The sequence below is a fragment of the Ascaphus truei genome, chromosome 5 (assembly GCF_040206685.1).
Source record: "Ascaphus truei isolate aAscTru1 chromosome 5, aAscTru1.hap1, whole genome shotgun sequence".
Lineage (NCBI taxonomy): Eukaryota > Metazoa > Chordata > Amphibia > Anura > Ascaphidae > Ascaphus > Ascaphus truei.
The window spans coordinates 13,814,097-13,956,447 of NC_134487.1; the positions used below are offsets into that span (position 1 = coordinate 13,814,097).

At 45.6% G+C, this 142,351-nt stretch overlaps 2 protein-coding genes across 2 annotated transcripts in view; both read left to right on the forward strand.

Annotated features, from left to right (window-relative positions):
* Window positions 1-3,000: 3,000 nt before the first annotated feature.
* On the forward strand, window positions 3,001-120,082 carry LOC142494352 (uncharacterized). Its single transcript, XM_075598910.1, has 10 exons — window positions 3,001-3,067; window positions 15,420-15,597; window positions 35,636-35,668; window positions 42,015-42,125; window positions 51,742-51,931; window positions 57,346-57,546; window positions 63,554-63,828; window positions 66,115-66,180; window positions 69,909-70,071; window positions 118,584-120,082. Exons 2-10 carry the CDS (start codon window positions 15,428-15,430, stop codon window positions 118,644-118,646), a joined length of 1,272 nt encoding a protein of 423 aa, XP_075455025.1. The 5' UTR covers window positions 3,001-3,067; window positions 15,420-15,427; the 3' UTR covers window positions 118,647-120,082.
* Window positions 120,083-130,404: 10,322 nt separating this feature from the next.
* Window positions 130,405-142,351, forward strand: part of LOC142494625 (uncharacterized) — a 439,963-nt gene continuing 428,016 nt past the window's right edge. The window contains exon 1 of the mRNA XM_075599056.1: window positions 130,405-130,610. The gene's annotated coding sequence lies outside the window, so the exon portion shown is untranslated. The remainder of the gene's footprint in view (window positions 130,611-142,351) is intronic.

Genomic DNA, 142,351 nt, shown 5'->3' on the forward strand with positions numbered 1-142,351 from the left:
ACCTTCGGTAAGTGATAAAAAACAGGAGTGCGTGGATGTGTGGTAAACAAAAATGTAAATTCCAATTTAGAAATAATACCATCCACCAGTGCATTAGTGAGAAGTTCCTTCAACAATAATTGGTAGCTGCCTACAGGATCAGAATCCAACAAGGTATCGGAGGCTGAGTCACCCAGGAGTCTACGTGCCTCCATGAGATACGCAGATAAGTCCTGGATGACTATGCCCCCGCCCTTGTCGGCCTGTCGAATAACAATATCATGATTGTCCTTTAATTTGTTCAATGCGTCCAGTTCACCTTTAGATAAATTCTTATTAACTTTGATGGATTTTGAACACAATGACTCAAAATCTCGTAGTACCAATTTGTAAAATGTGTCCACAAATCCCCCCTTGGACTGGTATGCGCTGCCCTTTCTCCACACCATAAAGGGACCTTTGATCTGTGGTAGCAATACATCACGAACTTTGCCCTTCATTCCCCGGGAGAGGACCTGGAGCCCGTGTTAAGGGGTGAAAAGTACTAATCCATGCGGGATCACATATCACAAGAGAAGCCAGCTGACGTTTTCAAGTGACTTTCATATGGGGTGATCGAGGAATCCCTGTGGTTCTGGCAGCACTTCTGGGCAACGATGCTTCATCCTGTCATGAAACAACTGGACATAAGGAGAAGAAGTTTCCACCGCTGAGTATTTATATTGTAAAAAGGTGTGACTGAAATGCAAGATTGTGGTGATTACAAATCATTGCTAAGAAGTGCACAAAAGCATGCCGTTTGGGCCAAGGTATTCTAATAGGGACATTACATACAGTAGGGAAGTGGTTTCCAACCTTTTTTTTGGTTAAGGAACCCTAAGTGAAAAACAATTTTCAAATGACCAGCAAATTGCAGGGAACCCTTTGTACTTTTTCACAGTTTGTATATTGTATCTTGTATTGTACTAGCGCTTATTCACTAATTTTTCACTTTACTATGGGTGTCTCGCTGCTTGCCAGACTCACACTTGCCCCCATTTTATCTCCATAACCCCTTGCTATTTCCCCATCTATTCTATTTAGTTTATCTGTCTCTTTCCCCTCTCCCCTACATCCTAGTTTAAAATCTCCTCCAACCTTTTTTTAACATTCTTGCACAGAAGATCCCTCTTCATTGAGGTGCAATCCGTCCTTAGAATAAATAAAGAGAAGAGAACTGGCAAAATCAAAATAAGTGCAGAAGTACTGACCTTGAGATGAAACTTTGAAGGTCATGTGCTGCCTTCGTGCATGCTGTTTTGGTGCAAGGAAATACTGTACCGAGAGAATTCAATACACAACACATTTGTGGGCATTAAGGAGGATGGAGACAGGTCAATAGCTGCTGAGGGATATTGTGAAGTTGTTAAACATCAGAAGTGTAGATAATGTAATATATACACCATTTTCCTTCAATGAAACAATATAATCTGCTTCAATTTCATCCATCGATTTATTTCAGTAGCATCATCGAGCAATGAGAGGAATTGGGGGAGGAGTTCATTTGTATATAGCAGGATGATAATGTGGACGTAGTCCTATATTTCTTGGCATTGGTAATCAACCGTTAACAACATTTGAATCCAGAACTTATAACAGGTTCTAAAATTGTGCCCGATTGCTGTTATAAATCTGCATTGTAGAAAGGATTTATGCATCATGTATGCTATACAAACAGTCTCCTATCTGTGGCTGTGTAAGAAATCGGGGGAACACGTCCCCCCGCGGCGTGTTTTCTCTTAACCTCCTACTGCACACCCCTACTCGCCGCTTACAGATCGCACGCAGAAGCCTTTGTGCCCTGCTAAGGCGGTTGGCTCCGCCCCCGCTCTCGGCGCGCATACAGTACGCGACACTCGTGCACCGCTCCCCAGCTGCGTGGCAACGGTGATCATCCCTTCCACCTGTCTCCTGCATCTGACAGCCAATCTCTGCCTCCGCGGAGGCCGCACCTCCGCTCCGCCCCTCAGCCCTATTCGTCCAGCCCTCCTATTTAGTTCCTGCCTTCCCACTCACACTTTGCTGAGCACAGTTCTATGTACTGTACCTTGTGTTCCCACGTCCCGGTTCTTGTTCCTGCCTGCCTGCCTTGCCTTTACCTTGCCTGCGGTTTGACCTCTTATGTACCGAACCAGTTTGACTTAGGACCATTCTCTGGATATCGACCCGGCTTGACTGAGGACCCTCTCTAGATACTGACCCCGGCTTGCCTCTGACCTCCCATACCTCTCCATCCCTGACCGCGGGACCTGGACACTCTACCATTCTACTGTCTCCAACCCCTGACCACGGCACCCCGGACACCAACTATTCTCCTGGCACCAACCTCCGACACCGGCAAGTATCAAGACTAACCCACTCTCTCCAAACCAGACCCCACTACCTTGACTATCCACTCCTCAGGCGTGCCTCCGCTGCTGTGGGTGGCGCAGTTCATACTTTCCAACCTCAGTACCGGTGTCCCGCCTTGTTCGTGGTGAGCGCAAGCGTTACAGGCTGTCAGCAGACTCAATTTGTACACTATCTGTCTTTTTGTGCTGAAACATGATTTGTACAGTGCTGTGTACACTTCTTGAAGTGCCGCCAATGGAAAGTATTCTGAACCCCCTGTTATTCATGTACTGTGTGATCATTATACCCTACCCCCTGTTACCCATGTACTGTGTGATCATTATACCCTACCCCCTGTTATCTGTGTACTGTGTGATCATTATACCCTACCCCCTGTTATTCATGCTTTGGCAATTCTGAAATGTTCTTCTGTCATGACAATAAAGCTGATTTGATTTGTGTGTTTCTCTGAATGAACTAATCCCTGGAAGATAACCAAGAGAGAAGGCTTTCCTAGTAAGCAGTGAAGCCTGCAGGCCTATGATGAAATCATAAGTTAAACATTGAACAGCTTCTCAACCTGGGTTTATTCCAGGACACTCCACCCTGTGCTGTCTTTGTATCTTGGTTCCTAGCAACGCGGCACCTGGTAACTGTGCAATTACTGTGACATATACTCAGTGCCGCTCTGCGAGGTGCATTTCTCTCCTGTTAAGAGGTAAGGCCATGCTAAAACTTTGGGGTATCATGAAAGGAGTGTATTGTATGTCTTTATTTATATAGCGCCAAAAGTGTACTCAGCGCTTCACAAAGAATACAGTACAGGGAATATAATAATACAATAAGTGCAGCAAAAATCAGACAATGGGAAAGGAAATCCCTGCCCTGAAGAGCTTACAATCCAAGAGGTTTGAGGGGAAATTTACTGAGACAGCAGGCGAGGGAATAAGCAGCTAATTTCTGGAAGGTTATCAACAATATATTCCAGCCTTCTAACCATCATCAACCAAGTAATATCACTAAGGGGGATATTACTCTGACAAACCCCCCAATTCAATGATTACTTTGTGGGGTGTGCCACTAACTTATTAGCGAAACGCAGCCCAAACCACAAACCTGAATCTCATCCTGGGAGTACCCACATAGCCCCACCCCCTCCCAACACTGCCCACAATTTTCAATTTGGCCCTGTATCCGAAGAGGAGATTACACAAGCGCTCCTCAAACTAAAACTAAGCAGCCAATGTGGACCTGACTTACTACAATCTAGGTTCCTACGACTTGGTGCCCCAGCCATTGCCAAACCAATTGCTTCCATAGTCAACTCTATCCTGTCTGCAGGCCATATCCCTAAGACCTGGAAAACTGCCAGAGTTGTCCCAATCTTCAAAAGTGGGGACAAAAACACTGTCTCAAACTACAGGCCAATCTTACTTCTCCCAATTCTATCCAAAGTCATGGAAAAATGTGTCCACTCCCAATTAAGCGATTACTATACCAAGACAAATTTCCCTAGCCAATTCCAATCTGGCTTTCGCCCCAAACACTCCACCGTAACTACCCTGCTAAAAGTTTGCAATGAAATCCAGTGTGGAATGGAACGTGGTCAACTCACTGGTGCAGTATTCCTAGATTTTGCAAAGGCTTTTGATACGGTTGATCATGCTATCCTGCTTAACAAACTCCAGTGCTCTGGAATAGGGAAGCATGCTTTAAACTGGTTTCAGTCCTACCTATCAGGTAGATCCCAACATGTGTCCATCTCAGGCTCTAACTCTTACCCCCTGGATATCACCTGTGGTGTCCCGCAAGGCTCTGTTCTGGGGTCCCTACTCTTCTCAGTGTTCATCAATGATCTTCCCACAGCTTGTCAGGAAGCCTCAACACACATGTATGCAGATGACACAATCTTATATGCACAAAGCCATAGCCTCTCTGACCTTCAACACATACTTCAGTCTGACTTTTTCAGACTCGAAAACTGGATTTCCCAAAACAAACTGTTTTTAAACACTGACAAGACTGTAACAATGGTATTTGGGACCAAGACTAAATTTTTAAAGCTTCCAGTGACTGAACTCCAGATTAGAACCAACACTAACGCTACCCTAACCCCTGTCACTAGTTTTAAATACCTTGGCATATGGTTTGACTCCCACTTAACATTCGGGATGCAGATTGATACCTTGACAACCAAGACCTATGCGAAACTAGGGGTACTTTACAGGAACAAATCCTCCCTAAGTCTCCTGGTCAGAAAACGTATCGCACAGCAGATGCTAATGACAATTATTGACTATGGTGACATAGTATATGGCTCGGCACCTCAAACCCACCTTAGCAAACTTGACACCCTCTACAATTCAATTTGTCGTTTTGTTCTCCAATGCAACTATAACACACACCACTGCGAAATCCTCAAAGAACTAGATTGGTCATCACTCGAGTCTAGGTGCAAAGTTCACCTGTCCTGTCTTGCCTTCAAATTCTTTATGGGCAAGCTACCCAGCTACCTGAACATGCTCCTCACCCCTACCACATGCAGCACCTATCATCTGAGCTCAGACTCCAAAAGACTGTTCATGGTCCCAAGGCTCAACAAAGTATCCGGACGTTCCTCCTTCTCTTACCGTGCACCCCAAAACTGGAACAACCTACCAGAGACTCTCATATCCACCACCAGTTTAAGTTCTTTCAAATCTAAGGCTGTCACACATTTTAATCTGGTCTGTAACTGTTTCAGAAGCCCATAATATATATTATCTTTAACTGTGCACGCAATGTCTTGTATATAATGTATACCCTGCTCACTTATGTAACTGTATTTGTAGCCATGTATTATTTGTCTTAACTCTGTGCCCAGGACATTCTTGAAAACGAGAGGTAACTCTCAATGTATTACTTCCTGGTAAAATATTTTATAAATAAATAAATAGTAGATGGGTGTGCTTGGCCACAATGGGTGGTATAAGTTACTGTGGGACAGTAGCCATGAGTGCAGGCTATTGGGATGCTTGATTTGTGGGGTACGTTTTAAGGTTGGTCTGTGTTAAATTAAAAGGTTAACACCATTTACAGGGGAAGAGATGGCAGGGATCTGTGGGTGAGAGCAGGTGTGTATGTCTGGCTTCAGGCTTAGGGGAGATCCCCAGCAGCAGGAAGGAGTAGATAGAGGGTGTGAATAGAGGATTTGTGGGGGTGATTTTTTTTGAGGGTTGTTGGGAGAGAGGTGTATAAATAATGGTGCATTGGGGAGTGGGGAAGTTGGAGAGAACAGGGACATTCACAAAGGAGTGCGGAAACAGTAAACAGAAAATGCAATAAGGAGGGCATAGTGAGATACAGGAGGAGCGACTTCCCAGATATTGAAGGATAGGAAGAGTACAAATAATCACAGTTTTTAGAAAGTAAAGTTCTCACAGTTGTAAAGTTGTTGTTCAGAGTTCAGATCTTCCTCCAATATTCAACTCCAAGATTAACTACACACACTTAAATGTTACACACAGCCAGAGTATCCTGCCTTAAGTATTCTAAAACACAGTCACATTGAGTAACAATTAAGGGAGGGGTCTGCCTAATCAACTCAGACACACCAAATTGTTAATTACATTTTAGGATCTTGCAAATTGATTGAAGGAGACATACCAATTAATACATTTTAAAATATGTAGCTATTGATAGTAGTAGAATCCAGCTCACACATACCAATTAATACATTTGTGTGAGCTGATGTTAGCCAAAAATTGCTTCGCTCCGCTCCATGATAGATACTGGTACAGATGTAGCGAGGGTTACTGTGCCCGCTCATAATGCAGATTAACTCATAGGATTCAATGGCAGTATTAACAAGGCATTTCATAGAATATACCCACCGTAACGTGCCAGCCGGTGCAATACCCCCCGGTAATCTGTATAACTTAAAAGCGCAATCCATGCAAAATTCTGTGTGTGTGTGTGCGTTTTTTTTTTTAAAATAAATAAATCAGTTCTGTAGTATTAGATAATACTTACTACCTTTTTTTTGTATGTTAAAATTAAACTCGTAATGCCATTTTGAATTCGTTTTAATAAACTGAGCGTCCTTTGATTTCTATAGCAGGATTTAGCCCACCTTCCCAGCAGTGCAAGATCTTTGTAACACTTTCCTGTTAGGATAATTTGTTGTCAATATTCCCAGCAGTTTGAGCTGCAACCTGTAACAGTAGATAATGTTATTGTAGTAATATAAGGATACATTGTAGCTGCTGAGTTACACTGACTGAAGGATAGATTGAAACTGAAAGGCGGCCATTGAGTGAATACTGGGAAGTTGGATTTTGCTGATCAGTCACGGGAGAACCAATCGGCAGCTTAGGTAATTAGTTTTCAATAAAGGTAATCAAAGCCTGCATATATTAACACATTTTTTGAATGAATCTTTTTAGTGGCACTGGCATCCTGAAAAATCTCAGGTCTTATACAGTACACACACACACACACACACACACACACACACACACACACACACACACACACACACACACACACACACACACACACACACACACACACACACACACACACACACACACACACTATAAATATAGACGTGCAAATAGTAACAACAGTACAAATCTAACATGAGTTCATGCCCATTGTTGTGCAATACACACATAAACAGAACTTACAGACGTACACACTATAAATATTTACGTAAAAATAGGAAAACCAATAAAAATCAACCATTTTAATAAAAGCCGACACAAGTACTAAACATGCAACTTATCTATACATATAACACATGACATAAATTACATTACTGTAATATAATTAATTTAATGTTTACATTTTTTTTAAGGGTTGTGTGGCAAAAGCGCGTTCACAGTCAAACATGTTTGCATGTTATCAATGACAATTTAGTTTGAATTTTAATATTTTAATGTAAATAAACAGTTTAGAGATTTACAATACACACTGAAGTTTCACTTCTAACGCCTGTACTCGGCACACACCCCTATTATTTTATTTATTTATTTTTTTACTAAAATCTTTTAATTGTTTTTTTTTTTTAAATAATTATTTAAAGCCAGTTTGTAAACAATGTGAGCGGAGACACGAGGGGGTTTGATTTCCTCTGACTTGGTTGTAAAAGCCCCTTCCATGTTCTATAGGGCTGAATAAACAGGTATGAAAATGGATAATTAACTCCGAGTGAGTAACATACAGCCAAACACAACCAATTCTCAAACCTTGTACAGTAACTTATGTCCGGCTAGGAACCATGTTGCTTAACCCTTTCCATGCCAGCGGTAACGTGCAGAACCTGATCTCCCACAGAACAACAAACTTAAAGCCCATGGCGTAGTCAGGAGTGGCCAGTTCCAGTCCTCAAGGGCCACCAACAGGTCAGGTTTTCAGGATATTCCTGCTTCAGCACAGGTTGCTCAATGACTGAACCACCTGTGCTGAAGCAGTGGATTTCCCTAATACCGGACCTGTTGGTGGCCCTTGAGGGCTGGAGTTGGCCACCCCTGTACTGTCGTGGGGGCCCTGGAGTGTCAGACCTCATGATGGGGCGGCTCCATCACAGGGCACTCAAAGGGTTCAAGTGCTTTATGGGGAGGAGTACTAGTACTGTCTATGCATACAGGGGGGCATCTGCAATAAAGTGTATCCAGTATTTGCAGGTGTAACCCCCTCCCCCCTCCTCCATTAGGGATTACTATGATCACTTAAGGGGTTGAGGGCTTCGGAGGGTAAACTGTGTGGGTTTCTGCAGTTTAGCGCTCCTCGCCCATCACATGGTGCAGAGTGACAAGGCAGATACCTAGAAACGCTCACCGTCTACAAGGTGCTCAGCCTGCCATCTGATACAGCAGGCATAGTGATCTGTGATGTCACGAGTGAGTATATATAGAGCTGTAGGAGATTGTAGATGGAGATCCCTGGAGGAGAAACAGAACCCTCCTCACTGTATATACAGTACTGTAAATATAACACATATATAGGATAGCATCCCCTCCTTTTATTGTTTGACAGGGAAAGTGTCCTGATTAGATAGGGGCCTTAGGCATGTAATATAGTGTGTGTGCGTGTGCGCGCACACGTCAATTATAATTGGCTGTGTTCTACAGACGTTTGTATACTTGGGGCGCGCGCGCACGGCCGTGAGTGGTGGCGTGGCAAGCCAGGGGAAAATACAATAAAATTGTATTTTCGCGCTGCTGCCACGCCGCGAACCAATCACCGCGCGGCCTAATGCTGTGACGTCAGTCACGCCCCCTAACCGCCAGCATCACCGCTTGCACCCTAACATCTAAACGCGCTCGCAACGTGCACTCGCAACGCCGAGTGCCCGCACGCAGCAGCAGCGAGGACTATATAACAAGCCTTAGGGATGGTTTCATGCTTCTCTCTGAGTCAATATAGCATCACCTATGTTCTGAGGGGCCTATACAGTGCCCAACGGGATAGTTGGACCAGCCCCATCGGAGGGTCCATAGCTGGCACTACTCCAGATCACCACAAGGTGGCATGTCGTGCCCGTGAGAGGGACACTTATTACTCAGAGAGGGAGAGAGAGTAACACAGGGCCCGACAGGGGCCTTAAAGAGATCACGCTCTTCCAAGGCAGCCCAGAAGAGGGCTCTGTTACGTAACAAAGGGGATTAAGCCTCAGCGCCCCCCTAGCGGGCCGAGGCAGGGGCAGCTAGGGAGGTCGGTTCACACACCACCAGGACAAATGCAGCTATGTCTACACCAAGTACCTAGTGTATTTGGATGCAACAATAAAACTGCTGTTGAATGAATCAAGTTCCTGGCATCCATCATGGCTATATCATCGCCCAGCATCCTGAATAGGTACCCTCATCTGAGAGAGCCAATATAAGCGTCTAATTTCTAGAAAAATGCTGCCATTAATTTATTTTTTGGGGGGTGGGAGGGGGGGGGGTGTCCTCTTAATTTTCTTTTTCTAAAAACGAATTTCCAACAGAGGCCAGATCACTGCATCTTTGGGACCTCCGCTGCCTCCTTTCCTCAGTTTAGTATGCGCCGTGACCTAGCCCTAATGAAAGAAGTGTCCACCATACAGAATATCCTAAGACATTTGTTGTGTTGTTTTGGGGTCGAAAACTATTAAACTTAGATTTAAAGCCACAAAAAAAAAAAATATTTTTCTTTTTAATCTTGTATAAACCTGGGGCCCGAGCCTCAGGGGAGCACTCAGATAAAAATGAGTTCTGCCCACCAGGAATTCGCAGGGTCCGGCTGCCAACAGCAAGCGGCAATGTCGTTGGGAGAGGACACTGCTACGTTTTGCTGGTGACCACATGGCCATATTTATAGCCTTTTGGTGTCAGACACGGACACACAAATCTGCAAATATCTCAGGAACAGGCAGGCACCTGGAGGTCAGGGGACCACCGATCTGCTCTGGGGAACCTCCCGAGTTCATGTACTATAAAAATGTTAAAAAAAAGACACAGTGGGGGCTGCTGCTTTACTTTCCACTGAGAAATCTTTACAGCTGTTGGGGCAGTTGTTACTTGGTGGGGGTAGTTTCACGTTATTACATAGTGCGTCTGAAGCGTTATCGCCCAGTAGTGTGTTCATTAAACCCTTTAGTGCCAGAGAACGCAGTAACCCTGCGCAACATGTTGAGGGCGCTTCTGGCATAAAGGGGTTCAAGACAATTAAAGTATCTTAAAAAATGGTCTTGTTTAAAGCGGCAATCCAAGCTCTTTTTTTAGAAAATGTTTTACCCCGGATTGAACTAAGGGGTCTCCAGAGCTGAAACCCACTAATTTTAGTTGCGGGGAACCCCCCCACTTCCGGAGATTCCTACTTCCGTAGGGGGTGCCAGTAGCTGCTTCGCTGGTCTACCTGGATTCATGTTATGGCGGAGTTTCGAAGCTCCTGCACCCTGCGGGCCAATAGGAAACTATGACTTCATCAGGTTCGACTTCCTATTGGCCAGCGTGACGCGGGATCTTTAAACTTTTAAAGTCCAGCTTGCTCAGCTGGGGCGGCTACCAGCACCCCCTAAGGAGGTAAGTATCTCCGGAAACAGGGGTATCCCCGGAGCAGAATGAAATGGGGTTAAACTCTGGAGACTCCCTGCTTCAATCATGTGTATATATATATATATATATATATATATATATATATATATATATATATATATAGCTTGGATTGCTCCTTTAATACCTTAATACCAGAGATAGATGCAAGAAACTTGGTTATTGGGAGTCCGGTACATTTCATGCTGGTTTAATAAATTTACTTTATGTACCTGCTCCTGATGACTATTGCCCCAAAAAATGGAGGAAACTAGTAGCAAGGAGAGGAAAATATATATATTTCACTATAACGTGTGCTTGAAGGAACCTCTCCTCTAACGCTAACAAATGCACCTTCTTACTGACACAAGTCTGACAATGTGCTTGCAGATATCCCAATACACTTGTCAACTTGCTACATGCATGTTCCAAATTTCTTTGTAACCCATTTAGAAACTGCCGTGGCGACATTCTGCGCGTGTATTTAAAATGCGCAGGCTCGATAGCTACCCCACAGAGCTTCTAGTCTAATGGGGGGGGGGGGGGGGGGGGAGAGATGAGGCAGAGGGAGAGGAATTTGGCACTCATTAGTATGCCCTAAACCGGGACTTTTATCAGGATAAAAGGCCAGATTTTACTGGGGTGCCAATATGTAACACACTGAAGTGAATGAGCCATAAGTGCCTTTATGGCTTAGCACTGTTTAGTTCTTCACATGCACGAGCAGTAGGGTGACCAGACATCCTTATTTAGCCAGGAGAGTCCCGTTTTTTTGAAGTAACTGTCCCGGTGTTTTCCGACAATCTTTCCGATGTCCCGGGTTTTGCTGGTAGCAGAGAGAGGAGCAGCTGCAGCGCAATGTCTCCTGTGGCCTATAGGCGGTGCTGTGCTGCTCAAGCAGCTCCTCCTCTCCCTGGCTGCAGTGTGCTTGTAATAAGGTAAAAGAGTGTGTGTAAGTGTGTGGGTAAGTGTGTGTGTGTGCATGTGGGTGTCCGGGTAAGTGTGTGTGTGAGCGTGGGTAATTAAGTGTATGGTTGTGGGTGGGTGTGGGTGAGTAAGTTTGTGTGTGTGTCTGTGTGTCTGGGTAAGGAAGTGGGGGTATGTGTGTGGCTGTGTACGTTTGTGTGGCTGGGTAAGTGTGTGTGGGTGAGTACGTGTGTGGGTGAGTAAGTTTGTGTGTGTGTCTGGGTAAGGAAGTGGGTGTATGTGTGTGGCTGGGTACGTTTGTGTGGCTGGGTAAGTGTGTGTGTATGTGGGTGTCTGGGTAAGTGTGTGTGGGTGAGTACGTGTGTGGGTGAGTAAGTTTGTGTGTGTGTCTGGGTATGGAAGTGTGTGTGTGTGTGTTGTGTGTGTGTGTGTGTGTGTGTATGTGGGTGTCTGGGTAAGTGTGTGTGGGTGAGTACGTGTGTGGCTGTGTGTGGGTGAGTAAGTTTGTGTGTGTGTCTGGGTAAGGAAGTGTGTGTGTGTGTGTGTGGCTGGGTAAGTGTGTGTGGGTGAGTACGTGTGTGGCTGTGTGTGGGTGAGTAAGTTTGTGTGTGTGTCTGGGTAAGGAAGTGTGTGTGTGTGTGTGTGTGTGTGTATGTGTGTGTCTGGGTAAGGAAGTGTGTGTGTGTGTGTGTGTGTGTGTGTGTGTGTGTGTGTGTGTGTGTGTGTGTGTGTGTGTGTGTGTATGTGTGTGGCTGGGTAAGTGTGTGGGTGAGTAGATGTGTGAATGTTTGTGGTTGGGTAAGTTAGAGGATGGAGAGGGGATTGGGAGAGGAGGATGGAGGGGGAGAGAGAGCTGGAGAGGGAAATAAATCAATAATAAAGCATATTTGGGGACGCTATTAGACAAATACCATTATTATATTTGTTTTAGTAATTATTTTTTATTGCGTCCCGGTTTTTACTTTGGGAATCCGGTCCCCCTATCAAGTAGATCCCATTTACCGTATTGGCCCGATTGTAAGGTGATGGTTTTTTTGTTTAAAGTTAAGTTGAAAAGTACATACTCGCCTTACAATCGAGCCCGCCCACTTTGCGAGCCAATCACCAGTCGGATGTATGAGGTAGAAATGTAAAAATGGAGCAAGCCCCATCCTGGGGGGTAGAGGCAGCCATGTTGCTTGTGGCAGGAAGGTAAAACAGCGAGATAGAGACAAAGACAGAGAGAGACAGTGAGAGAGACACAAAGAGAGTGAGTGTGTGTGTGTGTGTGTGTGTGTGTGTGTGTGTGTGTGTGTGTGTGTGTGTGTGTGTGTGTGTGTGTGTGTGTGTGTGTGTGTGTGTGTGTGTGTGTGTGTGTGTGTGTGTGTGTGTGTGTGTGTGTGTGTAAGCTGTTTTCTTTACAGCTGCTTCTACAATTGAGGGTCATCTTATTTTCAGGGTCACCCTACAATCTGGCAAATATGATATTTACCATTTCAAATGGACTTTCCATTGCCCATTGCTATCAGGGGAGCAGAAGGCTTTATTACTTTGATTAAATAACAGATGAATCATCCAGACATAGACTGGGGCAGTGAGATTAGCATTACAACAAAAGAAAACATGTTTTTGGGGGTGCTTAAAGACAATGATATGACCCAAATTATTGAGGAACCAACCAGGAGAGTGGCAATACTGGATTTGGTAATATCAAACAATGTAGAAGTAATGGCAAATATTCAAGTCCTGGAACATTTGGGTAACAGTGATCATAACATGGTCTCATTTGAAATAAATTGTCAAAAAACAGATTACTTGGGTTCAACAAAGACCTTAAACTTTAGAAAGGCAGATTTTAATAAACTGGGGTCTAATCTAGTAGTAATACAATGGGATGATGTTTTTGCAGGGGATAAATGGGCAGTCTTTAAAACATTGTTAGAAAAGCACACTTATCAGTGTATACCCTTGGGTAATTAGTATAAAAGAAATAAGTCAAAACCAATGTGGCTAAATAAACAGGTAGGGGAGGAAATGGAAAAGGAGAGGCAGGTGTTTAGATTCTTGAAGTCAGAAGGGACGGATACATCGTATCAGAATTATAAGGAATGTAACAAAAATTGTAACAAAAATTGCAAAAGGTCAATCAAATTAGCAAAAATGGATAATGAAAAAAGGATTGCAATAGAAAGTAAGGTCAACCCAAAAAAGTTCTTTAAGTACCTAAATAACAAAAAAATTAGAAAAAATTAGAAAAGCAAATATAAGACCCTTTCAGTGTGAGATAGGTAGGCAAATTTTTGGAGATAAGGAAAAAGCTGAGGTATTAAACATTCTTTGCCTCTGTGTTTACCAGGGAAGAATCAATTTCAATAGTAGTGCTGCAGGAGGAAGCCACAACCTCTATATTAACGAACAATTGGTTAACTGAGGAAGATGTTCAAAGGCAGCTTAAAAAATGTAAGTAAATAAGGCACCTGGCCCCAATGGCATACATCCAAGAGTTCTCAAGGAGTTAAGTTCAGTAATAGCCAAACCATTACATTTAATATTCAAGTACTCCATTTCCACAGGCTCAGTACCACAAGATTGGCGTAAAGCAGACGTGGTGCCTACTGTATATTTAAAAAATGAGCTAGATCACAACCAGTGAATTACCGACCTGTAAGCCTGACTTCAATAGTGGGGATACTACTTGAAGGTTTAATACGGGATAATATTCAGGAATACCTAATGCAAAACAAAATTATTAGTAATAGTCAGCATGGATTTATGAAGGATAGATCTTGCCAAACTAACCTTATTTGTTTCTTTGAGGATGTAAGTAGGAATTTAGACCAGGGTAATGCATGATGTGGTCTACTTTGATTTTGCAAAGGCTTTTGATCCACATATGAGGTTGGTGTACAAAATAAAGCAAATTGGACTCAGCAAAAATATATGCACCTGGATTGAAAACAGGTTGAAGGATAGACAACAGAGGGTTGTCCTAAATGGAACTTTTTCAGGTTGGGATAGGGTCGGGAGTGGAGTACCTCAAGGATTGGTACTGGGACCCCTGCTTTTTAACTTGCTTATTAACGACCCTGAGGTTGGCACCGAGAGCAAAGTCTCCATCTTTGCTGATGATACTAATTTGTGTAAGGTAGTAGAATCAGAGCAGGATGTAATTTCTCTCCAGAAGGACTTGGATAGACTGGTAACGTGGGCAGGTAAATGGCAGATGAGGTTTAATACAAATAAATATAAGGTTATGCATTTGGGAAGCAAGAACAACTTACAAATTAAATGGGAATACATTTGGGGAATCCTTGATGGAGAAGGATTTAGGAGTGCTTGTAGACAGCAGGCTTAGCAATAGTGCCCAAAGTCATGCAGTAGCTGCAAAGGCAAACACGATCTTATCTTGCATCAAACGGGCAATGGATGGTAGGGAAGTAAACATAATGATTCCCCTTTAGTAAGACCACACCTTAAGTATGGAGTACAATTTTGGGCACCACTCCTTAGAAAAGACATTATGGAACGAGAGAGAGTGTAGAGAAGAGCCATCAAATTAACAAAGGGGATGAACAATCTAACTTTTGAGGAGAGGCTAGCTAAATTAGATTTATTTACATTAGAAAAGTGGCGTCTAAGAGGGAATATGATAACTATATACAAATATATTCGGGGACAGTACATGGATCTTTCAAAATAACTCTTTATCCCATGGGCAGTACAAAGGACATCCCTTAAGGTTGGAGGAAAGGTGATTTCATCAGTAACAAAGGAAAGGGTTCTTTACAGTAAGGGCAATTAAAATGTGGAATTCATTACCCATGGAGACTGTGATGGCGGATACAATAGATTTGTTCAAAAAAAGGTTGGACATCTTTGTAGAAAGGAAAGGTATACAGGGATATAGGATAAATTATCTGTTGTCTAAATTTAGCATCGGTTGAACTTGATGGACGTACGTCTTTTTTCAACCTCATCTACTATGTAACTATGTAACTATGTGTAACTATGTAACTATGTAGATTAAGGCAACGCCTATAAGTGACTTCTTAATGACTTTTCCTTGCGTGGTCCGTTTGTTCCCAGCAGACCTTTAAGCTCACACCTGTGCTCTTCCTTCACCAGCTCTTACCATGGATCAGAAGATTCAGCGGCAGTTTGTGGAGGACCGTGCCGCGGTGCTGGACTTTCTTCCCGTCACCTGGAACGTGAAGAGGCCAGGTCCTTACTACTGTCTTACTATGAAGATGTCGCGGCTCAAGGACCTCGCTTTTGGCTTTGAATTTGGTTCTGTAAATCCAAGGTGGGTTTTATTTGGCAATCAGAAAATACAAGCTTGTTGACTGTAGGAGGACACTCACAGAGGTATGCAAGGGGGACTTGTTATGGTGAAATTAAATAAGGCTTTTATTGCGCCTGTTTCCTTAACATCAGGAAACCATCCAAACAATGGGTAAAAAAAGCTTCTATTCACTTGGGAGTATTTCTAGTGAAACCTATGCAGTCCACAACTCCCTTTAGATAAGCATGTCTCCCAGCCCCAAACATATATCATGAAATGAGCAGATATAAAAAGTCTTATAAATGAAAGTCTTATCTGTTCCTTGTAGTTGGAGGGAAAGTCTTCTCTGTTCCTGGGTTGCTACCTTTTCCTCAGGTTTTGTCAGCATTCAGGCTTAGAAGTTTCCCCTGTGTCTTGAAAGCAGCTTTGCTGTTTCTTCTGGCAGGCTCAAGACATCTGTCCCCATGGTCAGTCTCACAAGTTGTGAGACTCAGGCACAACCTCCCTTCCTGTCTCAAAAGACAGGCTTTTCTAAGAAGCTAATCAGGCAGGTGGTGTTGGATAATTGACTACCAGCAGTTAACCACCACACTGCTGGATTAGAGGCACATTTCCTGAACAGGGATAACTCCCCTGTTACATTGACCATCTCAATTATGTGTCGGGATGTCGGTTTTAGGGGCGCCAGGCTGGAATATTTAGCAGTCTCCTCACTAACCCATCACCATCAAAACCCAATACTTTATGATTGCCCTAATATATCAAAATCTTTTGGTAGACTCATTGTAAGGTGGAGTGGCTCAGTGAGTAAAGGCCTAATTTAATTCCTGGCGTCGGCTCCTTGCGACCTTGGGCAAGTTACTTTATCTCCCTGTACCTCGGGCTTCAAAATCATAGATTGTAAGCTTATCTGTCTCTAAAATTCCTATGTGCTGCATACCACGCACTATACTGTGATTGTGACTTGCTTTGAAATAGAGTTCTTGTTATTATTAGGTATAATACATTTTTGGGGACCAACACGCGTTTTTCTTAGATCAAATTAAAGTGAACCTGTGGGGTTTTGAAAGCTCGGTATGCTATAATTGCAGCTATGATTTGTCATGTTGGTTCCCTTAAAGATATTACAACTTACAACAAATCTACATTTCCCTATGAACAATAAGGCTACTAGATCTATCAATATACTGTATATATTCATTTGTTCAGGGGGATTGAGTATATCCTATACGCAAAAGTCCCTTTATTAAATCACGCATCTGCCCAGGCCAGAGATCCAAATGAGTAAGGTTTTAGTGTATATCATATTCACCTCTAACTCCATTCGCTGCCAGCGATAATGGTTTGATGAAACAATTCATTAGCGTACAGAAATACTACATGCATTTGGGTTAATTGAATAATTTTGATGTCCACACCTTAGAATGATCCTTTCCCCTAACAAGCCCCTGAGAAATAAACACAGCATTAAGTAAATATTACCCTCAGCCCCATATTGTGCAAGCTTCGGTGGTGCCGATCCAGTTTGTGCTACCTCCGCTTGCAGAATTCGGGCCATAGGCTTTTTGTTGCTGTTGTAATACAGTATCTCTTTATTGAGGAAAAGGTATACATAGAACACATGAAATATATACGTTACCAGCACAGTATATTACAGTCACATTATCCAAATGTTCATACAGCTGCATTAGAAATGCTCGGAGTCATTGCTGTGTGCCATTTTAAAGTTGTTACATTATCCCTTCTACTTCCTCTAGTTTCTATTTTAACATTAATATTTCTAGCCAGATAAACTTTTACATTGTGACTATACAGTTAACAAAACAGGAGGATGAAAGAGATAAAACGGAACAAACACCAGGAATTCAGCTAAATAACAAAATTACAATTAAAAAAGGTGCAAACCTGTGATTTAGAATAGTAAAGAGAATGTAGATTAATAAGGGCTTTACATGTATATTATTAATAAGAAATATTATAAAGCCATGTTTGTGTTTCCTGATTCTTACATTAGTCTCGTCCTTTTGGCATAACCAGAAGAACTGAGCAGACTGAGCAGATGCAGCCACTGTGACTGAGCAAAGGCAGAGGGATGTGAGTCTGTGAGAATACGTTTTTATAATAAGAATCCTTCTGTAATTAATAATAGCATGTTTTCGTATAGCGCTGCTAGTTGTACGTAGCGCTTTACAGAGACATTTTGCAGGCACAGGTCCCTGTGGAGCTTACAATCTATGTTTTTGATGCCTGAGGCACAGGGAGATAAAGTGACTTGCCCAAGGTCACAAGGAGCCGACGTCGGGAATTGAACCAGACTCCCCTGCTTCAAACTCAGTGCTAGTCAGTGTCTTTACTCACTGAGCCACTTCTTCTCCCATTATACAGTACCCAGCTGTACACCATGGGGCACACAAGTAAGATTACATCTAAAGGTTAGGATCACTCTAGCTTACACATTTCTAAATTAACCCCAGGATTTAAATGCTCAGAACAATAATATATAATATGAGGTTACATAGTTACATAGTAGATAAGGTTATTAAAATAAAGTGTGCTATTCCCTTCTCAATATAACAGGCCCTGTTTAATCAGGAAAGAGAGACAATTCTCCGGACACACACGGTTCTAATATAAATGAACAGGGTTAAAGCAGTGACAATAGTCATAGAAATGAGTCCTATGTTGGCAGGATCTTGGAAATGGTGAAACCCAGACAAGGGTTTAATTAGCTGTGAGGACTATAATCAGCAATGGCAAAAGGACTATGTGACTCAGGAGTAGCTGAGATCTCTCCGCAGCCCAGCAGAGACAGTCAGAGGGGGTTTCCTCCACTTTGTAGGATCTTTGACTATGTAGGATAGGGAGGCGAGGAGCTTATAGGACAGAAGTGTAGGATCCGATATTGGCTTCCCCGGTGCGTCATCGAGCAGAATCATGAGGCAGGGCACATTTAAGATGGATGTTGGCGCAGAGACTGAGAAGGCATCTTTTCAGTTAAACATAGGTACAGGATTTAGAAGTGGATTCCCCAGTGCGTTAGCGAGCTGAATCACACAGCCGGCCACGTGCAGGATTTGGAGACAGTGCAGCGAATCCCGCTGCGCTGATTCGAAGGGCAATGTTTGTTGCTAAATTTATTTATTTATTTATAAAAATGTTTTACCAGGAAGTAATACATTGAGAGTTACCTCTCGTTTTCAAGTATGTCCTGGACATAGTGAATATGACAAATAATACATGGATACAAATAGTTACATAAATGAACAGGGTATACATTATATACAAGACATTGCGTGCACAGTTAAAGAGAATATATATTATGGGCGAATGAAACAGTTACAGACCAGATTAAAATGTGAGACAGCCTTAGATTTGAAAGAACTTAAAGTGGTGGTGGATGTGAGAGTCTCTAGTAGGTTGTTCCAGTTTTGGGGTGCACGGTAAGAGAAGGAGGAGGAGCGGTCGGATACTTTGTTGAGCCTTGGGACCATGAACAGTCTTTTGGAGTCAGATCTCAGATGATAAGACCTGCATGTGGTAGGGGTGAGGAGCTTGTTCAGGTAGCTGGGTAGCTTGCCCAGAAAGCATTTGAAGGCGAGACAGGAAAGGTGAACTTTGCGCCTAGACTCGAGTGATGACCAATCTAGTTCTTTGAGCATGTCGCAGTGATGTGTGTTGTAGTTGCATTGGAGAACGAAACGACAAATTGAATTGTAGAGGGTGTCAAGTTTGCCAAGGTGGATTTGGGGTGCCGAGCCATACACTATGTCTCCAAAAAAGGCTTTGTAGTGGGCGCGCTGTGCAGCAGCCACACTCCTGAGTCACCCGGAAGTAACGTGTGATGGAGACGGAGAGTAACCAAGAGTAACCAACCTCTTGAAATAGTAGGTGTTTCACACACCACAAAAGACTATATAAGATAGACCTGTGTTCGTGTATGTGCCTATTCTATCCTTCAAAACTAAAGATAGTGTTAATCTAATGTTTAGTGAATACTGTTAGTTTAGGTTCAATCTAGGACTGATTTAGCCTAGAGGTCCAATATATCCTATACCCCAGTATGCTCCCAATGCATCGGGAACATATGCACTACTATTAAGAAGCTAAATACTTCAAGTAAGGACAGACTACACCACTATCATTAGTAGGGGAGCAACCATTGGCGCATGCCCATTAACATACGGGTCTTCAGACTGCCTTTTGCCAATAGGTATCTTAACCCTTCTCTAGCCCTATTGCCATCCAGTATTTTAAACTCTATTAGGTCATAGTCCTGGGGCTCCGCTCTATCTCAGACGGACTGACCACTCACCACTACAGTGGGATCCATTCTATACAAGCGCTTTAATGCCCACACTACTATCAAAGTAGTTTCATTCCTACCACTGTCCACACGTGGTTAATATAGTGGTCCACACTGCTATCCGGTTGGGAGCCCCTGATCTTACACTATTTAATACCTTGTTTAAATCACCTAATTGTGATATCCCGCTGGTGATATCAGTTGTGTCTCCCCACTATTCTAGTTGTTACCACAACCATTAAAGGATGAGTTTTAAATGTGTTACCATATCCTACATACCTAACTTCACTTATGAGGGCTTGTATATAGGGGCTACTTTGGTCTTGCCTAAAGAAGACATTTGTTCTGCACTATATTACCTGGTCCCTGGCACCATTTATCTGACTGACTGTAGCAAGAGCTTCATTCCCCCTCCCCCTTTCTATGATATATTTGTAAAATCAATTAAAATCTCTGCATCGCTGATCTAACATAGTCTTACATCCTTCAGGACATCAGTGATTCCCAACTCCAGTCCTCAAGAACCCCCAATCAGTGGCTCAGTCATTTTGATTGGGCCACCTGTGCTGAAGCAGGGATATCCTTAAAACCTTACCTGTTAGGGGGGGTCTTGATGTCATGCTTTTATATCTCCCCCGGGGTCTGTTCACTTTCTCTTTGGTTATACTTCTGTAGCGCAGCTTCCCCCACCCCCTGGGAGAAATGGCGGCTACTGTGTGTGTGGTGCGTTACCTGTGGCTCACAAGAGGCCTGAGCTTCCGCTGCTGGGAGCCTGGGGTGTATCTGATCCGTCTGGTGACAGCACCTCCACCTGGGCGGGATCCTAACTGTGTTGGATAACCCTATCACAGGATAATATAAGAAATACACACGTGGTATAAGATAACAGTTTACTGCAGATATAATATAACAATGGTACCAGTCCCACCAACTAGGCCACGCACGGCCGTACCCTCCAACACTCTGTCCACACCTGGTAACACAGTCCCCAAAGTACTGAGGGGCCCTTGGGCACCCAACCACCCTGGTGTCCACAAGTAGCAACCCACCCAATGTGTGAGACAGCGCTGTCCCACTAATGTGTGTACAGTTGGTGCACTTGTCGAGGTGAGGTACCTGCCGGTGAGCCAACACCTGGCAACGCCACAACGGAAGATAGGATCCACTGATCCAGCGACGGTTGCGGTCAGTGACGAGTCTGCCTCCGTGTAGGGTGGTATCCAGCTGGATGGTCCCACACTGAATAGAGTCTCTCATAGGTAGCTGATGATCTGGTCCCAGACCAACGTATGCAGCCGCGTCCTGGCTGTGTTCCTATGCTGGTTCTAAAGGGGCAGTATCCCTAACTGATGGGCCTGTCCCTGCAGCAACCACAAGCTGAGGTGAGTCGGGGCCTAGCTGGGGCCTAAGGGGGTCTCTGGCCTAGTGCAGGGGCCACTGACACCCTGCACACGCACATCCTAGTCTTCTGATATCCCAGCTCCAACTGGCGTGGCTCGCAGCGAGCCAAATGTATCTATTCTGGCTGCAGGGGATTGCTGCAGCCCGATTGGCTGTTTCGCGCCATGTGATCTAGCAGCCCCAGTGGCTGCTGGGTGTTGTAGTCCCCGAAGCACCTTTCTGTAATGGCCGCCGCTACTCTTGTTCTGCACATGCGCGAGGGGAGTAGCAAGATGGCCTCCGCAACTATGGTGCCTGCACTGCGCATGTGCGACTGTACTGCGCATGTGCAACCACATGAAGATGGCGACACTCTGCAAAGGTAGCTGCTGGGAGCCTTCGGCGATGTCGTCGCCGCTCCCCACCTCCCCGCACTACCCTCCACAGCTCCGGCAGAGGTAAGGGGATGAACGGGGGACCAGGGCTACACTTCTTACTTTGTGTTAATTCGGCCGTGCAGTACCACAGGCGCAGCAAAGTTGTTGTGTTTTTTGTACTTTACATGGGTGCAACCAGCATACAGATGCAGCCAGCTTTATTTTATCTACTGTCCTGGAACCAGGTAGTACGTTTCTGCCGTTCTGAGGCTGCCAGCACTCCTCTGTGTAAGTTGCAACATTGTTACTTTCCCTTGTGGCTTCCCAGCCTGTTGCCTTGGCAACCCCCCTCTGCTCAAACCTCAGATGGCTTGGCTATCCTCCCCTGCTATCCCCTGCTAGTTGGCATAATCCATGTCTTGTTCCTGCTTGGACAGGAAAGCATGGCTTTCTTTTGGAACCAGCAGCCTTCAGGACCAGTTTGTTATCCCATCTCCTGGTAGATTTAGCATCATTTACCTCTCCCTCACTTTTGCCACCTACCCCCAGTTCCCCTCCTTTTTGTTATTGTTCCTTTTTACAGTAAAAAAACAAAAGAAAAGAAGGACTCTGTGTGCATCTACGGGGAGTGAGTTGCCTGCCTGCCTCTACTCACTTGCCACAGTGTGCGTGAGACAGAACATCTACTGAGAATACAACACATCGCGGTAGGACACAGAATATCACAAGGCTGCCATAGAATTTAATGTTGGTGCGGGTCTGTGTATTAAGAAATGCCTCTGTACGTTCTCCCTACTTACCAATTAGACTGTAAGCTCCTCGGGGCAGGGACTCCTCTTCCTTAATGTTACGTTTATGTCTGAAGCACTTATTCCCATGATCTGTTATTTATATTATCTGTTATTTATATGATTACCACGTGTATTACTGCTGTGAAGCGCTATGTACATTAATGGCGCTATATAAATAAAGACATACAATACAATGCGCGGCTTGCGTTACCTTTTTCTATTGGTTTTCTGTGCTAGTTTTCTCTGGCACGCAAGTCTTTTTTTTTTTTTTTTGCACAGAATAGTAGCTCAGAGCGCTCCAAATTCAACCAGAAGAAATACTCTTAATAAGCATGTCAGGTCTCAGACACAAAAAAATGGTCATTTTGTTACGCGAATGCGTCAGCGCAGACCGTTTTGTTGAAATGTAGAGATATTGGAAGCCTGCAGTACCACAGCTTTGAGACGTCAGATGACTATATTCCATGGCACTGCAGCCTAAACATGATTATTTGTGGGGACAAAACACAGAACCCCAGTAAGCTCTTTTTGGGAACCCCTGAGCCCCCACAAAATATATATATGTATATGTGTCAAAATGGAGTGCTATTGAGCGTGGCATATGTATACAACAGACGACAGAGAAGCCCAATGCTACATCCAACATGCCAAAAATACACAGTAAAATACTTATATATTCTCTTGAAATAGGGTCATTTAGTTTAACCCTTTGGCCAAAGCGTTGTAAGCTTGCGAGCCACGACAAGGCAGACACCTGTTCGCAAGTCCTAACACTACCAGATAAAATACTAATATACCTCTATTAGGATTAAAATTCTCATTTACCCACCCACCCACTATTTGCACAAACGCCATAATTTATCTATCCCACTTCAAAATAAATATTTTAGTAAAAAGTACAGTATTTTTTCTTTTTTTTTTGAAATTTCCTTTTTTTAAAGCTGCATGTTCACCTTCCTCGTAATGACAACCCCCCCCCCCCCCCTTCCACGTCTCCAAGGACTCAAATGAGTGTGTTTGAGGGGATTTGGAATAAAAACACCAATCACATTTCAAGGGAGTCATTGTGACGCCAATGCCTGAGCAATTAGAGTCTCCGTCTGCTTGATGGGCCCCTGCACTGATTACGTAAGCCCCGGTGCCTCCGCTGCTCTCCATCAAGCGTAGAATAGTGTATAAATAAGGACACTTGTGTATTAAAACCACAATAGCGGGAGCACAGAACACGGGGAATCCAGGCAGAGGAGTTGTTGCAAAAACTCATCAATGCTTCAGTCCAACATGGACAAAAGCAATGTAACCTTTAAAACCTGGCTGTCTTCTCACAAACAGGCAACTCTGCAACTGGAGGTTCATGAAACAATGTTTTACTTTATTCAAACGCTCCCGCTTCCAGACCTCTCTGCTCCTGCTCTAATCTGCCTCGGTATCCCACAAGAGTTCTTCGGGGGGCTCCAGCAGTCCGGACTGTGACAGGCCTCTATCCTGAAGCCAGGGTCACGAATGGTGTGTGAATGACTCCAGGTAGCTTAACTCGTGTCTCACCTCTTCCAAAGCACAGACAAGTCCTTTTCTCTTTCTTGGTTTTATTGAGGGAAAACACAGGGAGATAGGTGCTTGTAGATGGAGTGTGGGGAGAGAGGGCTTCTCTGTCTGCTGTGCAGTGTATCAATGATGAGACAGTGTAAAACAAAAAGGCCTTGCTGGGGTGATAGCAGGCAGTTACTCACTCAGAGTCCAGGGTCAAAAGGAAATGAGGAGTAAGGGTCACACTAGATAGGAAGTGGGACTATACTAACTGTCAGCAAGGACAGGGGGGTAGGAATAGCCCACTCTCAGCTAGGAGAATATGAGCTGCAGGCAACCAACACAGGCTGTGTAAACGACATGTTGCAATAATGTTGCATTTTACATACAGCGTTGCTGCTGGGACAGGGGAAACTGACAGGCAACTAAAGAAGGGAGAAATGAATCCCATAACTAAAGGGGAAGACAGAGGAATATGGAATCTAGTTCCAGGACACTCCCCGTCTGGTATCTGGAGATACCACTATTTTAGGTATGTGTGGAACATATGTGCAATACAACATAACATGCAAAACTCATGTCCACATAACGATGGGATACCGTCCGGTACCACCAGCTTAATTCCTTGTCATCTCGGTAAGGTAGGTGAATGCACAGCTCTAGGTTAGCTTGATGCACCACAATGTCTCTCAGATTCCATAGAACTGGTAGCCAGTTCTTCTTTGTGATAGTCCGATTTTGGCATTAGGAGGATAGTCTCTGTGATAGGTCTCAAAAAAGTCTTAATGACCCCGTTCTGGGTCACCCGAACTTCCACTTTGCGGACCCTTTCATCTTCGCTTGGGAAGGTTTTGATTATAAGTCCCATGGGCCACTCGTTTCTTGTTACCTGTTTGTCTTTCAACAAAACCACGTCTCCTACTTGGATGTCCGGTTTAACCGTTTGCCATTTATGGCGTTCTTGGAGTGTCACTAGATACTCGCGTCTCCAGCGATCCCAAAATGTGTTAGCCAAGTGCTGCACCTGTCTCCACTGTCGCTTGTACATATCTTTAGAGTGGAAGCCTTCGACTGGGGTGGGGATGTTCCCTACTTTCTGGGTTAGCAGCATTGCTGGCGTCAAAATACTTGGCGATTCTGGATCCGTTGACACTGGAATCAAAGGCCTAGCATTGATTATCGCTGATATTTCGGCCATGAATGTGGTTAACACTTCGTGAGTGAGTCGAGTCAGGTTGCTTTTTAGCATCATAGAGTCCAAGATACGCCGGACTACCCCGATCATGCGTTCCCATGCTCCGCCCATGTGAGAGGAGTGAGGAGGGTTGAATGTCCACGTGCACTCTTGGTCGCGCAAGTATCTTTTGATACTATTGTCTCTATTATCTTTAGTGTCTATTTGTAATTCCTTACATGCTCCAACGAAATTGGTACCACAATCGGAGCGTATTTGTTTAACTGGTCCTCTGACTGCAAAGAACCTTCTGAGGGCATTTATGAAGCTTGAAGCATCCATAGATTCTATAACCTCGATGTGTATAGCTCGTGTACTCATGCAGGTGAAGAGTACCGCCCATCGTTTGCTGTTTGCCAGTCCGCCCCTAGTTCTACGCGAGATGACCATCCAGGGCCCAAATACATCAAGTCCTACATGGGTAAAGGGGGGTTCTGTATTAAGTCTGTCGACAGGTAGATCCGCCATCCTTTGGTCTTGGCTTTTGCCTCTCAGCATTCGGCACCTAACACATTTGTGGAGATTACTGGCCACGCACCTTTTCATGCCAACGACCCAAATGCCCGCCGCCCTAATGGCGCCTTCGGTGAAGTGTCGTCCCTGATGCATGACTTGTTCGTGGTAGTGGCGCACCAACAAAGTGGCGATGTGATGCCGGCCAGGGATGATAAGAGGGTGGCTTTCCTCCCTGCTCAGTTGGGACTTATTGAGGCGGCCTCCTACTCTCATGAGGCCGTCGTTGTCGATGAAGGGATTCAACTTCCAAAGTGGACTGTTTTTGTTAACACTCTTCTTTCCGCGAATGCAATTGATCTCTTCCGCATATGTTTCCCTTTGAACATGACTGAGAACAGTTTCCTTAGCCTTTGTAATTTCCTCTACGGTGCGCAGCTCTTTGCAGATGTGCCAGCCGTGGCAACCGGTAGTTTTACCGTCTGGTGTCTGGCGGAAGGAGGAGGCTATATGCCCGAGATGGGCTACTGTTCGCAGAAGGGCCGTCCACTTTGAGAAGCGTTGGAATCGATGTGATCCGAATGCGTTTTTGTGCGATACATTGGTGAGTACCACGGATACTTGTGGGGGCCTTATCTCCGTATCCTTTTCGGGATCCACTAGTTCAAAATCGTCAACTGGGTTTGGTAGCGTTTCCGCAGGCTGCGCAAGAAACATTGGTCCTGTGAGCCACGACGTATTCTGCAGTTGAGATGCGGGTACTGATCTGGTGGCGTGATCTGCGGGATTTTGCTCTGTGGGCACGTGGTGCCATTGTTCTGGTTGGGTTGACTTCCTGATTCTTTCTACGCGGTTAGCTACGTATACGTAGAATCTCCTTTTCTTATTGTAGATGTATCCCAGTACCACCTTGCTATCTGTGTAGAGTTTGACGGCATCTGGTTTGCTGTCCATCTCATTCTCGATAAGCTCCGCCAGTTCTACTGCTAGCACTGCACCACACAGCTCGAGTCTGGGTATAGTATGGTCAGGTTGTGGCGCCAGCTTAGCTTTGCCAAGGATGAACCTGATGTGGCAACTTCCATCCACGTCCGTGGTTTTTAGGTAGGCCACCGCTGCTATAGCTTTGGTGGAGGCATCTGAGAACACGCAAAGCTCTTTGCTGTGTGCGGCGGTGAGAGATATAGGTGAATAGGGGCGTGGGATTTGAAGTTGCTCGAGGGCCTTCAAGGAGTGTTTCCACGTTTCCCACTCTTTCCGTTTTTCTGGAGGTAGTGGGGTGTCCCATTCCTGTTTTTCGAAGGACATTTCTCTGAGGAGGGACTTCCCTTGTATAGTGACAGGAGCCACGAATCCTAGCGGGTCGTAGAGACTGTTAACGGTGGACAGGACTCCGCGACGTGTGAAGGGTTTTTCTTCGATGGCTACCTGGAACGTAAAGGTGTCTGTTTTAAGATTCCAGCTTATCCCCAGGCTCCGCTGTATGGGAGGCGTGTCGGTCCCCAGATCCAAATTCTTGAGATCTGGTGCTTGATCATCTGCGTGAAACGCCTTCATCACTGTGGCACTGTTGGAAGCTATTTTGTGCAACCTTAGGTTGGCCTTCGCTAACATCTTTTGTGTCCTCTTGAGTAGATCTACGGCTTCTTCTTCGGTGGGAACTGATTTTAATCCGTCGTCCACATAGAAGTCTCTTTCGACGAAGCTCCTGGCGTCTTTCCCGAACTCTGCTTCTCCGTCTTGGGCCGTTCTTCTGAGGCCGTAGGCTGCCACTGCAGGTGATGGGCTGTTCCCGAAGACATGCACTTTCATGCGGTACTCCGTGATTTCTTTTTCTACGTCGTCATCTTGGTACCACAGGAATCTTAGGTAGTTACGGTTGTCTTCTCGCACAAGGAAGCAGTGGAACATCTGTTGAATGTCTGCGGTTACGGCGATAGGTTCCTTGCGGAAGCGGATCAGCACTCCCAGAAGACTGTTCGTCAGATCCGGCCCGGTGAGGAGAACATCGTTTAGGGAGACTCCCTGATGCTGAGCGCTGGAGTCGAATACCACTCGGATTTGGCCAGGTTTCTGGGGGTGGTAGACGCCAAACGACGGGAGGTACCAACATTCTTCGCCTTCTTTCATTGGGGGCGCCGACTCTGCATGGCCACTGTGGAAGATTTTTTGCATGAAGGCCACAAAGTGTTCCTTGGTCTCCGGTTTCCTTTGTAGGTTACGGCGGAGCGAAGCGAGCCTAGACATAGCATGGTCTCTGTTGTTTGGGAGGCGTCTTCTTGGCGAGCGGAAAGGTAGTGGGGCCACCCAACTGCCCAATTCGTCCTTGAAGAGCTCCTTATCCATTAACCTCAAGAATTCTTTGTCTTCCATTGATGGCGCCTGTTTGTCGTCGTCCTTTGTTGTCTGGAACACTGTACTCCCTAGGTCATTGGGGTATTTTCTTGCCACAGGCGCGTCTCCGTAGTTCCTTTTGGTCTCGAGCTTCTCGTGGACCTGAAAGTGGTTCGGACAAGGTTTGAAGTGGGATATACGACCGTTCTCCAACAAGTTCGTCTGTAGGGCGCCTACGTTGTCGGGTCCTCGTATCCTGTCTATGCATACTTCTCCAACTACCACCCATCCTAGATCGAGCCTTTGGGCGCTTGGGCCATTGTGGTCCCCATTTCGCTGTTCGCGGATCTTGTGTGCTCTCATGATGTCTCTGCCAAGTAGCAGCAGGATCTGGGCATCTTCGTCTAGTGGTGGGATATGATCGGCAATGGTTTTTAGATGGGGATGGTGTCGCGCCACGTCTGGCGTGGGGATCTCAGTCCTATCTTCCGCCATGTGATTGCACTCGATGAGTGTGGGAAGGGGCATGCTCACTTTGCCGTCTATTGAGCATATGGTGTAGCCATTCACTCTTCTCCCTGTAGTCTCCATTCGCCCTGCGCACGTTCTGAGAGTGTAAGGAGAAGTACTGTCTTGTATGCCGAACATATCGAAGAATTCTGACCTGACCAGCGATCGGTTGCTCTGGTCGTCGATGATTGCATACATCCGTTTGGCTCTTTGGGGTTGTCCCTCTGGGTGCACTGCTACCAGACATATTTTAGAGCAAGATCTACCGTCGTCTCCTTCTCCGCATACTTCTGTGCATTTGGATGCTACTGACGTCGGGGGGGGTGTGTCTCCCACTTCTTCCTCCCCGCCCTGCTTTGTCGGAGGGTTAGGGGCTTTGCTTGCTTTGGGCTTCATAGCTTCCGGGTGTAGAGCGGCTATGTGCCTGTCGCTATCGCACTCTGTGCATTTCATAGCTTCTTTGCAGTCCTTGAATAAATGAGTTGTGGAAGCACAACATTTGAAACAGGCTCCCCATTCCCTGAGTAGGTTCTTTCGCTCCTCTATGGGTTTCATCCTGAATCCGAAGCACTTGTTAAGTGGATGCGGCTTTTTGTGGATAGGGCATTCTTTGTTAAGGTCCCTTGGTTTTTTGTCCCTGTCGGCCGTCTGGCTGGGACTCGCGTGGGTCGTAGGGGGCACGTCCGTCCTGTGGACCGAGATGGGTGTTCTGGAGTCCTTGTGCCTTGCTGTTGACCTTTCGTTCCTCGGGTGGCTAACGCTGGATGTGGTTTGCGCCCCTAAGACGAAGCTGGGGTCGTTTCTTGTCTTTGCCGCTTCGCAGATGAAGCTCACGAAGAATGAGAATGGGGGGAAGACAACCTGCTTCTCCCTTTTGTATTTGGAACCTTGTGAAAGCCACCTTTCTTGGAGGTTGAAGGGTAGCTTCTCCAGGATGGGTCTCACTCCACGAGCTGAATCTAGGGCGTTGAGACCTATTAAGGAATGGTCTTTCCTTGCGAACTCCAGTTCTTGCAGCAGGTCTCCAAGATCTCGTAACTTCGAGTAGTCTTTACTCGTGATCTTGGGGAAGCTCTCGATTCTTTTGAAGAGTGAATCCTCGACTGCTTCAGGGCTGCCATAGGTCTCTTCTAGCCTTTCCCACACTAGGTCCAGACCTACTTGGGGTTGATGTGCGTTTGCCGTCCGAAGTCTCTGTGCTTGCTCCCTGGATACGTTCCCCAAGAACTTAACTAACAGGTTGAGCTCTTCCCTTGCTGAGAAGTCCAAGCTGTCGATTGCGTCTTTGAACGTGAACTTCCACGTCCGGTAGTTCTCAGGGCGGTCGTCGAAGCTGATGAGTCCTGCGTGCACCAAGTCGCGCCGGATCATGTACTTGGCTATGTCTGTCAGGCCTGAGACATCGGCGCGTTTGCCCCGTTCTGAGGTAGTTGCTGGGACGGTCTGTGCGGTCGCCTCTTCCTTGGCGTGGACGCGTGATGGCTGCTGGCCAGTGTGAGGGGCTGTTTTCTCCCGCGTGGGTGTACCTGGATTGCGAGCCTGTGGTGGTGCATCCGTGTGCGCGCTGGCGTGCGGATCACTATTGTGGCTGTGGCTATCCCAGGCAGCACGTGCCATTGATGGAGCAGCATCTTCTCCTCGTGGTCCTGGCGAGTCTTCGGTATCTGTGGAGTCGCCCCATCCGTGTTGAGATGGTGCGCTTGTGTTCACACTGAAGAGGCTCCTTACATAGTCTTCAGTGCGTCGAGCTGGATCCTCTGAGGCAATCCGTCTGTACGGTTGCTCCCCGCCGTCCTGTTGCGCGGCTGCTTCTAGGACTTCGGCTTGGGCTATGGCGGCAGCAGCTTCTCTTTCTTGATTTAGGGCCTCTAGGTTGGCGTCCACCTCTGCTTTCTTCCGTGTAGCGGTGGCAGCGGCTGCAGCGGCGTTGGCAGTGGCGGTGGCAGCGGCTGCAGCGGCGTTGGCAGTGGCGGTGGCAGCGGCTGCAGCGGCGGCTGTCTGCTCCTCCTCTTCCAAGCGGGCCCTTTCTAATTTCATGGTCGCCTCTTTCTGAGCGTATGCGGCCCTGGCGCGTGCGGCCTCTGCGGTGGCTCGCGCCTTGGTAGCGCTAGTGCTTGCGCTGGACGCGTTGGATTGTGCTGATCTTGCTGACCTGGATGAGTGTCTGGATGCGCTGGAGCGCTGTGACGCGGTCTCCAGGAGGAGCTCTTTTCTCACGCTTTGCGCATCTGTGATGGCGGCCCGCACGCGGCTGTCACGTGCAAGATCAATGTTGTTTTGTAAGTCTCTTTCTTGCAGGCTTTCACCGGTGTTAGCCCTGGCCAGGTAAGTGGCATATGCCTCTGACAGTCTTTGGTAGCGTGCGTGATCAGTCTTTAATTGAGTTATTGCCTGCTCGAGCTGTTGTACAGAGTTGCCAGCGCCGGCGACATTGCATACCCCAAGTGCGGTTGTTTCCCAGGCCAACTCTAATTTGGCGCGGTGCGCTTCAATGTCAGTCTCATATTTTTCGCGGGCCTTTTGTGTCAGTGTGACTGTCCGTTTAGGCCTTGCGCCTGCCTGCGCCTGTTGTAGTTGCGCGGCGGTCTCTGTGTCTGAGAGATCGCTTTCCTGCGTGATGTCTGGTGAGGCTCTGAGTTCTGCCATGCTGTAGGTGTGTGTAGGCCTTTTGCCAGTGCGTGTGGCGTGCGGTCTTTTACCTTGTCAGCGAAGGGCGTCTGTCTCAGATGGTGCCGAGCGGTGTCCTGCAGCGTGCAGCGTTGGGGTAGCTGTACTTACAGGTGTCCGTGGGCTCCTCACTGTGGGGCTGAGCAGCGGGTTGACTCAGACAGAGCAAAAGGCAGTTAGGTTTGGGTGTACAGTCTGTTTGCAAAGCTGCTGCCTTGTGTGCAGGGACTATTCTGTATAGCATAAAGTCTTTGAGTAGTAGCTGCTGTGTGATTCCCCAACACAGGTCTTTGTTTTACTATCCTGAAGCCAGGGTCACGAATGGTGTGTGAATGACTCCAGGTAGCTTAACTCGTGTCTCACCTCTTCCAAAGCACAGACAAGTCCTTTTCTCTTTCTTGGTTTTATTGAGGGAAAACACAGGGAGATAGGTGCTTGTAGATGGAGTGTGGGGAGAGAGGGCTTCTCTGTCTGCTGTGCAGTGTATCAATGATGAGACAGTGTAAAACAAAAAGGCCTTGCTGGGGTGATAGCAGGCAGTTACTCACTCAGAGTCCAGGGTCAAAAGGAAATGAGGAGTAAGGGTCACACTAGATAGGAAGTGGGACTATACTAACTGTCAGCAAGGACAGGGGGGTAGGAATAGCCCACTCTCAGCTAGGAGAATATGAGCTGCAGGCAACCAACACAGGCTGTGTAAACGACATGTTGCAATAATGTTGCATTTTACATACAGCGTTGCTGCTGGGACAGGGGAAACTGACAGGCAACTAAAGAAGGGAGAAATGAATCCCATAACTAAAGGGGAAGACAGAGGAATATGGAATCTAGTTCCAGGACAGCCTCTCTCTCCGCTCTCTCTCTCTGTGTTCTCCCTCCGCTCTCTCTGTGCTCTCTCTCCGCGCTCTCTCTATGCTCTCACTCTGCTCTCTCTCCGCTCTCTCTCTCTCTCTCTCTCTCTCTGTGTGTGTGTTCTCTCTCTGCTTTCTCTCTGTGTTCTCTCTCTCCGCTCTCTCTCTCTCTGTGTGTTCTCTCTCTGCTCTCTCTCTGTGTTCTCTCTCCACGCTCTCTCTGTGCTCAAACTCTGCTCTCTCTCCACTCTCTCTGTGCTCTCTCTCTCTCCTCTCTCCGCTCTCTCTCCGCTCTCTCTCTGCTCTCTCTCCGCTCTCTCTCCGCGCTCTCTCTGCTCTCTCTCCACTCTCTCTCCGTTCTCTCTCCGCTCTCTCTCCGTTCTCTCTCCACTCTCTCTCCGTTTTCTCTCCGTTTTCTCTCCGCTCTCTCTCCGCTCTCTCTCCGTTTTCTCTCCGCTCTCTCTCCGTTTTCTCTCCGCTCTCTCCCTGTTCTCTCCACTCTTGGCTTTACTGTTTGACTCCTTCCTTTGTAGGCCCAGCTGTGTCTCAGGCAATCCTTTTCTGGGAAGGTTGAACATGTCTGTATGCAGGTTCTGGGCAGCACTGGCAGGGAGCAACGTTCTGCCTTTTAAAGAACAGTCCTTATCCAATTAGGAGCTGGTTGCCACCAGCCTAGCAGGGTTTACAGCTAGGATGTGGCCTCCTGAGCTGATGGATATAACGATCAATCTCTCACAGCATCTCTTTATATTGACTGAGATTATCTGCTGTTGTGGGGGTGTGGGGGTTGTGGGGGGAAGGGTGGGGGTTGTGGGGGGAAGGGTGGGGGTTGTGGGGGAGGGGTGGGCGTGGTCGGGTTAAAAAACACAAGTGGGGGAGAGCAGTTTCCAAGCGGTGTGTTTGATGTTGATACAGGACGATCGATGTCATAACTACAAACTGTATAAGGTGCCACTCTACTATAAGGGGAGAATAGAGCAGCACCCCAGAGGTCCAAACATAGACAAGATTTATTTGGACAGAATCGATGCTTCGTCTGTAACTTGGATCTTGGGCATACACCCGTGGCAATAACTTTATGCAAATCAAGGGAGTGCACCTTTTTTTTTAAATCACTATAAACTGTACCAGTTGTACTTGGTTGTCAGTTTATATTGTGCTAATCTATGTAATTTTTTTGCATGTTTTTTAGACGGTAGTTTTTGCTGAGTGTTTACCGGCTAATCCTGTCCCTTGTATCAGCTGTTCGTGTGGCACCATTGTTGTGTGTGGCTCGCATTTGTCTTTTTAGTTTTCCTGGGAGGCACAAATTCAAGGGAACCATTTAAGGAGCAACCCACCCTAAATATCCTCCATTTTTGGATTGGAACTTGGGGGGTCCTCTAGAACAGGATCGCTCTATATTCAGCTCCGGGGACCAAGATACTTTCTGGTGAAGGTACCAGTACTATTTCCTGTTTTTTTAATGGGGATTTAAATAGCTATCCAATAAGAAGCCACAACCAATGATGTTGCAGTTTCCTGTTGGCCCAAGACTTGGCAGACATTTTGTTTTCCCTGGAGGTTAAAACCTCACTGGTAAGTATCTCTGGAATCGTGGGGGTCCTTAGAGCTCCAAATAGTAGCATATGTCTCGGGGAGGGGGGTCGGGGGCAAGGGGTAAGGAGGGAGCCACATTGAGCTCTGGGAACCCCCAATTCTCATCTAGTATAAAAAAAATGAGTGGGAGGAACTGCTCCTTTAAATACAGCAACAATAGGACTTCACAATGGTAAAAGGAGAGGAAACCTCTTTTCGTAGAGAGGATTGCTGCTTTAAAGTCTCAGTGAACAATGGGCAGAGTTGGCGAGTATATTTTAGACTAAGAGTGGCCAACTACAGTCCTCAAGGGCCACCAACAGGTGACGTTCAAGTGGCTCCATCAGTGGCTCTGTGGCTGAAGCATATTGTGATAGAGTCACTGTCTCTATCTGCTGGAGTATTGGAGCTAGTATAGGTTCCAGTGTTGCAGGAGGGTGGATTCTTCCTGGAGAGGCTAGCTACAGGTTTAGCTAATTGGCAGAGAACTCCTGAAGGAACAAAGGTTTTAAAAAGCAGGCAGGCAGCCCCACACTGAGAGAGATTGCTTTCCCCAGAGAGGGGGGGGGAGGAGGGAAAGAGACTTTTACCCAACCAGCAGGAGACTGGTTGGTCTGGCTACCTGTTCCAGAACCTGCAGAGAGTCAGGGCACGAGGCTGTGGGGACTGCCCAGAAGGGCGTGCCTGGGACCTGCAGGACCCTGTGGCCGTGAACAAGGTGAGCAACGGTGAATCAAGTTTCCCAGAAGGATGTGCCTGGGACAAGGCTTGGACTTTTCCTCCCGTATCCCAGTCAGGAGAGAACTGGGAGCTAGCAGGTAAAATTACCTGCATATGCCGCCTGTTTTGATGTTGTTGTTGGTAAGGGGCTTAGCCCTCCAGCCAGTAGTTGGGGACTAACACCAGTGTTAGTTAGCACCCTAAGAGCAGCTAGGCATTGTGTTTGGTTGCTGTTTTGTTTTATCCCCTGTAAATAAACCCTGTTTATTGTCATATAGAGTTTCCTGCCTTGACTATGGGACAAAAGACCCAGCAGCGGGAATGTGGAATCACACTATATATATATAACTTCACGTGTTGGTGGCCCTTGAGGACTGGAGTTGGCCACCTCTGCTTTAGAATAGAGGGATTACATTAGTACTGTAGCAGATTAAGGCACATATGTAGTTTATGTATCAGGGCAAGTTTGGCTCAGCACAGGGTCATTTTGATCCTGCCCTATGTGTCAAAGCAAAATTGGCGCATAGTAAACAGTAAAACTCCCTTTCTAGTGCACTTTCTCCATCTGCACCAGCTGCGTCAAAAAAGTATATTTTTTACTTTGTTTTGGCGCACAGAAGTAGACTGCGCTTGGTGTACAAATGTAAATGGTATGTATTATAAAATAATATTTCTGTGTGTCACAAAATCAAAAGTGTATTAAAATTCTCCACCAAGTCCAACACTTAAAAGACGGTGTACACCTGTAATCAGCCAGGTGGTGTTAGTTAATTGCCTACCAGCAGTTAACCACCACACTGCTGGATTAGAGGCACATTTGTGAACAGGGATAAGTCCCCTGTTACAGACGGTTAATGGTGTTAGCGCGGAATGAATTTGCTACGGTACTGTATGTGTCACCAAAAATGTTTTATTTCATGTAGCAGGATGTCTCATAGGTTAACGAAATGTATTATTTTCACAGTACTGCTATTTAACATAACATTACACTAATCATTTATATTTACTAACACTAGTTATAAATAAAAAAATCCACACAATTCTGGTTTCATTGAAATTGTATTAATCGGGTATTCACCGTGACGAAACGTGTCCAAAATAATTTGGCACAACAAATCATGTTGCGTCCCATGTATGAAGACCCATAACGACCCCCGTACATGTGATGCACATTTTATGTTTTGTATTGCTTTTCAGCGCTAGAATTTGGACGCAACATAATAATAATAATAATAATAATAATAGTATGTATATAAATCCCGTATGTAATGAAATCAGCAATGCTATTCCTACTTTCCTTCAATATGACCTATTTGTATTGTGTTTTCTTACAGAGAGACGTTCCCAGTCACAGGGTTTCCCGAGAGGTAAGGATTTGGGAGGCGACACACGGACAAGTCCATGCTCTCTGGGTCTCTAGACTTTGTGGCCCAGAAGCTCCGTTGGCCTACTGAACGTAACGTTAACCGTTATTACCGTAGTGCTACGTTATTCCTAATGCCTGTGCACTAAACAAAAGAACGTTACGATAACCTCGAGTTAACCCGAAGTAGCATGTTGATACATTCCTTTCTGATGTCACACTTACATATATGCAAATCAGATGAACGAATCATGAACCCAATCAATGTTAGTGCAGGGAAATAACGTTACAATTAACAGGTCACAAAAGGCAAAAAGCCCCAATGCTAGCTCCAGTATGCCAAATTGTATAGTTAAATACTTACCTGTTTTTCTTTTTATAAGTGAGTTTGCGTGTGGTTTGCAGCTTAAAATGCGTTGGCCACAGAATGGAATTAAATGGCCCTCATGCGTGTAAAGAAAAAACGATAAGTATTTCGTTGTATAACTTGTTCTATTGGATGCAGCACTGGGCATTTTTGTCTTTTGTTATATACAGTACTTGAGGTTTTCATCCCAGTAGTGCTCCTTTTTGACACAGATATATATGGTGTGGGGGTTTGGATTCTGAGCTTACAGGGGGCTGTGTATGTTTGATAAATAGGCCACACCAAAACCTGCCATTATACCCAGCCAGGCCATGATTATCCTAACGCTATTTCATAGCATTCACTATAAAGACATGTAACACCCACAAAAGAACCGTGCTCAACTAGACTGATCTATGGACAATAAGTGACCATATACCTGGCGTGCTCAGTCCGTGGGTACTAGGGTATAAAAGTCCAATGTCAATCGTCCCTCTAACCGGGGGAAACCTTGAAAAGATTGGGCGGGGGGGAAAGAAACAGACAAGCACAGCTTGTATAAGTATAATGTATTGAAACACCGGCGGGTGATGTGTGGCGCGGGCAAAAGAACTGGCGCTCCAAAGGATTCCACGCGGCTGTTCCTCCGGCGTTGGCACCTTGCACCAGATCCCGGAAGTGAAGCAGTCTCACATATCTTTGCCTCTGTCACTTTGGCGGCAACTTCAAAAATGGTTTTACCGCTCTCCAACCATACCTTTCTCCCGAATTGGCGTCCGCCGTCTGAGAGGGTGGCTAAGTTCACTTAGGCTCCGTGCTCCACAATGTGTTGTCTAGACCACAACCCTACGCGTTTCGCGCACACCTCTTCCAACCCGGCCAACAGAAGAGTGCCACTCCAAAGTAATCCACTGTCCATTTCAGTGTCTCTTATTTACCTTGTCCCTCAGGGTGCTGGAATTCGTGCAGAAGAAAAGACAGAGGGCTCCAGGAACTTTTCTTTTAATTTTATTAATATATATATATATCTTTTTCTTTGGGGTGCTCAGGTAACATTTCCCCAAAGAGGCACATTCATGTTAGTATTGTAAAGTTACACTCCATTACTTGAGTGATGGCTGTTCCCAACTTACTGGAATCCCCAGGCAGGATGCCCTCTTACCAGAGCTACTCTGGGGTGATACTCCCAAGACTCTTGCTTGAGGAACCTCCTCTGGAGTACCTGTCCATCCCCTCTTGTGAGTGGAACATGCTCAAGGCTATATAGAGGGGCTCTATCTTTAGGAGTGGAACTTCCCGAGCTTGAAAAACGACAAAGGGTCTCTCTGAATTTAACACCCATAGTTACTGGCTAACAAGACCAATATTATTTACAATGAGATCCTTCTTCTTGTTCACCTCCTGGGATCAGACATAGAATAGTCCATCCCTAATATATACCCCATAGTGACATCACTATGGCTACTAGGGGAGGGGTATAGATTCTGCAAAGTATCTATTTAGTGACATCATTTCATTAGGCACCTTCTAGAAGGGGGGGTGTGGCTAGGTATCTGCCCAGCTACTCAATACCAGGTGATGGATGGCTGTTACACTGTAGCTATACTGCAGTTAACCTATCTAGCTACCATTAACCCCTTAAGTAAAGTAGTATTCGCAAAGCAGTGCTACACGTGTTAAAGTAAAAGTAAAAAGTGTAGTCGGATATATTGCTTTGGTCTGGCACTTAGCACTTTCTATTAAAATAGTTACGTGTCAGCACAAAATATATATTATCATTAATATAATATGACTAAACACACTTGTTAGATGTATGGAACGCGGTGAAACGTTCCATTTTTCCTAATGTGCATTGTATTACTTCACGCGTCTCTGCGCTATTAACGTACCCGCTAATGCAATTATCTCTACGTTACTGCTTTTGGTGAAGGTCGTTGTTTTCGCATATAATCAGCTCTGTGGATACCCGTTACCTATTTACGTAACATCATATGTTATTGGCCCTGATTTTTAAAGGCGCTTTGTGCATCTGGCCCTGTATCGTGTAACCAAGAAGGAGACAGCTAAGAGATTAACCCCTTCATGGCCAGAGAGGCTAGCAATTTGCAATGCGTTGCTGGCCCAGGCGGTAGCAAAGGGGTTAAAAAAAGAAAAGAAGGGAAAAACAAAGTTAAAACATAAAAAAAGCACTTTGTTTTTGAAAATGTGCAGCAATATCTGTACTAGTCTCAAAGGGATTGAAAGAAACACAGGAAAGAAGTCGCTTGGTAAATAAAATATATTTAGAAACAACAGTTTGAACCATGATATTAGTTTATGATGTATGGCAAGCTGTAATGCACTTCCTGCTCTTATATTTCAGAAAGTGTCCACCTAAGGCAGTGGTAGCAAACATGATAAACCTCAAAGCCCTTAAGCCCTCAAAAAAGCAGCATATAACCTACATGCGGCAGATTTCGAAATCCGCTGCCACTAGGCACTTACATATGCCGGCCTCCTCCTTTCTGCTGCCCCCTCCTCCTTCCGATTCGCAGCGTTAAATGACGCCGCGGATGTCACTAAAGTGATGTCCCACGGCGTCTCATTGCCATGGTAATGTGACATTATATGACGCCACGATGTCATGTTGCCAACGTAACGCAGTGTGACGTCACGTTGGTGACGTCCGTGGCGTTTTTTGACACTGCGAATCGGAAAGAGGAAGAGGGCGGCAGCAAGGAGACAGCAAAGAGGCGCCCGGCATATGTAAGTGACTTCCTATCAGGCCTGAGAGCACGACAAATGTGTATGGGGGCGGACATTTTTGCCGACCCAATATTTTGCTGCCCTTGGCCAGGTCCTAATGGGCAATCTGCCACAGTGTGTGTATAATGTACATAATGTGTATTATGTATGTATATCATCATCTTCAGCTTGTTCGGTCCACTGCTGGATGAAGATCTCCCCAATTAGCTTCTAGGTACTGCGGTTACAGCCTCTCTTCTCCATGTTGCTCCAACACATTTTTTTATGTCATTCTCCCATTTTACTTTTGGTCATCGTCTTGGTCTTTTAATCTCTCTTGAAATCCAGTCGAGTACCACCTTAGTCCAACAATAGCCATTTCTTCTTGTGATCTGTCCGACCCACTGCCATTTTAATTTCTTCACCCTTGTTCGGTCTCAAACCCTTTAATTATTTTTCATGTTTTTCCGGATAATATCCAGCATGCATCACTCCATATTTCTTTAAATTGTCTGAAGCTACTGAATTATATTCACATTTAGGGTTCAAGTTTCACTTCCATACATGAGCACAGACAGAATACACTAGTCAAAAAAATTCCTCTTGAGGCTCAGTGGAAGGTTCCCTTGAAATATGGTCTTGTTTCTTCCAAATAAGCTCCATCTCATCTTCATTCTCCTATTGATTTCATTCAGAAGGTTCCCATCCATTGTTATTTGCCGGCCAAGGTAGGCATAGTCTTGGACTTCTTCTAGTTCTATTCCATGTATTTAGCTCTTTGCAGAGTTTACACATTTGTTGAACAGCACTTTGGTCTTGCTGAGATTCATATGGAGGCCCACTTGTCTTGCTTCGGCAAGTTCTTCGATTTGTTGCTGGAGGCCTTTTGGACTTGTGGCAAAAATAACTATGTAGTTTGGAAATCGTAGGTGACTCAAGTATTCACCAGTGATTTTGATTTCCTTTTCTTCCTAATGTGTTGGTGACATGGTGTCTCCGTCGCACACTCTTGCTGATCCTTATCTTGCTGGTATCTTCTTTATGTAATCTATTGGTGGTATGTTCAGAAATGTTCTTTATAATATCAATGCACGTTTCAACCACACTTTGTCTTCTTATTGCATGTAGAACCAATGTGGTGTAGATAGAACCAAATGCTTTTTCGCAATCATAAAATGAGTGATAGATCATATTGATTTCTTTGGGAAATCCCTCCTTGTAAGACTTGGATGTGGTCCATTGTGTATCCACTGAGAAATCCCGCTTGTCCCCTAGGTTGGGTGAAGTCCATGGTTTGTTGCAACCGATTAGTGAGTATCTTCATAAAAATCTTGGAAATGATTGGAATTAGACTGATTGGTCTTTAGTTCTTGAGGTTTTATAGGTCTCCTTTCTTGCGAATGAGGATTACTATGACATTACTCTACTGTTCAGGAATGTTCCGGTTCTTCAAGCAGCATTTAAAGGGTTTTGCAAGGATTTTCTCTACTTCCCCAGCTTCTTTCAAGATCTCAATTGTAATTCCATCTTCCTCGGGAATCTTCCCATTCTTCATGAATTTTATTGCTTTTGCCACTTCTTCTGGAAGGACGTATGTATGTATGTGTCATTACAGCATGGGTTGGAGCGTATCTCCAACCCCTCCAGTCAGCTTCTTAATGCTAACACTGGTGAATACTGTCCCACTCTTCTCACTGGGAACTAGTGACCAGTAGTGTCATTAGGCAGCTCACAGAGTGGGAGACAGTCACAAACCACACCAGAAACATACCCACTCCCTCTGTAATGAGGAGAGAGGAAGAGCAAGCTGCTGGGTGGCCAGTGGTTGGGGGGGACGTAGCTGAAAGTCCAGAGGTCCCCCGGCGGGCCTGTTGCCCACCAATATCCTAAGTCTTCTTCACCCCTCTGCTATTCACAGAACTCTTACATCTTAAAAGGAGCCGTTCCTCCTACACGGTTTTGTGTAAGCCTCCAATTTTAAACAGAGTTGAAACCAGGGGTCCCCCTAAGCCAAATGCCACTATTTTCAGGCCCACCTCATTCCTGTAATACTGTATTTACCAGTAAGTTACCACGTTTTAAATCTCCCGTTGGGGAAACAGCATGGCTGCCATATCTCTGCCCTATAGAATGCTTTCACATCATCAGTTGTGACATCCTATTGGATGGCCATTTAAATCTCCTTTAAAATCCAGGAAGTAACATCAGTAGCTTCACCAGTAAGTGGTCCCCAGAGCAGAAACTAGTGAGGTTCAGCTCTGGGGGACACCCTTGTTCCAATCCTGTAAAAAAAAAAAGAGGTGAGTTGGGGTGCGTTTCTAACTTAACATACTCAGCTCCTGCTAAATTAAGATAATCCTCTCACCAGGCCACTTTAAGACTCCATGCAGATTTATCGGCACCCCTACTTATCGACTTTGGATATATATTCTTACTTCCCTCAGTGCTGCTGCAGCACATTTGAGGAAGAGACCTGTGAGGTATTGAAAGTCCCCATATATTATAATTCCACCTATGCAGATCTCATGTTGGTCTCCTAAACGGTATTCCAACCTACAACAAATCTACACATCTCCAGGATTAATTCGGTTACTAGAAATGTTCACTTCATAGAAAAGGAAACGGCCCGGCTGAATGGCAGAGCCAGCTGTGCGAATGCACCTGGCCCTGCGCTTACAGAGGCCCCGTGCTCTTCCTTGGCCCAACTTCCGTAATCACAGTTTAAATGTGGTGGTTAAATTAACATTTAAACTGTGATTACCGGAAATGCACCGGGGGAGAGTGCGGGGCCTCTGTAAGTGCAGGCATCTCCTGCTACTCGTGAAGATGCGCCACCTTGACGATGCAACGTCACGTGACCTGAGGGCAGGCTGTAGGACCCACACGTTACATGACATCATCATGTGATGTCCTCACTGCCCCACGTGAACACACAGTGCACCGTGCCCCGCAATACTCCAAGCTGGCCCAACTTGCATAGGTCACTGTGAGTTTGTACTGTGTCTGTTAGTTGATAATTCGTACACATTAAAATCTGTTTCGTTGTTATCTTGTTTTGTTGTTAATCTCATGCCATTCATTCCCCTGGATAGTTTCTGTTTCTCATGAGGTACATTCTGTGGGAAGAAAACATGATATTTCAGATTAAACATGATGTGCGGGGGCCTGGGAGCAGTATCCATTGCTAAGAGAAACTCTGGGCCTTCCATGAAAACTAATTTTGCTGAAAAATCAAAAGCTTCAATGTGTTGTTGTGATGCTAATGCTTCTTATTCCTTAGGATCGTTAAACTTGATGTATCTCTGAATGAGCTGGAGGAGTTACAGGCTGACAGCCTCCTGCCTTTTGAGAACCTCTTGGAACTTGATGTCTCCCTCAATGCCCTGGGCAGGTGAGAACATCATGTCTTCAAGGGTTTAAGCCCGCCCCGCCCCACTTTCCTAGTTGCAGTTTTTTTCCCATATTCCTAGTATAACAGACCCAATGTGGTTATCTTCCCTCACTGAGAGGTACATGAGGATTTTATTAGTTAGTGTTAGGACCTGCATACTGGTCATGCCGTGACGTGGCAGCAGGCTTTTAACGCTTTGGCCAAAGGGTTTAACTAAATTACCCTTACTCATGAGAATATCAGCACTGAAGTATTGCCGTACAGGCATACCCCGCATTAACGTACGCAATGGGACCGGAGCATGTACTTAAAGTGAAGCACTGCCTTTTCCCCACTTATCGATGCATGTACTGTACGGCAATCGTCATATACGTGCATAACTGATGTAAATAATGCATGTGTAACAGGCTCTATAGTCTCCCCGCTTGTGCACAGCTTCGGTGCAGGTAGTGAGTTCAACTTTGCTGTTCAGGACGTGCTGACAGGCGCATGCGTGAGCTGCCGTTTGACTATTGGGCGATATGTACTTACTCGCGAGTGTACTTAAAGTGAGTGTCCTTAAAGCGGGGTATGCGTGTATGTGTTTTGTCAAACTGGATGTAGCGTTGAGCATTTTTATTGTTCTATGTATTGGGGCCACGCTCACTGGATCGCCTGTTTGACATAATATTTATATTTTATAAATTATGTGGTGGGTTTTGGGGTTCTTGAGCTTGCTGGGATATTGTGTGTTTATTAATATCAACATACCAACGTTCTCAATTGTGAGAAGAGAGTTGGGGTCCTTATCCAGGCCACCTTTTCTTTATCACTTAATCTTCAGTTTTAACACATTTGAACAAGGAGGAGGGAGAAGGGAGGGAACATAAAATAATTGGGAGACGGGGGACAGGTGGACTTCCAGTCAGTGACCAACCCTGGCACCATATAATGCGTACTAATTGAGTATATACATTTCAAGTTCAGGTGTATTACTGGTGAAAAGAACCAAAAAAATCCCAGGAGAGGGATTCTTCAGCATCCTTAATACCTCTTTCAACGTGTAGTAACGACATATATAGTATACCTTCCAGGCTTTTGACAAGATCAGGAGATTGTCAGGTTCTGACAATTGGAGAAACATATGGAAAGTGACTAGCAAATGTGATCAAAAGGAACCATAGTTTATCAAATGTATGTCTGCTACCTCTAAGAAGACTAGCTAATTTATCCACTTCCCTATTGCCCCAAATCTTTTTTTATTTAATGGAGTATTGTATTGTATTGTATGTCTTTATTTATATAGAGCCATTAATGTACATAGCGCTTCACAGTAGTAATACATGTGGTAATCAAATAAATAACAGATAATATAAATAACAGATCATGGGAATAAGTGCTTAAGACATAAAAGTTTCATTAAGGAAGAGGAGCCCCTGCTCCGAGGAGCTTAAAGTCTAATTGGGAGGTAGGGAGAACGTACAGAGACAGTAGGAGGGAGTTCTGGTAAGTGCGTCTGCAGGGGGCCAAGCTTATGTATCATGTGTTCAGAATAACCACAGTGCTATTCATATGCTTCTTTAAGCAAGTGTGTCTTAAGGTGGGTCTTAAAGGTGGATAGAGAGGGTGCTAGTCGGGTACTGAGGGGTAGGGCATTCCAGAGGTGTGGGGCAGTCAGTGAGAAAGGTTTAAGGCGGGAGAGGGCTCTAGATACAAAGGGGGTAGAAAGAAGACGTCCTTGAGAAGAACGCAAGAGTCGCGATGGTGCATAGCGAGAAATTAGGGCTGAGATGTAAGGACGGGCAGAAGAGTCTAAAGCTTTAAAAGTGAGGAGGAGAATGGAGTGTGAGATGCGGGATTTGATAGGAAGCCAGGAGAGGGATTTCAGGAGAGGAGATGCTGAGACAGATCTAGGAAAGAGTAGAGTGATTCTAGCAGCAGTGTTTAGGATGGATTGTAGGGGAGACAGGTGAGAGGCAAAAAGGCCGGACAGCAGGAGGTTACAGTAATCAAGACGGGAGAGAATGAGGGCCTGAGTCAGAGTTTTAGCAGTCGAGCAACAGAGGAAAGGGCGTATCTTTGTTATATTGTATAGGAAAAAGCGGCAGGTTTTAGAAATGTTTTGAATGTGAGGGGCGAATGTGAGAGAGGAGTCGAGTGTGACCCCTAGGCAGCGTGCTTGGGCTACTGGGTGAACGTAGTTCCAACAGTAATGTGGAAGGAGGTAGTAGGGCCAGGTTTGGGAGAAAGCATGAGGAGCTCTGTTTTAGCCATGTTGAGTTTAAGGCGGCGGAGGGCCATCCAGGATGATATAGCAGAGACACATTCAGAAGCTTTGGTTTGTACACCAGGTGTAAGGTCAGGTGTTGAAAAGTATATTTGTGTGTCGTCAGCATAGAGTTGATAATTAAACCCAAAATATGTTATTAGGTCACCTAGAGAGAGTGTATACAGAGAAAAGAGAAGAGGTCCCAATACAGAGCCCTGGGGTACCCCCACAGAGAGATCAATAGAGGAGGAGGAGGTGTTAGCAGAAGAGACACTGAAAGTACGATGGGAGAGGTAGGATGAGATCCAGGATAGAGCTTTGTTCCGAATACCTAGAGTATGGAGAATGTGAAGGAGACGAGGGTGGTCCACTGTGTCAAATGCTGCAGAGAGGTCGAGTAATATGAGCAGAGTGTAATGACCTCTGTCTTTGGCAGCATGGAGGTCGTCAGTTATTTTAGTGAGGGCTGTTTCCGTAGAGTGAGCAGTGCGGAAGCCAGATTGTAGAGGGTCTAGGAGAGAATAGGTGTTGAGAAAATGGAGCAAGCGAGAGAATACAAGACGTTCAAGGAGTTTAGAGGCAAAAGGCAGGAGGTAGACAGGTCGATAGTTAGAAAGACAGGTAGGGTTAAGAGGGAGTCCACATTAGGTACAACTGGTTTATTCCACACTCCTGATGTGGCTGCCTTTTATAATCCACTTATTCGGACTGCTGATAGAACCCAAGACTGTTAGAGCTCTCATATACTCTTTATTACATAACTGGCTAATACTTTCATTGTGACATTACGCAATAAAGAATGTCCACCTTCTTCAGTACTTTTTAACTCTACGACATGCCGTCATAACTGGACTACATTATTTGCCCTGAATTTAGCAGGAGGTTCCACACAAGAGGTTAGTGTGCAAATTGGTCATGGTAAAAATACAATAGACAACAGAGTCATCATAAATGGAACCTTTTCTGGTTTGGCTAAGGTTGTGAGTGCAGTACCTCCGGGATCGGTATAGGGAAACCTGATTTCTAACTTGTTTATTAATGACCTTGGGGTTGGCATAGACAGAAAGTCTCCTTCTTTGCTGATGACACTAAATTGTGTCAGGTAGTGAAATCATAGCAAGATGTAATTTCTCTCGAGAAGGACTGGAAACTTTGACAGTTAAATGGCAGGTGAGGTTTAATACAGATTAAGCATTTGTAAAGAGTAAGATTATGCATTTGGGAAACAATAATAAACAGGTTACTTACAAATTTAATGGGGCAAAATTAGGTCAACCCTCTTTGGCCTACATATGCGTTGCCCTGAAGATGGACATCTGAAATGGTTCCCCAAGAGCTGCTCCCCTCTGCACAGAAACTGCGTGCTAAGGGTTAACATATGGAATTCCGTATAATTCTGCAATTTGTATTGCCCTGGACTACTGGACATGCATAGCCCAGCTGAATTAATTCAGAACCTCTGCAGCCAACATCTTCAGCTTTAAGAAATAAAGCAATTCCAAAACTTTGTTTGGTGCCTGTGTAGATAGTGTCAACTCCTATGGTCGTGGTCTGGTCAGACAATCATCAGTTTTGTGGTGTTCTCAAAAAACGATGGAAAGGACCATAGTACGATCTGTATGTTCACGAATTTATAACATAAACTATTAAAATCACACTTGCATACAAGCGTGAAAAAGTGGCATGTACTACTAAAGTTGTACTCAGGATCTCTGATTACTGCTGCTCGGGGCTGTCCCTCAGGGTGCTTGCTCCGTGTTCCGGCGTCTCTCCGGCTTGTGATGCTTCTGGTCTCCCGGTTACGTCACTTCCGGCAATTGGAACGCAGTGGATTTCAGGAATGGTAGGCACTGGACATCAGCACGGCAGAGCAGGAAATGGCAATACTGGCAACTCAACGCGTTTCGCACGTGTTCTACTTCGTCAGGAGTCAGTAATCAGAGATACTGATTACAACTTTAGTCCTACATGCAACTTTTTCACCCTTGTATGTAAGTGTGATTTTAATACTTTGTTATAAATTCATGAACATACAGATCGTACTACGGTCTTTTCCATATTTTTTTGAGAACACCACAAAACCGATCGTCTGACCAGACCACGACCATAGGAGTTGACACTATCTACACAGGCACCAAACAAAGTTTTGGAATTGCTTTATTTCTTAATTCGGAATTTGAGTGTACATCCTAAAGGACTACTTCTAGTAACTATAACTCCCATATTTAAACCATCTGCATTATTTGTGTTTTTATGTTTTTTACATTACATATTTGGTGATAATCTGCGCTCCCCAAACTTTGCTATCAACCCAAAAGCGGCAGCCTTTGGTGGCAGCCAAAGGGTGTCAGCCATCTGATGCCGTTCACTGATGTTACAGCTGCTCTGTTACAATCAGAAACACACCAACCTTCTCATCCCACTGTACCATATGTTTCCACTCACCCTTCCTAATAGAGTGTAAGCTCATTGGGGCACGGCCCTCCTTACCTACTGTAGCAATGTATCTTAATGTTTGATATTTTATTGTCTTTCGTCCTCCAAACCTGTTGTACTGCACTATGGAATATGTTGGCGCGTTATAAGTAAATGTTAATAATAATAATGGAGAAGGTTTTTAGGAGTGCTTGTAGACAGCAGGCTTAGCAATAGTGCCCAATGTCGGGGAGTAGCTGCAAAAGAAAATAAGATCTTATCTTTCATTAAACAGGGAATGGATGGAAGGGAAGTAAGCATAATTATTCCCCTTTATAAAGCATTAATAAGACCACAGCTTGAAAATGGTGTACAATTTTGATCAACACTCCTTAAAAAAGAAGTTATGGAACAAGAAAAAGTGCAGAAAAGAGCCACCAGATTAATTAAAGGGATGGAAAATCTGACTAATGAGGAGAGACTAGTTAAATTACATTTGTTTACCTTAGAAAAGAGGTGTCTAAGTGGGTATATGATAACTATATACAAATATATTTCGGGTCAATAGAAGGAGCTTTCAAAAGAACTACTCATCCCACATGCAGTACAGTGGACTCGGGGCATCCCTTAAGGTTGGGGGAAATGAGATTTCACCAGCAACAAGGGAAAGGGTTCTTTACAGTAAGGGCAGTTACAATGGGGGATTCATTACCCATGGAGACTGTGATGGCAGATACACTAGATATCTTCAAAAAAAGTTGGACATCTTTTTAGAAAGGAAAGGTATACAGAGATATACCAAATAAGTAAACATGGGAAGGATGTTGATCCGGGGAGTAATCTGATTGTCATTACTGGAGTCAGAAAGGAAATAATTTTTTCCTCTTATGAGATATCATTGGATGATATGTCACTGGTTAAACTCGATGGACATATGTCTTTTTTTCAACCTGATCTACTATGTAACTGTGTAACTTTGTATGTAACATTCCACCCATTTCAAATACAGCGTCTCAATGATAACGTTTTGCATAGAATGAGTTGTTGACCTGACTCAGAATGATGTAATGGATTGAATTAGTGGTCACAGCACTGTCTTTGAATATGGAGAACCTGGTTTGACTCCCTGCGCCTTGGGGAAGCCTATATGATGTTTTTCAGTGGCATATAGAAACTATTATTATCATTGATAGTGAGATCCTGGTCTTGCCAGAACAATGTTAATTGAAAACAGACCATACAAAAGAAAACTGATGCCACATTTTTAAATGACTTTGTTGCCTCCAGCCCTACGGAATTGTAAAACCAGTCGTAATTACACTTGATACATTATCATAAATTAATTCAAGGCCAACATTGGTCTTCCATCATATAATTAGGGTTTCCCGACTGATAATCTGTCACGTTCAGTTAAAACCCGATACAAAACAGAAATGAAGCATCGTTTCCTACTGAGTTCCAGGGGCGAAGCTAGGACTTTGCCTGAGGTAGAGCATTTTGGGTTGGCGGTGGGCCAAAGGTGAATTCTACCTCTACCTCATGCAGCAGCCCAGCCACAGGTTGGAGGCAGCTCAAGGGTAGTATGGAAACTAAAAAAAAAAAAGACGAACACCAAATTCAAACGTGCCTCCGTTTTGTTTTTCATTGTTAACACTGACAAACACTGATAGTTGAATAAAATGAAAACAACAGAAAACAAAAACAACACTGATTTCCCCCCAAAAAGGGTCAACAAAAATTGGATTCCCTACATGTTTTGTGAGAAATATTTTTGTTTTGGGGCGCGGTTTAAAATGTCGGGGTTGTCATGTGAGGCAGGCGGGAAGAAGCCACGACTCCACACGAAGGGTGTGGCTTGTTATTAAAAACGTTCCCCCTCATTCACATGTTTCACAGACACAGATCTTTATAGTGGGAGTCTCGCAGAACTGCCACATTTCTGGAAGGGTCACCGGATTCACTTGAGCCACCGATATATATTTACAATAATTATTATTATTATTATTATTAGAGATATCAATATGAAATTCCATATAGTGAATACAAATTATTAGGAAAGGTGCTGGAACGTTGATTGTATTTAGTTTAATGCCAACTATCCCTTTTCTAATTTATTTTGTTTCTTGTACTGTACATTTTCTCCTCCAAAAACACCACTAGTTTTGAGGATTTTTTCTTAATATTGACCTGTTCTCCTGTGCAGATCTTGCAAAAGCAGAAATAAGGGCAGTAGGTAACCTTACCCCAATGGTTATGTTCTGGCACAATCCCTGGTTAAGAAAATGCAGATAGCTGTTTTTCAGTAATAGATAGGTGTTTTTCAGTGCCACAGAGCAGGGGTGTGCAAACTTTTACCCCTGCGCACCCCTGTCTGCACTCCGCCTCCTTCATACCTTGTCTCCGGCGTCTGGGTCACGTGACAAGGTAAGAGAAGTTGTAGTGGCCTCACGCGATCCCCGGCATTTCATTTAAATGCCGTGGGGAAGAGTGCAGGACCTCTGCAACCGCCCGCGCCCCCCTGTAAAATCTTGCGCCCCCCTTCTCCCCCCAGTTTGCGCACTCCTGCGCATAAAGTGCGACAAATTGCTTTGCACCGAAGATGTTAAACTTAAATGAAACATATTGGGTCTATTTACTGAAATCTCCTGGGGACAAGATCAGCAGGAAAACCAGCACCTTTCTGTAATTATCAATGTAAAGGGATCCCACAGAAAGTTATGGGGTGATAATCACACTTATCTTGGAAGAAAATTCCATTGGTTTAAATAGGAACGCGTTTCCTGGATAAATGGGGCGTAGGCTGTTCCCCACATTTGCAGCCACGAGAAATTGATAAACGAGATTCTAAATATCAAAGACTCACTCATCAAAGTCTCCCAGCTGCAAAACAGGGGCAAAAATACTGCATTAAATTCTTCAATGGAAAACATTCTGATTCAAATCAATGGGATTTTGACTTTTTTTTAAATTACATCTGGTGCAACAGACTTGGATTCATACGATAGTACACCTAAAGAATAAAGGATTGATGGTTCATGTTCATATATATAAAACAGGTTTTCCCCCACCCTCTGGGAGATTCCTCTATTACACAGGTGTGTTGTGCTGGTTACCTGCTGGCTCACAGAATCGCTGAGTTTCCGCCGGTGTTAATGGGAAGACAGGACAGGCTTTTGGGGGGATGGTTGGTTCTCTCTCACTGGTGCGGAGACTCCATCTCCAGCAGGCTCCAGTACACTGGATGCAATCCCTGCAGGAGAACTCTTTTCTTGATACCCTCCCTGATTAGTTTCAGTCTCAGGCCGGGATACAGTATATAAAACTGGAACGGCTTTATTCTTTAACAGCGAATACAGCATATAACTCAATGTACTCTTTTCCCTCTTCTGGATGGTCCCTGAACTCAACCCAGGAGGTAAATTTGGCTGTGCAACCCCTTATGTACCCAGGGGGAGGGTCCAAGGTCTGAGCCCCTGATTGGGCAGTACACACGCCTTAGCCCACCCCCCCTGTCACTCAAGGAGGCTGCTTACTGCAGGGGAAACCCGGATTAACCCTAACACTGCCTGCGCTAGTACCAGGGCTTATATGTTAGGCAGAGCAGATTTGTAGCCAAAAAGGATACATAGCTACATATATATTCAAAAGAGAACAGCTGGCACTCCAGTAGAAACAATAGGTCCGGTGCTTGTTCCATACGCATAATACAAACAATACCGTGATCCCCACCAGAGTAGAAATCACAAAGCCACCCTCAGAAGCAGATACAGGAGGGCCCCAGGTATACGGCGGGTTCCTTTCCAGGGGCCCGCCGTATAGTAAAAATTGCTGGAAAGAGGATCCGGCGATTTTCCGTTCTGCGCATGTGCAAACCGGCATTTTCGCCGTTCTGCGCATGCGTGACCTATGGTCTGCGCGCGCAAACTACGGTCAGCGCATGCGCACCGGGCGCAACAGCCTGTTCTGCGTATGCGAGATTTACGATCCAACATGGCGGCCCCCTTCTCGGTGCCGCCGTATTGGCGGATCGCCGAAAAGCGGAGCGCCGAGAAGCGGGGCCCTGCTGTATACCAAAAAAAGTGTATTTAAAACACAAACAAGCACATAAGCTCCAACGTTTCGGTCCCAGCAAGAGGACCTTCCTCAGGGAGGTGCAGCAGAACTATGGCTGTGACATCTTTGTATACCCATAAATCAGTGCAATGAATCAGCTGTAGCTCCTCATGCGCATGCGCGGTTTCCTCCCTCACTGCTTACCATTGGAGACCAGATGCTTAATACGGATCTTGATGACGGAGGGCGCGATGCTGGAATAGCTGTTGGAGCGCTGTGTTTTCACTGAGACTGTATGCACATGTGTGCGCTTCCCTAGATCTGTTGCCGCTGGAGATTAGATGCCCAGGACTTTGTTACCTAGCAAAAGAGGGCGCTAAACTGTTTTAATTGGAAACATGAGCTTACAGCGTTATTGCCCATGTACGAAGAGGCGGTGACGGATCAGCGCTTTTCATTGGCCACAGCATGCGCTTGCTGACCCCTGGTGGTGGTTGTTGGATTGGTGAATTTAATTTGTTGAATCAGCTACAGCTGATTCATTGCTATGAAGACGCCGCGATGCCACGGTGACGCGTCCTGAAGCCGGCTGAGTCTCGGTAATTAGAGGTTGCAGAGGTCTCGCGCGGTCCCCCAGCACTTAATTTAAATACCTTGGGGAAGAGCGCGGGACCTCTGCAACCGCCCGCGTCCCTTCCCCCAAAAAACTCTCCACCCCTGGTCTACTTGATATAGTATCTCTAGCACATAGGTAGCACCCATTGTCACTCTCTGGCAATCAGCCACAACCATTCATTTCATATACTTTCATTCACATGTATTGTCTGCTGGTGAGCACTGTGATCTTTTGTTGTTGTATAATAATAATAACAATGAATACTGTGTTCCCCTTTGATTCAGTGTACACGCGGTAGGAGCCCTTCCCAGTCTGGCTGTTTTAAACGCGAGTTACAATGCGATGACACACATCAAAGGCCTGGCTACCTGTTCCCATCTGATCACGCTGAACGTGTCACATAACCATGTGAGGAGCATGAAGGACCTGCCCATGCTGGCCAGCCTCAACCAGCTGCACTTAGATTCTAATGAGGTAACACTCAGAACTTGGACAATGAATGGGCCTTTATTAACACGAACAGTAATAGTGATGGATCTAATCCATTCAGTAACAGATGGGCCGGTTATCCATTTATAGAGGCAATCCAAGGGGCACTTTAAAAAATAAATAACTTTTGTTTTAATATATGCAGCCTTTAATTACCTTTATTGAAAACTAATTACCTAAGCTGCCGATCGATTAGTTCTCCAGCAATCGATCAGCAGATATCCTGCACCCCAGGGTTCACTAAATGGCTGCCTTTCAGTTTCAATCAATCCTTCACCCAGTGTAACTCAGCAGCTACAATGTATACTTATATTACTACGGTAACATTATCTATTACAGTTTGCAGCTCAAACAGCTGGGAATATTGGCAACATACTGTACAGTATCAAAAACAGGAAAGTGTTGCTGGGGAAGTGTGCTAAAACCTGCTATAGAAATCAAAGGATGCTCAGTATGTGTATATTAAAACTTAAAAATGGTATTAAGAGTTGAATGGAAAAAAAATGTAGTAAGTATTATCTAATGCTTCAGAACTGATTAATTTTTTAAAAAAAAGACACGTAGAATATTGCATGGATTAATTTATTTAAAAAACCTCACATGTAGAATATTGCATGGATTTATTTATTTAAAAAACCACACATGTAGAATATTGCATGGATTTATTTAAAAAACCTCATATGTAGAATATTGCATGGATTTATTTATTTAAAAAACCTCACATGTAGAATATTGCATGGATTTATTTAAAAAACCTCACATGTAGAATATTGCATGGATTTATTTAAAAAACCTCATATGTAGAATATTGCATGGATTTATTTATTTAAAAAACCTCACATGTAGAATATTGCATGGATTTATTTAAAAAACCTCACATGTAGAATATTGCATGGATTTATTTAAAAAACCTCACATGTAGAATATTGCATGGATTTATTTAAAAAACCACACATGTAGAATATTGCATGGATTTATTTAAAAAACCACACATGTAGAATATTGCATGGATTTATTTAAAAAACCTCACATGTAGAATATTGCATGGATTTATTTAAAAAACCACACATGTAGAATATTGCATGGATTTATTTAAAAAACCACACATGTAGAATATTGCATGGATTTATTTAAAAAACCACACATGTAGAATATTGCATGGATTTATTTATTTAAAAAACCACACATGTAGAATATTGCATGGATTTATTTAAAAAACCTCACATGTAGAATATTGCATGGATTTATTTAAAAAACCTCATATGTAGAATATTGCATGGATTGCTCCTTCAAATCTTTGAACGCCCCAGCAAGCAGATTATAATGTTACTGTGTAAAAAAAATGTCTCATCCAAACAGATCTATGGGTTGATTTAATAAAGTCTTCCCGCAACTGAGCAGGGAGACTTTGATAATTGACACATGTATCAGGGCAAAAGTGGTGCAATTCTGGAGCAAAACAAACTGCCCCAAATCTTAAATTTTTTATTGATACATATTATGTAGATTTGTTTGCCCCAGAATTTTGCACAGGTTTAGCACTTGTTCATGGAGGGTCGTTTATCAAAATTTCCCGTCTGCGCTGCAACATCAGAGCAAAATGGTTACAGACTCATTGCACCACAACTAACAAGAATTGGTTTCAGTGGGGATGTTTTTTCCTACCAAGTCAGGTACAATTTTTTGCCCTGGTTTTGTAGCTGGAAGACTTTGATAAATACTGTACCACCCCGGGAGTTTTTCCTGTGATACATCTGGTGCATTCTTTGCACTGGTTTTGCCCCCAGGAGACTTTACTAAATAATGCTCTATCAACGATTATAGACTCATTGCGGTCTATGGGGCTGAAGTCTCATAGCCTTCGGGGTGGGGGGGAGGGGGGAAGTTGGGCAACGCTGGAGAACAAGAACTGCACCAAATGTATCCAGGCAAATATCCCAATGTCTCGAATGAAACAGTTTTTTGGTGCAGTTTTTTGCCCCACTTTCATGCATCAGCCCCTATATATGAAGGCAAAGGGGAGCAATCGGGTGCAAAAAAAAAATGCATCAAACAAAACAATTCTATTGATTTCAATGGGACTTTTTTTCATTGATCCATATGCGCCATTTGTGTGGCCCCAGAATTGCTCCCCATTTGCTTTGATATATAGACCCCCTTATAACCTTTAGGAAAACAAAACCATAAACTATGATTGAGATATATATATATATATATATATATATGTAAATATGTGGTGAAGAAATGAAAATGGCAGTGGGTCAGATAAAACACACGAAGAAGTGACCATCGTTGGACAGAGATGGCTCTCGACTCGGTTCCAAGGGTAATTAAAAGTCCAAGACGATGACCAAAAGTAGGATGGGAGGATGACATCAGAAAATGTGTTGAAGCGACGTGGAGAAGAGAGGCCGTAACCGCAGTACCTGGGAGTTCCTATGGGAGGCTTCATCAATAACCTGCACACTCTGAGTCAGTAAAAAGTCTTAGAGATGAAATCAAAAAGGGGTTTTACTTAGCTTCGGTTATGCTCTCAGTTACTGCTTGCACAGCTAAACAGCATACAACAGGAAAACGCTCCAAACACCCGGGGAAGCCCCAATCAGCCTAGTCTGATCCCGAGAGCGAGGGGAATTCTTGGCCTGGCACCTGCAGGGTCCATGGAGAAGCTTCTGGCACTATCCCAGCCTAGGCTCTTATTTATAGCATATTTTGTTAGGCTTCCTCCTATCACTGCTGAGTGTTGTAGCAAAAAATGCATACTTAAACCTATGAGTCATACTTCCTTTGTAGTTAACAACTCTATATATGTGACAGAAAGAGAGCCCTGCTTACCCAAAGTACGTCATGGTACACTTAAGCTGATGAGTGGTACTTTCCCATATACAGTAGTCACACTTTCTTTGTAGTAAACAACTCTATATATGGAAGCTAACAGGTGACAGAAAGAGAGCTCTGCTTACCCAAAGCACATGTTATGGTGCTGATGATTGGTACTGTCCCATACAGGGATGAACAGAAAAATAGAGGAATAAGAGAAACCACATCCAGATTGACATCATCATATCAAAATATCAAGATCATATGTCTGGAACTGAGGGGGGAAGAAAAGGGGACATCAGGCAGGTTAAAAATGCAAGTGTTATAGGTCATATAATATTTAGACTACAACATAGTAGAGCGTACCTGATTCAGTAGGATTCAGGTTATCTCACCTTTCTCCTAATGGAGGTCAGAGCAGGTGGCATCAGGCTCCCTTACAGTAACGGATCCATGGTGCCCATGTGAGTGAAAATTTACTTTGTGTGTCGGACGTCTCTCCACGATCATTATTTCTTCTGTCGCATTTTTAACCTGAATAAACGTGGGTGGGGGAGGGGGGGGGCACTTTACGTCATGCTCACAATATTTCTCGTCCAGCTGCAGGCAGGATATGAAAAATGAGTTGACTGCTATATTTATCTAGCTCTGGGATGGGGTGATTTAAAAGATAGATCCAGGGGAAAAAAACCCTCACAACTCCAAGTGGAAACATAGAATTTAACATCAGACAAGAACCAGTTGGGCCACCCAGTCGGCAAATTTTCACATCTGCTATAAAACCTCAGATCTTATTTGATCCTTTGATTTCTTTCATATTTAGGATAGGCTTACAGTATCTCTACCACGTATGTTTCCATTCCTTTACTGTATTAACCTCTCTCTGATCTGTTGGGAGGCTAAACCACAAATCCACCTCCATGTCCGTGAGAAGTTCTTCCACACCTATCCCCTTAGCCTGCCACCCTGGTCAGAACATTACCTCTTTTCCAGCACTCCTCTTTCTCTGAAAGAGGCTTCCCTTGTTGAAAACCATGACATTTTAATATTTTAATGATATCATTTTCTCCCTTCTCTCCTCCGAGCTGCTCATATTAAGGCCGTTATGTCTACTTACCTATTGTATTTGAAAAAGTAGACTAATGTACCATTTCAGTAGCCCTTCTTCAGACCATCTCTTATTTATTGATGTTCTTCTGGAGATATGCTTCCATAACTGAACACAGAACTCTATTTCAGGGGTGCTTAATTCCGGTCCTCAAGACCACCCCCCAAAGGTTGGGTTTTAAGATATCCCAGCTTCAGCGCAGGTGGCTCAATCAGTGGCTCAGTTGAAGACTGCATCACCTGTGATAAAGCTGGGATATCCTTAAAACCAAACCTGTTAGGGGTCTTGAGGATTGGAGTTGAGCTCCCCTGCTTTAGATGTGAGGTCTTACCAATAGGCATAGGAATGCTTTGCCAACCGTCCCAAATGTAGCAGGACTGCACCAAATTTATAACGTCCTAACCCAAGTTGGTTGGAGAAACAACAAGTTGAGAACTTGTAAGCAGCTTATGCTTTTTTTAGAAGCTGCATTTACTGTAGGTCTCGCAGAGCTCAAGGCAATAGTGTGACAGTGGCCCTATCCCGGCTTTTGTGTACCAATATTATTATAAGCTAAAGTGGTGCAATGATGGTAGAGCTGCTGATGAGAGAAGCTTCCCCTGGATCTCCCTGCACACTAAGGACTGTACAAAGGTCTCAAGGTTGCTAAACTGGGGGCAACGAAACAGCATCAGATTTATAAAAGAAAAGAAATCCCATTGAAAGCAATTGGGCTTTCCCTGTGATAAATCGGGTGGAGGTAATTTACACTGGTTCCCCCTAGTTTTGCAGCCAGAAACGTAAGTAAATAACCTCCTGGATTCCACCACGCTGCAGAAGTCACAAACAAAGATAGAAATGTCCAGAAGGCAGAGAAAGTAAGACGGGTAAACCACCCTGATATCTAACAGGTTGCTTAGTTGTGATACCAGGAAACAAATGGAGCTAGCCATTAATACCGTTGTGTCAGCCCCAGCCAGATACTGTATCTCAGTTGACGTTATTCACAAATGTCTCTACCCCCATTGTTTTAAAGTTGGTAACTGCAGTTCCGGGAAAGGAAGAAGGTACAAGATTGAGATTCAAGAACGAGAGCAGGATTTGTAGAGGACAAGATACTCTATTTAGTGATCGTGAAGTTATTAGGAAATTTATTTATAAAATATTTTACCAGGAAGTAATACATTGAGAGTTACCTTTCTTTTTCAAGTATGTCCTGGGCATAGGAGTTAAAATGACAAAAATGGGGCTGCAATACTGACTGGGAGGAGATGCCTGCTTTTCCGACCACATTGCCTTATTTAAAGTTGAAAAAAGTTATTGAAATAAAAAAGGACAAAAGGGCAAAGACACGAAGTACATTGTTTTGGGGCAAAGAAGCTCCCTTTTTCAAATAGTGGTGGTGTTATCATTCTTTTTGGTTGCTTAAGAACCATGAATGTTGGGGACCTCTGTTTTAGAAGGTCCTGATTCCCTTGTCTCCTGTCTGCAGTTGGAATCTCTGGAAGGTATTCAGAATCTCCCCCAGCTCTATGAACTCTACGTTCAGAACAATCAGATCTCCAGCCTTCTGCCCCTCTCCACCTCGCTGTCACTCAATGTCCTGGATGCCTCCAATAATGATCTCGGGTCCCTCCCGGAGACGCTGCAAGTTGTTTGTGGACTTCGTCGCCTCACGCAGCTGAAACTGAAAGTAAGACTGGGTATAGTGAGCACATTGTGTACCAGGGCCCTGCATTTAAGTTCTTCCTGGCCCCTCTGATTCCTGTGTTCTGCCTGCAGTAGGAGAGGAGGAGAAGGGATGCAATAGGTAACAGAGAAAAGGAGGATTTAGAGAAGGGATGACCTCTTGTTTCTGCTGTTTAAGCCCCTTCGGTCAAGGATGTTTGGTCGCGGCCATTTGCCACGACCAAGTCGCTGCTGGTGTATAGCTGCCACTCACCTCGCCGCAGGGACATCTCGCCAATGGTTGCCTCGTTGTCAAGATGAGCCCTTAACCTTAGCCTAACAACCCCTTACCCTAAAAACCTTACCCCGGTCTCCTTACCCTAAGAACCCCTTACCCTAAGAGCCACTTACCCTAAGAACCCCTTACCCTAACAGCCACTTAATCTAAAAATCTTACCTTGTCCCCTTACCCTAAAAACTTTACCCTAAAAAACAAATCCTCTATCACCCCATAAAAGTAACCCCTAATACTAATAAATGCTAATGGACTTACCTTAGCAGAGGCGGCTAACCGGCTGCGACGAGATACCCCATTCAGTTCGCTGCCAGAGGGGGCAGAACGGTGACCTGGCATCCATGGGGTCAATATGTGGGGCCCAGTGACAGAAAATGTTCAGTTGTATAGAGGATCAGCAGTACTACCATAAGGACTTCTCTCAATGAGGATAGGGATTCTTCAGTAATTATATTATTATTTGCAATAGTACTTATATGCACCATCCTCATAAGGAATATAAAAAAGCATTACCCAGACGTGGCCACCTCCAGTCCTCAAGGGCCACTAACAGATCAGGCTTTAAGGATATCCCTGCTTCAGCGCCGGTGGCTCAATCAGTGGCTCGGTCAGGGATATCCTTAAAGGAGTTGGCCACTACTGCCTTAACCTCTTAATTGCCGGACGTATTGCAGGACCTGCCTGACGGGTGTGTAATGACAGTATAGTAATCCCATGAATGTTACATTACCCCAAAGACAGTGTGTTTATGTATAAAATCATCCTTATTCCTCCGAGTAGCTGCCAAGTCATTAAACAATATGCTATGTTTAACAATATGTTAATACACTGATGCTGTGTACCTATTTAACTGATACACTGACGCTGTGTACCTATTTAACTGATAGACTGACGCTGTGTATGTATTTAATTGATACACTGACGCTGTGTACCTATTTAACTGATACACTGACGCTGTGTACCTATTTAACTGATACACTGACGCTGTGTACCTATTTAACTGATACACTGACGCTGTGTAGCTATTTAACTGATACACTGACGCTGTGTACCTATTTAACTGATACACTGACGCTGTGTACCTATTTAACTGATACACCCATGCTGTGTACCTATTTAACTGATACACTGACGCTGTGTACCTATTTAACTGATACACTGATGCTGTGTACCTATTTAACTGATACACAGACGCTGTGTACCTATTTAACTGATACACTGATGCTGTGTACCTATTTAACTGATACACTGATGTTGTGTACCTATTTAAGTGATACACTGACGCTGTGTACCTATTTAACTGATACACTGATGCTGTGTACCTATTTAACAGATACACTGATGCTGTGTACCTATTTAACAGATACACTGATGCTGTGTACCTATTTAACAGATACACTGACGCTGTGTACCTATTTAACTGATACACTGACGCTGTGTACCTATTTAACTGATACACTGACGCTGTGTACCTATTTAACTGATACACTGACGCTGTGTACCTATTTAACTGATACACTGATGCTGTGTACCTATTTAACTGATACACTGACGCTGTGTACCTATTTAACTGATACACTGACGCTGTGTACCTATTTAACTGATACACTGACGCTGTGTACCTATTTAACTGATACACTGATGCTGTGTACCTATTTAACTGATACACTGACGCTGTGTACCTATTTAACTGATACACTGACGCTGTGTACCTATTTAACTGATACACTGACGCTGTGTACCTATTTAACTGATACACTGACGCTGTGTACCTATTTAACTGATACACTGATGCTGTGTACCTATTTAACTACCAATAAAGCTCATGTCATTTTCAATAGACACACATCTTATGGATTAGTTGATGTTAGACTTGCACACTAACATCTACGGCAGGGGTGCGCCAACTGGGGGCGGGCGAGATTTTCTGGGGGAGGGGGGGTCGCGGCGCTTACCGAGGCCCCACGCTCTTCCCCACAACATTTAACTAAAATGCCGGGGGAGCGCGCGAGGCCTCGGTAACTCTCTCTTACCTCGTCTCTGGCGGCTTCTGGCGACACGTCGAAAATATGGTAAAGGGGTGGGGCGTGAGCGGGGGGGGGGGAGAACAGGCAGGGGGGTGCAAACAAAAATGTGCGCTGACCTACGGGATAATAAGGTGTCATAAATTTGGCCACTCTGGCATCAAAGTGTTAATACAACAATGGTTAGTTTTGGGAATAAATACAAACTTGTTTTGTATCTTTATGTGTAACACACAAATTATGTTCAGTACTGAGATAATATGCAAGATGGTACAGGGAATAGAATACAGATAGGTGCATAATATGTCAAAGGAGACATTAGGGGATCATAGGGGTCCCTGCTTCATAGATCTTACAGTGTAAGTGGTGTATAGGGAAGTATACAGACAGCAGAAGCTGCACAGTGCATGAAAGGGCACATTTTATAGGGCAATATTAAGAGTGTTAGTCCCAGATGCACTAAACTCTGTTAAATTAGGGAAAATAACATCAGGTTACGGAAATTAGTAATGGATGCTATTTTCCCGGAGATGAGCTCATATTAACAAAGGTCATTATTTGCAAAAACAACATCCATTGTACATCTCATTAGCATAGCATTAACGTCAGGTTAAATTAGCACTACCTTGCGTTAAACAATTTAGCACAAGCGTACGTTGTGTTAACTTCTCATAACCTGGTGTTACGCGTGTCTTACAGCCGGGGAGCGCAAACTTTTTCCTCTGCACTCCCTCCCCTCCCCCGCCCCGCGCACCCCCTTGCGCACCCCCCTTACCTTGTCTCTGGCATTTCTGACATCACGTGACGTCGCGACGCCTTTTGACACAGCAAGAGACAGGGGGTGCCCAACGCTGCATCCAATTGACAAAACACATAGAGTAAAATACTTCCATAATAATAAAATACTTGGTTATTTAGTTAACCCTTTGGCCAAAGGCGTCATAAGCCTGCATACCAACGTCAAGGTATAACCAAGATAATGCAGGTCCTACACTACACTGTGAACCCTTCCCCTTACCTCTGTGAGAGGGGAACCATAATGGGTCTTGTTCCTGCAGCAAGTGAAATGACCTTCCAACTTAAAGGGTGAAGGGGGAGGAGTGAGCTCTGGGAGGAGGTGCCACAGCCTCCAAAAGAGACATAGGTTAACACAGATTCCCAGCAAGCTCAAACTCCCACACCCACCACAAAGTGAATATATATTTATGTCAACCAGAGCGCTATTGAGCGTGGCAATTGTATATAACAAGAGACAGGGGGTGCCCAACGCTGCATCCAATTGACAAAACACATAGAGTAAAATACTTCCATAATAATAAAATACTTGGTTATTTAGTTAACCCTTTGGCCAAAGGCGTCATAAGCCTGCATACCAACGTCATGGTATAACCAAGATAATGCAGGTCCTACACTACACTGTGAACCCTTCCCCTTACCTCTGTGAGAGGGGAACCATAATGGGTCTTGTTCCTGCAGCAAGTGAAATGACCTTCCAACACAGCGTTACCATGGCGACGCATTGCCGGAGACAAGTCACAAGGTAAGGGAACTTACAGAGGCGTTGTCCACTCCCCTGGCTTTTAATTGCCTTAAGGAAGAGCGCGGGGCCTGTGTAAGCGCCGTGCCTCCACCGCCCAGTTTGCGCACCTCTGTATTACAGTACCTAGAGGTAACCCAGATTTCAGAATCTGGATGGGGTTAACGTCACCTTTAGGTATGGCCTAACAGACTGTTATTTCCCTGCAGTAAACCGGATGCAGGGTTGGGCCGGCCTGGGGGGCAGGGGGATAATTGCCCCCCAGGCCGGCTAGATTTAAAAAAATTCGGCCCGTAGGCAGCAGAGAGGAGAAGCTGTGTGTGGCTCGGGCCCCAGCAGGTGGCGCTGCAAAGCCCAGCAGCTCCTCATCTCCCTGGCTGGCTCCTCTATGCAGTGTGCTGCTGGTAATGTTGTGTGTCTGTCTCTCTGTGTGTGTGTATGTGTGTGTGTGTGTGTGTGTTTGTGAATACAGTATGATGCATGGATGATTTGTGTGTTTATATGATGCATGGATGGTGTGTGTGTGTTTATCTGATACATGGATGGTGTGTGTGTGTGTTTATATGATGCATGCATGGATGGTATGTGTGTGTTTATATGATGTATGGATAGTATGTGTGTTTATATGATGTATGGATGATGTGTGTGTGTGTTTATATGATGTACGGATGGTGTGTGTGTGTGTGTTTATATGATGTATGGATGGTGTGTGTGTGTGTTTATATGATGTATGGATGGTGTGTGTGTGTTTATATGATGCATGGATGATGTGTGTGTGTTTATATGATGTATGGATGGTGTTTGTGTGAGGGCAGCGCTACCCTCCCTTGTGTTTATATGATGTATAGATGGTGTGTGTGTGTTTATATGATACATGGATGGTGTGTGTGTGTGTGTTTATATGATGCATGCATGGATGGTATGTGTGTGTTTATATGATGCATGGATGATGTGTGTGTGTGTTTATATGATGTATGGATGGTGTTTGTATGAGGGCAGCGCTACCCTCCCTTGTGTATTGGTGGGGCATGTGGGTACCTTCCTGGGTACTTGTTAACACCAGGGAATTCCTCAGGAGAGAAGCAGCATCCGTAATCCCACAATGCAGGGCCTCCCAACAACCCCCTCTCTCCTTACTTCCGGCAACCGCGCGGTCGTTCCTCCAGGCCCGGGGAATCCTCCGCTGCAATCCGTTCTACTCCGGTGCTTCTTCACTGCGAAAGCTAATAGGGCAAGTCTCTGACTACTAGCCAGCCCTACAATACTCCTTTTTGGGGAACAGGGACTAACTGGGGACTGGGGGTGTATCTTAGCCCTAGGCAGCCTGACTGGCTCCCCGGGCAGTCTTTCTCCTTCCGCAGCGTGGGCAGCTCTGACCTTGCGGTCTCCAGTTCCACAGGCTATCCTATCTCTGCAGAGGATATCCTGTTGCTCTTTGCCAGTTCCAACATGGCCAACGCATCTCCCGCATAGCAAGGGGAATGTCCATCCTTGCCAACCCCAACAGGGCCGACACACCACCGCCGAGTCTGCCTGAAGAGCTGTACACTTCCTCTAAAGGGTGAGGAAGACTACCCTGCTACAGATATACAGTGTGTGTGTGTGTTTATATATGATGCATGGATGGTGTATGTATATATGTATGTAACAAAATTGGGGTTGTCCACAGCCAGCACTCCACGATATTCAGGTTTCAGACCACCATGGCAAATCGTAGGCATGAAAACCACATTTTTTGGAGCGCTCTTAGATTCCATATTGAATCTGAAATCCGATTGTTAAAAATCATCTCGCTCTCTCTTTCTCTCTTTCTCTCTTTTTCTCTTCTCTCTCTTCATTGGATTTAATCTGAGTGTGGATTTTTAACAATCCGACGGCGCATTATTAATCTGCCATGTGGATTGGCCCTTTTTTTAGATTGATCCGTGGGAATCCGCCGACCAAAAGGAACCGGCTGATCCGAGGCAGATCCATATCCGCGAAAAAAAACATTTTGCCCATCTCTAGTGGGGAGCGATATGAGACAGTTTTCAGGTTGCACAGAGCAGAAGAGACTTGAGGGACAGACAGAAGACAGCTGTAGTAAGGGCGGAGAAGTGATAAGCTTTCAAAGAGAGGAGTAGAATGTTGTAGGTTATCCAGAAAGTTCCCTGTACCTTGCAATTGTCTCCTGCAGGGAAACTCTCTGGCCCGTGATAGCAGATATGCTACAGCGATCAAGCAGAACACAACTGTACAGATCCTGGACAACTCCCTGCTGAAGGACCCCACTGACATTGGGCTGTCACCAAAGCAACGCTCATTGCTCAAGGATTTCCTGGGCAGTTCGCCTGAAGGAGGGCCCACGAGGCAAGGACTGAAGGACGTGGCACAGAAAAGCTTTATGGGGAAACTGCAGGCTAAGCGTAAGGATGTGGAGAGCGCCGTACACCACCTCCACGGCAGAATAATGTGAGTGTTTTAACAATCCGCAACTACTGGGTCATCATCCAGTACAGAACCGCCCAATTTTTAATCCGACTACAAGACCTGGGCCACACCGCATCATCAGTGGGATGGAAGGGGACACTAAATGTAAGCATCATTTTTTATATTTAACTTTATTTTATGGTACTACGCTGACATCGATTGAAGCGAACCCCCATATCCCCTCTCTATCCCCCCTTCATCCTCTTTCTCTCCTCCCCATCCCCTTATCTTCTCCCCATCTCCTATTTCTCCCCCATTGCCTCCCTCTCTCCCATCCCCTTCCCCCCTCTCTTTCTCTCCCTCCTCCATATACTCTCTTTCTCTATCCCCTATCCTTCCTCCCTCTTTCTCTCCCCATCACGTCTTTCTCACTCTCCCTCCTCCATCACCTCCTCTCACACTCCCTTTCTTTCTACCTCTCCCTCATATCCCCTCTCTCCCCCCATATCTCCCCCATCCATTCTCTCCACCACTCTTCCCCCCACGCCCCATCTCTCTCTTCCATCCTTTCTCTCCCCCACTCTCTTGCTCTGGGGCGGGGAAGTGATGAAGTGGCTAATCAAGGGCGATCGGTCGGGCGGACTTACCAGCTTGCTGCTCACACTCTGTCTGACACAGGGTCTGTCTCTGCATCATGTGGCTCAGAAGGGCGCGGGTTTCATTGGCCTGATCTGATACATTCAGTGTAAATATCCAGCAGTGCGTGGGAAAAAAAAGTTAGGTCACTGTATCTGGTTTTATACTGTACTCCTTTTTTATTGGTTTATACAGCAAATAATAGAAAGGGACATAGCTTTTTGAAATAAAAAAAATTCAATCCCAATTTTCTGTAAAAAAATAAATAGAAGTGGAACATTACATGTGTAAATAATGATATACTGTATACAATATTCTCGTGTTGCTTAATAAAACATCAGTATTATACATGTAGTCGGTGTTATTGTGCCAAAACATATCCCGGTATGACTCAGAATATGACAACGTTTCCATAGGATTCAGTGGCAATGCTGGCATGGCTGAGAAATATCCCAGCATATCTCCCCAAAAGGAACAATGAAGGACACTATTGGCTGCCTCCTTATTACTAAAACACAATGGTTGAACCCTCTGGGATATTATAGCAGATGGGAACAAACGCATTGAAGATTAAACATAGCATTTCTTTGGGGTGTACCTGGCCATTGGTGAATATTAACACGGACTACGTGTGCTAGTCCAAGGGTGGCCATCCCCACTCCTCAAGGGTCACCAACTGGTCAGATTTTAAGGATATAATAATTATAATAATTGTTTGTTCCTGCTTCAGCACAGGTGCCACTAATTGACCCACCTGTGCTGAAGCAGGGACTGATTGAGCCACCTGTGCTGAAGCAGGGACCGATTGAACCACCTGTGCTGCAGCAGGGATATCCAGAAAACCTGACTGGTTGGGGTAGGGCTTGAGGACTGGAGTTTAGCACCCACACCCTAAAAAGATATTCATCCCATCCTCCTCTCTTCCCCCCCCCCCCCCACTTTTTCAGTGGCTGGATGGGAGTGACGGCAAGACAAAAATCACACCATGTTATTGGAAAATATCGGTGCCTCAACCTGAAATAACAAGACATTAACCCGTATGCTAATAAGCTCAGTACCGGACGTTCGTTTTGCATATAATTACCTTGGTGAAAATAATGTCCGTTGCGGTTTTAGTTAAAGTTCTCGTTATTTGCCCTAATTTGGCAGAGCTTGGTGAATCTGGCCCATGTCTGTGTAGAACAGAGCACAACCGCACCAGGACTGGAACAAATAGATCACGACAGGGTAACTCCCATAAAAGTAGTATTTATTTAGCTCACATAAGCAATATACAGGTTAAGAAAAAAACACCTACGCGTTTCGCGCGCCTGCGCTTTAACAAGGTGTGAATCTGGACCCAGACGCTTTCTTCCCCATGCTGCATTCAAATTATTGGGGAATAACATAGCGGTGAGAGCGGATTCCTAGTACATTGAATAAGGGCTGATATGGGGTAACTGATGTATGTAATACTGTATGTTCAGTCTTACTAAGAGGGTAAATACGACTGGGGCAACTGAGAAGTTGAGTATAGTGAAAGGGAGGGATGAAGGCCTGAACAAAAAGGAGGAGGAGTTGAAATGGATATAACCTAACTCCTGATTTCATAATCCAACTTTACTTTGATAGTAGAATGTACGTATACCATATTGAGACTTCATGGTGTACAGTGTAACCACAGGTTTATATTACTTTGCCTGTTTTGTTCAGGGATCTGCGGGAAGAGTTAAAAGACTATGAAGATAACCTGAGCGGGGAAATGGAGAGCTACGTCAGGTAATTAGTTGCACGTGCTGAAGGAGCCCCTCTGTACACCAGTTGGTGACGATGCTACATGATGGGACATATGGGTATAGTCTTACTGAGGGCCTAAATTAACTAATGACAGTGAGAGCTTTTCCTAATGAAGTGCTAACAATGTGCTGTACGTAGAATTTTGAAGGCACTTCCCTCCCCTGCCTTACAATCTAGATGTTGGTGCTTGAGACACATTGAGATAAAGAGACCTGCTCATGGTCAGAAGGAGATGCCACAGGGTTTGAGCCGGGTCAGTGCTGGCTGGAAATAAAGCAGGGCTCAGTGCCGAGGGGGAGCGCAGGGTCTCTTACCTGCTCTGGCATCTCAAGGCGTCATATGACGTAGCGGCGTCACGTTGTCCTTGCAACGTGACATCGCAGAGATGAGGCAATGCCGGAGAGGAGAAGGTAAGAGACGCTTACAGAGGCCCCGTGGTCTCCCCCGGCAATCTGTTTAACTGTTGTGGGGAAGAGCGTGTGGTCTCTAAGCGTGGGGCTCAGTGCGACGGTACCCCCATCATTCCGGTTCTGAACTGGTGGATGCCATTAGTCCTTCAGTCCCTTTAACTGATTCAATGTTTGTGACTGTTGCTTATGTAATGGATTTTCTGGCTAGGCTGACCCACCCAATCTCACATTGGCCCCTGTGCTCTAACCAGCCCCCATTACATGGTCGTGTCTGGTGGTGCACCTGTTGGCACAGGACTCCTGAGTCTCCCGCATGATGTTGTGTGGGGATTGCCAACCCAGACAGGCAGCTGAGGTAGTGTGCGTGAGTCCTACCTACATACAGTGCAGCGCCTCCACCTCATCAGGATCCCTGCGTCCGTGTGGGGATGGTTCTGATGAGGAACTCCTCTGTGGTGCCTTCCGCTGGAGAGTAACTTCACACTCACACAGTGGGGTTGTCTTTGAACAGGGCATCTTTATTTGCATGGTGGTATGGGCCAGCTGCCCCTCACAGCTTTCAGCTTAGCCGTGCATCCTCCTCATCAGTACTTCCCTTTGAAAGGTATGCCCTCCTAATGGAGTGGGATAACCCCTCCCCTAAGGGAGATCACACCTGCGCCAGGTCCCTGGACACAGAGTAGGCCTTGTACTACTTGACCTTGACTCAACTGGCTGCAAGTCTAAACGTAGACTTGTCGCTGTGGAACACCTTCTAGAACACACTAACTTTGGGCAGTGCCGTGCCTTATATACCTCAGGAAACAGTCACATCTCTGATGTCACTAACCGTGGACTCAGAGTATGTAGCCACTCCCTTCATACATATGACACCTCACCAGGGCGTGAGGGCAAACCTCCATGATTACTGCTGGCAACCCTGTAACTTACCAGGCTTACTGCCAGCAGGAGAGAAAACTGTATGCCATTTTACAGCATGGCTACACTTATGTAGCACCCTGCTACAAATACACTCTGCCCTGCATGTCAGCCCTGGTAGCTGCAGGCAGTGCTGGGGTTAACAGTCCTCACAAGGCTCTGACATGTTAGCTACTATTTGTTTCTATAGTGTTGCACTTCCTGGGCACGTCTGGCCTTGTGCTTCTCTAGAAGTTGCTATAGGGTCACATGCCTAGTGGTGTGACCAAGTGGCAACAGCTAATTGGCCCAAATACTGGGGCAGAGTGTTGGCCACGCCCCGGGGTATATAAAGTTGGGTTCCTCCATTTTTTACCCAGACCTCCAGGGATCCCCAGACCTCCAGTGGACCCACACACATTCAGACCCCAGACTCAAAATTACCATCAGTGAGGTCTCCAGGCTGTTCTAGCCTGTGGGGCAGGTAAAGCAGCAGAACACCTTTTATTGTTTTCCAGCAGGCTCAGTTTCCTAATATTAAGGGCCCCAGAGAGCTGCTATAGACCTCTACATTGCTGTAGTAAGCAGTTCATTCCCAGGGTTAAGTAGGGACCTGGGGTGGATCTGCACTAGGTTCCATTCTAAGGATTTAAGTAGGGATCTAGGATGCACTTACTCTCAATGCAAGAGGTTGTGGATATGTGTGTTGTATGCTGAAAACCAGTCCTGGTTGTGCTAGGCTATGCTGTTGGTTCTCTAAATAAAGACAAGTTACAAATTTGCTGGCGCCCTCTTCTGTTCACCAAACTCCCTTACACAAGCTGGCACAGATCCACCATCTACCCTGAGATGAACAGGTAACCGCTGAGCTACTACACAACTTAGAACAGGTCTAAACCCTGTCAGAACCCCAGAGACAGCACTATCTTCCTATTTTTACATGTACAACCTATCCTTCCTGTCGGGGGGGGGGGGGGGGGGGGCAGGGGGCCATAGGGGTGTTACACTTAAAAAAAAAAAGAACAATCACCAAAGGTATGTTACATAGTTTCCGAAAGAGTAAATGTTTGGGAAAGTATAGTTAGGGTCACATGATGAGGATGATTGGATATTGTTTATCTTGTTGCCTCACACCCACCGATAAGCACATTATGGTCCATGTATTACGACAATATTTGGCACACAACTGGGGCATTTTCCTCAGCTTGCACCTTGGTGGGCGCCGATACAAGGAGTTGGGGAGGAGTTAAATGGGGCACATGTTATAATGAGGTGTATCACATTCTGCGTCTCCCTGTGCCATTATCTTTCCCTTTTATTTGCCAAACAAATCTTCCATAGCCGAAGTGGAATGAGCTAAAATTCTGCATGAGGCATACTGTAAGAAACGTAACAAATAGATCAAGAAACATCAGTGCGTCAAAAATCATGTGTTTCTGCGTCGATGCCGTACATCAGGGGTACGGCCAACTCCAGTCCTGCAAGACCACCATAAGGGCAGGTCTTCAGGATATCCCAGCTTCAGCACAGGTGGCTCAATCAGTGGCTCAATCAGTGGCTCAGTCATAATATTTGAAAATATTAAAAATAAAAATGGAATAAAAAATGGAAAATTAGATAATATTCCAAAATTGGCAATTAAAAAAACAAAACAGAAATGAAGAGGATATAAAAAATATTCTAAAATGAGCGAATATTGGAAAATTGGGGGAAAAAAATGCAAAAAAATAATAATAATTAGAAAAAAATGCACATTAATTGAATTTTGACACATTTGCTCATCTGTCATTCTGAGAAGGAAAATGCTGAGTCAGATGGAACCAGAGCCAGCACTGTAATGCAGAGTGTATTTAACTACATGTCAAATACATAAGATTAGTACTACACAGCTGGAGGGGAAAGGAAAATACTTCCATGCAGCAAACCCAGGCCCTGGCTATCATTATCATTACTATTCCAAATATGAGAAATTCAACCCAGATCTTTGTAAATCCAAACCCAGTCCTCTAACCCAAGGGTGCTCAACTCAGTCCTCAAGCCCTCCCCCCCCCCAACAGATCGGGGTTTAAGGATATCCCAGCTCAAATACTGAGCTACTGACTGAGCCATCTGCTGAAGTTGGGATATTCTTAAAACCGAACACCGCGCTTATAGTTCCGGTGACGCGATGTTGCGTCAAAACAAATGTAATGAATCCGACGCGTGCGCTTATAGTAGGAGCGACGCAACGGGCGATGGCTTGGTCGCTATCGCTGGAAGTCAATTGAATTTGATTTTTCAGCGACCGCAGCGTGACGTCAGCGTCGCCGTCGCCGGGGCTATAAGAGCGGCCTTACTCCTCATGTCCCCTTAGTGCGGTTAGTAACGGGCTTTTCGTTTACGTTCTGTGTGGTTGTGTTGCAGGTATATTGATGTCATCCCACCAGAGCATTTCCACAGCATTGACCCACAGAAGGTGCCACAAGCGATGGAGAAGTATTTATTTACCAAGTTCTGGGAGAGATGGGAACACGGGAAGAGGAAACCTGGAAACGTGCCCTTCAAAGACCTGACAAAGCCAGAAGAGGTAGGACTTTCATTTGGTAAAAGTTGACCAAATGGCCCCATGTCACTGGGACAGACTGTGTTCGTCTTTGGGTTTGGTGCCTTTCTTCAAATATATGTTCTTAAAATGGGTAATATGTGGGGGAAAGAGCTTTGAGAAAGAACAGTCTCAGTCCACTTGGTAGCCTTCAATGGCCCAGATCCACAAAAGGTGATAAGCTATAGTACGCCTTTACTCTCATACATATGAATGGGAGCTGAAGCTTTGCACCCTACTGTGAATATGGGCCAATGTATGACAGTATAGATCAAGCTCTATAACCCGAGGCAGTAGGATAAACCATTGGTTTCAATAGTGTTATGCGGTCTATGGGAATTATTTACTAAAGCCTCCTGGCTGCAAAATTGGCGCAAAACCAGAGCAAAAGAATTGCACCTGCTTTATCAAAGGAAAAACTCAAATGACAGTACTTTCAATGGGATTCCCTTTCTATGGTAAAGGTGCTGCTACTTTTTGCAGTACTTTTGCCCCAGCTTTGCAGTTGGGTTACTATAGTAAGTATACCCTTATGTGCCAACATATGAAGCTGTTTTCCACAGAAAATTTGGTCGTCCGTTTGTGACATGAGACGTTATGCTCGGGACACACGGCTGTAATAGAACACTACCTGGGAAGCAGTTTGAGTCCCAGTGACCTTCACCTTCTGACCTTGGGGCAAGTCCCTTTATCTCCCCGTGCTTCAGATCACAAAATTAGATTGCAAGCTCTTTAGGACAGTTCCTGCAATATTATCTGCAGCGCTATATACATTGTCTGTCATATATAAGAAAAAAATCTGAATAATATTATATCCATTCTTATGTCAATAGGGATACAGTGAGAGTTGTCCCTTTTAACCCATGATAAGCCGCAAACCCTAGTAGGACCAAAGTGAACTAAGAGCAGCGGCATGTTCTATACGGTAGGTCAAAAGTAGGTGACCTTGATAAAGGGCGTGCTAGCCCAAAACACGTAGGTGTGTTATTCTTGTATCGAGGGTCTTATGTGATCCAATAGAACTCATTTAATTTAGGGAGAAGGAGCGGCTCAGTGAGTAACGACACTGACACTGACTGAGAGTTTGATAGCAGGGGAGCCTGGTTCAATTCCCGATGTCGGCTCCTTGTGACCTTGGGCAAGTCACTTTATCTCCCTGTGCCTCAGGCACCAAAAACATAGATTGTAAGCTCCACGGGGCAGGGACCTGTGCCTGCAAAATGTCTCTGTAAAGCGCTACGTAAAACTAGCAGTGCTATACAAGAACAAACTATTATTATTATTATTATTATCTATGTGAGCCGCCTCCCTACATTTTTTGGCAGTGCCCTACCTTCTTTCTATTTTTACATATAGGTGATACAGATGTTGCTGGACTTCACATCTTCGGTGACGCGGTTGCTCGCCGTCACGGCCCGAAGGATTAACACTGTGAGATTAACACTGTTACCATTGAGACACTGTCCCCAGCGCTGCAGACGTAGTTTATCCGCAGCGCTGGGGGCAGTAATTCTCGCTACTAACAGGATTCTTTATAAAAAGTATTTTTACGGTTCCCCCCCCCCCCCCCGCGCTTTTACGGCTTCCATAGTAACCACAAGCTTTGGAGTATTTTACACCTAATCTCTTCTGTAATAAAACTGTTTGCAAACTGTTGTTATAAAGGGTCAGTTTCGAGGCAAAAAGTTTAATTGCAACCATAGTTTATCTATGGGTGGCCGTGCTTTTTATAAGGAGGGCCAATAAATGATCAAAAACAATTTGAGGGGACCATTGTCCTCCCCTGGCTGCCGTAGAACTGGAGCTGTGGGGATGACGGACGCCTGTGTCGAGAAGCAGGGCCACCGACAGTTTTATTGGGGGAAACAGGACTAGAGTTTAACCTGCCCCCCCAGAGTTGGCAGCCCTGTTTTCCCCTCCCACCCCTCTCTTTATCTCCCCCCCCTTTCTCCACCCTCTCTCCCTCCATGTATTTCTCTCCCCCTCTCACTCCCTACTCTGTCACTCGCTCGCTCTCCCCCCTCTCTTTGTCATTCTTCCCCCCTCTCTCTCTTTCTTACCCCTCTCTCACTCATCCACCTCTCTCTTGCCCCTCCCCCTCTATGTCGCTCTTCCACATATCTCCTCCTCGCTCAATCACCCATCCTCCCCCTCTCACTCACTCTCCCCCTCCTCCCACTCAAATTCCCCCCTCCTGTTCTCTCTCGATTCCCAATTTACAATCCCACCTCACCTCGTTCACAATTCCTCCCACCCTTTACAACCCTCCCCCCTCACAAATCCTCCTCCTCTCCCCCTCCACCACACACAAAGCCTCCTCCTCTCCCCCCCCCCACTCAACGCATACATCCTCCTGCCCCACTTCCGCGTCAAGGCCCCAGCTCCCCTGCGTCCCCGCTGCAGATACCGGCGGACGGCATGAGAAAATGCTGGCGGACCCGTGCAAATCCCATTGCGGGCCACTTGGTAGCCCCATCGGCCAGAGGTTGGCCGCGCCTGGTTTATATAGATCAACCCCAGTGGCAAATTTTCTTTTTTTATCATCATCATGGCCCATGGTCCCTGTTATTAAGCTGACATTGTTCTCCTCTATTTTCTCCGTAATTAAAGGTACTGTATGGCCGCACGAGCCTGCCCTTGTTGATCTACACCCAGGTAGTTACCCTGCTCTCACAAATTCCCCATGCACATCTGCAGACTTCTCTCCAAGTGAGATCCAAAGAGGAGGTCTCGGTAATGGTTTGCAGCTGCATCTGATGACCGGTGCACATCTGGTGATCATAGATGCCTCCTAAGAACCCCTTCACAGTAACAATCACTTGCAGCCAAGTGTTCCTCTTTGCATCTCCCCGAGATGTCCGTACACTTCAGATGGGAATGGTTGAGGAAAAAAAGAGTATGACTTTACATTATCTGGGAGCTTTTTACTGGCTATGCGCTTAACCCAGGCTGTGCAGACACGATGTGTAATACGGCAGGCATAAGCTTATAGGGGGCTCCATGTGAAAAAAGGGGGAAAAAAAGCAAAGAGTGACTCGCTGTGAGGGCTCATTTGCATGTCATGTCCCAGAATCCCTTGCTGCAGTGGAAGCACATGTCTGAGACATTTGACTGTGCTCGCAACGTGGTATTTTTATTTGCCGGGAGCTTTGAAAATGTGATCGCCCTGAGGTTTGGTAACATGTATCCCTGCAAAGAGCTTGTTTTATTCGAGCACCTTCTTTCTCTCAGACTCCCTGCCTCTTCCCAGTCTTATCATGTTGAAAATGCACTCAGGGTAAAATCTGTGTCTTAATGCAAATGCAAGGGTGTGCAAATTTGGGGGGATTTTGTTTGGGGGGGGGCAGTGGTCACAGGCCCAGCGCTCTTCCCCAAGGCATTACATTTAAATGCCGGGGGACCGCGCGAGGCTGCTGTAACTCCCTTACGGTGATTCATCCGGCTTCAGGAGACGCGTCACCATGGCAACGTGGTGGTATCAAATAACGCAGAGGGTCACGTGATGTCATATGACCCCGTCATTTAATGTAAGGGGGGGGGGGCGTGAGCACCGGTGGAGAGCAGGCAGGGGGGTGCAGCACCAGAAGTTTGCGCACCCCTGCCATCCATGTACACAGCGCTTCACAGCAGTAATACAGTACACGGAAACGTAGTCCCTGCCCAGAAGAGCTCACACTCTAATCACTCTGATCTCTGTTATTCCCTCCTCTGATGGCGTAATGTAATTAAAAGGAAGACAAGATACCATAAACATGATAAGAAGCTGATTAAAAAAAACATAACAGAGAAAAAGCTTGCAATGATTTCTGTAATTTGATTAAATGTACAGTATGTATATCTTTATTTATATAGCGCCATTTATGTACAGTACAAAGCGCTTCACAGCAGTAAGCGAAAGGCAGGAGGGAGGCAGGACGATGGTTAGAAAGACAGGTAGGGTCAAGCTTGATGTTTTTGAGTAATGGTATAACTGTTGCATGTTTGAAGGAGGAGGGAAAGTTACTGTAGAGAGGGAGTTGAAAATGTGTGTGAGCGTAGGAATTAGAGTATGTCAGGATCACGCATGGCAGCTTCTAAGTATAATTATAATGTTGCGATACTGAGGACAGTTGTTCTGAACGCCACAGATATAGTAATACCTTGTCCTAGCAGCAATTTTAATCACAGAATATTACTCTGACCTCGGGATATAATCAACAGCTTCTGAGGGTTAATTTGGAGGCTAGTGGATCTTTACACAACGGGCTTACATATTGAGCTTTTATAGCCCTTTCTATGAGCCAACAGAATCGGCATATCAGGGATACCTCGGTAACTGCATTGATTCTGATCGCATTAAGCACACACATTCTCACTGTTTACTAGGAATGGGGACTTCAGCTGCCCCCTTGTATGATTAACTTTACGTGCTTTGATCTTCCCACAGCTTTACAGCATGGGCTAATTAAGCAACACAAGCACTCCTTCTGTTGAAACACTGCTGCAAAAAATCCGTAATTTGTTTCCTCTATATAAGCTAATGATACAACATAGTTTCAGTAACTACCTGTAACTAAGCTGCAACAAACTGATTATTTACTTTCACCACGACCAAATATCTTCTTACGTGGATGTAGTTTTATGGGGGACTTCATCACTTACATTGATTTAGTCCATGTAGCTCTTCTTACTAAAGGGGTTCAGGGTCAAACATATATGAATATCTCTCACAAGAAGGCTGTAAGAGACCTATTTTGGGTTTAATTATACTATAAAATACCCAGGTGTTCTCTTTTCACAGCAACTTACTTAAAGATTATTCTTTTTTAACACAGGACTTTAACTGAGCCACAAGAGGTATAAAAGTTAATCTAATAAATGATATATGAGGCTATACCTCAACATATATAATTGTATAGATGTTAATTATAGGTTAACTATAACATCCTTTACTGACACCTCCTGATGGAATTGAACATATATGAAAGGGGGTTGTCAAGCTTGGATTTAACGAGCACATATATAAGGAATTTAGGTTAGTGGGGCATCCCACCTGGCATATTAAATTGTATAATCGCCATCAGTATATTACCTCTTAGGGCAGTTCTATACTGCGTGCGCTTGCTACGCAGTTTTAGTTGGCTGAGGTTAGTCAGCCTTTCTATAATGGTGCCGCGCGCGCACGGCAGTGTGCGTGGAACCGGCTGACAGGGGGGAAGATAAAGAAAATAAAGAATTTGCGCCGCTACCGCCGTTGAAATGTATATATATATGTGTGTGTGTGTATGTATGTACAATGTTAATAAACTATTTATTAAAGTATTTATTTCAAAACTTATTACACACACACACACACACACACACACACACACACACACACACACACACACACACACACACACACACACACACACACACACACACACACACACACACACACACACACACACACACAGAAAAAGCGTGCAACACGTTCGCACAGGCGGGCGCACGCAATGCCGCACACACCGTAGAACGGCCCTTATTTAGCTCACATCAGTCCTTTATTATACAGTTATATTTTGGTACGTTTATGCACACCTTATTTTAATCACATATTAATAAAGAGATATGTTTAACTTCAATTAATTTACCTTTGGGTAATTGAGTGCTATTATAACTGAGTTCTTTCTCTTTTGGTGTCTATTCAATTATATTTCTCAGTACAGCACCTTACCTCACATACTGTATACTGCCTTTCATCTATTGAATTAGCTGAGCCGGGGTTCTCATTTCCCTCCCATCCCCTCCCCATCCCATCCCATTCCCTCCCCATCCCCTCCCCATCCCATCCCCTCCCCATCCCCTCCCCATCACATCCCCTCCCCATCCCATCCCCTTCCCATCCCCTCCCCATCCCTTCCCCATCCCTTCCCCACTAGGTATATCTTGCTTATATGTTAAGCCAGATCCAAAACCTTTTATAAAGGAAGATATTTATGAAGGGAATGATGAAAATGTAGAGACTTTGTGGATAGAAATTAGCAGTGGAGGTAAAAGTCTAAAGAAAATGTTTGTAGGGATTTGCTATAAACCTCCAAATATCTGTGAGATTGAGAAAGCCAAAATTCTTTTGCAAATGGAGAAGGCATCAAAACTAGGTAATGTTTACATAATGGGTGATTTTCATTATCCAGACATAGACTGGGGCAATGAGATTAGCTTTATATCAAAAGGAAATAGGTTTTTGGGGTGCTTTAAGATAATTACATGACCCAAATTATTGAGGAACCAACCAGGAGAGGGGTAATACTGAATTTGGTCATATCATACAATGTAGAAGTAACAACAAATATTCAAGTCCTGGAACATTTGGGAAACAGTGATCATAACATGGTCTCATTTGAAATAAATGATCAAAAAACTGATTACTTGGGTTCAACAAAGACCTTCAACTTTAGGAAGGCAGATTTTAATAAACTGAGGACAGATCTACATTAGGATGATGTTTTTTCAGGAAAAAATGTAGAAGATAAATGGGCAGATGGGACATTGTTAGAAAAGCACACTTATCAGTGTATTGTATACCCTTGGGTGATAAGTATAAAAGAAAAAAGTCAAAACCAATGTGGCTAAATAAACAGGCAGGGGAGGAAATGGACAAGAAGAGGAAGGCGTTTAGATTCTTGAAGTCAGAAGGGACGGAATTATAAGCAATGTAACAAAAATTGCAAAAGGGCAATTAAATTAGCAAAAATGGATAATAAAAAAAAGGATTGCAATAGAAAGTAAGATCAACCCTCAAAATTTTTTCTTTAAGTACCTTAATAACAAAAAAATCATAAAAGCAAATATAGGACCCTTTCAGTGTAAAATGGGCATGCAGATTATTGGAGGTAAGGAAAAAGCAGCGGTATTAAACACATTCTTTGCCTCTGTGTTTACCAGGGAAGAATCAATTTCAATAGTAGTGCCGCAGGAGGAAGCCACACCATCTATATTAACGAACAATTGGTTAACTGAGGAAGAAGTTCATAGACAGCTTGATAAAATGAAAGTAAATAAGGCACCTGGCCCCGATGGCATACATCCAAGAGTTCTCAAGGAGTTAAGTTCAGTAATATACAAACCATTATATTTAATATTCAAGGACTCCTTTTCCACAGGCACAGTACCAGAAGATTGGCGTAAAGCAAATGTGGTGCATATATTTAAAAAGGGAGCTAGATCACAACCGGGGAATTACAGACCTGTAAGCCTACAGTAACTTCAATAGTGGGGAGGCTACTTGAAGGTTTAATACAGTGATAATATTCAGGAATAACTAATAGAAAACAAAATTATTACCAATAGTCAGCATAGATTTATGAAGGATAGATCAAGCTAAACTAACCTTATTTGTTTATTTGAGGAGGTAAGTAGGAATTTAGACCAGGGTAATGCAGTAGATGTGGTATACTTAGTTTTTGCAAAGGTTTTTGATACGGTTCCACACAAGAGGTTGGTGTACAAAATAAAGAAAATTGGACTCAGTAATAATATATGCACCTGGACTTGAAAACGGGTTGAAGGATAGAGAACAGAGGGTTGTCATAAATGGAACTTTTTCAGGTTGGGCTAAAGTCGTGAGTGGAGTACCTCAGGGATTGGTACTGGGACCCCTGCTTTTTAACTTGTTTATTAATGACCTTGAGGTTGGCATAGAGAGCAAAGTCTCCATCTTTGCTGATGACACTAAATTGTGTAATGTAGTAGAATCAGAGCAGGATGTAATTTCTCTCCGAAAGGACTTGGATAAATTGGAAACTTGGGCAAGTAAATTGCAGGTGAGGTTTAATACAGATAAATGTAAGCTTATGCATTTGGGAAACAAGAATAAACAGGGACTTACATATTAAATGGGGAAAAATGAGGGGAATCCTTGATGGAGAAGATTTAGGAGTGCTTAATGGACACATATATTTTTTTTCAACCTCATCTACTATGTAACTATGTAAGATTACTAAGGTAACATTAACTATTGTTACATTTTGCAGCTCAAACTGCTGGGAATATTGGCAATACATTATCACAAACAGGAAAGTGTTACATAGATCTTGCACTGCTGGGGAGGTGCGCTAAAACCTGCTATAGAAATGAAAGGATGCTCAGTGTATTAAAACAAACAGGCAATGGGGGAGCGTGGGATTATTGAGGCATATGTAGTAACAATACAGTATAATGTTGATAGTGGACTCAAATAACTTGGAAAAAAATGGGGGATGAGTTCTATATAATGAGGTACTTACACGGCCATGTGTAAGTAAACACAATAATTGGTGACTTTCTCAAGACGAACTCCGTCTCTCCCAGCAATAATAGATGAAAATTTTGGGTAGGGGGGAATATACAACTATATGTATCTGTACTCACACGGCCCAGAGTGAGCAGTTGTAGAGGGTTGGTTACTTTGGGGTTAATTTCTTAGCCCATCCACTTCTGTTGGTCTGCGTAATGGGGACTGTCCTCAAGCTTCCTGGTTGATATAGGTCTCAATACCCGGTTCCAGACGTCAGGTGTGATCTCCCCCCCGGTGTTATAATGTATGGGGGTTGGAGGAGGGGAAAACAGGTGAGGCACGAACCAGTTGTATACAATTCTTAAAATGCATTTATTTATAAAACAACAACAGGACTCACACACATATAGGGTGGACCTCTGGCCTCCTCACGTAGTCCAGGATCAAGTTTAAGCAGCTTGTTGCGCCGGTCCCGCGTCCGGGATGCAGGAAGAAAAAACTGTCCTGCTGGGCTGCAAAGGCTGCTTTATGATCTGGCCATTTTAAGAATTGTATACAACTGGTTCGTGCCTCACCTGTTTTCCCCTCCTCCAACCCCCATACATTATAACACCGGGGGGGAGATCACACCTGACGTCTGGAACCGGGTATTGAGACCTATATCAACCAGGAAGCTTGAGGACAGTCCCCATTACGCAGACCAACAGCAGTGGATGGGCTGAGAAATTAACCCCAAAGTAACCAACCCTCTACAACTGCTCACACTGGGCCGTGTGAGTACAGATACATATAGTTGTACTGTATATTCCCCCCTACCCAAAATTTTCATCTATTATTGCTGGGAGAGACGGAGTTCGTCTTGAGAAAGTCACCAATTATTGTGTTTACTTACACATGGCCGTGTAAGTACCTCATTATATAGAACTCATCCCCCATTTTTTCCCAAGTTATTTGAGTCCACTATCAACATTATATTGTTACTACATATGCCTCAATAATCCCACGCTCCCCCATTGCCTGTTTGTTTTATGTCTCTTTAAGGGCTCTGGATTAACCCTTTTTGGGGTAGAAGCAGGAGGGATTCTCATTGTCGGCTCACAGCATCTGCATGAGAGCCATATTTCAATCGACTGCTTCATTGTAAGCCCACTTTTGTTTGTGACTCGAGGTAAGCGCCTGTTTTTTTTTTTTTTCTACAGTGTATTAAAACTCATAAAAATGGCATTAAGATTTGAACAAAAATGTTTGTTTAATTAAGTATGTAATGCTACGGAACTGATTATTATTATTTTTTTTAAAACACACGTAGGAAATTGCTTGGAATGCGCCTTTAAATCTAGGGAATTTTAATATATGAGGTGATATCATAACTCAAATCTTAATCATCAGCTACCAAATATATTGATAATTACTTGTAGTGATCTAGTCTTCCTACACATTCTCAAATTAATATGAACAATGCATATATAACCTAAACTAAACATGCTGTCCAGGCATAAATGAACGTGAATAAAGAGATACAGCTAAAGAGTGCATGCAGCAGATTTTTATATGAACGTATAACATCTAATTTAAACGAATGTAGATTCATTTCACAGGATGGATACTGCATCTAATAATCATTTAAATGGATTTCTTACTGATACTATAACATGAATGCTCCAATCTTAATGTCAACATTGAGTCTTTTTTGGAGTGTCTCTAATTTATGTATTCAAAAGGTCTCCCTCTTGGTTAGTCCTCGGTCCCTGTCTCGTCCTCTCCAGTGCGGCAACACATTCGGTCCCTGTGGATATCAATATCTGAGGGTCTGATTGATGGCAATTTCCAAATGGTTTGGATAAGTTGCATGTCACGACCTTCCTACGGATATTTCCTCAATGTTCCACTATCCGAACTCTCCCCGGTCTTGTAGTCTTCTTGCCTGACACATTGGAGCCCACACGGGGACGTCAACAAGTAGACAACATGGTACATTTTTACAATGTATATGTTTCGTCATTTCGAAGGATGTACAGAGAGGCCCCGCTTCTCGGCGCTCCGCCGATACGGCGGTACCGAGGAGGAGACCGCCATGTCCGCGCATGCGTAAAACGGGCCGGTCCGGGGTCGCGCGTGTGCAGAACGGGCTGGTCCGGGGTCCCGCATGCGCAGAATGGAGGGTTTTGCCGATGTTGCGCATGCGTAGAACGGCACATAACAAAAATCTCTGGTTCCGCTTTCCGGCGATTTTCGCTTTGCGGCAGATCCTTAGAACGGAACCCGCCGCATGATGGGGCCCCTGCTGTACCCGATATATTTGATTATAATTGATTTTTTTTTTTAAAGATTGGGGGCTTTCCTAATAGAGGTTGCCACAGATTTGGATCTGTTTTTAAAATTAAGGAATATGTGAGTCATACTGACTACTGGGTAAAGCAGCAGTCCAAGCTGCCATTTTTAATTTTTTCCCCCCTTTTAATATGTGTATCAATACAATGATAAGTAATTAACTAAGTTGCCAATCGATCCGTTCTCCTGTGCTCGATCGGCGAAGATTCGGCTTGGGGGTTCATTAAATGACTGTCAGTGCAGCAGAAGAGGACAAAAGATGCAAAGTTCTGTTGGGAAGATCATGTGACCAGGCAGTCACTATAAAGGCTTTAAGCGCCGCCCCTCCTTTGTAACGCTTTAACCAAATAACGTCACACCACACAAGGTTGGAAGAAAAGGTCCCAGCTTTATTTTAACACCCGCTGTTAAAATCAACCAGCCTGCCTGCCAGCCCAGCAGGATCCATGTGAAATGGGGGGGGGAGATTCTTGCCCAGGCAGCAAGCAATTGGCCCACTCCCTCCCCCCGCCCAAAAGCAATGTAAGATGGGAGGGGGAGATCCTCATTCAGCCGATGTTGGGCTGCTTCCCTCCCCCTCCCACCCCTAGGGTCAGCTTCGGCCCAGCCCTAAAGCTGGTGCCCAGCCTTTTACCAGCGTTGATTGGGCATAGGCCGGCCCGGCCCTACAACCAGCGCCTTCAGCCTGCCGAGCTGTTCTAGGGGCTCCAGCTGACAGGCGGACCCTAAAGTCCTCGCCTGTTCTCCATCTCCTGAGCTTGGCTGGTGCGGCAGCTCCGCTGTGACGAGGAGACAAACTGCTCCTGTGTGATACAAATCATGTTAATATAACAATCCAACATTTTAATACAATAGCAAAACATTGGGGATGGGTGGGAATTCCGTTAGCTCTGACTCTTCCCCCCAGGCACCCTCTCTTTATACCCTCTCACCCCCCTCCCCCTAGATGGGAGGGGACAAGCAGCCTTCCCACTCCGTGGGGGAAGGGGGGATATCCGACCCCCCCAGCTCACGCCAATCAGGACGCCGCAGCCCTTAAGGAGCCTACGACCGCATTTTGGGGCCTCTGTCTCATCAGATACAATTGGTGCACTGCTAGAGAGAGGGCAGAGCTCAAAAAGGGGTGTGCCAGAGCCAGTTTCAGAAGAGGAAAGGGATGTGACTTTTTAAATTGTTGCTATAGAAACAAAAATGCTTGTTACATTATAATACATTAAAAATGGCATTCAGAGTTGTTAAAAAAAAGTACTACAAGTATTTTCTCATAGTACAGAACTGATTTATTAACAAAAACACACGTAGTATATTGTTTGGTCTGCAGCTTTAAAACAACTCCCTATCCATTTAAGAACATTTTACACTGGTTTGTGTTTTTACTCTTCCTTTTCGGTGAGATGTTGCACTTCCCTGCTTTGGAGAAAGTTGGGCAAAAGAATGACGCCAGATATCAAAGGGAAAGATCCCATTGCAAAATGGTCTTCCATTTCCTCGATTAATATGGTGCTAGATATTAATTAGTTGTGCCCCAGTTTTGCGGCCAGGAGACGTTAGTATATACTGTACTGTTGACCCTATTACATTGCTTCTGTGTCTCCCCCCATAAGTTTGCTTTGATGCCTTTTTGGTGGAGAGGGGTTTAACATTTGTTCCCTGCGTTAGATGCATTCAGCTGCGGACAAGCTGAACTAAACGGCACCGTTTAAATGGTTTTCATTCCAAGCAAGAAATATTGCAATAAAGCATGTGTTTTACCGAGAAACCCAAGAACATCACACAGATGAACATACCCATGTGTGAGATCAAAGAGCACGGACCAAAAGAAGCACGTGGAGGCCACATTCTCACACACAGGAATATGTATTAAGGGTTCCCAATGTATTGTGACAATATGATATTATTCAATAGGGGAATATTTATTATTATTAATGGAATTTCCAGGCAAAATCTGAAAAAAAATCAACACATCTCGCTGTATATACTCAACGGTCGCGTACATGTGATATGTACATTTGGGATGCAAATGAGGAGTGGAAGAAAGAGATGCTTTTAGCCATCCTTTTGCATAGATAATTCTTATCAATGTAACCCTCCTTGCCCGGCTGTTAAGAAGTTTACAGCAGATAGACTATTTACATGGCTGGAAAATGGTAGGTAGAGCGATGCTCAGATACAGTGTGTGTGTGAGTCCATATAATAAATACCCTCGATTTTTATTTGGAGTTTGCCCCATATTTTTCCCATCAATCATCCAGTTGCAGTGCATCCTTTGCTTCTCTTCATTTCCATTATTTACATGGCTATGCTCAGTATCTCATACCTTCGCAGGGTGCTGGATCCGTGCAGGCTGGGTGTACATATGCAGAAGTCAGAATCATTAGTGTCATCAACTTTTATAGTCGATAATGCTCCACATACAAGGGCAGGCTTCACTTAGACATTAACTGGTGTCAAATAATATAGTGACTATGTGCTTCTTCCCTTGGTACTGTAGCTCTGACTCCTACACGAGGGATGTCCTTAGGCTTCTTTAGATTTCCTCCACTTGGAAGCTCTCACTCATACGCTGGGGAGGTACTTATACTTGTGTCCTTTAGTAATGTTAGACTGACAATCCATTGCTCAGCTTCCTCAATGCTCTGTATCTAGTGCACACTGGTCGGGACACACACAGACACACAGACACACACACACACTATTCTCGGGGATCAGTATACCTTTACTGTGCACGGCAGTCTTCTTTTTATACTTAACAGATTGGGAGTTTACTGAGGATGTGTCGGTGGGCGTACACTCTATCTTCAGGGATCAATATCCGGTCACTTTGTGCAGCGTCTTCCTCGTCCATACCTATTGGATCGGGACTATACTAGGGAACTTCCAATAGTAGGACAGCCTGTTTATAGTGCAAATACCCAACACGAGTATCGCTGCTCTTAGGGACTTCTTGTCACGCCGGTGCTGCCCGCAGACCAGACCCGTCCCCTGTGCCGAGGTGGGACGTAGGGATACACACACCCGCAGCAAAGGGAGCGCGTCCGGAGTGTGGTGTTAGTGTTGCCAGGCCAGGTATAGTAAGGAAGACAATACTTGCCGGTACCGGTAGTAGAGGAAGAGTAGTTATTGCCGTTGCCAAGGTCAGGGATTGGAGAGTTGCAGAAGGTCGAAGGTATAAGCCGTGTGTCAGGGATGCCAGAAGTCACAAAGTCCAAGTAGAGCCGAAGTCGAGAGCCAGAGGGGGTAGTCGTCCAATCCGCGTCAATACCTGAGGAGTCACTGAGAGAGTAGTCAAATGCTTCCATACAGAACTATGTCGAGCGACGAGTGATGGGAAGCACAGGCATAATAAGGCTGGGCAGGCCAATGGGAAAAGGGGGCAGGCCTGGAGGACTGTAAGGAGTCCTCCCTGATAGGAGGGAGGTGTTACAGCCCAGCTGAGTGTAGTCATTGATTTGCATGGAACTGTGTGATGCTTGGGGGTGACGCCTCACTGCAGGAGCAGTGGTTAAAAGTGCTCTGTTAGGCGTGTGCTCTGTAAGCTGGGAATGCATGCACATAACGTCTGGGGCTGGCGTGCGTGTGTACGTGGATTCTGTGACTGACGCGCGTATGCGCATGGGGTTAATGACAGACGCACGTGTGCGTATAGAGCGCGGAGCCGGAGACACACGCAGAGGCTGCGGTTCAACAGGCACCTCTTCGGTTGGTGCTATCCTGTAATGGCGAGAAGCCAGAATGCCAGTGGCAGACAACGGGGGTATGTGGGAATTGCGCTGCAGGCGCTTGGACGCCTGAGTACCGACGGGAGGTGAGTAATGGTCGCGCTGACGGCGCTGAGACACCAGATTCCTTACACTTCTTTAAGTTTAACTCACTCAGTAAATCTAGGGACTGAGTGCATATTTAAAGAAGAAGCCTTTCTCCTTACTTCCTTATTACTACTTTATACTTTTTTTCTTGCGCCTCTCACCCAGTATATTCAACTTTATTTTTTATTAGGCTGTAGCAGGAGTACACCCCCCAGCCTCCTTTTTGTATACATACATATTCTCACACTTTTTAGTGAATACAGGTAGTCCTCGCTATCCAACGTTTCACTTTACAACGAATGACATATCCAACGCTTTACAATGCAACCCTATGGGCCATTTTCGATGCCGGAATGCGTTATCTGACGCCCGAAGGCGTTATCCAATGCTCACCGCCACTGATTAACATGGGACTCACTTTACAATGGTTCCACTATCCAACGCTACTTCCAGAACGGATTCCGTTGGATAACCGAGGACTGCCTATAGGTCCCAGTGAGTGAAGATATTTGGCGTCAACTTTGCTCCACCTCGTTCAGCCAGAGATTTTGGGGAGTGGTTCTTAGAGCAGTTCGGGGAAGAGTTGCATGAAGCAATATTATAATGACATGTAGATTACAGATCTCTATCCCTCTCTAATAGCGTGTCTGAGATCAGATGCATTGTAAGGAACCCCAACCCTCTCTAATAGCGTGTCTGAGATCAGATGCATTGTAAGGAACCCCAACCCTGTCTAATAGTGCGTCTGAGAGTGGGGAGGGGTGGGGGCTAGAGGGGAGAGGGAAAGGAGAAAGTTACAATGGAAAAAAATCCCTTTAATGGGATTTTTTTATGCACCTTTCGTTTTTTTACGGCATCTCGGTGTGTCTGCTGCTTTGATGGGCTATCAACACCAGGCGTGAGATAATAGAGAGGCGTCTTCAGATGTGGTTGACAGCCTCATGCACAGTAACAAATCAGGACCTCCCACTTAAAAGGCCCCTTTAACCACAAGGTGCCCCTCGTCCCTAATAAACGTGACTTTTAGTTTGCCCTGAGGCTGCAGTGCACCTTTGCAATGTAAACCTCCTATTATGTGAAAGGCCTGGCATTTCATATCGTTTACAAGCTCCTGTTACAGAAAAGCCAGGAAACATCAAAGTCCTCCTACTGCAGGTGTTCCCCACCAATAAATCTGCCACGCGGGGTGAGGGGTCAAGGGCGGTCCACGATATCCCCCCACCTCCTCTTCCCTGCCGAGATATGCAAGGAATCTACCTTCTCCTTCACTCCCTGAGTGTCATTGCAAAATAGTACAATGTTATGAGGGGTAGCAAAGCTTCTTAACCCTTACAATGCCAGAGAGACCTGCACTATATAACATGGAAAGTAATCTTGGTCTATAACGGAAGAATATCATAGGACTCAAAGTCTCACAACTGCAGAACGGGGGCAACACTCAATGGCCCAAAATGTAATAAACATTCCTATTACAACACTGGGGCCTATGTATGAACGCAGACAAGTGTGTGATTGTAGACACACTGCGCCATGTTTTGGAGCACACCTGTGGGATATGTAGAAACAGTTTGTTACACCGGATGCAGAATATTAGTTGTACCCCACTTAAAATATGGAGGATTTGGGGAGAATGTATAAAAGAAAAAGGATGGTGCAGAGAGACGCAGAATGTGATACATCTCATTATAATCTGTGCACCATGTAACTCCCCCAACTCCTCCTACTGACTCTCCCCAAAGTGCAAGATGGGGCACAGATGCAGAATGTGATACATCTCATTATAATCTGTGCACCATGTAACTCCCCCAACTCCTCCTACTGACTCTCCCCAAAGTGCAAGCTGGGGCAGAGACGCAGAATGTGATACATCTCATTATAATCTGTGCACCATGTAGCTCTCCCCATCTCCTCCTACTGACTCTCCCCAAGGTGCAAGCTGGGGCAGAGACGCAGAATGTGATACATCTCATTATAATCTGTGCACCATGTAACTCCCCCCCAACTCCTCCTACTGACTCTCCCCAAGGAGCAAGCTGGGACAGAGACGCAGAATGTGATACATCTCATTATAATCTGTGCACCATGTAACTCCTCCCCAACTCCTCCTACTGACTCTCCCCAAGGTGCATGCTGGGACAGAGATGCAGAATGTGATACATCTCATTATAACCTGTGCACCATGTAACTCCCCCCAACTCCTCCTACTGACTCTCCCCAAGGTGCAAGATGGGACAGAGACACAGAATGTGATACATCTCATTATAATCTGTGCACCATGTAACTCCTCCCCAACTCCTCCTACTGACTCTCCCCAAGGTGCAAGCTGGGGAATACGGGGGCAAAATAGGAGCAAAGTGCTTTTATACATACTGCACATAGGTGCAGGATACAAAATGTCCAGATTTTGCACCAGAATTGCTTTGACACATAGACCCCCTAGAAATGACACACATATTGCTGGAGTGTCACATCACACTTGTGAGTCACTGGTTTTCCATAGAGTTCCGGAGTAATTCAGGGGTTAACTGCGAGTGCCAAATGTCCTACATCAGACCCTCTGCTTCCAAATCCCTCACATTCCTTCTGCATAGCGAGGAAGACATGATGTTTCCATGTCTGAGCTATACTTCATGAAACTGACACTTTATTTTGCCTCCTGGCTAAATACATTCCAGATGCATAAAAGAAAAGAAAACTTTTTCATTTGGGGTTGTGATACCTTTTATGGATTCATCAGAATAGCTCCTGTTTTGCACAAATCTCTGCTTTCTTTGCTACCACCCTCCACTGACTCAAACAGCCTTATCACCACTTACAACTCTGTCCTTGTGTCCTCACTGTACCAACCCACCAACCTGGCTACACACGCAGACACGGTTTCTACGCTCTCGTGTCCGTTCCGGAGTCACGGTCTCCAGCAGAATTCACTCACTACCAATTCCTTCTGTCCTGCTTTGACTTGGTTCTTTTTCTTGGCACACATACAGTGGCGGTTTTGGGAAATCGGCCACTGCAAGCATAGCTATTTCACCTCGCTTATAAACCGGCACAAGTCTAACCCACGCCACCTCTTCTCCGTCTTTGCTAATTATATCAGGGGAAAGGTGGAAGCCAACCACAGAGAAATCCTCTGTCCCTTCCACACTCCTGCTTCCTATTACTCCCCCTTCTGCCTTTGACCCATATTCTCCGGTTACAGGGGAAGAAGTGTCTCAGCTACTCTTCTCCTCAACCTCCACTACATGCAGCCTCAACCCCATTCTCTCCTGTCTCATTAAACCTCTTGTCTCTAGCCTGGTCCTCATCCTCACTCATATCTTTATCATCTCTTTATAAGCATGCTATTGTTCGAACCAGTGTTGATCTGATATCTTGTTACACCCCTACTCGTCTCTTACGCTCAACCCAAGATTGACTCATCTGTGTACCTTTTACCTCTACAGCCCCCTCCCATTTTAAACCTTTTTTCTCTAATCTTTTTCATGCCATTAGACCTTTGTTCCACTCAATGTTCATCAAGAATCTTAACTCTCCGCTTATAAGGAACACAGCCACTGAGGCAGGACGTCTGCCTCTACCAACATGGCCGCCGAGGCAGGAAGTCAGCCTCATTCTGGATCTATATAGGATCTCCCAACATGGCCGCTGTGGCAGGACGTCGGCCTCTACCAACATGGTCGCCGACGCAGGAAGTCAGCCTCATTCTGGATCTATATAGGATCTCCCAACATGGCCGCTGAGGCAGGACGTCTGCCTCTACCAACTTGGCTGCCAAAGCAGCTCTGGATATTTTACCTGCACCTGCTGCTCCCTTTCTAAAGCTTCATTCCCCTCTCTTCCTGATGAAGTAAGTTTATTCTTACGAAACGCGTAGGGTTAGAGAGCTACAGTGTTTGCACGCTCCAAAAACACTTTCCAGCTCAGCGCCAGACCTTTAGACTGTGGTTTAATTATTCACTGAACTTTCCATTTGATTGTTAGTCGCCGGGCGGCGAATCTCGATGACGTCAGTGTTTGCCACGAGAGTCAGAGTCAGTCTGTGGCGTGTGAGCTGTGTATCGTGTTGGGCATTTCCCTATTAAACATTGTAAGTACATAGTCTCCTCTGAAAATTGAGTGAAGAAACGGGAACTGAGGCGGCGAGAGACGAGACTGAGTACGTGTTCCGTGGAGTGAGAGTGACCACGGATCTGTGGACCCTCTTCATCTGACTGTTGATGTGGAGACCTTGCACCTCTGATGACCAGATGTCTGCTGTATAGTGGTAACATGTCCCTAACATGTACTGCCTGATATTTTCAATTTAAGTGTATGCAATACTTACCTACCTGTGATGAGCCAAAATAATCACTTTTAATACATTACGAGTTGTGCGCTGTTGAAATGGAAATGGAACGGAACGGGGACAACTCACTGGTGCAGTATTCCTAGATTTTGCAAAGGCTTTTGATACAGTTGATCATGCTATCCTGCTTAACAAACTCCAGAGCTCTGGAATAGGGAACCATGCTTTAAACTGGTTTCAGTCCTACCTATCAGGAAGATCCCAATATGTATCCATCTCAGGCTCTAACTCCAACCCCCTGGATATCACCTGTGGTGTCCCGCAAGGCTCTGTTCTGGGGCCCCTACTCTTCTCAGTGTTCAATAATGATCTTCCCACAGCTTCTAAGGAAGCCTCAATACACATGTATGCAGATGACACAATCCTATATGCACACAGCCATAGCCTCTCTGACCTTCAACACATACTTCAGTCTGACTTTTGAGACTCGAAAACTGGATTTCCCAAAACAAACTGTTTTTAAACACTGACAAGACTGTAACAATGGTATTTGGGACCAAGACTACATTCTTAAAGCTTCCAGCGACTGAGCTCCATATTAGAACCAACACTAACACCACCCTAACCCCTGTCACTAGTTTTAAATACCTGGGCTTATGGTTTGACTCCCACTTAACATTCGGAATGCACATTGATACCCTGACAACCAAGACTTATGCCAAACTAGGGGTACTTTACAGGAACAAATCCTCCCTAAGTCTCCTTGTCAGAAAGCGTATCGCACAGCAGATGCTAATGCCAATTATTGACTATGGAGACATAGTATATGGCACGGCACCTCAAACCCACCTTAGCAAACTTGACACCCTCTACAATTCAATTTGTCGTTTTGTTCTCCAATGCAACTACAACACACATCACTGCGAAATGCTCAAAGAACTAGATTGGTCATCACTAGAGTCTAGGCGCAAAGTTCACCTTTCCTGTCTTGCCTTTAAATTCTTTATGGGCAAGCTACCCAGTTACCTGAACAAGCTCCTCACCCCTACCACATGCAGCACCAATCACCTGAGATCTGACTCCAAAAGACTGTTCATGGTCCCAAGGCTCAACAAAGTATCCGGCCGTTCCTCCTTCTCTTACCGTGCACCCCAAAACTGGAACAACCTACCAGAGACTCTCACATCCACCACCAGTTTAAGTTCTTTCAAATCTAAGGCTGTCTCACATTTTAATCTGTAACTGTTACATACGCCTATAATATACACCTTCTCTAACTGTGCATGCAATGTATTGCATATAATGTATACCCTGTTCATTTATGTAACTGTATTTCTAACCATGTATTATTTGTCTTAACTCTGTGCCCAGGACATACTTGAAAACGAGAGGTAACTCTCAATGTATTACTTCCTGGTAAAATATTTTATAAATAAATACTCTCCACCTCTGTCTAGCGGGTCTGTCTCCCGGACAGTAAACAGCGATGTACACGACCGTAACACCGTTTTCCAAGCTCTGCAGAAAATTCACCTTTTAAAGATGCAGTATTAAGCATGTCTTAATTTAATTAAACATCCACTTATTATAAGTTACGGTGGGTAAAAAAGTGACAAAACCGTCCACTGTTCAATAAAAATATCCCTTGTAAGCACATTGACGTCTCAGACAGGTCTGCAAACCTGCCTTTCCCATTATCTCTTAGTATACCGTGCTTCCACTGCAGCAAAGAATTCTGGGTAATGACATGCAAATGAGCACTCACATTGTGTCACCTTTTACTTCATATCCACTTTAACATTGGCCACGGTAAACGTCTGCCAGCTGCATTACACAGCTTTTTCAGTACAGCCTGGTGTAAAGAAGTGCATGGCCAGTAACCCAACTCACAGACAGCTGTTTCGACTCAAGCAGCCACAAAAATATATTTTGGCTAGCACTTTTGTAATGGAACCCACATTCAATTTATTATGTCATAATTCAGGTCTTCATACTGTAGCTCACGTTTCAATATTTATAAAGGAAGACACATGGAGATATTTCATAATGGTCCTGTGAACTTTACGGATATGTCAGCCTCTTGATAAAGGTTTATGAAATAGTTTCCCATGTGCTAATCAGTTCCAGACAACAGAAACCTACTTTATCCGCTGAAGTTCGGTTCTCTGACGCTGGTTTGCTTTGCCGGACGTCCTGACGTTGGAGTCCTGGAATAGTGGGAAATTGTAACATTTGACATTTTACCACTCGTGCTATTTAATTCCCCTTGGCATCCCCATCCAGTTTGTAAGTAGAGATGTGCACGACCTTTGCCAAGGTCATGAAGCTGGCGACATTCGCTGGGTTGTTTTAGGCTGAGTCCCCGGTGTTGACGGAAGCGGCGTGCGCGCCATACACCACAGCGCAGCCCTGTATGGGGCAGGCCCCTGTGGCTGTGTGTGTGGGCTCGCAAAGCGTTGCGACGCGTGCGCTGGCAAGGAGGACAAGAATATATAAGAAGATATGCCCCATCATGGCCACGCCCCCTGTCATGGCCCCACGCTCCCCTACAGACCGCCGATCGCGGCTGTAGTCTGCACGCGCCGCCATGTCGCCAGACGCACGTGCAGCAGGGAGGACTGGGGCCTTAGACATGAAAAGATTGCAACCTTGTCAGAGTTCGCAAGGGATTTGCTGAGCATTAAGTCAATGTGATTCCAACTTTGCTAAATTCTCTTACATTGCTCTGTTTGCTTAATGCTCAGACTATAGATAACAGTCTAGGACATTTGACTGCGGCTGTTTTGCCGCGACCAAGTCACTGCTGGCGTTTAGCACTCATCTCGCTGCAGGGACATCTCTGCGCCCGTCGCTGCACCACCGAGGTAATCTGCTAACCGTACCCTAAATATCCCTCATCTTAACCCCTAATACTAATGCCACCCCCTACCTTAAAACCTTAAACCCCTTACCTTAAACCCTCTTACCCTCACCCTAAGCTTTTACCCTAAGGCCCCTTACTTTAAGCCCTCTTACCCAATGCCACTTTCCCTAAGCCCCCTTCACCCTAAACCCCCTTTCTCTAAGCCCGCTTTCCCTAAACCCCCTTTCCCTAAGCCCCCTTTCCCTAAGCCCCCTTTTTCCTAAGCCCCCTTTACCCTAAGCCCCTTTACCCAAAAGGCCCTTATCCTTAACTCCATACCTTAAACCCCTTACCCTAATTCCCTACCCTAAAAACCTTACCCCTTCCCCTAAAACTCCTATCCTTAACCCCCTACCCTAACCATTAAAACCCCTTAAATTACCTTAGCTTATCAGCGAAACGGCTGGCGGCGGAGCGGCTGCAGCGCAGGGGCACTTGGCGGTCAAAGGCCGTCTCTGACTTGGTCGCGGCAAAAAGGCCGCGACCAAAAATCCTTTTCCGACAGATAGCGCACACACCAGGGGGCTATTTACTCCAACTGGTTTTTAGTGTTCACACCTACATGCTGACGCATGCTTCTTACAGAAATAGCCTCATCCCTGCGCGTGTCCCTAATTATCTTGCACTTTACAAATGCAATCTTACTTATTAGCCTGGGTAATGACCAGGTAGTACCCCTCCTGTTCTAACACCTTGGCATCCCTGAGGCTTTCAAGTCCGGACTCCGCACAGACCCATAGGCACCAAGCTTGGTAGCCACCTGGTCTCTTGGAATCCATGACTTGGAAATCCCACAGTTCATTTACAGGTTATCAGTACATATACCTATTAAATATTACTCTTTAATAAAATATACTGGGTCCTGTCTTCGGGGTTAAAAATATATAAGTCCCTGTTCTGGTGTCCAGGGATGGAGTGAGGGTATATGGTGCCTACACTCACTAGCCTCATTCTTGGCAGATTTTAGAAATGACTTTTAAAACTTTTACACACAAGAAATCACTCTCAGCTTTATCACATAGCTGGGGCACCCCCTGAACCCGTATACCAGGTCCAGGGTACCTGGGCATGTATCTGGATACCTCTCCTTATAGTAGGGACCTCTCTTTATTCTAGGGACCCCGTGTATGATTGCAGGTATACATTAACCCCTTCATGCCCGGTTACCTTGTCTGGAAGATGCTGCGGCAGGAATCCTGGCGGTGAGTCGTAATAGCGCTTTCAGAGTCAGAGTTTGCCCGGAGCAATGTGCTTGGCTGCATCCGAGAATCTCACTCGATTCCCGGGTCTAACTCCTGGGGTACCCCATAACTCTGGAACCCCGATACATAGACAAATTCTGTAAAGACTTTCTCCAACAAACCCACCCTGAAACTTACAGCCCAGAAATCTCCCGGTCCCAGCACCCCAGGAAAGGCAAAACACACATACATATTTAATGTCGCATAATTTGCACACAGTCACAGTAATGCATTTAGGATTAATGGGTCCAAGAGCTGACACTCTAGGACCCCAAACACGGATCAAGGGTAACCAAGTGGGCTGAACCCTTATTAGTGAGCCTGGTTAACCCCTTCACCGTTACAGGTACTAACGGTTTTTATTTTTTAACTTCTGGGCAAAATTAGAGACACGCGTCATTCCTGTTAAACGCCCCATTCCTGTTAAACGCCCCATTCCTGTTACGTACATAGGATTCTGCAGCTGGGCGTGTTGGCTGCCGCAGTGCGTGCTAGCGCAGAACTTAGTGTATAAGGTGCACCTTCACAAATGGCAATCGGCGCCCCCAGAAGTAGGGTGACCACATTTTCAAAAGTAGAAACGGACCCATTAAAAAATGATTTATATGTAACACAGTTTCCCCCCCTCTCTGGAAGATGTTGGTGCCACTACTGATGTTTGTGGTGCATGCATACCTGTGAGGGTTCAGGAGAGCTGAGTGGTCCGCGATGTAGTGGGGAAACAGGACAGGCTTTTGGTGAATCCAGACTTCGCTCATGGTGACAGCGCCTCCAGCTTCAGTGGACTCCAGGATTCCCAGAGACATTCCCCATCAAAGCAGACTTCTTACACACCTCTTCCCAATGGACTGTAGACTCAGGCAGAGGTATATAAAGCAAAGGGGCTTTATTTGCAGTAACTGCAGATGGTACACACGGGATGCAGATGGGTCACAGAGGATTCCAGACCTCTGGATGGTGCCTGCCCTTGTGATAATAGTAAGGCCTCTCATCTGTCTTGACCATCCAGCCCAAGAGGGACTGACTGGTAGATCTCACTCCCAACCGGGAGTAACCTGACTATCATTTTGGTCTTCCTCTCTGAGACTCCAAATGGGAGGGCGCAAGGTCTGTACCATGATTGGTTAACACAGTCTCTTGTGGCACCACCTCTTCTGTCACTCAGAGAGTCAGCATGAGGGGGGTCAATGCCCACAGGATAGCCTGCCACAGCCTGTAGCTACAAAGGGCTTAAGTGACAGGGGGTAGAGAGACAGTCTGGGCCAGTCATGCTAAACTCTCCCCTTAAAATAAAATAAAATAAAATTTCCATGTCGTCATTGGAACAAATCGAATGCACCATCCATCACTCTGGAACCTGCAAGATAATACAGGTTACACATCTGATGGTACAACGTAACCATAATACAAATACAGCAGAACCCCAAATCACCCACTGGTGACAGAGATAAAATACTAACTCTTTCAACATAAAGAGTATGGGGTATCTACTTGTAGTACTTGGGATCAGGCTTTTTGATATCCTGTCCTTCAAAATCCTTCATCTACACAAAATATACCTTAGGGGCAACAGCATTACACGGGAACCTGGAAAGCACAAATGGAGCGACAGTAGGGTCAAGGGGTTTAACACGCACAGGGCTAGGTGTCATGGATGGGGCCAGGGCTTGGGCAGAAGGGGTTAGGGCCGATGACTGGGGACTAACAGTGTCCATATGGTACAGGCTTACCGCAACCCCAAGGAGGTGGTAGTGGCGTGGCCTCAGAGATACGTGACCTCTTCCCTGGCATTGTGCCACATAGCAGGAAGCATCCGCAGGGATCAGTCCTGGGCTCAGCACTGTTGCGGCTAGCGGGGATTCCGCGGGTGCCAGCGACGCTATCTTGCTGACGTCAGCACTCAGAGACAGTCTTGCGAGACCACCAGGCAGACTCAAGTTCGGCGGTGGCGATGACATCACATCCGGTTGAACCGGAAGTTCGTCACCCCGCGCCACACAGAACAATGTCCCGCCCGGCGCCTCATTCAGGTAGTCTGCAGCTGAAGCCTGGAAGAAGAACACAGTCCATGCCATAGACTTCAATGTAAAATCCACAGCACAGCACTTGAGATTAGGTACACAGGGTCCCTGGTGCATACCATCAGGGGCCCGTTCCTCACATTTTAGACATTAGCATAGTCCAGAAATTAAGGTGCACAAGGTCCCTCACCGTACACTGTAAGGGGCCCGGCCCTTGTAGAACAGGTATGGGGTTCACGGGTGTGCCCCCAACCTGCACAGTACGTCGTGCATGGTGCACGGGTTACCCCAGAGCCTGAAAGGTCCCGTCCCTTTAAACACAGTCTATGTGCTTGGTACCCAAGGGTCCTCACGGTTCACTGTGATGGCCCTGGCCCATTTTCCAATACTGAAGGGTAACAGCACTCCCCCAGTAACATCCCATCGGGGGGGTCATCCCAAATTGCACTGTTCATTGTGCACAGGTACCCAGGGGTTCCTCACAGTTCGTGGTAAGGGTCGTCCCTTGCCCTGTCTTGAATACGATGGGTTACAGCGCTCCCCCAGTAACATCCCATAGTGGGGGGTGGCACCACAAAGTTCTGTCTTGGGTAAGGATCTAAACAGCCCCCTCCCAGGTGTCGCCTCAGGGAGAGTCTCCCCCTTCCTTAACACGAAATAGGTGACCGGGGTCCCTGGGGTAGCATCGGCCTCTTTTACTATCTGCTGCATCTACTACTGCTATAAAGTCGCTTAAAAGCCTGTCTTGTCCTGCTGCCCATCTCAGCAGCGCCTCCAATTGTAACACAGTTTCCCCACCCTGCCACAGCATGTAGCTACAAAGGGCTTACGTGACAGGGGGTAGAGAGACAGTCTGAGCCAGCCATGCTACATATAAAACAAATATTATAATGATATTTGTCTAATGACTTCCCCATTTATTGGTTTATTTCAGTTTCCTAACATAACACAAATATCTCTCTCTCTCTCTCTCTCTCTCTCTCTCTCTCTCTCTCTCTCTCTCTCTCTCTCTCTCTCTCTCTCTCTCTCTCTCTCTCTCTCTCTCTCTCTCTCTCCCATTCTCTCTCTCTCCCATTCTCTCTCTCTCCCATTCTCTCTCTCTCCCATTCTCTCTCTCTCCCATACTCTCTCTCTCCCATACTCTCTCTCTCCCATACTCTCTCTCTCCCATACTCTCTCTCTCCCATACTCTCTCTCTCCCATACTCTCTCTCTCCCATACTCTCTCTCTCCCATACTCTCTCTCTCCCATACTCTCTCTCTCCCATACTCTCTCTCTCCCATACTCTCTCTCTCCCATACTCTCTCTCTCCCATACTCTCTCTCTCTTCCCCTTTGTAAGATATTGTCTTTTCCTCTAAAAATACAAGCATGTGATTGAATAATTACAGGACAATTGTTGAAAAGATGTCTTACAAAAATAAGGAAATATGTGTGGCCTGGGTTTCCCCCTCCGGTTCCCCCGCTTACCTCTGGCTCCCCGCTTACCTCTTTGAGCCAGCGACGGACTTGCCGGAGGCTCCGGCGGCTCACACAGTAGGGCGCCGCCATCTTGTGAGGGACAGGGCAGTCACGGAGGTTTGCGCATGCACAGAGGGAGCCTGGCGGCCATTACCAAGTAGCACATGCGCAATGCAGTAGCACAAGGCGGCCATTGGAGAGATAGGGATTTGCGGGGAACAAGTCCCATAGTGCACAAGGACAAGTAGTCACGTGGCACGAACCAGCCAATAGGGCTGTGAGAATCCCCTGCTCAGCTATGGATACATTTCGCGTGCTGGGACCACGCTAGCCATTCGGAAGAGAGACCTCTGAGGAGCAGGTAGTGTCCAGGGAGCAGTGCTCCCCTGGACTAGGCCAGATCTTCCCCCTTAGGCCCCAGCTAGGCCCCGACTCACTGTAGCTTGTGGCTGCTACAGGGAAAGCCCATAGTCAGGGACCTTTCCTCAGTAGCAAGAAGCTTGAGTTCCTTATACGTTCACAAGGAGATATTGTGACATCAGTGGTACAACATACTGTATGTAAATACCATGTTGGGACATAGTACTTAAAGTTAAGTTGGCTGACTGGGTGGTTTTATCTGGATAATTAGACAACGGAGACAGAAGAACATCTTTATACCCCCATGATGTGGCAAGAGAGAGACAAGGTTGAGAGACAAGGAGAAGAGATGTGTTACGATCTGGAGAGATGAGGATTTAACAGAAAAGATTAAGAAGATTATGCAATCATCAATCACAATATCCTAAACCTATTCAGAACGTCATCACCATTCTTACTATTTTTTAATGTAAGTAATTATTTTCAAAATAAACATTTTTTTTTTCCGTGTGCAAAGACTAGAATGCAGATTTTGGTTATTCTGGAGTAATCTATAGAACAAACAGGACATTTAACACCCTTCCTCTCTCCCCCTTTTGCCTCTGCCCTCCCTTTTCTCTCACACACACTCTTCCCCATTCTATCTCCCCTCGACTTTCACCCATCCCTCCATTCTCCCTCCCCATTCTTTCTTCCTTTCCCCATTCTCTGTCTCCTTTCCCCATTCTGTTTCCACCCCCCCATTCTCTTTCTCCTCCCCACATTCTCTCTCCCTCCCCACATTCTCTCTCCCTCCCCACATTCTCTCTCTCCCCACATTCCCTCCCCTCATTCTCTCTCTCCCTCTCAGTTAATAAACCCTACCTGCGTAGCAGCGGGCTGGGTTCGTCCCGTTGGCAGACACCGGAAGTTGTGACTGACTTCCGGGTTGGACAGCTGAGGTGGGCTCTGATCCTAGCATCTTCTGCTGTCTCTCCCACCTTCCCCTGCCATCCTCCTCCGCTGGCTTCCTCCACTACCTTTCTCTGCTTCTACCGCCTTCCACACAGGGAAAAGCTACAAACCAGGCATTTTGAGAAAATTATCGGACGTTTAATGAATATTAATCCGGGACTATCCCGGCTAAACCGGGGCGTAGGTTCACCCTACACAGAAGGTAATCGAAGACTTGAATTCCTAGGACTTTGCCCTTTTTTTAAACTTTTGTACATTATTAGCTCTTTGAGGCTTGGGAAATGTTTTGCAAGGAAGAGAAATTGTGCAAGGAAAACACTAAAAATGTTGGGACAGAATTTTGGGACAGATTGGTCCAACTCCACCCATGAGCTTCCGTCACTAAAACTAGTGGAAATCCATCTGATTTTTAGATTTATTGGGGATTAATTCAACAGCAAAGCACCGATTGTGTAATCAAAGTTATAATGGGCAATGGAAAGCATCCCATGCGGAGAACATCGGCTCTGCTCTGGATACATAATGCAAATGATGGAATATGGAAGATACGAGCGCTGTGTTCATTCAGCAGGCAGCTAGTGTTTTCAGTAGGCTTAAGAGACACGTTAGTTGCTTTGTTGAAGTATCATCCCTCGATTATCCTGGCTCACGGTACAGTACAGCTGTTTTTGTCATATGGACACCAATAGTGTGATACATAGGGGGCTATATACTAAACTCTCCCGGCCATGGGGCAGATTGGAAGTGTAATGCGGCCGGGGCATTTCACTTACCTGCCGGCCCTCCTCCTGCGATGTTGTGGCGTCACGATGTCGCCGCGTCACGTGACGATGCATTGCCACGGCAAAGCGTCGCCGTGACACCGCAGCATCACAAGACGCTGCAACGTTGATGGAGGACAGCTGCTCTATTAGAGACCCCCGCTCTCTCCCCCAGCAATGATTTTTAACATCAGCATCTCATAGATCTCAGTGGTGTCTTACTGAAGTCAGTACTTTGTCATTAAAATTCCAGTAGTTGGCGCAGAACTCCCAAATATCACTGATTTCTCTCCTTGGAGATTTGATATCCCTGCATTTGTCAGGTAGACTGCGCTATTGTACATCGGAATATTGAAACAGCAAAACATTTCTTGGATGGGGTTTGGATACTTTTTTCTGGTCACAAAAACTATTTAACCCTTATCCCTCTCGCTGCCTGCTCTGTAAAGTGCGGCGGGGCGCCCCGTTGGCAGCAAAAGGGTTAAAAGCTTTTCGGACATCCTTTTTAGAACAGTTTTACACAGAATTTCTCCCCTGAAACCGGGAAGAAAACAAGCATTTTGGTAATAGCATTCCCATTTTGTTTACAAAAAAAAAAAAAAAAAAAGGATTCTACATTTGCTTTAACCCCACTCTCAAAACTACTTATATTCAGTGTAACATTGTAACCAGTCTTCTGGGGATAAAGGGGTTAAATGAGATGGTCATTTGAAGTGGACATCTGCTGGGCTGACCCTTCACCTTAGTAATTACACCGCTGCAGAATTTATTACCTGAGTTATGCAGGTGAATGTCAGTCATCCTGACTTTGCAGTCTGAACAAACTGCACCAGAGCTGCTGTTTAACATTTTAACATGTTTGGGGTGGGAAATGCTAGATTTTTAATTTTTAAGTCATAAATGTGCCCGCGTTACAGATGAAAGGAATTTGCTCTTTCAAGGTTTCCACGATGGGATCTGCACGGATAATACAGTACATGTGTTAAAACTGCAGTACGACTTACAGTAGGACAACCAGGGAACTCGTCACAGGGATTTCAAATAAATACAAAAGGGGGCTTTCCGATAAGGCTTACCAAAAATAAAGAGGGTAATACCCCTGAATAAAAGTGTTAGGTTTTGGGCGCTCTCTGTGTTCCTCTGCACGTGTTGGACAAGTTTCGATGACGACGTTTTACTTGCAATCAATACGCAATGCGTCATGTTGGGTCTCCTCTCCCATCGCGACTTGCCGGAGCAGCGCTGGCACCAAGAAGGGACAACCACAGACGTTCAGTCGCACAGGGATAGTTGGCCATGGCCATTTAGCCGCAGCTGTTTCGTCTCCGGAAGTGGGAGTTACAGTTGATGGTTTTTAGGGTTAGGATTAGGGGTTATGGTTTTTAGGATTACCCGCGGTGGTGAACTGTCCTGGCCATGAAATGGCTGCGGCTGATTGTCCTAGACACCGCTGTCACTCTAGTGCCAAGAAGAGAGAGAGAGAGACATATACCTCCCCAAACACATCTTTATGCAACATGCGGAGAGACAACAGTCAGAGTGTGGAAATTGGGCCTGAGAATTGGATCATGGTATGGGGTCTCTGAGACACATTATGGTATACTAAGACTACTCTGGTGACAAAAGGGTTAATCAGTTTTGACCAGTTTGTAAGGAATGTATGAGGAGGTCGGGGAGCATGAGAGAGTGACAAGACTGCTTACCAGGAAAGAGAGAGGAGTGGCTAACTGCTAAGGTAATGAAGCGCTTAAACAGCAGTACCCACTTTGTTGGGGGTAGAGGGAGTGGGGAAAAGTTGCAGTTGCTCCAGGGTGGGTGGTTAGGCCTCCCAGGAAGGGTTAACCCCTTCATTACCTCAGTGGTAGTAACATGCCAACACATTCGATTTTACAATAATAAAATCGAAGCTACTAGAATAGACCCCAAAGTTTTCATAAGCTAATGAGTAGACAGTGGGGGCTATGCACTAAGCTCCGAGCTTTCGCGCCGGCCTTAAAAAAATTAGCACGTCCGATAAAAAATGAAGCTGGCGGCACGATTCACTAAGGCCCTCAGCCCATTTTTTATCGGAAGTCCCAAAATTGGCTTATCGTGCGTGCAATATATTTTCCCTCTGCTAGCGCACTGAAACTTCCCGTACGCTAGCTGATAGAAAAAAAAGCTGCATGTAACATTTGCATGGAGATTTGCCATCTCCATGCAAGGCTGTTACAGGCGATCGTACACTAAATAAATACATTTTAATTATAGTGTACATGAGCAGGGGGTCTCCGGAGCTGAACAGCATTGGTTTCAGGTCCGAGGACCCCCTACTTCAGGAGATACAGGCCCCGTTATGGGCGGCTGCTGCTCTAACAAAGCAGATACCCGAGGGAAGGTCAGACCGGCGGCGGCGGCTGCTGCTCCGGAGCGTATCCCAGTCCCTCTGCGCTTTTTTCTCTCCGTCTTTTCTTCCCCCCCCCGTTGGTACATCTCAACCCACTGGCGGCACATTTTCCCACCCCCCTCCCTCGTTGGTACATCTCCCCCCGCTTGCCGGCACATCTCTCCCCCCCTCCCCCCCGCGGGCACCTCTCCCCCCCCCCCCGCACATCTCACCTGACCAGTGATCCCCAACCATTTTTGTTAAGTATTTAGTAACATTTTGGGGAACCCCTATCTGGATGACACATGTTTGACAGGGGTAAATCACAAAATAGACGTGTAAAGCAGTAGGGTAATAATAAATAATAATTAACTCATACTTTTGAATAAACAATGCGTATATATTTTGTAATGATTTTTGTTTAAACATCACCCCCCCCCTGCATCTCACATCACCTCCCTCCCTGCATCTCACATCACCCCCCAACGGATCGATCGATTTCTCTCCCCCTCTCTCTCTACCTCTCCTCTCCCTCCTTCAGGGACACACACAGGGACACACAGGGACACACACACAGGGACACACACAGGGACACACACACACACACAGGGACAGCCTTCTCAGTGACCTATCGACACCACAGCCCCACAGGACATGCCAGGGAAGTGATCATTAAAAAGCTCGTCTTCTAGGGGATGCTAGATCGGTTGGCCCGATCAAAACAGAGGTGGAGCCTCCTCAACTTTTGTTTACGACACCAAGGGGCAGACAGGTCAACTCGCTGAGTTTGACCAATTTGGAGTCGGTCCCACTGATTTTCACCATCAGCATCTCCTTGGGGTCTCCCAGCTGCATGTAGGTCTATATTTATCAAAGAGATGGAATCCCATTTAAATCAATGATCATTTTTTACTTTAATACCTCTTTTTCACTGGTTTTGCGCCAGTTCAGTTGAGAACGTTTAGTAACTAACCCCCACAGACGTTAATGGAACCTCACTAATAATAAAGGATATTTCCCATAAAATGCCATTTTTGATCCAAAACCCCCAAGCCGCACTGATTGGGGTCCTCGGAGGTTCACATTCACAAAGCATGAAATCCATGAAATATTTTTTATGATAGCCCCTAAATCATATATACCTTATGTAGCGGGGTCCCCACTGGCTACTAAATCTACCCAATGGGCTGGCAGTAAACCCTGGTGTTCACAGGTTTGCCAGTAGTTATCATGGAGTTTTCCCCCTTCATCCTTTGGTACTGCGCTTGTGTGACAGCAGGGGGTGGCATATCCTGTTGTTGCTGGGCCAACGGGATGCCCGCCCTCTTGCTGTACTTAAGGGTAGGACCATCCTAAAGTTGGGTTGTTGTCCTTCCCCATGAGGAAGGCAGATCACGACTGGGAGCCTAAGATTGTGGCCTTCCCATGAGCTCTTCCCTCCGGGGAGGAGTAGAGTGACTATACCTCTGTCTCTGCTAGGGAGGTGGGGAAGAGCTAGAACGGCTGTGGGTGCCCTTGGCCCGTAGTGACTGTCCAGGGACTATCTCCGGTGATATCTGAGAGAAGAGACTGTAATCCAGCAGGTGACTGCTGAGTACCTGTATTACCGCACTAAGAGTAGTAATAAACCCGTTCCTGTTTTGCAATATACCTCCTGCCTGGGGTGTGATCTAATTGGGGGGAGAGTTACAGTTCTACCGTGGGAGATCGCCTCCATATCCCTGGAGCCTACAGCAGATGGAGGCGCTGCACTGCTAGGTATTGCGTGCGGTATGGACCCCAGAAGCCTGTTCCTGTGCCCCAAAGTCACCGCGGACGACTCAGCCCTCCTGTTACCAGCAGGTATGCACCAGCAACACCCAGTAATGGCCCCGATCTGCGATGGGGGGGAAACACCGTTACACTTATATTATATACCAGTTCGCTCTCGCAGAAATATCTTAATAAATCTGTTTCCACTTTGTAAATCTCTTAATCACTGTCTTTTCACTGAAATTGTTGACATTTTTGAAATGCTAAGCCCTAAAGCTCAGATTGGTGCATTCCGGAGCTAAATGAAACATTACCGGACTCCCACTTGTCTTCTTTGATCGTTCATTTGCAGAAACACGCAACAAATTGACCGGTAAAGACAAATAAAATAAAAACCGGAATGCCATTGTTGAAAGTGACATGCGGAAAATGTACAGTGTTTTCTCACAGCCGTTGCGGTGCTTTTATTTAAAGGGCCGCTCCACATAGCTGACAATGATTGTTTTGAAAGGAAAGCATTTACCAATCTTAATTGGCCTCCTTACACAAATGTAACCACACTTACAGCAAAGATTGAGGCTGCTTTTATCCCTTCAGAAATCCAGCACAAAACCCTTTTCTACCAGGTTTCTCAACGAAGTGTTTCCTCTACCCTGATCCCACCCGGTCCTTATCAGAGATCCAATAAAGATAAGGCGAGGGGGTCGAATGGAGCTACACCGGTGAAAACGTTTGCTCAGTCGTTCCCAATCTTTTTATGCTGTTCCCTTCTTTTTCGGTGTGCAGAACAAGAATCCCAAGATTTGGGTATTCTCCTAAAAATACCATTTACCAATAAGGATTTTGCTTTGAAAAACATAGACTTTGCCGGCAGATAAGAGCCTCTTGGGCCCTCTGGCGTCTGCTCAGGATCCGATCTGCTGTTAAACCTGCGGTCCCGTTGGATCCTTGACTTACTTTGGTATTTACAGATGTAAAATAACATACTGCCCGCGGTGCCGGGACAGTGTCTGCCGCGACTGAGCTGCGGGGGGCTCCATTCTTCTGAGTGGGACCCCCGGCAGCGTTACTCCTTCGGTGACGCAACCACCGCAGTTGCGTGACCGCGGCCCCGAAGACATTAAGGCTGGCTTCATCTGTAGAATAGCCTTTTGTCTCTCCCAAGTATGTTTGAATTCCTTTACTATATTAACCGCTACCAGCTCTGCTGGAAGGCTTTTCCACTAATCCACTACCCTTTTCCACGAATAATAATTCCACACATTTCCCCTTAGCCTCCTACCCTCCAGCTTCAGAGAATGACCTCTTGTTCTAACACTTTAGTTATTTGGTTAGTGATACAGTGAAATAACTTTCTTTGTCCGCTCCCTCCTTTTTCTGTATCTGCTGTTTTACTTTGATATTTTTTGTAGCACTTCATGGGAATATTTATCTCCTATTGCTCTGAGCTGAACCCCCCCTTTCAATTCCCGTGGTCTTCCTGCGTTGATACACACAGTGACATCACACAGTGACATCACACAGTGACATCACACAGTGACATCACACAGAAGGGAGCAGTCAGAGGGAAGCCGACACTTCCCAAGTCTCAGCTCACAAACTAACTTTAAAAAGAATGTCGTAATACTACTTATAGGCGTCAGCTTCCACTGTCGTTAGTGCACTTTGGTCGTAAGAGGGACGTCCCTATCAAAGGCCAGGCCTCACTACGAACCCAAAGATTAACTTCATTAACTTAGGGTAACCGGCTTCCTTATAAAATAAAGATGACAGTATTCTTTAAGTAAATAGTTTACTTATTTGTACATAGTGCAAAATGAATATGTTTTCCTCTTCTTTGGCCCTTTGACGTCATGCTTTTCATCCACTTCTATTTATCTGTTTGATGAAATGATGGCATCATACTTACAGTACCATACAGAGTTTGCCAAACAGTCTTATCCCTAAAGCACATTAGATGCCAATTGCATAACCGTCCACAAGCACGTGGTGGCCATGAAAACAATACAAACGGATTCGCAAATACTTATATAGTGCCTCTTCGGTTTATAAAGGCGTCAATCTCCTACATATGACCTGTTTAAAATGTGATGGGCATTATATCCCTTTATGATAGGGCCGTGCCCTTTATGGGTACCTTTATGGGTATGGGGGAGCGGGGTTTACAGAGACAGAGGCCCTGCGCGCTTCCCGAAAGCAGTTAAATTAAGTGCCGGGGAAGCGGCGATGGCCTCTGTAAACCTCACTTACCTTGGCTTCGGCGGCTTCTTAGACGCGTCGCCATGGCAACGCGATGGCAAATGACGCTGCGAGGTCATGTGACGTCACGTTGCCATGGCAACTTGACATCATGACGCCGACGCTAGAGCAGAGGTAAGAGGGGGGGGCGAAGAGAGAGGAACTGCCGGCAGGGGGGCACAGGGAAAAAAGTTTGCGCTCCCCTGCTATAAACCATGTTCAGATATGGTCAAAGCACATTTGCTCCTGTATTTAGTAGTTTTAGAATATAAAAAGTGAGACAGGTTTTTCAACCACTGCATACATCATAAACCTCTCTTCAGTGTGCTGTGAAGCAGCTTCCCTGCGCCAGAGAAGACGTCTGCTCCATTCAAATCATCGGGACCAAAATCGCAGCACATGGAAGTGACTTAATAGCATATCAAACCAGGGCACAGTGCTTACCGTAAGGATATTATGGGGCCCATTTACTAAGCAGTACTAAGCCATAAGGTTCCTAACAGCCGCTTGAATTAAAGGATCACATAGTTCCCTGTGTCTTAGCACCATTTAGCAAATGTAGCCCTTGATGTTTAACGGCAAAATTAATTTAATACGAAGCACATGGTCTCTGACAGTTTTGTCAGGCGCAAGAGACACCTCTCTGGCTATAAAGACTCCCAGACTCTCTCTTTAACCAGCTTTCTTCTCACGTTTCTGTAATAGGACGGGGGTGGGGATGGGGGGTGGGGGGGTCAAAACAATAAGATGATAAGTGATTGAATGCAGCTTCCTCTCACCCACTGTAGTCAATGATACTGTAGCTCCAGGCTCAGAGTAAAGCTCCATCTCTGGTAATGCGCAGGCAGAACACCGCAGAGTGTATGTGCATGAAAACAGAAATCACACAACACGAAACCTGCAGATATTCAGATGCTGGGCACGGACGTGCAGATTAGCACACTCGGAGTGTGTCACTTTTAATCCTCCAAAATTCCCTATGTCCACCGTTTGGAATCCCACTGTGGATAATTTGTATCTAAACGTTGCTCTTTTACCAGTTGACATGTCAGAGGTTTGGGTACAAACCCAGAGACGTCAGCCTTCCAGGAACCAGAGTCTGCGAGGTTTGCTGGTTCAAGACCTCACAGAAATGCTGATAGAAAAGCACTCACATACTGTATCAGTGAGGAATTGTAACGTTGCTGTCTGCAAGTTAGGATACGAGCCCGCAGGGCAGAGGTAGAGAGTGATGAGCGGACCCTGGCTTGGAATCAGTCCTAGAAATGCATGGATAGGGATGTCCGGGCTCCGGGTTGAGGCAGGCAAGGATGGTGGGGTCCGGCTCCAGGGTCAAGGCAGGCAAGAATGGTGGGGTCTGGCTCCAGGGTCAAGGCAGGCAAGAATGGTGGGGTCTGGCTCCAGGGTCAAGGCAGGCAAGAATGGTCGGGTCCAGGGTCATGGCAAGAAAGAATGGTCGGGTCCAGTTCTGGGGTCGAGGCAGGTGGCAGGCAAGGCTAGGGGGTCTGGTTCCAGGGTCAAGGCAGGCTGCAGGAAAGAATGAGGGGTCCAGTTCTGGGGTCGAGGCAGGCAGAGTTCAAAGCAGGGGTAGTCAGGTCACAGTTCCGAGGTCACAACAAGATCGACAGCAAGGACAGGGGGAAACCACAGGACAAGGACGCACACCCAGTATAATAATACTTTGCACGGGAACTGGCTGGGAGCAACTGGCTGCTATTTAAATTATTGGAGCAGGTGCAGCCAATACAAGTCAGAGAGAGAGGCTGATTTCCTTCCAGCAGCCATCTTAGCTGGGGCGAGAGCATCCTGGTCTGTCGCCATCTTGACTGCAGAGCGAATTCTCACAGGAATCCAGTGAAGTTTTTAAAACAGCTGGTGTTAAGATCCGTGACTTACTCAAAATCATCATTGTCTAATGGTAACGCAAACCCTGCAGTGGTTTAACCCCGTACAGTACCAGAGCTGGCAGCAATGCATTGCGAGGAATTCCCTCCTGTTACTGAATGGCTTCCTGACAGTTATGAGCAGAAACGTCGCAATGTCAGCTCTATGGGACTTCATTTCCCGCTGCAGAAAACCCACCTATTGGTGCCCAGCAAGAGTATCTTTTACTGGTGTCTGCATCATACTGTATATAAGAAACGAGTCTGACATTTGATGCCGGTGGTTACTTAGCGGTATTAATGGTAAGGCTCCCCCACACTCCCGTGTTCTGGGTCTGAAGAAGAGTCCAGCTGTATACAGATTGCGGAACTCAAATCTTCTCCAGAAGAGGAGAAGCGTCTTCACATCACATACATTTCAGACTTGATGGAGTTTTGCCCACATTGGTAAAGGGAAACGAAATGTTTGATGGTCCCTATTACATGTGCTCCTGATAACTTCTCCGTAAGGTCCTGTATCTCGCCAAACACTGAATGAGGACTGGGAATGTACAAGATGTCACAGGCCTTATTACCCCTGTTTATGAGGGCGCATTATTCAACGGTAGAGCCATTTAAAACAATGGGTAAGGAGATAACACATGCATCATTTAACGTGTTATGTTGGGCGTTAGTTTGCGTTAACGAGGGTAATAACGTGTACTACATCTGTCCAATGATGTTAGGACAACGTTTCCAAATGCCTCTCCTAGGTTCCTAATCAATAGGACTCTAAGGTCGTCTTCACTGATGATGGAGAAGATTTGAGTCCCTGTGGATCTCTTCTCCAGAGCTGGGAACCCGCCTCACAGCATATTTAACAAGGGCCAAATCTTCAATCTCACAGTAAAAAAGGTTTGTGTGTTCCTCACTATATATGGTGTTATTCGTTAAACAGCGAAAGTGCCGATCAGGGTATTACCGCACAAATAATCCCATTGAAGCCAGTGAGAGTTTCCATGCCCTAGAGCCCTGATGAGCACTATCGCAGTCGTACGAATAGTGCTTTTTGTCTCCCCAGGGATTTATCTGGGAGACATTGTTCTGTCCTTCGATGTGCAGATGTTGACGCAGTGAGGCTGCGCTCAGATACAGGGGAACGCAATAATTTCCCGGACACAGGCCAAGCGTGCATGATATTTAAACGTTTGATGACATTTTATAGTATAAGAAAAGAAAAGGTGGGGGTTACGTTAATAAATATAAAAGAGGGCCATTACCCTATAAAAAGGAAGTTTACGTTTGCAAATAAAATAAAACATACAGCTGTAGTAAGACTCGCTATCCCCAACACCGCGGTCGAAGAAGCAAAGGTCAGCGGCACCCGAGACAGTGTCTGCGCCGCGATCTCTGGCTAACAGCTGGACATATGCTTAACAGACTTAAAGCTTATGAAAGGTCCAGGTTATTACTCAAATGCGACAGCTGGGCCCAAAGAGGTCAGATAAGAATAGATGCAGAAAGAGGCTGGCCATAACTTACTGTCTTTGAATTAGCTGTGTGATGCGGCAGGCGTAAGCAAAAGGTGACACTGTGAGTGCTCATTTGCATATCATTTCCCAGAATCCCTGACTGCAGTGGAAGCGCTGTATGCTAAGGGGATTATGGGGAAAAGCAGGGTTGCAGACCTGTCTGAGACATTGTGAATGTGCTCACAAATTCTAAAAGTAAGTGCTGTAATTTGATACATGCAGCATTATTATATATATATTTTTAAAAGAACGTTTACAAGCATTTATAACATCTGGATGTACCATGAACATTTACATGACCTTAAATTACCAGAGAGTTTCGGTGTGAAAAACGGCACTTAGATGCTTCAGCAACTTGTACAGTATGCAACGACCAGGGACAGAATCTCCAAGGGCCACATCGAGGGCCTTTGTGGGTCGGAAATGGCCGCCGGCTGCTAGTTGAAGAGCCTCGCTCTACAGCTTGTGATAAAAGCAAAATGAAGGGGTTAAACCAGAACCAATAATGTTGTAACCACCACCATAACCCCCCCCCCCCTTCCCCAACCCACCCTAAAGACCTTTGAATCCAGTGCCTTCTGTGTTAAGTACTGTATGTCAGAACGGGGGTTTCACTGTAACGTGTGACATGTAGAGACAGGGGGCCTGTCAAGTCTAAACACTTTCTGTAGCTTAAGGGGGATAGTGAAAAAAATAAAGGAAAGGGTCTCGGGAGTGAGGCACGGATACATGGTTATACTTTCCTTAGCCGGTGAGCCCTGGGCTCTGACTTGTTAAATAAATCCCTTGTTTTTCTTTTCCGGGTGCCGCGGGTGTGTAGTGCTGGCAGCTGCACAAATCCATATACAATGTGATAAAGACATGTCTGTCATACGAGCTCTACACGGCTGACTTTGTTTAAGATGGGAAGACGTCATGCATGTAAGTGCCATACTCGTAGTCTGCTGCAAACCTATAATCTCACGTGTCACACGTCTGACGGGTCATTTCACTTGTATTATAGTGAAAACCGAAGTGCCATAAAGTATACTGTAATTCTATGCTCCTTACTGCTCAGTCCCTTATTGACAGTGGTATAGTGCAAACCTAACATGCTATATATCACTTTATACTCCAAGCCTGATATCTGATGTGTTTCATACAGGTGTAGGAGTCTTCATGGATCCCCCAGAATAGATGTCACAACATATCCTGTTATAACGCAGAATATCACAGAGTTTCCATAGAATTCAGTGGCCGTGTTGGTGCAAAAAATAGCAACATATCCCCAGCAGAAGGGCACAAAGAAGCCAGCAACATCTGTATGTATATAAATATCTCCTAGAACATAAGCGCAAAAACCTCTTCCATGGTGCAGGTCACTTTAATGAGGTACGGCCGTCCTCGGTTATCCAACGGGATCCGTTCTGGAAGTAGCGTTGGATAGTGAAAATAGTTGTAAAGTGAGTCCCATGTTAATCAGTGGCGGTGAGCGTCGGATAACGCATTCCAGAGTCGGATAACGGCCCATAGGGCTGCATTGTAAAGCGTTGGATATGCCATTCGTTGTAAAGTTAAACGATGGATAACGAGGACTACCTGTATAAGCAAGTGCAAGTAATGTGAAATAGTACTCACAAACACAGCTATAAATATAAAATCCTATGACCGGCTGTTGCACAGACACAGCTCTCTTGTCCTAAGATGGAGCTTCCTCTCTGCTCTTTTGCAGGCGTCTCGGTTCGGAGCTCCGGAGAGGCGCAGTATGATGACATCATGGAAAAGTGTCGGAGTTGCAACCAGGCGATTGGGTCGTTGCCACAGCAACCTAATGCGTTTCCGAACGACTCAGTTCCATTCTCAAGGGATAATTAGCTGCGTCTGTATAAATATCTATATATTCATCTTCTTTAGCCCTTCTCGATCCACTGCTGGATGAATCCTCCCCAATGAGCTCCCAGGTACTGCAGTTGTAGCCTCTCTTCTCCACATTGTTCCAACACTTTTTCTGATTTGATCCTCCCATCTTGCATTTGGTCGTTATGTCGGTCTTTTGAGATTCTTTAGAATCCAATCGAGTACCATCTTTGTCCAACGATGGTCATTTCTATATATAATGAGTATGCCTCGTGTTGAGCGTGTTACCGCAGGTTATAATGCAAACCTGTACTCTGATGTGGTCCCATATAAACAATAATATGGGTAAAACTAGATTTGATGAGATTATTTTTAGTTTCTTTTTTTTTTTTAAAGTATTTCCTGGTAATGTTGTACCCAGGGTGGGTTTCCTCACTGCCTTATAAAAATACATCAATCTAATTACATTATTAATGGGATGGAGCAAACAAGATGGGCAATCACTTAGAATTCTTATTATTAATGAAACATTATTTTTTTCCAGACTTTCAATATAAATAATAAAGGCAGGGGCGCGGGGGGAGGCAGGGGCGGAAAGGGGGGGGGAGGCAGGGGCAGGGGGGGGTAGGCAGGAGCGGGGGAAAGAGGAGGTGTCAGTGTGTCTGTCACTGTGCCTGTCAGTGTGTGTGTCTGTCACTGTGTGTGCGTCAGTGAGTTAGTGACTGGGTGGGTGAGTTAGTGACTGGGTGGGTGGGTGAGTTAGTGACTGGGTGGGTGAGTTAGTTAGTGACTGGGTGGGTGGGTGAGTTAGTTACTGGGTGGGTGAGATAGTGACTTGAGTTAGTGAGTTAGTGACTGGGTGGGTGAGTTAGTGACTGGGTGGGTGGGTGAGTTAGTGACTGGGTGGGTGAGTTAGTGACTGGGTGGGTGGGTGAGTTAGTGACTGGGTGGGTGAGTTAGTGACTGGGTGGGTGGATGAGTTAGTGACTGGGTGGGTGAGTTAGTGAGTAGGTGGGTGTGTGACATCTCCCCCCCCCCCCCCGCAGCCCCCATAGCTCAGGCGGCGGAGGCCTGAAGATAGCGGGCGGGCAGGCCTGCATTTCCCCCCTGCATCTTACCCCCCATATCTCATGCTGCGGAATGAAGATAGTGGGCAGCCCGGCATCCCCTCCCCGCACCCACCCACCATACCTCACGCGGCGGCGGCATGCAAATAGCTTGCGGTCTGGCATCCTTCACCTGCCCCCCCATACCTCAGTCTGCGGCGGCATGAAGATAGCGGGCGGGCTGCTATCCCTCCCTCCACCTTACGCGTAGAGGAAGCTTTGGGGAGGCGGCAGGGTGGGAGGCACGGGGTGGGTTGTCCCCCACCGGCTGTCCCAGGGGACAGTCAGCCCCGCCGCGCCCACCACTGCCCTGCTCCCCCCGCCGGCATGTCCCGCAGTGCGCGGCCAAGCAGGGTTGCAGGCTGTGAGGAGGGAGGGAGGGAAGGAGGCGGTAGAGGGTGGTGCGGCTGCTGCGTCGCCCCTGAGGGTTGTGAGGTGATGGGAGTAGCGACGGTGGGCGGCCTCACCCCCCTCCCCCCCCCCCGCGGCCAAGCAGGGTTAAGGACGCCGCAAGGGGAGGTGAGCTGTGGGTGAGGGGGGCTGATGGAGGGGGGAGGGAGCAGGCGTGGAGGTGAGCTTTGGGTGATGGCGGGTGGGATCCAGCGGCCCAGGCCGCGGGGTGAGGAAGAGGAGAGTGGCCGGGTGGTTGTGCATGTGTAGCCCCCCAGCTACGCAAGGCAGTCAATGAGAGGCGTGCGGGGGCGGTGCCGGGCCACGGACCAATCTGATTGGCCAGAGGCTGAGGAACAGACCGATGGACCAATCAGATTGCCCATAAGCACAGCCAACATACAACGTTTAAAAATATATAGATATATAGATGTAACGTGTATTACTGCTGTGAAGCGCTATGTACATGAATGGCGCTATATAAACAAAGACGTACATACAGTATATACAGTTAACATGTTGCGTTTAGTCTTGGTGGTGGGATCCACTCCAAAATGTCACTGTTGCGAAAAATATATAGATAAGGAAGTAGTAGTCGCATTCATAGTTCCAAAGGGTCTTGCGTATTAGGGGCCTATTCTCATAGGTCCGAAGTTATCGGTGCCAGGTTCAGAAGTAGCGGAATGAAACGTGAGAAAAAGCCCTATTCTCTATTGCAAACTGCATCTTCTAAACCGCATCTAAAAAAGGGACTACTCCCCCAGGCAAACCGCCAGGATTGTACGCGCTTAAGGAGCGGAATGACCACAGGTGGTGTTAATTCCATCCCCAGTCTGATTTATGGGTTTTGTTCTCAGACAAACCCATATTCTGGATGTAACTCTCAATCCTCCTTTGTTCCAGCTCCGACTGGCGTGCTTCCTAGCATGCACAATGTATCAATCTCCCTGCAGGAGATTCTGTGCACCCTATTGGCTGCCGTGGATCATGTGGTGCCTCGCCCCATAGCCTTCTGGGGGCTGTAGTTCCCTATGCGGAGCTTCTTGTGTGCTGGCCTCCTGCAGCTACTCTCTGCGCATGCGCTACTGTACTGCGCATGCGCGGACATATTAAAAATGGTGGCGCTCTGCAAAGGGAGCCGCTGTTAGTCTCCAGCGATGCACTTGCCTGCCACGCACTCTGCACGTTCCCCTGCAGCAGCGGAGGTAAGCGGGGGAACCGGGGGGAGCGGGGACCCTGTTATATCCCTCCCTATGCATTTCCCATGGTAACTGTTACTCTTGCTTGGTGGCGATGGTGTTACATAGCACAGTTTCTTTACTTTATTGCAACGTCACCAAGAGTTTCCATGTGAGACCGTCGCATCCCTACTAAAGTCCCATTCCTTTTCAGCTCATGGTCTTCAGTATGTGTGACGCACGCACGCATACACACACATGCACACACACGCACACACACACACACACACACTGGTTGTGTCACTGCTTTTGAAGTGGGTGAAATCTTATTCCATTATCAGCTCCCCTTGTGACCTTGGGCTAATCACTTTATCCCCCTACAACATAGGCACAAGAATGACAGTGTACGCTTTCTCATAATTTGTCAGCACTATATAAAATACAATATTATATTTCAATATGAATGGGAGTTTTCTTTTAGTCTTCCACCTCTCCTCCTCTCCCCTGGGTTCCTTCACCCTTCCCTGATCTCTCGTCTAATGCACCCTGGCAGTGTGGCTGGAATTCTGGTTCATTCCCAAATGTGGGTAAATAAATTCCGGTTATGTATATCTTTTTTTTTTGTTTAAATTTTTTTGTGTTAATAGAAAGACTTTTCCTCTTCTATAGAAAGGTCTCCCATGGGCTGCCAGGCACTTTTAGCAGACGGGTACACGCCTGACCAAGATTTATGGCTCAATCGTGTCCTTAGGGGCATATATGTTATTATCACCGTATTCTCTCCGCATTCTTATCCTGCTCAGTCTGTTTGGACAACAGTAACAAAGACATCTCATTCCAGTCCTGAAAGGACCTTTCAACAGTTCTCTTCTACCTTTTAGTTAGAAGAAACAAACTCCTGCACCTGAAAACAATAACAGGCATCCAAGCTATCACCGTTCGTGGCTTGTCTGAAGGAATCCCATGCAGTAATTACACTGATAGGGTCATAAGGACATGGGCGTCTATGTATGAATTTAGAGAAAAGTGTGTGTAGACGCACTGCGCCGTGTTTTGGAGCAGAGCTATGAAATATGTGGGTACAGTTTCTTACACCTGATACTGACTTTTAGATTTAGGCCACTTCAAATATGGAGGATTATTTTGGCCAAAGAAAAGCTAAATAGAATTGCGCAGTTGCAGAATGTGATACATCTCATTATAATCTGTGCACCATGTAACTCCTCCCCAACTCCTCCTACTGACTCTCCCCAAGGTGCAAGTTGGGGCAGAAACGCAGAATGTGATACATCTCATTATAATCTGTGCACCATGTAACTCCTCCCCAACTCCTCCTACTGACTCTCCCCAAGGTGCAAGCTGGGGCAGAAACGCAGAATGTGATACATCTCATTATAATCTGTGCACCATGTAACTCCTCCCCAACTCCTCCTACTGACTCTCCCCAAGGTGCAAGCTGGGGCAGAAACGCAGAATGTGATACATCTCATTATAATCTGTGCACCATGTAACTCCTCCCCAACTCCTCCTACCGACTCTCCCCAAGGTGCAGCTGGGACAGAGACGCAGAATGTGATACATCTCATTATAATCTGTGCACCATGTAACTCCTCCCCAACTCCTCCTACTGACTCTCCCCAAGGTGCAAGCTGGGGCAGAAACGCAGAATGTGATACATCTCATTATAATCTGTGCACCATGTAACTCCTCCCCAACTCCTCCTACTGACTCCCCCCAAGGTGCAAGCTGGGGCAGAGACGCAGAATGTGATACATCTCATTATAATCTGTGCACCATGTAACTCCTCCCCAACTCCTCCTACTGACTCCCCCCAAGGTGCAAGCTGGGGCAGAGATGCAGAATGCGATACATCTCATTATAATCTGTGCACCATGTAACTCCCCCCAACTCCTCCTACTGACTCTCCCCAAGGTGCAAGCTGGGACAGAGACGCAGAATGTGATATATCTCATTATAATCTGTGCACCATGTAACTCCTCCCCAACTCCTCCTACTGACTCTCCCCAACTCCTCCTACTGACTCTCCCCAACTCCTCCTACTGACTCTCCCCAAGGTGCAAGCTGGGGCAGAGACGCAGAATGTGATACATCTCATGATAATCTGTGCATCATGTAACTCCTCCCCAACTCCTCCTACTGACTCTCCCCAAGGTGCAAGCTGGGGCAGAAACGCAGAATGTGATACATCTCATTATAATCTGTGCACCATGTAACTCCTCCCCAACTCCTCCTACTGACTCTCCCCAAGGTGCAAGCTGGGGCAGAAACGCAGAATGTGATACATCTCATTATAATCTGTGCACCATGTAACTCCTCCCCAACTCCTCCTACCGACTCTCCCCAAGGTGCAGCTGGGACAGAGACGCAGAATGTGATACATCTCATTATAATCTGTGCACCATGTAACTCCTCCCCAACTCCTCCTACTGACTCTCCCCAAGGTGCAAGCTGGGGCAGAAACGCAGAATGTGATACATCTCATTATAATCTGTGCACCATGTAACTCCTCCCCAACTCCTCCTACTGACTCCCCCCAAGGTGCAAGCTGGGGCAGAGACGCAGAATGTGATACATCTCATTATAATCTGTGCACCATGTAACTCCTCCCCAACTCCTCCTACTGACTCCCCCCAAGGTGCAAGCTGGGGCAGAGATGCAGAATGCGATACATCTCATTATAATCTGTGCACCATGTAACTCCCCCCAACTCCTCCTACTGACTCTCCCCAAGGTGCAAGCTGGGACAGAGACGCAGAATGTGATATATCTCATTATAATCTGTGCACCATGTAACTCCTCCCCAACTCCTCCTACTGACTCTCCCCAACTCCTCCTACTGACTCTCCCCAACTCCTCCTACTGACTCTCCCCAAGGTGCAAGCTGGGGCAGAGACGCAGAATGTGATACATCTCATGATAATCTGTGCATCATGTAACTCCTCCCAACTCCTCCTACTGACTCCCCAAGGTGCAAGATGAGGCAAACAGGGCAAAAATGGACCCTAATATGCTTTAATACAAGGGGCAGGGTTAAAATACCCCCGTTTTGCTCCAAAATTGCCTTGATACATAGGGGTCTCTGTATTTACCCCTTTATATATTAATGTTAGTTCATTCATATCTAACTGGTTTTACATGTACCCAGACGCTGTAACATACCTATATCAGGCCTGGATGTGAGTAACGCCACCTTAACTCTGACCTAACTAACGTAACATTAAATCCCTGCGGTAACTATACCGGCCCTCTGAGGATCAGCGCTGCTAGTGGGAACACCTCTTATCCATATCATTAATACTAACGTCTGTTACAGAACTCACTGTGTTAAGGAGCTCTGAAGATACCCGTTACCACTTAACGAGTCGTTAGATGAAGTTAACAGCTCGTTAAGTCAATAACAGAGTGTTGTGGATCTGCCCCGTTAGGGGTAATTAATTGCAGTCTCCCAGGTGCAAAACTGATGGAGAAATACTGCACTAGATTAAGCAAAACACCAAACCCCAATGCTTTGCTTTTCTTCTTTGCTTTTTTGTAGGGCTGATTTATCAATGTAAAGAAAGTACTGTACATTGCTGGTTTGTTTTGACGCATTGCTGCATGTTCTGCTTGTGTTTGATTTATATATTTATACAGTATAGTAATATATAAAACTTCAAACCAGAACAAACCTACACAGAGACACAATGACACACCATGAAGAAGGAAGATACAGCACAGACACACAATAAAACACCATGAAGAAGGAAGATACTTCAGTCACACAGTAATACACCAAAAAGAAGGAAGATATTGCACAGACACACAATAACACACCATGAAGAAGGAAGATACTGCACAGACACACAATAATACACCATGACGAAGGAAAATATTGCACAGACACAGAATAACACACCATGGAGAAGGAAGATACTGCAGACTCACAATAACACACCATGACGAAGGAAAATATTGCACAGACACACAATAACACACCACGACGAAGCAAGATATTGCACAGACACACAATGACACACCATGAAGAAGGAAGATATTGCACAGACACACAGTAACACACCATGAAGAAGGAAGATACTTCAGAGTCACACAATAATACACCAAGAAGAAGGAAGTTACAGAACAGACAAACAATAACACACCATGAAGAAGGAAGATACTGCACAGACACAATAACACACCATGACGAAGGAAAATATTGCACAGACACACAATAACACAACATGAAGAAGCAAGATATTGCACAGACACACAATAACACACCATGAAGAAGGAAGATATTGCATAGACACACAATAACACACCACGAAGAAGGCAGATATTGCACAGACACAATAACACACCATGAAGAAGGAAGATATTGCATTCCAGTGGGACACCACTTCTCACAGCCAGATCTTTCCATAAATGACTTACAAATCCAAATCCTCAACACAATGTTTAAAAGCATTCAAAATGGAAAACATTTGAACTAAAATCGAATGATCCAATCTCTGTACCCCCCTCTGTACCCGCGGCGGAATATCTTGGTGCTTTACAAATAAACGATAAGAATAATATTATATCTGTGGGTCTATAGATCTATGTGTTTGTTTTTTAGTTAATGCAATTTTAGCCATTCTGAACCACTGGACTTGGCAGCGACCAGAGGTAGTCTTCAATAATCCCAAATATTGTACCTAGTAAGTATAGAATCTTTCCTTCCTTCACAGAGTCTCTTCTGCACCATCTTCTCCCAACACAATCCCCAATTGAAGATCTCTCACTTTATAACCTGCACCTTGGTCATCTCTTGTCTTGACCTCCCATACCATTTCTTTTGTGGTTTTCATTAGCACCATTGCTCTCTTAGATTGTAATTTTTTTCTCAGCAGAGCCCTATTTACCTCTTGTATGTTAGTGTTGAGTATTACCTTGTGTTGCGTTATGTATGCTTTCAGGATTTTTCTCTGATGTTGTATTATTCTGCAGTATGCTGTATCTTTGCAACATATTTAATAATAGTAGTAATAATAATAATACAGCTGAACCCCGTTATAACGCTGTCTTCGGGGTCCACAGAATGAGACCGCGTTATAACCGGGATCGCGTTATAAAATTTTGCCACGCAAGGACTTATCGGCATCTGCAGTTCTCTCTTCTCTGCAGCTCTATAAATTATAAAATAAGTAAAATATTAATTTATAAATTATTATTTTATTTTTATTATAATGTATAATTTATAAATTATTATTTTATTTATTTTATAAATTATACCATATCATAAAAGAATCGAACCCAGTACCTTTCATATTCTAGTCCCAATTCTCTACCTCTACGCCACAGGGATTTTCAATTCCCACGTGGTGTAGGTGTGTGTATGTGTCCGTTAGCAATAAAGCATGGAATTGAATGTTTTAAAAAAAAAAAAAATTCCCACATGGTGTAGGGGGATGTGTGTTGTGTCATGGGATCTCCTCTGCGCTCGAAAGTCTACATAAGTGCTGTGCACGTGGACGCAGCCCTATGAAGCAGGAGAGGAGAGAGATGCAGAGAGGAGAGAGATGTAGATGCAGGTAAGTCCTCATGCGGCGAAATTGAGCTATTTTTAAATCGGGAGCCATGCTCAGACCACATTATAAGCATTTCCATGTTGTAGCGAATCACGCTATAACGGGGTTGAGCTGTAATAATTAACAATAATGAGAAACAGCCACCAACAGTGGTAAATGTAAAGGATAGGCAAGTGCACAGAAACTTGAAGAATGAACTATGGAGAAGTATTAAGACAAGGTGAGCCATTAGCAGTGGCCTCATGAATCATACCCTGACATGTTTCACACTCATTGTTGGAAATATTAAGCTGTTTGTGGCTTTGTTACAGGTTGTGAAGGCTGCAGCCTGGCTATTTTCAAACCCACCAATGGGGACCTCAAGTGACAGCTGATAATGCAGATATTGTGACAGCTTTCTCCTGCAGCTCATCCATCACCTCCCATCCGACCACACCAGGGAAAACTAAAGTGGGGGTTAAATGACTAGGCTATAACCATCTTATGATTTTAAAACAGATGTCCATTTATTATGATATTAAGCTTGGAAAGCATATAATTATTGAACTTTAAAGAGCCAGAAATGGGAAACAGTAACATTAATAGCATGAATTATAGCACAGTAAATGTGTCTAGTGTGCAGCATTCAAAGCAGCTGTTCAAAGCAATGCCATGTTGTGTAAAGAAGTTTGATACTTATAGATATGGTAATGTAGCCAATTCAATGCATATTTTATACCAGCGTATTTTCTTCTGTATCAACACACCATGACACTTCCTATACTCTTCCTTCTCTTGCCGTGCACCCCACACCTGGAACAATCTACTGGATACTCTCACAGTCACCACCAGTCTAAGGTCTTTCAAAACTAAAGCTGTCTCACATTGTAATCTGGTCTGTAACGGTTACATACGCCTATAATATATATTATCTCTTACTGTGAATGCAAAGTCTTGTATATAATGTATATCCTGCTCACTTAATAACTCATCATAACACTATGCCCAGGACATACTTGAACACGAGAAGTAACTCTCAATGTATTAGTTTCTGGTAAAACATTTTATAAATAAACAAATACTACCAATGTTATGTTGGTGGCTGGGCCGTGGAGACTTCCCATTGATAACTCTGGAGTATTTCTTTTTGCACTTGTTTTGCCCCCGTTGTGCTAAATAAGGAAACTTGCTTAGGCAAGTGTAACACTGAGAAGCTGTTTGTCGATGGCTTATAAAGACTGAGCTTGGACCTCTGTCTCAGAATATCTATAACTATATATATGTAGCAGGTAACATTGTTCCCCCAGATAACACAACATATCCTGAATATCACAGAGTTTCTGTAGGATTCAATGGCAGCGCTGGTGCAGAATATCATAACATATCTCAGAGGAAACAATTCATTCTTGTTTACATTAGTTTGAATTAAAACACTCAATTCTACATATAATTTGTGTGAAAACTGTCCATGCTTTTGTTTGTAATACGAACCAGAAGGTATCTGATGTACAACTTTGTATGACCTGTTGTACCAACGTTTGAGTAGCTGTTTATTGTAGGTCCTGGAGAAAAATAAACTTGTACCAGAGGATGGAATTCATGTCCATATACAGGTCATTCCATATATTGCAAACCAAGGGTGCTCATGACCCCTCAACAAATCCGGCTTTCAGAATATCCCTGTTTCAGCATAGGTGGCTCAATCAGTGGCTCAGTCAAGGACTGAGCCAACTGTGCTGAAGTAGGGATATCCTTAAAACTTGCCCTGTTGTGGGGTATTGAGGACTGAAGTTGAGCCCCCTTGGTTTAAACCAATTGTTATCAATTATCAATAAAGCTGCTCCACTATTTTACCTCCAATCTTGGCTACCTGGTCTTTCTGTGGGGGTTACGTGTTTGGGAGGTATCAGGGTATGGGGGGATTGCTCGATGGCTACAAGAAGAAAACCTAACAAACAGAAGAAAAATGTTACATGGGTAAGTACTGTACATTAACCTTCAAACGTGTGTTTCAGGCGTAATACTTTTTCAGCATAACTTTTATGTATCCGTCCATGCTCTCACTAATAACACACAGTCATTGTGCCGTATATCTGATTTAGGGGGTGTTTTTGTAGTGTCTTTTATTGCCCCTGTAACGCTGAGGCACATGCACATGTAGCACGACAAAAGTGGAGCAATTCTGGGTGGGAAAATCTACACTGATGTATCCAAGAAAAAAATCCAATTGATCGCAGGTCTGTGTATTAAAAAAATGTGCATCTTGCGTTCCTGTTCTGGAGGGTTTTCTGCGTTGCTTTTCTCCATCACCTTAAAGGTGGCGTAAGTCTTTTTTTTTAGGCCGGATACGAAGACCGCATGCACTCAATTAGAAAACCGTAGAAATGCACTTTATAAATATGTCGCATTTCAGACAGAAAAAAAAGGTTAAATGTTTTATGCAACTCCGTCGGCGCACACGTACACCCCACCATTGCGATGCCTTTGCCTTGATACATATACCCAATTATGTATTGCTTTTGCCCCATTTTGCAGTTGGGACACTTTGATTAAAAAAAATACCCCAGACTGTTTTGGTCGATCTTGGTTCAGCTCATTCCTTCATTAAAGAATTGTCCAATTTTCTGGAATTTTTTATTTTAAAAAAGGTAAAAAATATATATTTGTTATTTGGACTGTTTCCAGAAGCAGCAAACATGTTTTTTTGGGGGAAGTCGGGGGGTTTATTACGATTGAAGCACGGGACACACGAGCCAATAGGAAGCTGTGATGTCATCAATTGTATCTTCCTTTTGGCCCTAGTGACCAGGAGCTTTAAATCTAAATATCTTGGGGAGCAGGCGGTCCCCAGAGCTGAAATTGACGTGGTTCAGCTCCAGAGACCCCCTGCTTCCCACTTATTTCTGGGGGAGCATCTGCTCCTTTAACGAATATTCGACATATATTCAGTTTGTTAACTCTAGCTGCTAAATCAGTAAATTCATCTTGTTGGTAATGAGCATCTGCGTCTCGATTATTGCAATGCATTCTATTCAGTTGTTGAAATAATGGAATTATTACCTGCTTTATTACAAATGTTACCTCTTTTAAAATTTGGAAACCTCTACAGACTATATTGAAAGAATCCCTGACAATTATGCAAGTTTATATTAATTATTTTAGAAAATTAAAAAAATGCTCCCCCCTAGACGCAGTTTTTTTTATTTATTAATACTGGGGGTTCCGGACAGGGGGTGGGTCACGGGCTGCTACAGTAACAGGCTGTCTCTGTGTGTGCAACAAGTTACACGACTGGCTGCATTTGCCTTTGTCGGATGCCCTGCGAAGCTGCTACGGGTTCTGCGTGGTGGTACCGCTGTGACGCCGGTTTCAAGGACAGCTGGGAGAGTGATCCCAGCTCTCCCCCTCCGGCGGACGCGGAACCCCTGATCGTGGTGGCCATTTTGGGTTTTTAACGCAATCCCGGTTATAACGCGGTCTCATTCTGGGGACCCTGAGCACCGCGTTATAACGAGGTTCAGCTGTATTTTGTTCTGCCCCGTGTTATGTATTTACAATTCTTTTTGCTGCACTGGTTCCTGCATTTTTCTTTTTAATTCAATCAAAGTTTTAGATTAAAAAAAAAAAAGAGAAACAAGTTATCTTTAACCGATAGGAAGAGGCAGGCAATGCAACACTCACTCAGAAAATTCCACTCTGACAACCAGATGAAGTGAACTATAAAGGACCTACCATGCAATATAATCGCGGAACAACCTGAAACACAAGCCTACTGCATAAAATATACAATGGTGACCCATCCTACTGTATAACCAATGTCATCTCCAATTGGCCACATTGAGATGGAGAAACCAACCACTTCTGGTTTAACTCTACGTCATCATTCATCATTGATCTAAGGCCAGAGTGAGCTGTGATATAACTAGGCAAATATAGATAAGTATAATCACAACGACAATGAAACCCCTTGAATTGGCCAAGAAAAAGACTATCCAGTTAATTAAAATAGCCCATCCTTTTCATAGTATTACTGTAACATTGTTAACTTTACATTGCAAATCATGATAAACAGAACCCTAATTACATACAATTAGCACTTGACCTAATAATGCCTGTATGGGAAAAGTACCTAATGTACTGGTAATGATGAATTTAGGGGTTACTAGTTTTGTTGTAGTAGACCCTAGAGTTCTATAGCTAAAAAATAAATCAAAGCAATTAGAACCACACAACGATATTTCCAAATGGGAGACCAACTAATCTGGATAGGGAGTGTTGGATGACCAATGGATGTTGGAAACATTACAAAATACTCTGATGGAGATTGTATATTCAGTTCCCAATCAGAAGTATGGCAGCCTGGGTAACAAGACAGGCAGGTCTTCAAAAAAACTGTCACATACAGATAATGAACAACACAGATCAAGTCCCTGGCGCAATAGAAACTGTATAATACCAGTCCCTTAAAAGTGGAACAGAAAGTCAGTCCTGTTTTTCACAATGGTACTGCCAGTGCAGGAACCACTGGCAGCACCATTGTGAAAAACAGGACTGACTTTCTTTACCACTTTTAAGGGACGGGTATTTTACAGTTTCTATTGCGCCAGGGACTGGATGTGTGTTGTTCATTCACTGCAAATCAGCAGAGATTCGGCACTTACTGCGCTCATTGACAATTTTAATCTGGTCTGTAACTGTTCCAGACGCCTATAACATATATTTTATCTTTAACTGTTCACGCAATGTCTTTATACATAATGTATAACCCTGTTCATTTACTGTAACCATGTATCTGTCATCACAACTCTGTCTAGGACATACAGTACTTGAAAACGAAAGGTAACTCTCAATGTATTTCTTCCTGGTGAAACATTTTATAAATCAGAGTTTTCATTGCGTTACCATCTGCATATACTGTACCAGTATTCTTTATGTAATGTGTAGACATGGCAAACCAAAGAGGACCATCAAGTTTAATCGCGTGCAGGTCTGAAAATCAGTAGATCCTTGTGAGAAAGTAACAAGGTGGGACCCTTCTTTCAGAAAATGGGTTTATTAGTCTTAGGATATGATGAACATAAGTGGGTGACATCTTAGCATACATTCTCCTATAAAGAAGTTACATACACAGGCAAGAAAAAAAAAAGAATACAGTCTCTGTAATCCACGTTTGCACAAAAGTGTCACCTACGTACAAAGGTTTAGCGTCAAAAGTATTTAGCTCATATTGTCTGTGGATACATTTTTATTACTATTATTATTAATGTTAATAGCTCTAAGCATGAAAGCAGGACTTTGAGACCGTGTGTCACGTATGGAGAAGTGATGTAATTAGTGGTGTTTCCGTGTTACTGGAATGCAGACTTTAAAAAAAGTTAACAAAAGTGTACGTATAAAATGTGCCAAGGTCACTAGTGTTTAGATCATGGCCCTAATGAGCTTGCAGTCTAATTTGACAAAGTGTTAACATGATTTGCCCTCTGTGGCTTGAAGCCAAAGTCAGGTCTGATAATTTGTCACAATTGGTGCTTATAGAATTACACCCTGAAGACAATGGTTTGTGTTGTTTTTAACACAGTTTGTAATGACAATCTTGGACTTTAAAAAACTTTTTAGATTCAAAAAAAGGCTGGGCCTGGGATAGCAGCAGGACAATGAGGCCTACAGTATGTACGAAGATTATATGCTTTTATATTTTGTGCGTCAAAATTTCAGTGCTAAAAAAATACTACATATATTCATGAAATGTGCATTGTATATATGAAGAATTGATGTTGTTATTATTATTATTAGTGTAATATTATTTATAATAGCCATGCTGTGAAAATAATAAATGTTGTTAACATATATAATGAAACATGTCTACTGTAGCAAATACATTTTTGGATTAATACATAGCGATTACATTCTGCGCTAACACTATTAAAAGTCTTTTTAGGCTTTACGGTACGTTAAGTTAAAATTGGTGGACGATGTTGGTGCACTTTCATTTTTTGGGGGCAAACAGAAACATTCTTTCATCATAAACAACATTAGCATCTGTGTGCAGGGCCGATGAAAGGGGGGGACAGACAGGACGAATGTACCAGGTCTGGCTGGCCTAGACAGGAAGTTGGGCCTAACTTCCTGCAATGCCAGAAAGTGGGTGGCCCTCTCTCCCTTTAGTTTCTGGGCAGGGCCCGCCTCTCCTTTCAGCTGGGCTTTTCCTCGGGTTGCAGGAAGGCCCACATGGTCTCCTACTCCTCTCCCCGTCCCCAGGCCCATACTACCTACTCCTCTCCACAGGCCCAAACTACTATAACCCTCCTTGCCCGGCTCTACAGGAGTTTACATGAGATGGACTACAGACATAGCAATGCTCAGTCTCTCAGACCTGTTCAGGGTGCTGGATCGGTGCAGGCTGGGCGTGGATATGCAGATAGAATAATGATGGGGGCGCCAGGAACTTTTATAGTACAAACAAGATCTTTATTCACATCAGTTTATAAGGCTCGCCATAGAAAAGACAGACTTCACTTCAGACATTAACTGGTGGCAAACAATATGGTTACTCTGTGCTTCTTCCCCTGGTAGCTCTCACTCCTACCCTGGGGAGATACTTATGCTTGTTTCCCTTAGTATTTGTCTGACTGGAAATCTCCTACATACCGTCTATAACGCCCTGTCTCAGGTGGACCCATGTTAGGGTGGACACACTACTCTCTGGGATAATTACCCCATTACTGTGCACAACATTCTTCGTCCATACATATCAGATTAGGAATTTACGAAGGACCTTCTGGTGGGGCTGATTCGATTATGCTCTGGAGCTACAACTCTGAGAACTCCCTGCTGAGCACACGCTCACTCCTTTTCCTGCATGTGACCAATCTTGGGCCATTACTATTGGTGCTAACTATATAGGGCACATTCCTTAACTAAAAACAATAAATGTTAACAGGACATCCTTAATACAAATACACTCTAATATATATACATGACTCACGGTGATAGAAGAAAAAAATGGCGGGGCACAGCCGAAAGAACTCACCAAGGATAGGTCAATAAACAGGAACAAAATTTATTGGCACATAGGATATTACATTTTAATATCCTGTCCTTGGTGAGTTCTTTCGTCTGTGCACCACCATTTTTTCTTCTATCTACTACCAGATCCCGGCTGGAGCCCACCAACTTCGGTTCACCTTGCAAGAGAAAACCCAGTGAGTACTTAAACATACTGCATATCGCTACGCTCCCGGTTATTGCAGACACCACAGAAACGGTCTTCTTGATGTTATTGTGACGAAGAGGCTATACACTTATCAGATCTTGCAGTCATGGACACAGACCTGTTCTCCCGTTAGTCACAGCTTATTCACAAACTATATGTACTACACATCAACTGTTAGGGGCTATACTCACTGGGAATCATGCATTAATCTCTGCGAGTAAACTGACTTCCATCTCATGTTTGGCCACATTTTACAGATTTGCTTGCGTTGTACGTGGTTTTGATACACTGTTTTCTGTTGGGTACTCCCAAGCACATTTTTTCAGGGCTCATGGTGAGTCTCTCTAACCGAAACTCCAGGGAATCTGCACCTAGAACATTGGGTGGAGCTATATATACCCTTCTATCTGCCTATGAGGACATCACTGGTCACCAGACATCCTGCATCACATGAGGGTGTGGGGCCATACCAGAGTAACCCCACCCGGTTAACCCCTTAAAGCTGTTAACCCTTTATACTAATTAGTAGTCCCCAGAGGGGGGCTACACTACCTACTCCTCTCCCCCTCCCCAGGCCCATACCTACTCTCCTACCCCTAAGCCCCTTACCTACTCTCCCTCCCCAGGCCCATACCTACTCTCCCACCCCTAAGCCCCTTACCTACTCTCCCTCCCCAGGCCCATAGCTACTCTCCCTCCCCACGCCCATAACTATTCTCCCTTCCCAAGCCCATAGCTACTTTCCCTTCTCAGGCCAATAGTTAGTCTCCCTCCCCAGGCCCATAGCTACTCTCCCCCTCCAGACCAATACCTACTCTTCCCCATACATACCCACCCAGACCTACTGTATGCCTACTACCACCCAGACCCATGCCTACTCCCCACGCAGATCCATACCGTCTCCCCCTACCATAGCTCATTCTCCCCCAATAGCTGCTTCTCCTTCCCCCATAGTTCCTTTCCCATAGCTCCTTCTCCTTCCACCATAGCTCCTTCTACCCATAGCTCATTCTCCCTCCTGCCATAGCTCCTCCCACCATAGCTCCTCCACCCCAAACCTCCTTCTCTCTCTACCCCATAGCTCCTTCTCCCCCCCAATACCTTCTCCCCTCCCATGGCTCCTTCTCCCTCCCTAATACCTTCTTCTCCTCTCCCCTTCAACAGCATATTCTTCTCCCTCCCACCCAGGCCCAGGTGGAAAGGTTAGTACATGGGTGCACACAAATGCAATTCAAATTGAAGTTTCCATGAGTCAATTTTGCACCAAATGTGGTCTTTGCAATGCTTAGTACCTAGGCCCTGGAGTAGGAAATAGGTGTAACACTCTTCCCCCTCCCCACCCCCTCAAGGGAGTTTTGCAGGCAATGGGTGTTATGGTGCTAACCTGTAGGCTTACAGAAGGCCTAAGCCTCCGCTCTTAGGGAGCTTGGGGTGCAAGGTGCAGCACCTCCACCTGAGGGGATTCCGCCACAGAAGAGATGACTCCTCACAGGAACATATATACGTGTACCGTGAATAACCACGCACACAACAGTATAAACAATAACTCTTTACCAGCAGGGTCCCACAAGATACACATGCACAATAACAGCACAGCAACAGAATAGGACCGGCAATAATAATATCACAACCCCTTCCTCCTATCCCAGGGAGCAACTATACCCCTAATGGTCCTGGTTGCACCCTATCCCTTGGGCACCTAAGAAAGCAAGATGTCCACCAAGGCAATCCCAAATGTATGTGTGAGGGCTGCGCTAACTTCCCTTGTGCATTGGTGGTGCACATGGGTACCTTCCTGGTTACACTTGTACAACCAGGGAAACCCTCTCAGGAGAGGAGCCACATCTGTGATCCCACCATGCAGGGCCTCCCAAACAATATCCCTTCTCTCCTTACTTCCGGCAGCTGCACGGTCGTTCCTCCAGGCCTGGAGAATCCTCCTCTGCAATCCATCCTGCTCCGCCGGCGATCGGGCTAACAGGCAAGTCCCTAACTTATGGCCGTCCCTACAATACTACGCTACGGTGGTTAGGGACTAACTCTGGCCTACGGGGTCTCACTATCCTAGCCCTAGGCAGCCTGACTGGCCCCCAGGACACAACCTTCCCTTCTGCGGGCTCAGGCAGCTCTGACCTTGCCCTTGAAGTCCCAGAGGATATCCTGTCCCTGTAGAGGATATCCTCTCTCTCCAGTCTTTGCCAATCCCAACATGGCCACCGCAACTCCACATAGTAGTCCGAGGAGCTGCATAAGCTCCCCCCAGAGGTGTGGAGGACTACCCTGCTACATCGGTAACAATCAACTGCTGGTGAAGTATGGAGATGTTCCTGCTCAGCAAGGTAAAATTACTGGTACTGGAGGGGTGCTATCTGGGAACTGATTACAATGGACACTATTTACAAAAAGATCCCATCATGATGCACTCAAAGACCTCACAGGTTAAAAATAAATTAAAATATAACCTTTAATGGATGAATGTAAGTATTGCGGGTATTAAGAGGAAGTAGGCATTACTCACGAAAGTAGCGGTAGCGTGGCAACCAACGAACAATCAGACTTCTGCAACCGGACAGGTGCAGGGGAGTTACCACGGCAACGGAATGCATAAATGTCCATGAGCAGAGGAGTCCCGCCCACCCCCGAAGAAGTTCTGTCTGAACGAAACGCGCTTCGGGATATCTGTGACGTTAGTCATTGTTATGTCACTAGCGTGACTGAGACACAGGTCTTAGAGGCAGAGCATACTAGTTTTTTGTATATTTGTATATTTGTATATTAGTCCGCGCGGTACTCAGTATAAGTTATAGTCACTGACAGAATATAGTGGTCTGTGGCCACCTTTCATGGGAAGAAAGCTCCAGACAGTATCACTTGGTATATTTAATCCACTCATTGTTTGATATCACTATATATACTCCCCTTTTTTAACCCTGCACAGTTTTCACTAACTTAGTATAACGTTTATTCACTTACATGTGTCATTGCATCGACCCAGACCTTCATACACTATCAGTAACCATATATGCAGCATATATACCCAGAGCCGTCTTAACAGCATTATAGGCCCCCGGGCAAAGCAGTGCACTGGGCCCTGCCAACTCTCCGCTACAAGTCGTCATTTTTCTCCTTCTACCGAGTTGGCGGGAGATTTGAATGTCGAGGCGGGCGATCGGAAAATTAGTGTTAAATTCTGGACTGTGCATAGATTAACATGGGGCCCCTATGCTCGTGGGGCCCCGGGCAACTGCCCAGCGTGTCCATGCGTTAAGACGACACAGTATATACCAGTGTCTCATGTGTGTTGTTACACAGTCACAGCTATATTCTAATTTAATCCTTTGTTAATCAACTAGTTCTCTCCTTAATCGTCCCCCCCCCTTTTTTTTTTTTATATATTAATCAATTAAAGGTTATATTTTAATGTATTATTAATCTGTGAGGTCTTTGAGTGCATCATGATGGGATATTTTTGTAAGTAGTGACTATAACAATAAACTACTGTATCTTTCCCTTGAGGGGAGCAGCATAGGGCCAATCATTCACTTGATTGGAAGGTGAAACATTGTTAAATATTCATTACTATTTGTGATCAGCCATACAGACCAGATAGCTGAAAGGTACAGATAACCAGAGGCGTGGGAACTCGCCCAGATCGGTTTCATTGCTGTTTCCGATTGAACTTTCCAAAAAGTTTGACAAACCTGCGAAACATTTTGACGTGATTTTGGGTGCATTTTAAAGCAGCAGTGCAAGCTACCGTTTGTTCTCCCCCGCCCCCCCTTTAATATGTGCATCAATACAATCCATACAATGACAAGTAATTATCTAAGTTTCCGATTGATCCGTTCTTTTGTGATCGATCGGCGAAGATTCGGCTCAGGGGTTCACTAAATGGCTGTCAGTGCAGGAGAAGAGAACCAAAGATGCAAAGTTCTGTGGGGAAGATCATGTGACCAGTCAGTTACCAGATACAATTGGTGCACTGCTAGGGTGGAGCTCAAAAGGATGTGTGCCAGAGCCTGTTTGAGAAGAAGAAGAAGACGAAGGGGATGTGACTTTATAAATGGTTGCTATAGAAAAAAAAAAAAGACTTGTTACATTATAATACATTAAAAATGTCATTCAGAGTTGTTTAAAAAAAAGTGAGTATTTTCTCATAGTACAGAACTGATTTATTAAAAAAATAAAAAATAAACACACGTGTAGGATGTTGCTTGGTGTGCAGCTTTAATGTAGAGAAATAGCAGCCCTTCCACTTCAAATGTTTTGTGTAGAACACAGTTGGATCTAATTTGGAAAGCGAATGGAAGAAACATTACTCGAACATGCAATGCCCATTGACTTTCAGCGTTAAGTGAACCTGTTGCGAACTTTTGCATCAAAGCGGTTCGGCCGGACCAATAAGGCTTTGTGATATTCCCACAGTTCTCTAGCATGTGCGAAAAGTTCCCACGTCTCCATACAGCAGCCAACACCGTGCCAGCGCTCGCTGGAGCACAGAGTACCTGTGTTTCATGTTTGACCAGACTTCCTACTGCCCGGAGACTTAGGCATTCAACGGTTAAGTATGTTTACATTGTAAAAGCTTCACGTGTATTCAATTTGAATAGTTCCTCTTTCTTTCTTGTTCCTCTGCTTATTACCTTGTGTTTTTATAAATGTTTTAAACCTGATAGTGTTCCTGCCACTTCACACCTCAGATGAAGGATCTCTCAGGCTGCACATGGATTTGCTATCACAAATCTCTGACATTCCTCCTGATTGCGGAGTTATTTTTGCCCACAAGGGATAGGGTTTTTTTTTCTTTTTCTCTCCCACATTCCTGTTGTGAGTGTGAGGTAGTGGTGGTCCACAGTGTGGAAGGAAAACTCAAGGCAAGGGATGTGCCAACACATGTAGGGAGGGGAAATTAAACTCCACCCTCTCTGCTCATACCTTCTCCAAACTCAACCTTTCAATTCCACTCCAGCCAAGTCTAACACTCTGGGGCATCTCCCTCCTCCTGCTGGATCTATTCTGGAGACATTAACTTTGGGGATTTCAAGCCATCTTCCATCAGGATATAGCACAGCCCTGACAGATACGTAAGGAGAACTGACAGATGACCGGGTTTTCGTGAATCATGCCCATGTGTTGCTGTATGTAGGTAAGATATTGGCATCAACACATTTATCTATTTAGGTTTTAAAGAGGCAGTCCAAGCAGTTTAAAATGTAAAAAAATATTTTTTTAATTTATTTAATATGTGCAGCCTTTGATTACCTTTATTGAAAACTAATTATTTAAGCTGCCAATCGATTGGTTCTCCCGTGATCGATCAGCAAGATCCTGTTTCCCAGGGATCACTAAATGGCTGCTTTTCAGTTTCAAATCAGTTTTTCAGTCTGTGTAACTCAGCAGCTACAATGTATTCTTATATTACTATGATAACATTGCCTATTGTTACAGTTTGCAGCTCAAACTGCTGGGAATATTGGCAACAGATGATACAAACAGGAAAGTGTTGCAAATATCTTGCACTGCTGGGGACATGTGCTAAAACCTGCTATAGTAATCAAAGGATGCTCAGTACGGTATATCTATATACACATACAAACTCATTAAAAATGGCATTAAAATAAAAAAGTAGCATTATCTAATACTACAGAACTGATTTATGCTAAAAAACAAAACAAAAAAATCACGAATGTACAGTAGGATATTGTTTGGATTTCTCCTTTAATGTCTTTAACCCCTTTCTGTGTCATTGGTTACCACTGAAGGGGTTACTGCTGCATACTGTATGTCCTCTGCATGCATCCTGCAGGGAGATGTCACCTGATGGAACTGATTTAGTAATATATGAAGGTGTAATATTCCCTTCCTTTAGAGTGTAAGCTCCTTGGGGCAGGCCCCTCCTTACCCACTGTAACAACGTATGTTAATGTTTGATATTTTAATGTTCTTGTCCTCCAACCCTATTGTACTGCACTACGGGACATGTTTGCACGTTATCAATAAACGATAATAATAATATTCTGCTTAGCGTATTATACTTGAATATAGGATCACAGGCTGTTCTGACAGAGGGGCTGCTGTCGTGAAACTCCGGGGGAACTGCTGGCAGCTAACAATATACTTTTGATGTTCTTTTTTTACATTGTGATTTACCTTTACTGTAATGTGGAACTTTCCAAGCACCTACTCTCCCTATCAAATGACATGTTCTCAGATTTTGATATAGTTATTAGGAGTAATGGTAGTTAACTGCTTCAATGCCAGAGGTATCAGCCAGACGCTGCACAACAGGTGCCAGCAGTGCGCTCGAGCAGCGGAGGGGGTTAAGGATATGAGCACAGGATCTGTGGAAGAACTTTATTCTGTAAAATATAATTTTTGTATCTTCCTTTTGCCCGTCACTCTGTTATACGAATCAATTTCTGTGCCAGGCCCAACATTCAGGGGGTTTATTTACGAAGATCTCGGTGACAAAACCGATGCCGAAGGAATGCAGCAGAATTATCACCGGGAGCACTGCATGGTGTATATTTAAAAAGATGAAACGGGGCAAAACACAGAATAGGATTTATCACAGAGCAAGAAAAGTAATGGGATCCTTTACTTTGATACATTTAGGGTCTCGTTACTAGAATCTCCGGGGAGAACATTTTTGGGCACAATCAGTGCAAAAGAATTACACCAGATTTATCAAAGGAAAAACAGTTGATGACACTGGTCCTGCCGCAGTTTTGTAGCTCTTATATTTTATACATATGCCTCAAGCGGGGCCATTTATCGAAGTCTCGTAGCTGTAAAACGGCACCAGATGTCGCTTGAAGTCATTTTTGAGCGTTTATCTCTCTTGGTTTAGATTATAAGACTTTCAGAGCGGTGCTTCCTGTGCAGAAACAGCCAGGTTTCCATCTGCTTAATGTTCTCTTTATTTAATAGAAATATAGACCGCGGGTGCGTGTGACGCTGTAAATGAACACGCACAGCACCTGAGGATATGTGAGGGCCTGGTAATAACCACCCGTAGGTGTACAGATGGAGTTAGGCCACGGCCCCAGTACCCATGCGCTGTGCGTTCAAGCTCTGCCCCCCCCCCCCCCCCAGTCAGTCCGGTCCCGGTTACTACCCTGTCGCGCACATTTCCCCAGTGGTGCACGACAGGGGAATTTGAGCTCAGAGTTTGCGACGGAGGCGTGGCCACGCCCCGCCGGCAATTCAGCCAATGAGGGCGAAGCAGCCGCATGAGGTCATGGCCACGCCCCTGCAAACCCCCTGCTATGCCCCCTCCTGTTGCAAACGTTCCCTCTCTCCCAGGACTGCAGATCGTGGTGCAGCGCTGTGCACGCGCCACCCCCCCCCCCCCAGTGCTGACTGGGACCGCAGTGATCCGTGATTCCAAGCGGGACCCCTTGCAGAGTAAGGCTAAGGCCCCGCTCCCTCAGTCAGCGCGCCCGCACTGCAGACAGGCGGCGTGCTGACAGGCACAGACCGCGATATGCGGTCTGTAGGGAGCCGGGAGCCAGAGCGGGATGGGGGCGGGAGCGGGGGCATGGCCAAAACGGGTGGGGGGTGCGGCCATGACGTGAGGGGGCGGGACCATCCCACAGCACAGCGCTGCAGCCCCTCAGCCCCTCAGCCCCTCAGCCGCCCCTCAGCCCCTGCAATTGACCTCAATATGCGGTCTGTAGGGAGCCGGGAGCGGAGGGGGGGCGGGAGCGGAGGGGGGGCGTGGTAAAACTTTGGCATGTCTTAGATCGTGGTGCCGTCCACCCCCCCACCACCACCCCCACACACAACACATACACACAACACATACACACACACACACATACACTCACACATTTCCCCCCACAGCTCCTTCCCTGCTCCCCTCCCATCCGTAGCTCCTTAATTCATTGGCTGACTCGCGTATCACGTGACGCGTCAGCGCTGAAAAGCACAAGTAGGTTGTAGCTCCAGCAGGCTGACGCGTCACAGTACGCAGTCAGCCCTGCCGGAAGGAGGCAGCGGGGGCAAGGACCATTCGGGTAAGGGTCTGGTGACCCACTGCTGCGCGCTCCGCCGCCCGCAGCGGGGTCGCAGCCTTAATCCTCCAGAGCCGCGACCACTGTAGTTGCGTTACCGCAAGGTTAGCTACTGTTGGGTGGAATTAATGAGCGATTGTCAGATCGCAAGAGACGGAACAAGGGACAAGACAGGAACAAGGGGCCCAGACAATCACTATTAGGGTCTGGGTTAGAAAGGAAGCTACTCGAAATATGTGTTGAGACTTGCGGGAATGTAGTAGTTAAATATGTATGAGTAAGAGTCCCCTGAACGACTCCCCTCCCTCCCCTGGGTCCCCCCCCCCTCCCCCCTATACCCCTGTATGTCTTCTTCCTTCCCCCCCCCTCTCTCCCTCCCCTCTATATCCCCCCCACCCAAGAAAATGGAAAATGTATTATGGTCACTCACAGATTGTAAAAAGCACCACTGTCATGGAATCATGACACCCTTGTATGTACTGCATTATCTGATTGTGCCCAATAAAAAAATTGATACAAAAAAAATATGTGTTGGGACTTGCGGGAATGTAGTAGTTAAATATGTATGAGTAAGTGATTTCACGGAAAACAAAGTATGTTTCAAACAGTACAACTGCTTTTTATTTCTCTAAATTGTAAGGAGCTTGCAGTCTAATGGTATTGGAGAACGGGGAAGGGAAAGTGACGGGAAATTAAACATGTCTGTCGGTGTCTTGATTATATATATAATCAAGTCACAGTGGTGCAAATCTGGGAACAAAATGTTCACCAGATGTAACAAAGAAAAAAAATCCTATTGATTTAATTGTGCTGTGTTTCATTGATACATATGGGGCAAATTCCCATTCCCCCTCCGCCCCCATAATTACACCACTTTTGCCCACATATGCCCCTTAGGATCAATGGGAGTTATTCACTAATGTATCCCAGCAGCAAAGCTGGGGCAACTGTACCAGATTTCTCGAAGAAAAGGCTCCCGTGGGATACAATGGGAGGGTTTGCTTTGACAAATATGGCACAGTGTTTTTGCTGCTGTTTTGCAGCCGGGAGACTTTCATACGTAGTCCCTGGGGGAAGAAGGAATTTCCCCCTTCTTTGTCCCGCTGAGTGAGGGATTTGGGGGTATGTCAGAAGCAGTAGTAAGAGAAGGGGTTGCATAGAGAGGGGGGGGGGGCTCAACTCCAGTCCTCAAGAACCCTCCTCCCCCACTAACAGGTCAGGTTTTAAGGATATCCCTGCTTCAGCACAGGTGGCACAGTCAGTGGCTCAGTCAAAGACCAACTCTAGTCCTCAAGTGCCACCAACAGGTCAGGTTGTAAGGATATCCCTGCTTCAGTACAGGTGACTCAATCAGGGGCTCAGTCTTTGACTTCACCACCTGTGCTGAAGCAGGGATATCCTTAAAACATGACCTGCTGAGGGGGGGAGGGGTGAGGGGTCCCGGGGACTGGAGTTGGGCTCCCCTGGCATAGAGCACATATAATGATATGTAGCAAGCAGGTTCCTGACCGGGGCCAATTATATTTACTCCCAGTTAGGCCTTGCCCCCGCTGCCTAATGCAGCGCCCGCTGTGGCGGACGCTGCACGGACGAGAGCCCTCCCCTCAATGGTGCCGGGCCCGCTGCGAGGGGGGGCCGCAGCGCTCGGGCGAGAGTTGCTCCTGCTCTCAATAGAATTGAGAGCAGGACTCGCAACGAGCGATAAGGCACGCCCCCCGGCGGTTCAGCCAATGAGGGCGAACCTGCCGGGTGACGTCATGGCCGCGCCCCCGTCACTCCCCCGCCACGCCCCCCCCCCCCCGGTCTCCCCTCCAGCAGTGAGCTGCAGACCGGGGAATTGGCTGCACGCGCCGGCAATCTCGCGGGCGCGCGTTGCAGCGGAGTTACCGGGGCCTTAGCCTTACTTGCTCTTGAATGAGAAGCTCTTGATTAACCCATTACTTCCATTTTACGTTGACACAGCTAATAATAATAATAATAATAATAATAATTATTCTAATAATAAAAAAACATTTTTATCATCTTGGGCAAATCCCCTTTTCCCAGTGTGGGAATCCCCTTTTCCCAGTGTGGGAATCCCCTTTTCCCAGTGTGGGAATCCCCTTTTCCCAGTGTGGGAATCCCCTTTTCCCAGTGTGGGAATCCCCTTTCCCCAGTGTGGGAGTCCCCTTTCCCAGTGTGGGAGTCCCCTTTTCCCAGTGTGGGAGTCCCCTTTTCCCAGTGTGGGAGTCCCCTTTCCCAGTGTGGGAATCCCTTTTCCCCAGTGTGGGAATTCCCTTTTCCCAGTGTGGGAATCCCCTTTTCCCAGTGTGGGAATCCCCTTTCTCGAGTGTGGGAATCCCCTTTTCCCAGTGTGGGAATCCCCTTTCTCGAGTGTGGGAATCCCCTTTTCCCAGTGTGGGAGTCCCCTTTCCCAGTGTGGGAGTCCCCTTTTCCCAGAGTGGGAGTCCCCTTTTCCCAGTGTGGGAGTCCCCTTTCCCAGTGTGGGAGTCCCCTTTTCCCAGTGTGGGAATTCCCTTTTCCCAGTGTGGGAATCCCCTTTCCCGAGTGTGGGAATCCCCTTTTCCCAGTGTGGGAGTCCCCTTTCCCAGTGTGGGAGTCCCCTTTTCCCAGTGTGGGAATCCCCTTTTCCCAGTGTGGGAATCCCCTTTTCCCCAGTGTGAGAATCCCCTTTCCCCCAGTGTGGGAATCCCTTTTCCCCAGTGTGGGAATCCCCTTTCCCAGTGTGGGAATCCCCTTTCCCAGTGTGGGAGTCCCCCTTTCCCGAGTGTGGGAATCCCCTTTCCCCAGTGTGGGAATCCCCTTTCCCGAGTGTGGGAATCCCCTTTCCCCAGTGTGGGAATCCCCTTTTCCCGAGTGTGGGAATCCCCTTTCCCGAGTGTGGGAATCCCCTTTCCCCAGTGTGGGAATCCCCTTTTCCCAGTGTGGGAATCCCCTTTTCCCAGTGTGGGAATCCCCTTGTCCCAGTGTGGGAATCCCCTTTCCCAGTGTGGGAGTCCCCTTTTCCCAGAGTGGGAGTCCCCTTTTCCCAGTGTGGGAGTCCCCTTTCCCAGTGTGGGAGTCCCCTTTTCCCAGTGTGGGAATTCCCTTTTCCCAGTGTGGGAATCCCCTTTCCCGAGTGTGGGAATCCCCTTTTCCCAGTGTGGGAGTCCCCTTTCCCAGTGTGGGAGTCCCCTTTTCCCAGTGTGGGAATCCCCTTTTCCCAGTGTGGGAATCCCCTTTTCCCCAGTGTGAGAATCCCCTTTCCCCCAGTGTGGGAATCCCTTTTCCCCAGTGTGGGAATCCCCTTTCCCAGTGTGGGAATCCCCTTTCCCAGTGTGGGAGTCCCCCTTTCCCGAGTGTGGGAATCCCCTTTCCCCAGTGTGGGAATCCCCTTTCCCGAGTGTGGGAATCCCCTTTCCCCAGTGTGGGAATCCCCTTTTCCCGAGTGTGGGAATCCCCTTTCCCGAGTGTGGGAATCCCCTTTCCCCAGTGTGGGAATCCCCTTTTCCCAGTGTGGGAATCCCCTTTTCCCAGTGTGGGAATCCCCTTGTCCCAGTGTGGGAATCCCCTTGTCCCAGTGTGGGAATCCCCTTGTCCCAGTGTGGGAATCCCCTTTTCCCAGTGTGGGAATCCCCTTTTCCCGAGTGTGGGAGTCCCCTTTCCCGAGTGTGCTTCCGCCTGTCCAGCTATAAGTGAGTAAATACAATGTAATTGCTCCGGTCTCCCCATCCCTTCCCAGGAGGGGCAGTGATGTGCTGTCTGGATTCCCCATCAGATGAGGCTGCATGAATACCTGTTCAATGTAGTACATGCAGTGGGACTCTAACATGCTGTATATAGGGTATTAGTGCATAAACTCTGATGTATTTGTCCCCGAAATTGTCAAATTCCGGCATGTACGGGGTAGAACACCTGCATTTTTCTGCAAACATTCCTTGGAGTAGCATCTGTTTCAAACATGATGGTGTAAAAACCATTACAAGATAACCACACGCACAGGCTGCGGTGTTAGGAAAGGGTAAGGGGCAAGTAGTGCTAAGCACTGCTCATATCCCACTAGCACCCTCTCTATCCACCTTTTAAGACCCACCTTCAAAATGTAACAAAGCATATGAGTAGCTCCGTGGCTGATACTATACACCTGATACATAAAGCTTGGCCCCCTGCAGACGCACTTACCAGAACACCCTCCTACTGTCTCTGTACGTTCCTCCTACTTACCAATTAGATTGTAAGCTCTTCGGAGCAGGGACTCCTTTTCCTAAATGTCACTTTTATGTCTGAAGCACTTCTTCCCATTATGCGTTATATTATTATGTCACATGTATTACTGCTGTGAAGCGCTATGTACATTAATGGCACGATATGAATTAAGATACAGTATAAGGGGGTCACCCCCGGTTCCCCTGATCGTCCTTTGCCCCCTGCCTTACCCCTGTGGCAGTGGGGGAAAAGGACGGCGACTTCTCCCGGTTGGCGCCACCATCTGGGGCAGCGCTGTCGGGGTCCTGATGCTCGCGCAGGCACGAAGGGTTGCGCATGCGCAGATAGCCGCGGCGGCCATGTTGTGGTTGGCGCGAGGTTTGCGCAATGCGCTGAGGTTGGCAAGGGTAGCGGTGGCCATTACAAGTGTGCAGGAGCTCTGGGAGGTTGCGCAGGCGCAGTTAAGCGTAGCGGCGGCCATTACAGCTTCGCACAGGCGCAGTAGAGATCGCGCACGCGGTCCCCATAGGAAAGAGGTCCTGAGTGGACTACATCTCCCAGCAGCCCCTGGGGAATGTCCTATGATCCCTGTCACCTGCAGCCAGCCAGCCACTGAGACTTGCAGACTCTCTGCAGCAGGGAATTGGATACAATGTTGTGTGCAGAGTCAGGAAGCAGACTGTGAAGCACATGAGTCAGTCAGGCTAAGGAGACAGAGGGGGAAAGAAGGGGGGCAGAGAGCTGCGAGCTTCTGCCCTAGGCCAGAAATCCCCAGGCTAGAGCTGAGGCCCTGACTCCCCACTAGTGAGGGTGGGTGTTCATAGGTGGGCCCTTAGGCCCTGTTCCCCTTCAGCTGTGTGCTAGGCAGGGACCTAGTGACATATCCTGTGCAGTTCATTAGTGTATGGAGAGAGAGAGAGACCCTGCTGCAGTTCCTAGTGCAGGGACCCAGTATAGTGTATGATGCATGTTCCTGTATGTTGCGTTGCTGATCCAGAGACTGTCCTTACGGTGGGACGTCCGGCTGGACCCCATCCGGCTGGATCAAGCGGCGCCGGTAGACCCTTTGCGAAGACACCCAGGTGTAGAGACACCTGGGCAGGTATTTACAACCTTCCACACGTGCACCAACTTTAACTTGCTCCTCACGTGACAGGCCTGTTCACACACTTGGGTGGGCTTGGACTCTTTGGACACGGGGTGTAAGGGTATAGCCCAATTCGGGGCTAAGGAGGTTATAGCCCAGTTAGGGGCAAGGTTATAGCTGCCAGCTAGTGGCAGAGGGTGGTACATATATCTTGTTGTGTATTGCTGATGTATGTGTTAAGTTAAATTCTGCATATAGTAAAGACCGTCGCTATTTTACATCCAGTGTATGTGTTCATTTGAATGTGTCCTGCGAGGAACAACTCCCGCTCTGCTGGGAGCCATCACAGGTGGAGGCGCTGCACCATATAGTATTGTTCAAGAGGATACACCCCAGGCTCTCATTAGCGGAGGCTCAGGCCTCCTGTGAGCCTAACAGGTAAAGCACCACACCTGGTAACATATAGGTTCCCCCTCACATACACTCTATATGCGATTGGGTGGGGGAATACCCGTTACACATACATACATACATATGTACATACGTACATACATACACCTTACAACCCATTCCCTTAAATGGGCCATAAGGTGTTTTGGGCTTTGCAAATATATTTCTAAATATTTATGCATGTCACTCCTCCTTCCTTGGCCAGCTGGTAGAAAGTGATGAGAGGTGTTTAATGAAACCAACAAGTTAGAGCAGAGTCCCGATCCCTGGATGTTGCGAGTGTCTGTGTAGGGGTGAGACAGGGGAGTGGGGGGATTTTTTAACAGTCCAAAAATGACTTGCGGTACCCCACAGTGAAAAGCCAATGCATCCACCCCACTGCTACACATTGAAATCATTAACGGTGCAGTCCCACTCATATCATTAAACCTAAGCAATAAAAAATAATATGTGCGGGCTGCTAACGTTCGAGGCTTTAATTGGACACAGATGCTACTTAGCAACCCATGTTGGACGTTATTTAGCATGACTTTTCTAAAATGTAATTTACAATTAATAGCTTTTCAGACTTAGATCTTGAAGGCCAAAAAAACTATAATCACTTCGGTATTTGCCATTTACTGCAAGCGGTTTTTATTGAGGGAAAAGTTAAGGGCTGAAAACTTTAGTTATCTGATTTAGTGACCGCAAGTGTGACAGAATATTCTCACAAACGTAGTAAAGTGCCCGCCAAAAGCACCGTGAACCGCAATTATTTCTCCAACAAGGAAACGGCTAAAATTGTAAAACGAAACTTTATATCATATATACAGTACATATATAGATACATATAGAGCCACATAAATTAGACCTCTCCTTGAATGCACAACATAAGCTCTGAAAATCTCTTCAGTCTCCCATTACACCTCTTAGGCTAGGATTATAGTGTGTGTGTTCGTGCTCATAACTACTTTGTTCCCCATGAGTGTGCATCTGCTGCATGCGCACACACGACAGAGCGCGATGGCGTGACCTTGTTTTGAAAAGACATAATTTTTTGTCTTTTCAAGCGCGGCTGCGTGATGTTCACGTCACGTGAGTGGTTCAGCCGATGAGAGTTGCCTTTTTCCCCATGATATCTTGCTTGCTTGCTCCACATCCCCTTCCACATGTCACTTGCTAATTGCTGCTATCTGCTTGTACTAGGCATATTATTGCTTTTTAATCACACCAGTTTTATATTAGTCCTTTTGACTACTCTGGTCATTTAATAAAATGTACACATATTTCTTTTTCAACCATACGGAACTGACGCTTCTATTTCTCCTGTTTTCTGTTTACATTTGGTCAGGCTTGACCACACAGAAGCTTCGCCTATTCCGTACAGATTGACCCTATGCTATAATCAATTGATGCTCACATTATTCACTTGCTACGCTTATTTAATCCTTTTTTCACACTACACATATACCGAATTAATTTGCACATTTTAACACTACCATTCACTCACTAGCGCTACTAATTGTTTCTGTATATACTGTTATATATACTAATTGTTTCTGTATATACTGTTATATATACTGTTTTTAAGTATACCTTTTGCTTGCTTCATTCATTGTAACATCGCCGGAAGAAGAGATCAGTGTATCTCGAAAGCTCGCACAAATAAAAGCATTTCGTTAGCCACAGAACGGTATCATCTATTTCTTTTTTATTTTATATATATATATATATATATATTTATATATATTATATAATATATATATATACATATATATATATATATATATATATATATATATATATATATATATATATATATATATATATATATATATATATATATATCTATACTATATTAGTGAAAGCACTGTATGTTTGCCTGCCTGGATGTCCGGTGTCCCTAGCGGCAATCTCATTGGTCCCTTGGGCCGCCGCCCCCGCACACCTCTCATTGGCCTCACACACTCACACACCCCCTTGGCCCGCCCCCCACACCTCGCATTGGCCTGAGGCGGAGTGACGGGCCAAAGGTCCAAAAAAATAAAACACACACACACACACACACACACACACACACACACACACACACACACACACACACACACACACACACACACACACACACACACACACACACACACACACACACTCACACACACACACTGTCACACACACACACACACACACACACACACACACACACACACACACACACACACACACACACACACACACACACACACACACACACACACACACACACACACACACACACACACTGTCACACACACACACACACACACACACACACACACACACACACACACACACACACACACACACACACACACACACACACACACACACACACACACACAAACACGGGGGGGGGGGTGTTACATACATTAGCGGGGCTCACAGTGTTAAGAGCACATCTCCGCTCTCTTACCCCACCGGTCCCGGAGGCTCCGCCTCTCCCTGTTTCCCGCGCTTTCACCCCCCCCCCCCCGCCTCCACGTAGGAGCTGCCGGACGGGTGAGGGAGCTGCCGGACGGGTGAGTGAGCGGTCTTCACGTCCCCTCACCCCCCTTCACCTCCCCTCACTCACTTCCCCTCCACCCACCCCCCCCCCCGGCGCCGCTACAGTCAGCGGGGGAGCGGAGTGATCACCTCCCTCACTAACTTCCCCTCCACCCCCCCCCCGGCGCCGCTACACTCAGCGGGGGAGCGGAGTGATCACCTCCCCTCACTCACTTCCCCTCCACCCCCCCCCGGCGCCGCTACACTCAGCGGGGGAGCGGAGTGATCACCTCCCCTCACTCACTTCCCCTCCACCCCCCCCCTTGGCGCCGCTACACTCAGCGGGGGAGCGGAGTGATCACCTCCCCTCACTCACTTCCCCTCCACCCCCCCCCCGGCGCCGCTACACTCAGCGGGGGAGCGGAGTGATCACCTCCCCTCACTCACTTCCCTCCACCCCCCCCCCCCGGCGCCGCTACAGTCAGCGGGGGAGCGGCCACAACACGCTGCCTCCCGCCTCAGATCCACGTGGGAGCTGCCGGACGGGTGAGTGAGCGGCCGGACGGGTGAGTGAGCGGCCTTCACCTCCCCTCACCCACCCCTCACTACACTTCCCCTCCCTTCCACATCCCTCCACCCCCCCTCCAC

What these genes read in the sequence shown, in the direction of transcription:
- LOC142494352 (XM_075598910.1), top strand. Translation starts at nt 15,428, where the DNA reads ATGGATCAGAAGATTCAGCGGCAGTTTGTGGAGGACCGTGCCGCGGTG. An exon ending in GTCACAGGGTTTCCCGAGAG is followed by an intron (nt 35,669 to 42,014) that starts GTAAGGATTTGG and finishes CTTATTCCTTAG; the next exon opens with GATCGTTAAACTTGATGTAT. An exon ending in ACCTGACAAAGCCAGAAGAG is followed by an intron (nt 70,072 to 118,583) that starts GTAGGACTTTCA and finishes GCTTTGTTACAG; the next exon opens with GTTGTGAAGGCTGCAGCCTG.